General features: G+C 33.5%; 5 protein-coding genes across 8 annotated transcripts in view; 2 read left to right on the top strand and 3 right to left on the bottom strand.

The window, feature by feature from the left end:
• Positions 1-10,508, bottom strand: part of LOC124530099 (sulfotransferase 1C4-like) — a 14,696-nt gene extending 4,188 nt beyond the window's left edge. The window contains exons 1-5 of the mRNA XM_047104098.1: positions 10,309-10,508; positions 4,241-4,375; positions 1,986-2,085; positions 1,036-1,358; positions 1-73 (exon numbers count right to left, since the gene is read on the bottom strand). The exon at positions 1-73 is cut by the window's left edge and continues 22 nt beyond it. Of these exons, the coding sequence (XP_046960054.1) occupies positions 1-73; positions 1,036-1,358; positions 1,986-2,085; positions 4,241-4,375; positions 10,309-10,390 (713 nt within the window). The 5' untranslated portion in view covers positions 10,391-10,508. The remainder of the gene's footprint in view (positions 74-1,035; positions 1,359-1,985; positions 2,086-4,240; positions 4,376-10,308) is intronic.
• Positions 10,509-35,865: 25,357 nt separating this feature from the next.
• Positions 35,866-56,321, top strand: LOC124529985 (sulfotransferase 1 family member D1-like). Of its 3 annotated transcripts, none has more exons than XM_047103953.1 (9): positions 35,866-36,022; positions 48,840-48,927; positions 51,210-51,344; positions 51,954-52,053; positions 52,395-52,566; positions 53,140-53,266; positions 54,234-54,328; positions 54,682-54,853; positions 56,112-56,321. In XM_047103953.1, the coding sequence occupies exons 2-9, from the start codon at positions 48,846-48,848 to the stop codon at positions 56,225-56,227; spliced, it is 999 nt and encodes a 332-aa protein (XP_046959909.1). In that variant the 5' UTR covers positions 35,866-36,022; positions 48,840-48,845; the 3' UTR covers positions 56,228-56,321. The 3 variants fall into 3 exon arrangements, with proteins under 3 accessions (XP_046959909.1, XP_046959910.1, XP_046959911.1); XM_047103954.1 differs by lacking the exon at positions 35,866-36,022 and adding an exon at positions 42,684-42,802; XM_047103955.1 differs by lacking the exons at positions 35,866-36,022; positions 48,840-48,927 and adding an exon at positions 42,691-42,802.
• Positions 40,097-41,941, bottom strand: LOC124529768. Its single transcript, XM_047103673.1, has 3 exons — positions 41,933-41,941; positions 41,602-41,721; positions 40,097-41,516 (listed from the first exon to the last, which is right to left on the bottom strand). The coding sequence occupies exons 1-3, from the start codon at positions 41,939-41,941 to the stop codon at positions 40,158-40,160; spliced, it is 1,488 nt and encodes a 495-aa protein (XP_046959629.1). The 3' UTR covers positions 40,097-40,157.
• Positions 56,322-57,783: 1,462 nt separating the features above from the next.
• On the bottom strand, positions 57,784-141,049 carry LOC124529696 (protein tweety-like). Of its 2 annotated transcripts, none has more exons than XM_047103566.1 (14): positions 140,728-141,049; positions 106,394-106,423; positions 74,654-74,731; positions 71,267-71,422; positions 70,113-70,241; positions 68,579-68,722; positions 67,657-67,869; positions 66,671-66,799; positions 63,809-63,946; positions 63,331-63,475; positions 62,434-62,677; positions 62,142-62,309; positions 61,679-61,926; positions 57,784-61,476 (listed from the first exon to the last, which is right to left on the bottom strand). In XM_047103566.1, exons 4-13 carry the CDS (start codon positions 71,399-71,401, stop codon positions 61,716-61,718), a joined length of 1,656 nt encoding a protein of 551 aa, XP_046959522.1. In that variant the 5' UTR covers positions 71,402-71,422; positions 74,654-74,731; positions 106,394-106,423; positions 140,728-141,049; the 3' UTR covers positions 57,784-61,476; positions 61,679-61,715. The 2 variants fall into 2 exon arrangements, with proteins under 2 accessions (XP_046959522.1, XP_046959523.1); XM_047103567.1 differs by having other exon boundaries at positions 57,785-61,476; positions 61,679-61,890; positions 140,728-141,048.
• A 516-nt stretch (positions 141,050-141,565) lies between these two features.
• LOC124529580 (cytosolic Fe-S cluster assembly factor NUBP2 homolog) lies at positions 141,566-143,705 on the top strand. Its single transcript, XM_047103355.1, has 4 exons — positions 141,566-141,783; positions 141,878-142,148; positions 142,751-142,922; positions 143,466-143,705. Exons 1-4 carry the CDS (start codon positions 141,673-141,675, stop codon positions 143,698-143,700), a joined length of 789 nt encoding a protein of 262 aa, XP_046959311.1. The 5' UTR covers positions 141,566-141,672; the 3' UTR covers positions 143,701-143,705.
• The last annotated feature ends 474 nt before the right edge of the window (positions 143,706-144,179 follow it).

The raw sequence follows: 144,179 nt of genomic DNA, 5'->3' as shown, positions 1-144,179 counted from the left end.
ATAAAATGTAGATTTTCATTATGTCGCTGCTTCCAGGCTTCATTCGTGTGCTCAATAATTGGTGTCCAAGGCACTGAAAACGAAACATCAATAAAGTGATCCTGCATTTTTATGACATTTATAGTGAGACAAAGGATAGTATTTATGTGGCCAGCAACTGCTGGGCTCAGACTTGAAATAGATAGAGAATTTTCCTTATGAAATTAAATATAATAGCTTATTTCTATTATTTCAAATATATCAAAAAAATTATGCAATGGCAATGCCACGTGATTTCGATAAATATTTAAACCAATTATATTTTAAAAAAAAAGATAAATAGATTTTTTTATCGATACACATAGATACGACCGGAATTTTATTACAAAGATAAAATAATAATCAGTTTTAGTACGTTCGCACTTAGCTAAGTTTGGCCACTTGAAAGCCAATATACAGTCGATATGGTACGACGACATTACTCTGTTTTATTGTTATATAAGTTCCTTGGCAAATTTTCTTGATAGAATCTACAATTAATTTAGCGGTGGTAGGTACCGGATTTACATTCAAGCTTATAATTAGGTCGTGAAATTCATAATTCTTATAAAAGCCTACTCGAATAGAGACTTTTTAATGAGTTTTTGATGGACATTGACATTTTTTTAAAGTATTAAATTAACACAAAATTCTACTGTTTAAAGTGAATTATTTTAAGAGGGTTTTGCCTGCTTTTCCCGTATTAATTGGTATAAAGAGTAACCTGTGTCGTTTTTTTGAGTTTAAGTTTACTTCATACCAAATTTCATCGTATTCGATTCAGTAGCTTAGGTGTGATTTATAATATTTATAGAAAAATTATGTTTCGAAATTTGGACCCAGCTATTTAACACCAACAATTAGGACCATTTATATATAATCAGATATATATGTGTATATATCTGATTCCTTGGTGGAACTTTATTAAAGATACTTTTTTACTATTAGGCCCATTTGTAATCCTATGCCATCCTATCGAATTATTGCGTTCAATTATAAATTTAAACTAAAACTTACACAAATCCCTCCTGAACGCTTCCCAGAAATTTTGGAAGGTTGTCCTCACAAAGGCATTTCCAACCATTTTGTGTAAATAATAATATGAAACAGCAACATCCCTTGGATCTCTAGCTACGTATATGACTTTAGCAGTGCTCAATAGATTTGGGGGCAGCATAGAGAGGGGCAAGTGGGTTTTAATTAATCGTGGCGACGGGGCATCCTCAATCGTCTTCCAACTCGAAACTTTGGTTGCTTGATTCAAACCTTGAAAATTCTTCAGATTCATGAAATTATTCTTGATAAGCTGAAACGCCAGTTCCGGTATCTGAGCTGTTAATCTGGAATTAAGTGAATTTATTTTATTGTTTATAGTAGGCTATGTAATATCGATAATGTATATGTAATCGATAATAATGGTAATACGTCGTAAATTTCAATTAGCATGAGCTATCACAAATATTTATTGCATGAGCGAACAGTTCGTCTTTGGACCTTGTAAATATACGTCATCAGTTATCGTTTCATTTATACGACTCATTATCAACTAAACTATTCTTTGGAACAATACTCGAAACAGTACGGATATTCCGTAAAAAGAAACTCGAATCTCACCGCAAAACACGAGCGTGTACTGTCAGAATGTCATATGTGACATTGTCTATAATAAGTATAAAATTTATAGGACAAACGTTGCAAAATTTCATATCACCGTCAGTCAGTTGTCAACATTTTACGAGTGAGATACGAAATTAATTCTTACAGAATACATTTGACGTTCCATATTTAAATACAACCATCAAAATTAACATAAACACTTCATGTATAAGATACGAAGACAGTTCTAACATAACAGCTGCTGGCATATAACCTGATAGCTATTGGTCACCATTAGAAGCTTAGATTACGGGTTACAACAGTACTAAGTATTGTGTGAGTGACTTATATTATTGTTACAAATTACTTACTCTAACATAGGAAACCGTTCATAGAGAGGTTTTTCTTTAGCTGTTTCGAAGTCCAAATCGTTTTCAATCAGCCAAACCATTTCTTGTGTCCATGTCGTACCTTTAATAAACAAAATTATTTATCAAGCGATCGATTTTTATCTTTTGATTATTTTGTTTTGTTTCGTATTTCAATATCTTTTCTCGCGCCTATGTTTACGCCATATTCGTATTTATTAGGTTATTAAATTGATCTACTAAGGGCAATCGAAAAGTTATAATGTTACTACTTAAATCAAAATGTGCTATAGTCATGTTGGCTCATCAAAACTCAGGCTCATCTTGGTCCGGGATGCAAAAAATCCTGGACACCACGCCATAGGGGTCGTCTCTATGTTGGTCAAGACATCCGCTGGTGAGGTTAACCAGAACTCCTCATAAAATATTGGACTATTTCCATGCTTAAATAGAACATCCTTTTGCCAAGATTTCACTTAATGTGAGTTACCAACTATACGATATAAATTTTACCGTGTAAACTATAAAAAACAGTATAGTTATATCTCTTCAAACCCTAATAATTCCTTTAAACAACGTTCCATAAGTGACGTCACCGTAAGAAGGAAATGACAGTTTGTTGAAGGAAATGAAATTGGAAAGGTTTGCCAGTATAGCTATTCTAACTCGAAACTCACCGCGATACACGATCGTGAAATATCAGTAATTTATTTCGAATAAATATTCACCCATCAAATACATAACCAATGTAAGTCAAATTTTAAAATACCACAATCTATATTAATATTATATATTAATATTATAGACGTAAAAGTATATCTGTCTGTCTTTCTGTCGCTCTTTCACGAACAAACCGCTGAACCGAATTTGATGAAATTTGGTATAAAGCAATTTTTAACTCTAAAGGAAAGGACATAGGTTACTGTTTTGCCTAACACATAACAACCGACACCCTAAAACAAAATAGTATATTGTTTTTGTCACATATGAACGCATATATAATTTATCATATCAAGCGTTATCAGCAACTATTCAGTAAGTGGCTTAAATTCTTATAGTTGCTATAATTTATAAATCGAAGGCTTTACGTACTTAAGAGTATCGTACGTAAAAGAAAACATTATTTACAGTAATGATTGAACAGGAACCGAAACCGAATATAGTAAGCTATACTCTATTCCAACCATAAGAACTAGCGCGCACTGGTAACTTTTGTCACGGTGACTGTTTCGTCACTCTTGTCGAGTCCGTGAATATGTACAGATGCAGACACAAATGTCACGTCGTAATGTGCGCGCACCTCCACACATATTCATGGACTCGACAAGAGTGACGGTTTCGTCACTCTACAGTCTAACAGTCACCGTGACAAAAATTACCACTGCGCGCTAGTTCTAACAGGAAAAAAGTCAAATAAACATCATTTGACAGCAAATTCAAGCGATATCATTGGTCGAGTTTGATTAATCTATTAAATTCACGGTGGAATTACAAAATATGGTGTATTGAACGTCGACGAAATTGTTATCGGAATGTTGAATTTGGAAGTAAAATTAAAGTCTAAAAAAGTAGATAAGTGCGACACAGTTGTATTATATAATATAAGGATATATTAAACATAAACTCTTAGTAGTGCACATAGCTGAGTTATTATCAAATCGCACGAATCACGTAAGTCTAAGGTTTGTTGAACTGGTTTCCTATTTTCATTGGAAGGGGCCATAGTGTTCTATCTATGGTCAAATATTATCCAGTGAGTTAGACTTATTTCCAATTATCAAATTTCAAACCAACTTCGTTTCGTATTCGTTTGAATCATTTTTTTACGTTTGTCAAAACTCCATTATTTACAAACGGGCTTGGAACTTTTGCGTTTGGAAAGGCAAACAGGAAGTACCCTATACTTCCGGTTTGGTCCCATTTAAATTTGAAGACAACATTTGAAGTTAGATATATTTTTGTTAGCTTTAACGTAAAGCATCGATAGCGCAATGGTAAGGGCTGACGATATAAACGTAACAGGTTCGATCCTGACGCATTTTTTGTCCCTACTTCTAACAGAAGTGATAAGCTTAAAAGGAGGGATAAATAGGAATATTAGTAATTTCTAAATTATTCTGGAGCAGTAATCGTTTAAAGAAATCGGCATCTTATATTAAATATTCGCGATTTATTTGTAACCATAAAGTTTGAAAATGGTACAGAAATATTTTATCTTTGCATATCTATATGTGGGTGCTTTATATGAGAATTCTTACCTGATCTTGGAAACGTGATCACCCAGATGTCGTCCGGTCGAACCTCAAGGTTGTATATGGCCTCAGCGTGATTCCTGAACGCGCCCGGCATCACATAACCCTTCTCGCCACACTTCACGAACGGTTTCGTGTATCCTTTAAAAAGAAATATTAAAATAATATTATTATCCTTGCAAAATATTTGGATTAGAGTATTGTTCTAAAAATTAATAAGAATATTCGATATAGTCAAGTGGCATTGTCCACAAAATCATATATTCGTTAATAATAATTCGGCAATGTGAAATGGAAATATTAAGCATCCCTTCCATCACCATGTGATGACCATGGGAAGTAAGATATTATGTGAACTAGCCCAGTAACGTTATTTAAGAAACGATAGTTTGATTGAAAGTAGAATCGTCTACGAGTCGTTATTCAAAATTGTTCCCTGATAAAATTTTTAGCTGCTCGAAATAAGAATAATATCACTTAATTATAATTCCAAACCAAAATAAAGTTGTTTTAAAGAATTAAATGCAGCAAATACCTGATACTTTACGCAAGTAGATGACATGACTTTCCTTTATGGGAATGCGTATAACAGTATTTGCAACACAAATTTATCGGTCACTGTTATACAACAGATAGATAGATAGATGAACAATGTTTAGGAACAGCCTTGCGGCAGTAAGGGAATTTTTCGACTGCGTTAACTCACTGACATACTAGCGTGGAATCATCAAAAGTCGGCCAGTCGTATAGGTTTACCATATGTTATATAACTTACATACACATAGAGCTATCAAAACTCAATATTCATTATTTTCCAATACAAAAGGACAAATAATAACTAAATTATATTTACAATTCATTTTCGGTAAAAACAACTAAACATCAAAGATATAATTACGTAAAATGTATCTATCTTCATATTAAATATTATTTGTATTAAATTCGATCCGAAGACTAAGAGATACTTTCAGGAAAGGCAAGTCCTAGTAGTCCTAGTCCACAATGTCACTTCACGAGTCAATTACTGTCCTCTTAAAATGTAACATTAAAGTTTTGTTACAACAATGTTTAAACAATAGTTTCAGGTTTTTAGTTCAACACAGTTATGTAAGTCCCATAGTCCCAATCCCATATATCCCTTCTTCCTTTTGTTTAAGCATTGTTTTATTTATAGCTGTTACATAGAATTCCAGAAGCATCCCATCAGAATCTCATATTGATAAAGTGAATCATCAATTTAAGATTGTAAAAGGATATAATTTAGCCAATAAGTCTATTCGATTTTAAATAATGGTCATCCCTTTCCGAACGAATACTGGCTAATCTCGGAACTTTAGATCACAAATATCCTTAAATCTTGTAATGACGCATGAATGTATTGTTTTGAAATGTTAATCTGATCGATTAATATCGCCATTAATGTATTAAGTAAGTGCAAAATAGATAAAAGTTCGTCTGCACTGAGTCTAAGGGCGAATGATAATGCTTTATTAATTTCAGATGATAATCAAATATCGTAAATAATATATGACTAATAATATAAACGAGGCGTTGTTTAATTTTGACTAGTTATCGCCCACTGCTTCGCTTGTATTTCAGCATTCAAGCGATATACATAAAAGGACATAAAAGGTCTATCTTGGGGTCCAAAGTAGTGAGTTTAACAGATTTTATTAGCTGGAAATTACCAATATCATCGCCTAACTATCAAAACACGCACCAAGAAATTTTGTACCTTTATTCTTTTTCGGACCGTAAAAAAATGGAACTCTTTACCAGCACACTCGTTCCTCTGCTCTTAAAACCTGGGTGCCTTCAAAGATGTGAATCTTATAGGCCGGCATGGCGAGGGCAAATTGTGCAGTTTATTCTCGCTGCCTGTACTGGGTATCTTCGTTTGGTCTCCACTACCTTACATTAGGTGGAGTACAGTCATATTATATATACATAAAAATATATTATTGATTTTTATCAAATTCCTATCAGTTTTTTGAGTGTGGTAAAGTAATAGAGTTACTTTTGCATTTGTAATATTGGGTTTCCGTCCTAAAAATTAGATTCAAATACATCACTGCGAGCAGTACAAACGTCTTGTTTTTATTGCCACTGCAAAAATATTAGAGTCCGTTTTTTAGATAAAGAATTTACTGGCAACATTGTTTATTTAGAGAACAATTCGTCTTAAATTATTTATATGTAATTAGTTCTTTTTCAAATGTCAAGACCGTTTATTGAGCAAATTTAAATTATAGTTTCTATTTTACTTTGGCCCGCTCACAAGACAAACAATACAATTCAAAAGACTGTAATTCAAAAATCTAGATGTTTACCCAACATTATTACATAATTTCGTTCTTTCATTAAGAGTAGACATATTTTTGTGTAACAAAAGAAAAACGTTTGCTTTAATTTCGAATGGAAATAAGCAGAAATCGCAAAAAATATATAACAATATACAATTCCGTTCATTCTTTCCATTCATTCACAAATGAATATCAATTCTGAAATGATTGCTCCATTACAAAGCCAAGGAGGCATTTCATTTATATATATGTATGTGTATTTGTAAGGTTACACACAAACATAAATAATTTAATATATGTATATAGTACCCAGTACTTGAAGTTCAAGGAAATTTGAAATACTAGGAAGTTAACATGTCATTACATTTCTACTTTTAAATGATTAAATGTTTAGTGTTGCTATATTATTATTATTTAAAAAAATATCTTTTTTTTTTAAATATTCGAAAAGAAAAAAGGTTATACAAGCATTATGGATTTCTAAATAAATACATATACATAAAAAGATTTGGTATTGAATTATTATATGGACTTAAAACATTGCATTCATTTAGAGATAGGTACTTAGTGCACATCATAATCATATATGAACTATTTTTAAGTAATCAAAACAATTTCGATACGGATAATCGATTCAGCTCAAGGCTGAAAGGAGATCACCGTATCTTAGATATCTTGACTTTAATCTATAAAGCTTTACTTCATTTAGTAGTGAGATAAGATAACAAAAACCTTTTAAAGGATTATAATATTTACGGTAATAGAAAGAAATGTCAAATTTCACTGTTTAGGTATTAAAGATACGACGTTATGGTGTGGTGCGTGCTTTTCCACTTAAATAATTGGATATCCCGTGTTTAACTATTTGCAATTCTTTATAAAATCAACAAGTTTATTCAAACTTTGTTAAAACAGAGTTAGAATAAGTTTGACATAAACATTTTACACAACAAGAAACATAATTCATACTTTTCTTGATGGTAGCACAGGCTCTAGGTTGGTATCACCTATTCATCATGTATTCTACCACCAATAACAACACAGTATTGTTGAATACCGTTTCAATCGGTGGCGAATTTGTAACATGCGGTATGATTAATATTTCCCAAAGTACCAATATCTACATGCTGTGTTCACTTACCATCAAGTCTACCATTTCCTATTTCTTCTTACATGACTTATACAATTTAAAATTAGAACACGATTATGAACATTTGTTTTTATTGTCAATTTTTGCGAACAACGATAAACGGCATGAGTCTATCTTATGACGTTTGATCATGACCGTCGCTATTTTTCATTCGTTTACTTAATTGAGGATAACTAATAAGTAATTTTTGTTTGTTATAAGGGACGGAATGAAGCGCGCGCTATTTGAATTGACCAATCAGAGCGCGGTCCTAGAGTTAGCTGTCAAATGGTACCGAAACATTTTCCGAGAAGATCATTAACGTTATTTTTGTTTATTACCAAGATGGGATTCCAAATTTAAATAATAACAAGGCTTCTTTTTTTACTTCACAACTTAAGGCTGCTAAATCTTATGCCAAAAATGAAAAAAAAAAACAAATTTCACTGTATGAAGACTCAGGTTAAAAGAGCTGGACGTAAAACACGTGGAAATTACGAATAATGTGAATGCTCGTACTATTACTCACATCGTACTCACATCGATGACGATGATTTTAATTTGTCGATTAGCACTTGAAAAGTACAGTTCGCAAAACAATATCCAGAATTCACAGCTTTTTGTACTTTGTGTCTGGTATTTGATATTGTAAATAAAAGTAAGTGGTTTCTAGTATTTTTATTTTTATTTTAGAAGTGGCATACTGGAAGCTCACCTGATGGAAAGTGATTACCACTGCCCTAGGACATCTGCAACACAGGAGGGTATAGTGCGTTGTCGACCTTTAAGAAAAGAGTACGAGTACTCTTTTCTTGGAGGTTCCCAAGTCGTATCGGTCCGGAAATAGCCGGCTTGGGTTTACGAGGCAAAAAAATGTTGTATTACGATGTTTTTAAGTCTTTATTACTTAGATTTTTTTTCATAAAGGGAATGTATAATCACACAAAACAATAGTGATTTTCATACTTTTAGAATGCCAATTTGTCAAAAAAAATTTACTATAACCTTTTTACCAATTTTTTTGGCAACCCTACACGAATGGTTCCATGACGATTCCAATGCCGTCAGTACTTAAAGCGAGCATTAAACCTGCTAACTATATTCTTACGTAGCATGAGTTACACATAGTTCCAATTTGATTAGAACGAAAAGAATTTCGAAAACTCATTGGATCGATATAATATCATATGTATGAAAGTGGGTTTTTTGATAGTGTATCATTCCTAAACGCCACGTATGATAACGATCGAAGTAATCTGTAAGATAATATACAATAAGTATTATAAATTATAAATAGTAAATAAACGTAACGTAGTTTTATTCAGTTTCATTATTTCTATAAAGGTACTCAACCAACCCACAAAGAAGAAAGAAGTTAATTTTCTATAACAATACAGTGAAACTGAGAAGCATATTGGTAAAAGATCAATACTATTTTAAACGAAACAAATTCGTATTCGAACTGCTAATTACGTTAACTTTATATGTCAACTGTCAAAGTGACAGGTGAATGCTAATAGCAATGTAGAAATAAAAGCATGTCCCATTAAAATCCCGAAATTTGAAACAGGAATTTAACAGGCAACATACAAAACAAAAAAAAATTGAAATTTATATAAACTGTTTGTGTTACAAACAAAAGGTACGTATATAAAAACGCTTCTTCTTGATCTGTTAAAAAAATACAAAATTAAATTCCTAAGATGCTGCGGATTCATCTAAAATGCCAGTCAAATGTTTATTGATTTATTAAAAACTTTCATATCTTTAAACTACTTGACTACTAGATCAGACAGTCAGCTTCAACCTTAGGACTAAAAAAACGGCTTCTAATTCGATCAGTGCAATGTCAACTACGGTTTCTGAGGTTTCCATAACATCAACTCGTTCTCCTGTGTTATACTGACTCACCCAAATACATACAAAATTAAAAAGACTATACTAAAATTTAAGATATCACGTGTTTAAATAACATTGTACTCGTATTTATTTATATACTTTTATTATTATTAAGATAAAACGTTTGTAACGTATTTTGAAAGTGACTGAATGACCTAAAGACTCCCTAGGAAGATTTGGGTGGAATATGTTTTGGGCCTGTTATTGATATTAAATGGAAAAAATGAGAAAAAAAAAACTTAATTCATATCCAGTAAAACCGCGTTAAACTACATAGTCTCATTTATAAGTTTTAGTCACTAATAAGTTTTATTTATTTTTGGTCGTTTTTTAGTCAAAATAAATCATATGTTTTCCGCCTTCTCGTATGTTTATGTTTTGAGAACTATTTGACCTTACTTGTAAAGATTGATCGCAAAAATACCGAAATATATTTTAAAAAAACTAATAAATATATACTAATAATAAGAGAACGTTTTAATGTTTAAATATAATTAACACATTTTCACGTTCATTAAATAACACATTATGCAAATTGATTACACAGTTAACGCCTCCCGTGCGCTTCATAAAATTTGTAAAATTACTGACGCCAATAAATCAAACAGTTACACTACATTGAAATAAACGTACCCAAACATTCGAAATTTAAAAATAAATCCACCGTACCTTACCGTCAAAACACCAAAAACATAAAAGGAACAAAATGTAACAAGGCACAACACTACACATCGATAACGCACCTAATAGACATTTCTTTATAATTTTATCCTCCTCTTTCGTCACGTCCCATATTTCATAGGGTAGATCCAGACAAGGTGCCATATCGACCACGCAAAACACTGTACTGCTGTAGAACCGTAAGATCCAGCGGTTTTCAATAAAGCATATCTAATCAATCTCCTATCGATCTACTATTTCGATAAAATTACTATATTGCCTTCATGTATGACGATGCCATTCCAACTGACAATTATTTCGATGAAATTTTCTGAAATTCGAAATTTGAAATTGTCTATAGTATCGCTTTTATTTTTATCCTTATTTGTTAATGTGTAAAGTTCATAATTGTATACTAAATTGATAACAAAGGCCTTGAATAGATATGGGTATGTTAATTTGAAATAACAAAAAGAATTCTAAGTTTAACTCTATCATTATTTTTTATTTAATGTAAATATAATAATGCTAAGTTATAAAATATAATGATTTGTCAAATTCATAACGAATAGCAACAACTAAATAAAATGCTCTTGTATCATAAGTGCGATTCTTTAGCAATCAAAAATGAAATTAGAGGCAGAGGGTGAACGCATTCAATATTCTTCAAATTAAATTTATTCGTACTTCTCGAATCGATTCTCAATCAAGTTTTAACTAAAATCGATTCAACAAAACTTATTTATCAACTTTAATTGAACAAGAATAATAAAAAATAGTGATAAACTAAAAACTTCAGTTTCATTTTATCTGAACAGAATGATTACTAACAGACGTGGAATTAACATCATAATATAATACATGTCTTGTCAAAATGGCAGCAGTCTTATTGTATGGATTGTAGGATTATATGTTTGATAGCTTGAAAACAAGCAATCAACTAACTATTTTTCAGTATATTGACTATTGTCGATTTTTTCAACAAACGAATTCTGAAAGTTTAGTTATTATAAGGCTTTCATTCCAAGGCCGTCAGTATTAAACCCAGGCCACTAAAAATGCTCAGCTTATTCCTGATTAAATTCTCAGTAAGAGACTAAAGTTTAAAAACTAACAGCTTATACCATCGTGCCTAATGTACCTTCAACCCTGCACTTGAACTCCGGTCGTGGCGTAGTGCCAACCCAACGATTATGAAAATGTTTTCTTTTTTGTAACATGAGTAAACGGACGAAATATATGATTCCTAGTTGTATAATTACCGAGGCTCTAATATTGGCACTGTAAAATATATAAACATTTCTTTACATTACCAATGCGCTACCAACCTTCAGAGCAAAGATGTTATGTCCCTTATGCCTGTACTTACAATGAGTTTCTCCACCTTTAAACGCAATGGAATGGAACGGGTAGTACCAACATTGATGAGTTCGCAAAAAGCAACAGAGAGTAGAACTGCATGTATTCTGTTGAGAATGGCTGTCGCAACCAAAATCGAAAGGACCATTATCGCTCAGTATTTGACATTATCCTCACCCGACGTTTTTTGAATAATCGATAATAATCTATATATTAATCACATTTTTATGCAAACTAAATAGCCGATATGAGATAGCTTAGCATAATAAATCGTTATTTAATCCAATCAGTTCACCAAAACACTACAAGTTGATATTCTAGATCATATAATTGACGCCGCACTTACAGCGCAGTACAGTACAGTAACAGCCTGTAAATTTCCCACTGCTGGGCTTCTTCTCACCCATTAATGAGAGGGTTTGGAATATTATACGACACTGTTCCAATGCAGATTAGTGAATGCACATATGGCAGAATTTCCATGAAATTACGCACATGCTGGTTCTGGTTACTCACGATGTTTTCCTTCACCATCGAGCACGAGATAATTTATGTACATAAATTAAGCACATATATATATAGTGGTGCTTGCCTGGGTTTGAACCCGAAATCATCGGTTAAGATGCACGGGTGATAACCACTGGGGCATCTCTGCTTACTCATAGCAAATATACAATAAACTAATTAAGAACAGAATATGATGACGCTTTATTTCTTTATTAACGATTGTTAGTACTTACTAGTTTACAGAAAATTCATTCTTGATAATAATTTCTCATGTCATGGAAGAGATATTTTATTCAGACACCATTTAGAAATGCGACCTACTTGTAATCACTAAGTCATTAATTAAGCCCACATGATAACAGTTTGTCAAAGCGTTACAGTTAAACTAACAATTTGAATTAAAACCGTTTACCTATTTCGTACATGGCTATAAAATATATGTAAATGTGACAGTTTCTATTGGTATTTTCTATTTGGTGTTGCTATTGGAAAGCCACTAAACATCGTAAACAAAATAACAAAACAACTATACTAGGCTCTGTTTATATAAAATATGAGACAAAAAAACCGCTGAGTTTCTTTTGCCGGTTCTTCTCAGATTAGGATATTTTCTTTTCCGAACCGGTGGTACTGTTTCAATTGACCATCAATAAGAAAGTGTAATACTTCTATATTGAAAAAAGTTAAGTTAAGTCAAGTTAACAGTCGAGATGGCCCAGTGGTACAGTCGAGATGGCCCAGTGGTTAGAACGCGTGCATCTTAACCGATGATTGCGGGTTCAAACCCAGGCAAGCACCGCTGATTCATGTGCTTAATTTGTCTTTATAATTCATCTCGTGCTCAGCGGTGAAGGAAAACATCGTGAGGAAATCTGCATGTGACAAATTTCATAGAAATTCTGTCACATGTGTATTCCACCAACCCGCATTGGAACAGCGTGGTGGAATATGTTCCAAACCTTCTCCTCAAAGGGAGAGGAGGCCTTTAGCCCAGCAGTGGGAATTTACAGGCTGTTGTTGTTGTTTGTTGTTGAATAAAGTTATTTGAGTTTGAGTTTCTTATGACACTAATGGGTTCGGATAGAATACGAAACTGCCTCGTGTGTTTGTTTCAGACTGCTTGATTTGAAAGATGAGATGCGTTATACAGACGATAAAAAAGCATTTTCAGGTAGGATAAATTACTAAACATAAAATTGTAATTAACTAACATGACTGTATTTTAAAATTTTAAATAAGAGTAACTAATGAGTTCCTTGCCGGTTCTCGGTAGAGTCTACTTAATGAACCGGTAGTAACCTCACTTAAAATAGTTGTTAAATGACGATACAAAAGTGCTTGTAAAAGCCAACTTGAATAAAGTAGATTTTGATTTTATTCAGAAGGCTGTGTACAACGAGATGAGCTGGGAAAGGATGGAAATATTTTCTGAGCCACTGAGTGACTGAAAATGTTCCCATAGCCGTCCATCCGTGTAGAGGACGACCGTCACAGATATTTCAATAGGAATAATTCGCCATCATTCTTCATCATTTACAATATTGCCTGTATAAAAAAAGTTAGCAAAAAGTTTGTGAAGACAGATAGCATCATAATTAAAACGATCATCAGTTGTATCATTACATAGTATAAAACAAACTACGTACCCGCTGTCTGTCCCTATGTATGCTTAGATATTTAAAATTACGCAACGGATTTTGATGCAGTTTTTCAATAGATAGAGTGATTCAAGAGGAAGGTTTTTGAATATAAAAGGTGAACAATATTGTAAAGAAACGCTGTTAATTTTGAAGTGTCTTATTGTAAATAAACAAATTCTGTAGTATTAGTGTTGCACCCGTGCGAAGCTGGTGCGGGGCACTAGTGTCTAAATAAAATAAACTGATAAATTCGTACATAAAGTATATGTGTGTGCGTGTGTGTGTGTGTGTGTGTGTGTGTGTGTGTGTGTGTGTGTTTGTGTGTGTGTGTGTGTGTATTCCACACAGAAATACAGGAATACCAAACAGTAAATTCCAGAATAATTCTCATAATATTTGTAATAAATGGATATATATTACTACAAAACACAAATTGACAGCATCCAAGCGTCTAGATTTGATGTTCTTTATCTCAAATTAAACATCGCAAATCGCAACGCGTAAGCAATAAAGTTGTCTATCTATCTATGTCGAATATACACTCAAGAAGCAAGATAGCCCAGTGGTTAGAACGCGTGCAACTTAAACGATGATAGCGGGTTCAAAACCAGATAAGCACCATTGAACATTCAAGAGTTTATAATTCATCAAGTGCTCGGCGGTGAAGGAAAACATCAGAAGGAAAGCTGTATGTGTCTAATTTCATAGAAATTCTGCTACATGTGTATTCCATCAACCCGCATTGGAACAGCGTGGTGAAATATCTTCCGAACCTTCTCCTCAAAGGGAGAGGAAGCCTTAGCCCAGCAGTGGGAAATTGACACGCTGTTGTTTTTGTTGTATACACTCAAAAACAGGCAAAATATATTTTTAATTCGAAAGTAATAGTTCCTTAAAATTCCCACCGGTGGGCAAAGGCTTTAGGTTTAGGTGTCATGTGTTATCATTCGTGAGAAATAAGTGAAAATAAAATTAGTCTTGCCCAAACTGACATTAAATGACTAATACCGTATCTTACGTTCAAAAGATCACGTACTTATAGCATTATCCAAAAATATCGTACGACTGTCTGAGTAACAAGCTGTACGAAAACAAAATAATATATCATATATAATAGGACGGTTTTTACTATCGGAATACAAGATATAATCAATAACGCTACGGTTCAAGTCCTTATCATTATTATCAGCGATTTTAGCCTAACCAAGCACCATATATAAATAGATATAATAATATTATTTTGCAAAAATGAATCATATTGATATGTTTTAGGTACCACCTGTTCAAGACCAGTCATGCAATAGTCATCAGTGCCTGTGTATTGACAAGGCCTATCTTGTAAAAGACATACATACTTTAGAAGCAGAGACAGCCCAGTGGTTAGGACTTGTACATCTTAAACGATGATTGCGGGTTCTAAACCAGGCAAGCACCACTGAATATTTATTTGCTTAATTTGTGTTTATAATTCATCTTGTGTTGCCATGAAAGAAAACATTGTAAGGAAACCTGGATGTGTCTAATTTCATAGAAATGATACATGTGTATTCCACTAACCCTTATTTAAACAACGTTGTGGAATATCTTCCTAACCTACTCCTCAAATGGAGAGAAGGCCTTAGCCCAGTAGTGGGAAATTTACAGGCTGTTGTTGTTGTTGTTGTTGTTGAGGCAGACCATTGTCACATGAAATCTGAGTCGAAATTGTTAAGCAAAATGTTGAAATTACGATCCTGAAATTTCGATTACGGACATATTAAATGTTCACCAAAGTTCATGGACGGCAATTCCGTGGAGATTGATTATATCGTCTTATTGCCTTCATTGGTGACAGGAGGGCTGGTTTAATTTCGATTCGTCGGCGCTGCTTGTATTGTCGCTATTAATTATTCATGACCGAATGTTGTGATTTGAACAGCTATTTTCAATTTCGATATGTATTTACCAATTTAAGACGTTCAAGTAAATTATTTTGATATAAGATTTTTAATTTTCATGATTAATTTGAATATTGTAGTTATTAAAAAAAAGGAATATTTACCATGTTCTTGATGTTTATTTATTTATTTATTTAAATTTACATATTTATACACTTTATATAATGAATATTAGCACAGCGATCGAAATACATATGATCTGGTACGTGATCTGTGCTGAATGTCTGCGGTATTTGAATAAGAAAAACGGATAGATAAGTTTTCCCATAGGGGATAATATACCAGGGAGACAGCTTGAAGGTAGTCTCTATCCTCCTAAATGCAAGTTCTACCAAAACGTGCAAAGCCTGTCACGGCAATAGCACGGATGTGTAAACGATCCCGTATTCCATTCAAAACACAAAAAGACGGCAGCTACTTTAAAAAATCGATCACTTAATGCATTTGTTAACTAAACAAAATAGAGAATATTATTCTATTAAAAGTTGAGCAACTGCATTCAAAGTTTTTTAAGAAATCTTCAATCAAAACTCGAATCGAAGTCGTTATTTCAAATAATTACGCGGTCATTATTATTGTATAAGAAAATTAATAATGTAAGCTTTAAGGAATATTTTTAAAAAGGAAATGTCGTGTATATGTTTAAAAAATAGCAGAAGAAAATTTTTGGACATATGTTCACTAGCGACATCGTGAGCGTTTGAATTTGAGAAAAAAAATTATTTGTTAGGCGGCCTTTTTTTCTATTAAGTCCTTTGAGAGAGAAACCCGACGTGATTATTTTGTATATATAATTCTAAAATAAAATAATAAAGTAACTCCTAATTATATCAGCTATCTGCCAGAGAAAGTGCCGTCAAAATCAGCACAGTCGTTCCAGAGATTAACCGGAATAAAGTGAGATAAAAAGACAGACAAAAATTGTAAAAAATGTTACTTTGGTATATGTACCGTGTATATTCATTTAGTAAAAAGTGTTTATTTTAATAGTACAAACAAAAACTCCAATTTTATTATATCCATAGATTAATTCTAGATTTCTGTAAAGTTCTATAATGTACAGGTAGTGGAGCTGAGATGGCCCAGTGGTTAGAACGCGTGCATCTTAACCGATGATTTCGGGTTCAAACCCAGGCAAGCACCACTATATATATGTGCTTAATTGTGTTTATACTTCATCTCGTGCTTGGTGAAGGAAAACATCGTGAGGAAACCAGCATGTGTCTGTTTTTTTATAGAATATTTACCACACGTGCATTCCACCAACCCGCATTGGAACAGCGTGCTGGAATATATTCCAAACCCTCTCATTGATGGAAGTGGAGACCTTATCCCAGCAGAGGGAAATTTACAGACTGTTACTTAACTTTATCATAATTTTCTTGGTTTTATCTATTTTTATTGTGTTTATACTTGATCCCTTTAACTTCACTTCGTATTATTCACTCACTTCCGGTTATTATCACATATATATCTCATGATTCATTATGATAAAAATGATTTAATGTCTCACTTAACACTAGGTTCAACTTAAGGCTCTCTATCTAATTTAATTAATTTGTAAAACGGATCCTAGATGTTCTGTATAGGAAGTGATTCCTTTAGAATGTTCCTGTATGTAACTTGTAAGCAAAAATAAAAATAGCCTTTATTCTACCACAACACGTGCTCGCAATATTCCAATTATATTATATCCAGTATATATTATTTCTATTTGATTGAATATCTATTTCATTATATAATTTTATTACGTTGCTTGTATAGGTATATACAAATATTATTGACTTTTAGTGGGATGACATGGATGACCTGATTTGGACAAACAACCTTCCTTCGATTTTTAATACATAACTATCATTGTATATGAGTAATATATGTAATAGGTGGCACCAATATATATATGGAATAGGACGAGCATATAGGCCACCTGATGGTAAGTCACCATCACCCATAGAAAATGACGCTGTAAGAAATATTAACTATTCCTTACACCGTCAATGCGCCACCAACCTTAGGAACTAAGATGTCCCTTGTGCCTGTTGTTACACTAGCTCACTCACCCTTCAAACCGGAACACAACAATACTACGTACTGTTGTTTAGCGATAGAATATCTGATGAGTGGGTGGTACCTACCTAGGCGGGCTTGCACAAAGCCCTACCACCAAGTATATATAATATATGGACCGTGTTGACTATTTCATCTAGTAGTTTAATATCTAGTGACCTTTGACAAAAACGCCAAATCCCAAACATAGCAAGTGTTACACGTAGCCGGAACTAGCCGTTCAATCTGCAAAAAAATCTTATTAACCTACTTCAAAAATCAAAAATCAAAATAAACTTTATTCAAGTAGGCTTTTACAAGCACTTTTGAATCGTCGTTCGGAAAGTAGATTCTACCGAGAAGAACCTGCAAGAAAATCGGTAGTTACTCTTTTTTAAACATTTAAAAAATACAAAGTCAATTAGTTAAATACAATTATTTAAATTAATACATCCTGCTTGGAAGTCAACAGGTATTAACTCCACGTTTTTTTGTCATCTATAAAATCTTGTATCGAATAATATGCTTTTTTACCAATGTATTTTTACAAACGATTTGAATTTACGAAACGGCAATGTTAAAAATGTCTGTGGAATTTTATTATAGAAACGGAAAAAGGTACCATACTCTACTTGATTTTGTTGAGTGTTTGGTTAAAGTTGAAATAAACCAAAACCTCGGATTGATTGATTTTCGACACGACGCGTTTATCACCCACATATTACACATATTGCATTATACATATATGTATATATGTATTTTTGTGCTAATTTGAATAAATATTCATTTTTGAGGAAAATATTTTATAAAAAATATTTTTTGTAGTAAAGTTATAGTCCGTAAGAAATTAATTCACTTGTGCTCAAAATTAAATTCGTGTAAATCTGATCTTTTCTGAGAAAAATGGCGGAACGGGTGTATATTATTTTCAGCAAACTCCAATAATTTTGAAATAGTGATCAGATTATAATTAAAACCGAAACTTGTGTCGCAATGTCATAACGTCCGATGTCCAACAACTTTCCTACAAATTTAGGCCATTTTGTGACATAGAACGTTTCCAAGTCTGCATTATTTAAATTAAAATCTAAACATCCTCACTTGTAATTTCCTCCGTCTAATATAACTTCATTTTATCGTTTTACAATCTAGAAAAGACTTAAAAACTGAAAATGCTATTTCAGCATATTCTTTATGTAAATTGAGTTTCTGTTGGTCAGACGACGATGTAGACAGATTAATTAGCTATTAAACTTCTTCCAAACTTCAAGCAATCCTACGAGAAATAGGATTCTCTGGAGTACAATTTTAAATTTATATAATTAAGATAAAAAATGGACCTTATGCGTTCCATTTTAAAGATGAATTTCGTTAAAACATTACGTATAAAAAAATTGTCAGCAGCATCCACGCTATATGATATTTTTCGTCTTTATTGCTTTTACATTAAGGGCTATTTTCGTAGAAGAATGGTAATAAATGAAGTTGCTAGGAGTTTTAGTTTTGAGAGGCCTCAGTGCTGAAATCAGATGAGTGGGAGCGATATCAGTTAATTAGTTCAAAAACATGGCTATCGGTTTCATCATGAAATTTATATCTATGAGAACTTCAAAGCAATTTTCTAATTGAACGCTCTTTTGTTTTTTCATCTTAAACCGATTCTGGACTACATTAACTATCCATTTATGTTGATTTTTCTTCAAGTAACTTGAAAAGTTAAGAATAACAACAGCCTGTAAATTTCCCACTACTAAGCTAAGGTCTCCTATCCCTATGAGGAGAAGGTTTGGAACATATTCCACCACGCTGTTCCAATGCGGGTTAGTGGAATACACATATGGCATTTCTTTGAAATTAGACACATGCAGGTTTCCTTACAATGTTTTCCTTCACCGCCGAACACGAAATTAATTATAATCATGAATTAAGCACATGAATATTCAGTGGCGCTTGCCTGGATTTGAACCCGAAATTATCGGTTAAGATGTACGCGTAACCACTGGGCCATCTCGACTCTCAAAAGTTAAGGATAATAATTGATAATGTGTCAAAACTTTTTTGGACGAAAAACTCGACCTCTTTGCAAGTAAGATTGACGATCTTAAAAAAAAACACAATATAAATCTATATAAACTTCATGTGTAACATTGCATCATTTCGTGACTCTGCATTATATTCTTATCATTTATTATATATTATTTGCAAACTTCATTAAGTACAGAGGTTATTACCATTTATACAATACCTATTCCTTTGAATCCGACACTTATACAATAATTTAAGCCAGTGGGAGTAATGCGAGTTTAATTATGAAATTGCAAAGCAGCCATTTGCCGCCGACACTGTTATTATTTGCGTCGTTTTATTAAAATTTAACATTTAATTAAATTCTTCGTACATTTCAGATTCTCAATATTTTGAACATAATATATTGTCTATTTCCATATTCATTTCAATTTTCGTTTGTTTATTTTCTTTTATTCATATTTTTCATTACGTCGTAAACTGCTGGGCGATTCCGAAACCCATTTTTCGACTCCATATGTGGGATTTCTAATGAAAACTCTATTTGGCATTCAGCAAACTCGAATTAAATCTACACTAGCGCCGTTTTGTGAGATTGAAAGTAATACGAATTAGTTTCAGTGAGAACTGTATTATTTGACATTAATTGGCATTCTGTATCTCGATTTCGAAATTAAAAAATGAAACTAATCTCAGCTAAATACGTCAAATTAAAAGTAGATCAAAGGTGGCGGAAGGCTTAAGCGAAAACTGTAAATCTATGTGATCTATTAATAATGTATCTTCGGACCAAATAAAACTACCTTGGCATTATATTATCACTGGGAGAATGTATCCTAACGTAAGCATACCTAAGTAGATCTTACTTTTAATCATTAAGAAAATGAAGTCATATTTATCTCGCATCTACGAATTACTAATAATTCATTGTCAATTAAGAATTTAAGATCTAATAATACATAGAAAATTATCAAAAACCTTTAAGCTGTAAAGGCCTTGATCTGAGGTTTACAAATTTACACAGTTTTTCTTTAACATATAATAATGCTGATTATTATATTAAGGGTATTAGTTCCTTCTAATTAACATATCAATTTATTATCATTCTATTTCAGATGGATTGCATACATTTATATAAGACTACAGCTAAGTCAATAATATCTTACTAGAAAATATATATACATATATAAATTATAGGTAAACAGATATAATTTATTACAACCAGATACCATACAAACTACACGGACAAATTGATGCTTCATGGTAAAGATTTAAGAACAATAAGTAGATACTTGAATTGAATTTCAATTTCTTTTCTAATTTAAGAAGCTGGATTCCTGCATACTATTGTGTCTAACACATATTAGGATATTTAATAATAATAAAACAAAAAAATATTACATGTATTTCAAGTCAGTGGAATATACTAAATTTTAAAGGAAAAGACAAAATAAGAAATTCTGATAAAATACAACTAGTATAAACATGAATAAGTGTGTTAATAAAAAAAAAATAGTATAGACATTGCAAATATTTTAACTATTTAATAAAATGAAGTGTTATAAATTGTTAAATGTTAGATAATGTTACACTATATTCTGTAATGTTATTTAAAATAAAAATAACTTATTAAATGAATATATTCCAATTAGGTATGTTTGTATTTCAATTATTTATTTAAATTAAGTGTAATGAATTATTAAATGTCATTTACTTTACTAATCTAATTGTAATATTTTCTTATTTGAAGACCATTGTAATAAACAGATACTGTAATGATAATAATTTGTATTTCTATATGTACAAAAACAGTATTGCATAAATAATAAAACAACAAAATGTGTAAAATTTTTTAATGTTTCATATTCAAATCCCAAATATGTTTTCCTCCCTCGTTAAAATATGGATCATTTTGTGTAGAAATGATAGAATCTATAGATGCTATTCCTGTATTATCACATGTTTTTCTGCCTAGCTGGTATGCTGTGAGCATTAATGGTATCACTAAAATAAATAAAATAGTATTAAAAACACATTAATCATATTATAAAGAAGCTGAAAAATAACATACATATGTGAATTGTATTACATACTAAATTATATACATTATTTACTGAATGTCTGAACATTCGTCTGAATCAACCAAATTAGACTTAAATAATTACTCAAACTAGTAGTTGTATATTACATTGTTTGTATATTATGTAGTACAACTTTTAGAAGTAGCACCATCAGGATGCTTTCTAATTAACTTGAGAATTTATAATTACAGTTAATATACATTATAGGCATTAGGTATATATTTAATGACCAGTGTTTATAACGTAAAAATCATATAATTAAATTTTTGGGATTATTGTATTCCGAACATAGAAAATAAATAGGTATGTAGGTACTTACTTCATCATTAGAATTCCATAATAAAACTAAACGGTAGTGATTAAAAGTAGTTACGGATAAACTTTCGATTAAATTAAATTCTTTGTTTAATAGCAATTTACTATATTTACTTGATATTTTATTATTAAATATTAATGTTAAACATTTATGTTGACATTTATACTTTTTTTGACAAAATTTTACGCAAAGGTAATCTGTCTTCAGCCAGATATTAATAAAATATTTCTGATTTTGCGTTATAAATTATTTTAAGCTATAAACTAAATTATTTATAATATATTTAGCATGAATCATGACGTCATTTATTTTTCAAATCATTAGTTTATTAGAAATTTCTAATCGGGAATGTTTTTTTAAAAATCGGTAATTGAAGTGTTTGCACTAGCATCTCGCTTCACAGTTTTCGCTTCACATGATTTGACTTATCGTTGCGGAATACCAAATATTTTTCCATTCAAGGTCGTTTCGATATGAGTTAAGAAATGAAAACTGTTTCAAATCCTAATGTGGTTTTTGCAGAATCGCACGGCTGTAGTGTTTATTTCTCGAGGTGTGGCGTTTCGAGTGTATTTTTATCCATATAGTTGATATGATTACGATCACCTAAGCAACGACAAGCAGTTATACATATATGCGTTTTCTGTTGTTATTACGAAATCTGTTTAAAGAATAAAAGAATAAATAAATTCAAATATTGTATTAGCAATGTTTGTTTGTAGTGGCATTCATTATTTATTCAAAAAGTTATATTATGATTGCGAAAACGACGAATTATGATTTTAGTAACATTTTCAATCTTCCGTTGATTATATTATATAATCTGTGAAAAGGATGCTTTTTGACAGTGATATATTTCCGCTTAATGCGCAATGGATGTATATCACTCAGGACCGTCGTTAACCTATTGGAGATCTAGAATAGAAAAATAGACTTTCGTTGTTCTTCAATTTGCAAATAAATAATGCTTTGTTGAAATACCTAGTTACTGATTTATCTTTGTAGGTTCTGAATTTATCGGAATAATCAGAATCTTTGTTTTAAAAACGTGTAGATCACAAAATGATCTGAGAGGTTTACTTGGTGGTAGGGCTTTGTGCATGCCCGCCTGGGTAGGTACCACCCACTCATCAGATATGCTACCGCTAAACAACAGTACGCAGTATTGTTGTGGTTTGAAGGGTGAGTGAGCCAGTGTAACTACAGGCACAAGGGACATAGCATCTTAATTCCTAAGGTTTGTGGCGCATTGACGATGGAAGGAATAGTTAATATTTCTTACAGCGTCATTGTCTATGGTGATGGTGACCACTTACAAAACCGTTACCATTATTTTCCATACAAAAAAATAGGGGCCCGATCGCGGTGGACACTTGCCCAAAGCGCCACTGGGATAGATGGGTCTGATCTCACACCAATAACCCTAATCGGATTCAGACTCTAAGATTCTAAGAGATGAAATTTATATAGTTGAATTTACACACACATGTAGAATCAACGAAGTATATACGCCACGCATACTCAAGGAAGTACAAAGCGGTAGCGGAAAGCGGAGTACAAGTCGAATACATATATACATATATGTAATAATAACAAGAATATTTGAATTAATTATTGATGGGAATTATTTATGCTATTTACTCAGTGACTACGTAAATGTACTACACAAACAGTTGTGTAGCTAGGCTTAGTATAAAGCGTAGCATTGAGTAAAAATTGGACTTAGCAATTGAATTTATATACAAAACAGTCTACGAAAGGGCACCAATACAAATATGACAAACTATAACCCGCCCCTTTGCACGTATGCAATACTGTTACTAAATATACGACAAAATTTGTTTACGACATCACGTGAGAAACTTCTAAAATTATCAGTGTTTCTTTATTATATTGTCCATGTGTTGGTCGCACGTGATAAAAAGTATCCTATCGACATAGTCCCGGTTCTAAGCTACCTCTCTACCAATTTTCAGCCAAATCGGGTCATCCGTTCTTAAGTAACAAGTAGTGTAAATAACAACACTTTCTCTCATATATGAAGATATTGGAGTTGACCTATTTTTCTTCTACTTTTATTCTTTTCTTCTACGTAATATACTTAACAATGGGACTTCATAATTTGATATTGCTAGTATAATATACAGTGTAAACTCCATGTAACGTCACTCGATTTAACGGAAAACTCTCTAAAGCGTCGAAATCAATTGGTTTTAGTTGGTTTAGCTTGTATTCCATACAATGATACACTCTACATAGCATCACACCCACTCTCAATAACGACAAAAATTGACAAATAAAAATATTTTTTTTTCCTTTTAAGTTGCTAAAATTAGAAAAAACTGCGCATCTTACGTACGTACGTACGTTCTTTTGTCGCTTTATTATTCTAGCCCTCAATAAACTCGATTGTCGGCACCACGCATTAGGAACTTTCTAAGAAATTCGTTAATTTGTTTACAAATTGGGATTGCTTGCACGTGTAGACTGTGACCATGCCTAATAAGTATGAGTCATGGATTACAACGTTATCATATGTATTCTGCGATTGATGAGGTGGAAACAGAACTTGAGTTTGATAGCGACGACGACCTTCCATTAACTGAGTGGATTCAGCAGGTCAACATGGCAGAAAATACGGTAAATTTTCAAACCTACATCGAAGTAGACAACTGCCTGCTTACAACGGCTTCACTCACAGACATAGAAATTTTGGATTCAGTGAGAAAAAACTGAGGTTCTAGAATAAAGAGATGAAGAAGATGAGACGGATGAGCTTGAGCCTCCGCCAAGCGTTAAAGAAGTTCTGAAAGCAGCTAAATTACTTCCTTTATATAAGATATAAATAAAAAAATTAAAAATATACAACATAATTGGTCGTGCAGCAAAAGGCGTCAGACAAAAATATCAGAGTATACGCAATAGCGTTCAAATAAGATATATATATATATATATATATATATATTTTGTACATAACTACTAACAATAGACTAAAATAAACTTTTTTTTCGAATTCTGATTTTTCTTCTCTTCATTTAACGACCACTCTTTATAACGCCATAAAATGCACAGTCCCTTCAGTGTCGTTATATAGAGTTTACATAAATTCATTATTTTATTTTTAACATGGCGCACCTTTCCTTGCCCTAGGATAGCTAGCTGTTCACAAACACCATCGACCCGTGCTCAATTGATCACGTTCCGTTTCACCGACTCTGTGGACACTGTTTATGGTTCCGTTACACGGATCAATTAATTTATTTATTCAACAAAGGGCTTATTAAATTTTCAAATGATTTATAATAGACTAGGGATTGCTTTCGAGTTGAGATTTATATTTATTTGCGAGCTCGTAAATTTTGTTCTGAAATATATTTTCTTCTATGTTTTACGATACGTTATTTTATTTATTATTTTATTAGTTATTTTAAATTAAATTAATTATGTAATGAGAGTTGAGATAGCCCAGTAATCATAACTATATCATAATTATATAGTGTGTACTATTGAGGAGAAGCCATATGTATCGTTAACAATCAGCCACATATTATCTAACAAATTTTTGTTTTCAATTTTTATCTTTATCAAAATAATCAAAACGAAGATTCCATTAAAACAATAATTAATTGTATTTATATACAATTAAAGATTAAGATAAAAGTAACACACTAATAGCGAACTATGCCTATATAATTATATACCAACATATATTTTCACAGCCTGCGTATTATTCTACATTGAGAATATATTTGAACACACAACAATTCAACAGTAAAGTAATTACCAATATGACATATTGAATCCTTATCCCATCAGAAATATCACAAAAGTTGCAAAATTACTGTATTTCCGTACTATAATATATCTTATACATCTGATTCAAAACAAACCAGTAACATTCAACGAAACATTAATATAAACAAAACTTTCATAAAACAGAATCAGGTTTAAATCGGTACAAGGATACACACACAGACAATCACAACAGACGCCCTCAATGTCTTACGGAATCCGTGACGTGAAATTAATTAATGTTCTGCGCGCTAATGAAGTCCCATTGTTACATCATTTATCACTAAGCACGTGTTATAGTGACGTACACGCTAGGGCGACGTAGACGCTACAGACTAATTAGTAATAGCTTTTTAAATTAAAATATATTATAATCTGTGCAATTAGTGTCACAGATTAAATAAAACAAATGATCAATTCTTATTTTAAATGTTAAGAACGATCGCGTAGGTTTTATGTCATAAATAATAATTAATAAAGGAATGATTTGTTTGGAGTAAATTATTAAATGTAACGCTAAAAATAAGGTCGACTCCTGGTAATCTCTGTCAATCAAATCCAATACTTGTTAACTAGGAAAAGTATATTATAGAGCACAAGTGTATGGATAGACTCAGAGGTTCTTTTGGTTTCATGCATATTACCTGAAGGGATGGCAATTCGGTAGGATCAAGGAATAATCAAATGCAGATCCAATAATTTTCTAAGGCTCATTGCATGCTAATTTTTGCGTGACAAAACTTGTGACAAAAATGACTTTACACAAGACGCAAATCAAGGAGAGTAATTTGAATTGTCACAGTCCTGGTCGCATTCCATCAAACCATCGCCACAAAATTAAGGATGTCGTATAGTCAGGTCAAGAATAAATTAAGCCTGAGTGTGGAGGGTCGAGTGGTTGGAACCGCGCCACAAGAACAACTTCAATTCCTTTGTAGCGATCCCAACCGTAGGAGGAATTTTAGGCAATTGTGTATTCGAGAGCCGAGATATCCCAGTGGTTAGAACACGTACATCTTAACCAATGAATGCGGGTTCAAAACCAGGGGAGAACCACTGAATATTCATACGTTTAATTAGTGTCAATAATTGATCTTGAGCTCGGCGGTGAAGAAAAACATCGTGAGGAAACCCGCAAGTGTCTAATTTCATAGAAAATCTGCCACATATGTATTCCACCAACAAGCATTGGAACAGCGTAGTGGAATATGCCAGCAGTGGGAAATTTACAGGCTGTTGTTGTATTATATTAGGATATACATATATTACGTTATAGCAACACTAATTAGTATTAAATTTATTCATTCTTCCTGAACTGTCTTCACGATTTGCTAAACTAAGCCACCTGTATTCGAATATAATAAATTTAATCTTATTCCTTGTGTAATAAGGTTTAAAATTCCGCACGAATGGTTTTCGTAGGCTCATTAGTCTCTCTTTTGTACTGAAAGCTCGAATAATTGCATCTATATGCTACAATGACCAATTCAGTATTAATTAGTGATTCAATTTGGTATACTGTTGCATGAATATAATAACAATTTCATGGGTGATATATATTACTATTAGTTACTAGTTTAATTTCGTATGTAACAACTCGATACTGACAAATGCTGCTGATTCAATATAGCGCATTCCTGAATCGCGCTGGCGAGATATGTACATTGGGATGCTGGCTTGACAATTATTGTGCAGAAATCAATAAAGGAAATTACTAATGATTTATATCTTTGGCAAATCTCGAATTGAAAGAGTTCTGACGCAGATGGAACAGTTCTTTGATATATTTGGGGCACAGGAGAGCTCTGCCAAATTCCAAACTCCATATACAATTTTTATTGTTTTGACTAGGCATTTGAACAAGATCTCAGGGATTTTAAGCAATTTACTAGACCCTTTCATAATAGAGGCGTCAACTCGCTCCGCATTGTCGATATCCTATCAAATCTACTGTAAGTATAGATGTACCTAATATATTATTCTACATGTTTAAAATACTGTTAAGAGACCTTCGATATTTCTGAAGTTTTCTCTCGAATAATAAAGGAACTCTTATGAGATCACGTCCGTCTTTCTACCTGGCCTTCAAGGCCCATTTTCTAACGAACGCGTAGAGTTTATAATTAATACCATATAACGAATTTAACAGTACCTTGGAGCTGTGAAGAATCAAATTTCTCAGTCTACACAATCAAAAGATATGGGTATTTTTCATAAATTGACAAAGAGAAACAAATCCTAAAGGGTACTTCCTTTTAGAAAAAAATCCTTCGTAACCCTCATATCGCAAGTCCAACTCGAACTAGCCTATTTTTTTTAAATAAACACATGTTCTCTGAACACGTTCTTATTTGTGGAAATTCGATTTTCAACTTCCTGATATTAATATTTTGTGAATCCATTACATTCTAATTCCATTACAAATGTTTAATAATGCAATGAAGTCCGTCTTTAGTTGTTTAATCGTACAGAAGTACTCCTTACATGTAGATTTATGAACGAAATCTCTCCGCGATTCAAAACACAAGTAGACCATAAAAAAAATTTGCTGATGGATGCTTTGAAAAAAAAAAATAGTTTCTTATCTATTGGGCTATTTTGAATCGAGAGCATTAGAGATAAACGTGTACCCGTTAAACATTCCAATTCAATATGTATTTTTCTATATCAAATATTTGTCGAGCGTCTGTTCATATCTAGTGATATCAATGCAGTGACGCTATTGCACTCGCAGTAATCATACGATTATTTTTATAATCACTCATTGTACTGTGTTTTGAAAATAGAATACTGGTAAGTTTTTTTTAATAATTAAGTATATTCTGTGTTGCCAGATATAGCAAAAAGAAAATGACGGCCAGTAAAATGTCTGTTTGGCAAATATCCGTGAACCCAAGTCAGTTCAAAATGTTATTAAAACCAAGGCCTACAATATAATTAGTTACTAATAAATTACTTATTGTGTATCAATGTAATTATTGGCAATAGGATGCTTTCTTTCGGCAATGAGGCTTTATTTGTAAGTCAAATGATTATCCACGAATTGAGGCTCATGAAGCCCGAACTACCTCATTATATATTCTACCATCAAATAGCAATTCTTAGTATTTTTGCGTTCAGATTTAAGCATATATGAGCCAAATGCATAAGGAACATAAAATCTTAGTTTCTCAACTGGTAAACTCCTGAAAACATCCATAGTAGGTAAATTTGGTTCTCGCACTATATTCTTATAAACAAAACATATAAACAGACACATATGACATGTATATTTAAAAAAAAAAATAGTATGTTCGTTCTGAGGGTTAAAGTTTTCTTTATTCCTTTCCTCAAAATCGGTTCAGTGATTAAGCCGCAAAAGCGCGACAACCTACAGTCAGACAAAGTTAATATTATTATATATAAAATTATATTCTTTAAACTAAGCAGTATTCAAAATCGGATTATAGATGATCATACACGAATGACCTTATATTAAATCAAATCAAATCAAAATACACTGATGGAGCTGAGATGGCCCAGTGGTTAGAACGCGTGCATCTTAACCGATGATTGCGAGTTCAAATCCAGGCAAGCACCACTATGTATGCGTAATTTGTGTTTATAATTCATCTCCATTTCGGCGGTAAAGGAAAACATCGCGAGGAAACCTGCATGTGTCTAATTTCATTGACATTATGCCACATGTGCATTTCGCCAACGCGCATCGGAACAGCGTGATTGAATATGTTCCAAACCCTCTTCTTAATGAAGAGGAGGGCTTATCCCAGCAGTGGGAAATTTAGAGGCTGTTACTTTTTTTACTTTACAAAATATACTTTATTCAAGTAGGCTTTTACAAGCACTTTTATATCGTCATTTAACAACTTTTTTATATTAAGTGAATTTATCACCGGTTCGGAAAGTAGATTCTACCGAGAAGAACCGGCAAGAAACTCAGTCATTAATATTGTTTTAAAACATATCATTCGTTACTTATCATGTTAATGTAAATGAAATAGTGCAAATAAATAGGAACAGTTAAATTCAGGTAGAACTTGATTGATAAAATATCAAGTTACAAGATTGATAGATGTTATCTGATACGTCGGACTCACTCGGGATGAGTCATATTCAGTCGCTATCATCACATTTGTATCTATTCTATAGTATTATTAAGGGATTAAATGTATTTGTATAGAATGGGTCTAGATGGCCCAGTGGTTAGAACCTGCATCTTAGCCGAAGATTGCAGGTTCAAACCCAGGCAAGCACCGCTGATTCATGTGCTTAATTTGTCTTTATAATTTATCTCATCCTCAGCGGTGAAAGAAAACATCGTGAGAAACCTGAATGTGACAAATTTCATAGAAATTCTGCCACATGTGTATTCCACCAACCCGCATTGGAATAGCAGGGTGGAATATGTTCCAAATCTTCTCCTCAAGGGAGAGGAGGCCTTTAGCCCCGTAGTGGGAATTTACAAGCTGTTGTATTTGTTGTTGAATAATCTCACGAAATAATGAGAACTAAAAAAATATCACTGCTAAGTTACGTCATTTCTGAACGCTGTAGTTTATGATTTTTTTTCGTAATACAATTTTATTTATTAAAAAACTGCACCTGTTCGAAGCCGCGTCAAGTATTATATTATTTTTTTTAATATTTTTTATTATTTCATATTAATGTAATAAGTATTTTTGAAAATTTGTAATTATATACTTACATGATGAAATACTTTATACATACTAGATGTGCTCGAAATATGTTTTAAACCCTCACCTTAATGGAAGAGGAAGCCTTATCTCAGCAGTGGGAAATGTATGTATAGGTAATTAACTTCATAATACTTCCATATATTAATAAATTCATAGTTAAAAATATAAAGCTGTATATGACATTATAAAAATAATAATAAGAACACAACGCACAGAAACTGAGATCTAAATAATTTAACTAAAAATATTGTTACTTAAAAAGTTATGACAACATTTTGCAAAAGCTTAGATCTTTAACTATTCAAGTAAAATTTAATTAGTAATACAAATTCATCATTACCATCCTCTCTCTCAAGAATGTCGGAGGAGTTAGGAACTCTCATTTGCAAACATGGCTGACACTGCAAAAAGGTTTTATGTTTTATTTTCTCCCTATATTACTCAACTATCTCTATCTTCCAGCTGCTATAAGGCTGCATACATTAAGTTCCATCGTCTAAAAATTCACTGCAAGCGAATTAAAAGTTTAAGAGCGAATTAAGAGTTTTTATAGCAGCCTAGTATGATTCCGAGAGCATGTGCAGATATAAAACCTGTGCTTTATGTCTATTGGGATATGTAGGATTGTTATTTTATCGTATATTGTAACAGAGAAAATAAAAAAACTTATTATTTCATTATTAAATATTTAACAATAATCCTTAGATTGGACATATGCTGCTAGCAATTAAACTCTTTTATATTGAAAAAAAAAAACTCTTATGTAAACGATCGCGGAAATTGCTTAATAAAGACTTTACATATTATAAAACAAAGTCGCTTACCGCTATCTGTCTCTATGTATCCTTAGATCTTTAAAATTACGCAAAGGATTATACTGCATTTTTTTTGAATACATATATATTTATATAAGAGGAAAGTTTATATGTATAATTCATACACAATATGTGAGAGAAACACCGACTATTTTGGAGGTTTCTAAAGTGATATTACATATTTAAAATGCATTCTGTTGTATATTTATTAATTAATTTAGTATCATTATTGAATTTTCGCTAGTTATTAAGGTTTATTAATATACTATATTAAACTGTCCACTATATTAAACTGTCAACATACAATAATACATAACAAGTATCAAAATTCATGAGCTAAAGTATAGTATCGTAAAAGCGACAGTCCACACGAATTAGTCATATCGCCTAAAACATTATCGATCACTGTAAACAAACAAATATTAAAGTATCACCGATATTGACAACAGACACACTTCAAAACATGAAATAGATAACTGAAATTATAACATTTGAATCATACTATTTGATCTGATGACTCAAATATCAACTCAACTTAAATTAATCATTATTCATAATGTACTCTTTGCAACTGATAAAACAAAGAACACATAAAGCAATCGCTCCCTTAAAAAATAAACTAATAAACCGTTTATTATTATTTGACATAGAGGCTGATCTTTATTAACTTTGACGTCCTCTGTGGTCGAGTGGTGTGTACACCGGTTTTCATGGGTACGCCACTGCGAGGGCCCGGGTTCGATTCCCGGCCGAGTCAATGTAGATTATCATTATTTTTCTATGTTGTCTTGGGTCTGGGTGTTAGTGGTGCCGTCGTTACGTCTGATTTTCCATAACACATGTGCTTTAGCTAGTTACATTGGGATCAGAGTAATGTATGTAATGTTGTCTCATATTTATTTATTTATTAAAGTAATAATTACAGCCTATAAATTTCCCAATGCTATGCTCATCCTTCCACTCCATTTGAGATGAAATTAGGAGCATATTCCATCACGCTGGTCGAATGCGGGTTGGTCATTCTCGCACGTGCAATACGCACCCGTGAGAAGCCGAGGTGGGTCGCTAGTAATATCATATAATGAATTATGACATCCTATGACGTAACATAGTATTGGAGGACTACTCGCTAACAATATAGATTGATTGTGATCCATATATATCTACTAATGTGGTTAATATGTAACATAACACTTGATACTTAGGATATAAATAGGATAAATATTATATTGATATTGTATAGCATACTTTAATATATGTTTTTTTTATGGTATAGGTTGGCGGACGAGCATATGGGCCACCTGATGGTAAGTGGTCACCATCAACCATAGACAATGACGCTGTAAGAAATATTAACTATTCCTTACATCGTCAATGTGCCACCAACCTTGGGAACTAAGAGGTTATGTCCTTTGTGCCTGTAGTTACACTGGCTCACCCTTCAAACCGGAACACAACAATACTGAGTACTGTTATTTGGCGGTAGAATAACTGATGAGTTGGTGGTACCTACCCAGACGGGCTTGCACAAGGCCCAGCCTCCAAGTAATGTCATATAATTTTAAAGAAGTGATGTTTCTACACGAAATGTACTTTGACAAAAAAACATGACTTAAAAAAAAACTCTATAAAAATTTATTTCTTGGCTTTCACATACATGGTAAAAAGTCTTAAAAATCTTTATTCTCATAAAGAAACACCTCAAAAAGACAACGGGACTTTTGATGTATCGCTTTTTAACAGTTATATCGATTTTAAATTGACTTGAGACGATCTTTTCTTTCGAAGGTGAGTCATCATCGAAGAAGTTTTTTTTTTTTTTAAAGTAAATTTATAATTTATTAACATAAGAATTAACAACATTAAATGCTTAAATATATATACAAAAATATGAACTAAACCTAGTTACTGTATAAATCTTGACCGCGTGGAATGGTGGCAAGAATGCTAGCAGCATTTCCCCGTTGAATCGCAATTCCGATCCTCTGGACAAAAAAAAAGTTATTAGTTTTATAATATCCTTTAAGACAAACGCAAGAGAATCTGGAAAAGCTTCATGACCACCTTTTAAATTAACATAATTATTATATAAGAAACGCATAATGATAAGTTTATGATTGTTGTGATTTTTATTTACATTATCAAACACACATGTAAAATATCATTATTATCATAATGCAATAAATTCAAGCTCAAAGTATAAATGACCATGCTATAGTACCGGCAACATAGAAAGCCATGAGCACTGGTAGGAAAAGGCCGATAGTTGAAAGCCTCCTGTAATTAGTCACTTAATAGCACACACGAGCAACGGACTTTGTTCGTTGAAACTACCACTTATTAATACGTATAATAAAATACGTATCTATAGAACTAATGATCCCAGCACAACGGACTGGATCATCAGCGGCCCATATTTATCCACTGTTGGACTAAGGCCTCTACAATTGCACGCCACTGATGTCTCTGTAGCTGACTTTTTTCTTTTTATTATGCTGTTGGTTGGCGAGCATATGGGTCACCTTATGGTAAGTGGTCACACTGCCAATAGACAATGGCGCTGTAAGAAAAATTAACCATTCCTATCATCGCCAATGCGCCACCAACCGCGATTTTTTTTCCTTTTGGTTGGCGGACGAGCATATGGGCCACCTGATGGTACGTGGTTACCATTGCCCATAGACAATGACACTGAAACATTAACAATTCCTTTCATCGTCAATGCGCCACCAAACTTAGGTACTAAGATGTCATGTCCCTTGGGCCTGTAGTTCCACAGGCTCACTCACCCTTCAAAGCGATACTAAGTACTATTGTTTGGCGGTAGAATATCTGATGAGTGGGTGGTATCTATCCAGACCGGTTTGGACAAAGCCCTACCGTCGTGATTTCTATTAATGTAAAAGTTAAACCGGTAAACGTTTCATATTATTCAGAGATCTATCCTCTGGGTGAAAAGGTTTGAAGATCCACCAACCTTTTCTAATGCGTATTGGAACTATACGTAACTGATAACGTAAGTGACTTGCTTGATTTCACTAATCATCTGGTAACTCATTAACGATAATATATATATATTTTAAATTAACATGATTATTTTTCTTACTACAAGCATTTGAAACGAGAAATTTACCATGCTTCGTGCATAAGACATTCTTTGGTAATGTCAACATATCGAGCTATACCAAATAAAAATATAAGACATGCTAAATTTCCCTTTTAAATTAAACCTGCTATCTTTGTTAAAGATTCACCATCAAGTCACTGTGTCCTCGCGACTTCTGACTACAAGCCTCATAATTTCAAAGGATATGGAAATAAAATATTGTAAAATAATCTATATCCTTAATAAATCCTTGGAATCCTTACGTTATGTAAATACTCGGCCAAGACCTCAATAACTAAATATGGAAACTTGTACTTGATAGTGGTCGATACACACTATTTCAAGCTCAAATTTAAAATGATAAGAAAAAGTCTTATTTAGAATTAAGTTTTTTTTAAATATGAGACAACATCAAATATATAAATATGAGACAACATCACATACATTACTCTGATCCCAATGTAAGTAGCTAAAGCACTTGTGTTATTGAAAATCAGAAGTAACGACGGTACTACAAACACCCAGACCCAAGACAACATAGAAAACTAATGATAATCCACATTGACTCGGCCGGGAATCGAACCCGGGACCTCGGAGTGGCGTACCCATGAAAACCGGTGTACACACCACTCGACCACGGAGGTCGTCAAATTCATTCTTAATCTATACTAATTCTATAAATGTGAAAGAAACACTGTCTGTCTGTCTGTCGCTCTTTCACAAACAAACCGCTGAATAGAGTTTGATGAAATTTGATATGAAGCAGGCTACTTTTTTGCCTAACACATGACTCTTAAACACGAGCGAAGCCGCGAGCGACTACTAGCGTTATATAACTGGCAACACAAATAATAAAATTTGACGTAATAAAATATATGATGTCATACTTTCGTCGTATAATAATAAAGCTGCGGGCGAATACTAGTAATGACGTATTGAATGAAAGTTTGAACAGTTCCAAAAACATACAAAAGCAAAAAAAATAATATGACTTGAATTGCATTAAAAAATAGGATTTGTATAAGACTGCGAATGTCCCATACGTGGGATAAGTCAAGACTGCTTTTAATGAGCTTGTTCTTTGTTCCACTTGATGCCCCAAGGGTTGATGGAATCACATTTAGATCGCCTCTTGACGTTTCTCTTCACGATCGGGGATGAGATGAATTCACAAATTAAGCTCATGAAATTTCCGCAGTACTTTCTCTGGTTCGAATCCAATATCATCACAAACAACACGCGTTTTGCCTCTGGGTCATATTAACTGGGTTTAACACAGATGCAGTTATATAAAATCTTAAATATATACATATTGTCAATCGCTTAAACCAGTTTGCAAATACATTCATTGCAACACACTTTTAGTATTCCAAGTCCTGAGTGCACGTTTTATACTTACCACTTCAAGAACGACTTAAGATTTTTTATGCAAGACAATTGTGCGACCAGTGCGTTTAGCAGGAAAATATTAATTAGGTATTTATATTTTTATTATTTATGATTACATAGTATAAAACAAAGTCGCTTACCGCTGTATGTCCCTACGTAGGCTTAGATCTTTAAAATTAAGGATTAAATATTGATATTAAATTAATAACGTATTTTGATACGGCTTTTTTCAACAGATAGAATGATTCGATAGGAAGGTTTTTGTGTATAATAAATTGTTTATTTATATATATAGTAAAGAAACACTGATAATTTTAGACGTTTCTAATGGGATATCGTAAGTACCTATATTTAGTATATATGTTTGTTTTTGAATAAATCATATCCTGCATAAAAAAATATAATAAAACATAATACAACTATAAATATAAATAAATAGATCTAATGTATTTATACTTTTTTAAATACAATACATACATACCCATATTATTTAATACAAAAATATAATACTATGAACCAAAATAAATAAAATCAAAAGACAAAGAAAGATGGACAACAATTGCTTCTTAGCATTAACAACAAATAAAAGTCTTTAATCATTTTTACAGAACAGATAAAGAATATTATTTATTAGATTTCTAGTTTTATATATTTTATCTTTATTAATTTATATATGACAATGATGATGTGAAATATTCATCGAAAAAAGTCCACGGCTCACATATTCCATTTAAAATATTAACCTGTAAGGTCAGAATATTATTGTTCGATCCAGTTATCCAGATAACGTTACACAGCGAAGGATCATTTCGTTGCTCCTAAATGGTGACATCGTTTGAAGTATTTATTGATATAGTGTAAAAGATTTAAAATCAACAAAATATGCTCCGTATATTTAATTTATTAATTTTAATAAAGATTCATAATAAAGAAGGAAATGCCTTCGCAAATACCCTATAGCTTTTGTTATCTGTATAAATTAATATATTTTTTGCGAGTGTACCTAAGAAGTTGCTATCCGGAACTTTTGGACAACTTTTTAAAAAAAAATTCAACAGTTTGCTATTACATTATATTGATGTATCTCTAAAGATTTAGCCACTGTTAGACATGCCAACGTATGAGGACAGATTCTTGAAAAAAAAAGTAACAGTTCGGTTTCTATTTCATAAATAACTAGCGACCCTTCCCCGGCTTCGCAAGGTCGAAATGATATAACATCACAGTAGAAACTTCTAAAATTTTAAGTGTTTCTTTACGAACTTATCCATATATTATATAAAAACCTTCTCCTCGAATCACTATATTAAAAAAAAACCGCATCATAATCCGTTGCGTAGTTTTAAAGATTTAAGCATACAAGGGGATATAGGGACAGAGAAAGTAACTTTTATACTATAATTTAACTTTCTGTTTTATACTATATGATGATTTACATTTAAAAAACTACACGTTACTACACAGAATAGTTATTTATTGTTTTAGTTTCATATTAGAACACGGTATCAACAGTTGAATCGGTTACAAAACGATATCAACAAAGCAAAGAGCGACAATATACTATGTATTTATGGATTTCAATACAATAAAACAAAATTAAAATTAATTTCTTCTTTTAACGTCACTCTATAAACTAATACATTAAAAATTACTGTTCCGCCATCTTGGATCGTCCGCCATATTGAATTTAGAATGACGTCACACAACTCGTGTATTGTCATCCGGTCTAAACGTGCATACAAAATTTCAGCTAAATCGGTTGAGAGTATCTTCTTCAAAATCGGGTCGCAAGATTCCACCCGAACATCCTTACATACATACATTGCAAGTTAAATAAAAGCTTTTAAAAACTAAAAATGGATAAAATATATGTCATACAGTGAATATAACAATTTTGTATGTATAACGAGGGTTTAGCCATCAACTCGTTATCAGACATAAAGATATCCGAAACGTACCTTCAATTTCGTAACCTCCTTTTTCGATAATTCACATCAAGTATGACATTTTCGGCTGTCACACGTCATACTGACGTTGCCAGCATATATGATAAAAAATAAATAAATAAATAAATAAACCTTTGAAGAGCAAGCACCACTGCATTTTCATGTGGTTATGTAAGACGCGAATACTTAGATCTGTTTTTTGCTTTAGCTATTCCGCAGCGGCATCGGCTCTTAAATGTTACATAGATTGATACATTACTAAATAATATTTTGTCCACTTAAATTTGCCGATATGGCCCAGAGGTTAGAACGCGTGCATCTTAACCGATGATTGTGGGTTCAAACCCAGGCACTACTGAATATTCAACAGTGTGTACAGCGGTGAAGGAAAACATCGTGAGGAAACCTACATGTGTCTAATTTCATAGAAATTCCGTCACACGTGTATTCCACCAACCCGCATTGGAACTGAAAGGGAGAGGAGGCCTTAGCCCAGCAAAGGGAAATTTACAGGCGGTTATTTTTTCTTGTTGTTGTTGAAACCGTGAGCATAATAATAACATCTTTACTTTTAGTTGATAAACTATTCTACTTGGTAAGGATCAGTTTTTTATGGCTAAGGTGGCAAACGAGCACTTTCCATCAGGTGAGCCTCCCACCTGATGGAAAGTGACTACCACCGCCCATGGACATCTGCAGCACCAGGGGGCTTGCAGGTGCGTTGCCAGCCCTTAAGGCTGGTTGACTTTAAAATCTTGGCAAAATAAAATTACACAAAAATATTATAAAAAAAGCAATATTTGCATTTTATTTCCAAAATTAAACTATGATAAAATAAAATATGATTGAGTTAACAATGTTTTTGTTTTTTCGTTCTAAGAATTTGTATTTCGTGTAAATCAGATGAATTCTATTAATAAAACGATTACTCTTGAATTTAAAGTTTAATAAATATTTAAAATTATAATTACCTATTGAACAATATATAAAAAAGTAATTATTAACATTAAATACTTAAATAAGTTTATGCAAATTAAAATTAAAAATGTTAACTGTACAAATCATGATAGCGTAGGATGGTGGCAAAAATGTTAGCAGCATTTCCCGATTGAACTTCAATTCTCATCGTCTTCGCGAAATATTAACCAGAAATCTGTCAAAGTGTAGGTATTGTAATATATATATAATTTGTGGTTATAATTCATCTCGTGCTCGGTGAAGGAAAACATCGTGAGAAAACCTGCATGTGACTAATTTCAAAATCGAAATTCTGCCACAAGTACATTTCACCAACCCGCATTGGAACAGCGTGGTGGAATATGTTCCACACCCTACCTTAATGGAAGAGGAGGCCTTATCCCAGCAGAGGGAAATTTACAGGCTGTTACTAGACTTACTCGCAAATCGTTCACGAGATGGTAGCAGGTCATAGTGTCCATAGATATTAGTAATTTAAGGAATAATTTCTCATAATATAACGAATACGCCACCAACCTTGTAAATTAAGTTATGACCTATATGCCTGTAGCTACACTGGCTGACTCACACTGGAACCCGGAACACAACAATAAAAAGTATTGTTGTGTTACTATTACTCAAAGTGCTTGAAAAGAGCCCTACTACCAACTGTTATTAAAGTCGCTTGCCCTATTATTTTGTTAAAAAACATAAAATGCATCATACATCCGAAGAATGATACACAAAATAAAAAGTTCGTTCAGTTATTATTAATAACAAAATAACAACAACAACAATAGCCTGTAAATTCAGAACCGAGTAACTTTCCAAATTATAATATTAGTGAAGACGGTTAGACTTTTTTTTTCTATTTCAATTTTGTTTTTAATATGGTAAAGGTACTGTTTTTGTACGGTCAACTGGCAGAAAGCGACCGTTTTCTTTTTCTCTGTGCCTCCCTGTTTTAATTATTTTATTTAAAATTAAAAAAGTAACAGCCTGTAAATTTCCCACTGCTGAGCTAATGGCCTCCTCTCCCATTAAGGAGAAGGCTTGGAACATATTCCACCACGCTGTTCCAATGCGGGTTGGTGGAATACACATGTGGCAGATTTTCTATGAAATTTGTCACATGCACGTTTCCTCACGATGTTTTCCTTCACCGCTGAGCACGAGATGAATTATAAAGACACATTAAGCACATGAATCAGCGGTGCTTGCCTGGGTTCGAACCCGCAATCATCGGTTAAGATGCACGCATTCTAACCATTGGGCCATCTCGACTCCCAATGGGCCATCTCGACTAATAACAAAATAATTTAAATTATATTACTATTTTCATCAAACATTTCTATCCTGTCGCTGTCATAATTTTCACTTTCATTGTCGCTGTCATCATCTTCACTTACATTTATAATAAACTGGAAATCATAGTCGAAATACTTCATGTATTCTGTTTCAATTTTTTCAACGTGCTTGCATGTATTTCGCCAGGTGGTTTGGTCTATATTATTTATGCATTCATCTATTAAATTTTGAACAACGGTCATGGTTTGGCCTATATTTTTTGAGGCAATTTGGTTTTTTATAATACCCCATACATTTTCAATAGGGTTAAGCTCTGGGTGATACGGAGGGAGTCTTAAGATTTCGAAACCTTTTTTTCTTATAAAGTCATCTATTTTAAATGTTATAAAACGGTCCTTGTTCTTTTTAATTAAATCATACAGTTCTACTTTTTTAAAACGATTATCAAACGAGATGCCATTCTCTGTCAGCCACTTTTGCATTTCCCCTTTACTGGAATTAGAGGTCGGTATTTTGCTGCTTCGAGTATTGTGATAAGAAGCGTTGTCCATAACAATAACTGACTTCTCAGGTAAGTTTGGCAATAACTTTTCATTAAGCCATTTTGTATAATTATCATGATTCATGTTTGAGTGATAATCTCCTGATGTAGATGCAGCTTTGTAGATTAGCGAAGCATTAGGCACAAAACCGTCGCTGCTGCCAGCATGCACTACAATAAAGCGGCTGCCTTTGCTCAGTTTCTTTGAAAACTGTTTATTGCCTTTGGGGTCATTATTTTGAGGCAACCAGGTGTTTTGCCGCACGTGAGAAGTCAAAACATATGTTTCGTCAGTGTATACAATAGGACGACCTTCCGAACGGTACTGAAAGATCTTTTTTAAAAAATTTAATCGCCAAAGTTGAATTTCATGTCTTTCTTGTAATGCTTCTGTGTTGTTCCCAATTTTTCTCCATTTGTAGCCTAATTTCTTTAATATCGAACGTAATGTATTTAAGCATCCATCAAACCCTATCTTTTCTCTCAAAACTGATTGCAATTTTGATAATGTTAGTAATTGCTTTTCTACAATATGGAAATTTTGCACAGTAGTCCGAATGATTTCAAGATTCATGTTGTCTAAATTAAATTTATTATTTCTCTTACGTCGTTTTTTCGTCGGTGAAGTAAAACTTGCAGAAGTAGATGGCAGCTCTTTTTCTTCTTTCAATATTGTAGTTACAGTTCGTTCACTAAACCCTGTAGCTTCAGCGGTACGTTTCCGTATATTAGCCAAAGGACTCAAATCGCAATGATCCATATTGTTCGCTTTCATAAAATTATACTCTCCTTGAAGAAAGTGGTACACGCGGGCAATAATGGCGCGTCCCTGCAAATAGTAGTGAAATAGTAGTGAATACATATTGGTAACTACAAAAATATCAAAAAACAAGTATAAAAATAAAAAAACTTACCTCGCTATGAATTATTTTACGTTTTCTTTCACATTTGAGGTTTGAAATGCTGACCGTACTTCGTGAACAATAGTGACGCGGAAACAATAAAGACAAGTTACCCGAGTGACGGCTCACTCGCTACTGATCGCTCCGTCGGTTACACACACTAACGCAATTATGTGTTTACGGTTACAAACACAAATAAAGGCCACGCGCGCTCGCAGATTGCAAGAACTTTAATATAAAATATGAAACCCCAAATGTGTTACAGTAGCCGGTCAAATATGACACGGGTAACTGTGAGCCCGTGGATGTTGTTCAATTATAATTTATAAAAAAATCTTCTCACGCGACACATTTTCATTTCCCCTGGTTATATGGTTGAGAATTTAATCATTGTCATCGTAATAAATTAATGCCATCGTAACATTTAATCATTTTTATATAATGCAATTTCATTATCAACGCTTATCTAGATAATTCAAGTACCAAAGTCAATGTTAGATACACCCGTACGCGCGTGAAAAATAATATAAACTCCTTATTTAAAACACTTCTTGAATCAGCGGTTACTCATTATATATGTCGCAGCATCAGATAATAAAATTAAATACTTTCATTGAAATCACTTAGTTTAGAAATTTGATTCTGGATGGCCAGTGAAGAATCGTGTTAGAAAAAACAAAAAATGACAGCTGTCAAAGGAATATGACAGTTGGTGTCGCGGCTTATAAAATATTATAAAAATAAATAGCACAACTAAAAGCCATTTAACTAAGAATTTAATTGAATTAAAAATAAATATACGAATCCAGCTATAGATTTGTTATTATTTAGTGAATATGTATGTCTAAAATGACCCTTAACCACACAATCTTGCCAGCTACCAGTCATATATATATCATTTCTTTATTGTGTTATTATGTAACATAAAAAAACAACTATGATTTAATTAGGCTTTCTTTTTATATCTACTTGTTTGCGTGTTTATATTAATCAGGTCATTAATCCGACTTTGCTTGAATTATTTTAATGTAGCTTATTATTTAAAATAATTCTTTATAAACATAAACGGGTAAATTAAATAATTGTAAGCGACTATCACGCCATCTATTGTGTTAAGAGTTTATGTATAATCGTGTTTGATGAAGCAACAATAAAAGGTTTAAACGTTGAGACTCGAGCACACTTTTGTGCTGATTTTTTGTGAGGAAACATTGTAAGTAGAATACATTGGTTTTATTAAATTAATTACATAACATTTGATTGTTTTCATTGCTGTTATTATTTAACTTTAAATATTAAAGTATACTTTATTCAAATAGACTTTTTCAAACTCTTTCGAATTGGAAATTTAAACATTTTTATCATAAGTACAGCTACCACGGGTTCGAAATTTAGATTTATTTAGTATTTGAAATACATGTTTTTTTTTATCTCATGTTGCATACTATAACTTTTTTATTAATGTTTTTGAATACAATTATATTCAGTATTGAATTATTTATATCTAAGTAATGTACACTTACATCTTCAATTATATCATATATAACACACTATAATTAGCGTTATAATATATGTATATAAGATATAGGTCATAATTTAAAAATATTTTGTTTTTCTTTTATAATCTGTACTGAATATTATCGAACATGCATTATAATTCGCTGATAATACCTACTCAACTGATAAATTTTATGATTCATTGTTTATTATTTTGTGTATATTATATAACTACGCTAAGATTATATGTCTATATTTCATATATAAATTTAAGGAAGAACTATACGCCGTCAACCAAATTCTATATAAAAAAGTGACAAAAAGATCTTTGATTACTTGTCAAAGCTGATCTAAAAACACTAGCCAACTGACTGACTGACTTTTGGTGAGTCAAGCGCAGCCGTTAACGTACACCAAGACAGTAAAGTTGACTCATTTTTTTTAATAAAAATAATTTGAGAAAATATTTAAAGCGAGTTGTAAGCAAATATGTCACACTTCATTACGATTTTGTCTTTCACTGAGCACGAGTTAAATTTTAAACGCAAATTAAGCACGTGAATATTCAGTGGTCGAACGGGTTCGAACCCGCAAACCTCAGTATAATTTACGTGTTCGAACCACTGACCCATCTTCACTTAATCATTACATAATTATATTAATTTAAATTTGTACTCAACCCGAAATTGAAGTAGTGAACTTTATAAAATATATTAAATAATTAAAACTGTTAAGAGTCAAAGCGACATTGCAATTCGTAAAGACGAATTTCGCGTACACAGATTTGTAAAGACGCCGCACACGCGCTCATTAAACTCGATGACACTTCAAAGCAATCTAACCTTTGTTGACTCCTCTCCTTAACTTTGATCTCAAACGCGGATCGGTGGCGTTTCAGCTTTCTTGTAATTAAAACTGAGCAACTATCTTAGAATGTTCTTACAAATTTTACACCGCGGGACAGGAAAAGTGTATCCCTACATACATAGTATGAAACAAAGTCCATATTTCTGCTCCTATATCCCTATGTCTTTAAAACTACACAACGGATTTTGACCCCGTTTCTTAATTGATAGAGTGATTTGAAATGAAGGCTTCTGTATATAATGCATGGAAGTAAAATACACTAAATATTTAAGAAGTTTCTAATGAATATTTAAGAAGTTTCAAATTCTGTACAATTAATATCAACTTTGCATTCGAGCGAAACTGGGCGGATCGCTAGTAAATATCTAATAAAAATATCCCCTTGTATAGTGTCTCTAAAGAAGGGGATTTTTTTTATTATATAACACACTTTTATAATATAAGCAATTTTAACCTTTTTTTTATGTTATAGTTTGACATGATGGTAAGAGGTCACCATCACCTATAGACAAACGCTGAAAGAAATATTAACCATTCCTTACATCGCCAATGCGCCACCAACCTTGGGAACTAAGATGTTATGTCACTTGTGCCTGTAGTCACACTGGCTCGCTCTTTCCTAACAGCGGTAGAATATCTGATGAGTCGGTGATACCTACCGAGGCGGGCTTGCACAAAGGCCTACCACCAAGTACATTTTTATACTTAGGTATAATAAACACGAGTTCCAATTTAGTTGTAATTTTTATCTTATTTAAGTGTAAGTGCCTGTTGTGCTCGATTTTGTCCTGTACAAATTGTTTCTAATTTCGTATTTTTTCACCGGGCCGGAAACGACCTCTTGCCAGATTAGGGTTAATAGAGGTTGCTTGAAAGAGGTCACTGTTAGACTTTGCATACTTAATAGTTTATCGGCTTTTTTGTTGACTTATACGTAACTATAGAATGTAGTTCTTAATAAGTAATAAAAATAAACTTTTTTTTTTAAATTATTATGTCTATGGCCTAAACAGTTATATTTTTTTAATAATACGACCAATACCCGTCACCAATGATATTTAAATAAACAGATATGTTATAACCATACTAAACAACAGAAAAAAATGTGCCGCGCCGGGGACCGTTTATTTTACATTTCCTTGCAAGTAAAAAGGATAGCTTGATAAAAACGAGACAACTAGATGTTTTAATTTACTAGAACATAATTGCCCGTCAAAATAATGTTTAAAAGACGAGAAAATGCCTTTATAGATAAACTAATTAGGTCTATAAACTAAAAAGGTTTTTTTTAATATTTGGATGTACATCAAATCTATTTAATTTCGTCCGAATGTAGTCTGTTTTTGGAAGCGTGAAACCAATAAAACTCCGCAGAATATTTAAAACCACAACTAAATATAAAAATTATATTTAAAAAAAATAAGGCATATGCGCTGTACAATATCATATAATAAGGGGCGGCCCAGAAATTAGTGATAATAATCGTTGAAGGTTATACAGATACATAAACATAATATATAAATCATTATTACGTGTTAATTGGTTTTGATTGAAAATGATAATTAATTAATCTCTTGCTTATTTTTAAGCTAACATTGATATTAAAATTGACGTTGTTAAGTATAGAATCAAAAGTGTTTTAATACCTGTGGACTTCCAGGCATGATATATTACTTACATATATAAATTTATTTAACTAACATTTACATGTCAACTTTTACATGTCAAAAATGAGTAACTACAGAGTTTCTTCTCTGTAGAATCTACTTTTCGAAACGACGGTGGCTTCACTTAATAATATTAATTTATTAATGAATGTTATTAATGAAAATTCAAAAGTGCTTGTAAAAGCCTACTTGAACAAATTATATTTTGATTTTTTATTTTATATACTGCCTAGCAGTAAGTCTTCGTATCGTTGTGTTCCAGCCTAGAGGCACAAGGGTCATAACATTTGTGTTCCCAAAGTTTGAATAACGCATTGACGATATTTTGGGTTCGCTATTTTTTCATACAAGGGCTTTGTGGGTGATGTAAACGCTTACAACTAGGATATCCTATTTCCAGTCAGATTTCCTCTCTAAATTTACTAATATATTTATTATTAAATACATAAAGGCTATTTTTGCATAAACACATTCTGCGGTCAGTGTCATTTCGACATGTATATGATAATCCGATATATTAAAATATGTAAAACAATCACAGAAAACCGCTCTTAATTCGAATCCTGAATCTGTGGTTTTAATTAAAACCACTTTGTTATTAAAATCGTAGAAGATAGTCCGCTTGTAAAGCGATATGCTCCAAATATTCTTGGCTCGATTCCAAAATATAATAATTGAAAAATCCTTTTTCAGCCCGTATAATATTCCGTTTGATAGTCCGAGTTCGTGACTGGAAACTGTATCTTATTGGAGTATTCTAAAAAATATAACGCTCGACGGATTTCTATTAATACAGCCGGAGCTGTGAAATTATTTGTAATTCGATTGGTCTTATCCGTGTCTTTTTGAACACGACCTTTATATAACAAATTCTTTTATTATATAATTTATAATCTAATATTCATAATCTCATTCCTAAAGTAAAAGTAAAGTAACAGCCTGTAAATTTCCCACTGCTGGAATAAGGCCTCCTCTTCCATTAAGGAGAGGGTTTGGAACATATTCCTCCACGCTGTTCCAATGCGGATTGGTGGAATGCACATGTGGCAGAATTTCGATGAAATTAGACACATGTAGGTTTCCTCACGAGGTTTATCTTCACGCAAACACAAATTAAGCACACATATGTATATATAGTGGTGCTTGCCTGGGTTTGAACTCGCAATCATCGGTTCAGATGCACGCGTTCTAATTGGGCCATCTCAGCTCTATATTTTCAATAAATGGTTAAAATTAAATTTATTTATAAACCGAAAACAGTAAATATGTTATATAAATGACTAGCGGTAATATGTAATATAATGACCGCGTTCTTGTACGCCTTTGAATATAACAAAAATATATATTATTGTAGCCTAAGTTACTCCCTATTATATCAGTTATCTGTCAGTGATAATTCAGAGATTAGCCGGAACAAACAGACAGATAGACAGACAAAGCGACAAAAATTGTAAAAAATGTTATTTTGGTCTATGTACCGTGTATAAGGCTATTTTAATATTACAAACAGACACTCCAATTTTATTATATGTACAGATTTAAAAGTAATCAAATATAGAAGAGTAATCACTGCATAGCGGTCTCTTCCAGGCATACTTTACAACTTCGCTAATATATAATACTGATATAATATGATGTCATGTGTTTAATTTATGTTCCTAATTTATTTCGTGCTAGCGAGGGAAAACATCGTGAAGTCTGTATGTGTCAAATGAGATTATGTCCCATGTGTCTACCGACTTCGGCACTCACACCACTCTGCAACAAACTTATATTATATACAAAATAATTTATTTTCCATGTATTATACACAAAAACCTTCCTCTTAAATCACTCTAAATGATACATAAAAACAGCATCTAATTCCGTTGTGTAATTTTAAAGATCTAAGCATACGTACAAACAGCAATAAGCGACTTTGTTTTATATTACATATGTAAACTATCTAAATGACTAATTTATAAAGCGTGGGACATACGAAATAATTAAATAATGTTTGATGAATGTTAATAAAATAATAAAAGGTAATGAGTAATATAACCTTGATAGTTTTATACTGTAAATGGTCGCAAGTGTAGCGCTTCGTAAGGTGGCAAAATGAAGAAATTTATACCTTCCATTATCAATACCTACGTAAGTACATTGAATTGAGAATTCTTGGTCCACTTGTAACTTCTCCTCTTGACTTCTTAACTCTGAAGATGTTTGCTTCAAATACTTACAAACAATTACTTTAAAAGTGGAACAAATATACATATTATAATATTCTGAATTAATGAACTGATTTATATTAATGAGAATATGAAGTTCACTCTTGTCACTTTGGTTTCCTAAGCCGGCCAAAACGACGAAATTACCTAGACAAAAATATAGGTTGATCTATATTCTAGATCCTTCTTAACGCGTTGTCTCTCCTGATATATGTTTTGTGTATCCTCAGTTAGTAGTTTTATAGCTAGGCATAGTTACGGAACTTCGTTATTCCTCAATCAATCAAATATCAAAATTCCAAATGCAGAAATGTTTCTTATATATCTGCGTAGGTTTGCACATTTACATATCCTTAGACGAAATAATCCAATGGCGTTAAACATCACAAGCGAGGTGACCATCTACTAAATAAACTAGATTAAGCATTTGGAAGCGAATTTTCGGCGCGTTAGTACTGAAATACAGTCTGATTTATTGCCAAAGGTGTTCGAAAATAGTACCTTCAGATTATGCCATGTGTGCATGCCACGGTCGCCACATGCCTTAAATCATATTCGAACATAAATGCAATAAGGTTGTCTTTCAAATATAAGTAGTTTGATACAAATTAAAAACATTTATTTTTGTGTTTTGCTTCTCTAACAAACGCAATTATTAGGTAATTATTGATAATATGCGAGTATGTTACAGCAAGTATAAATTAACGGCCTGTAAATGTTTCACTTTTTGGTAATGCCACATTTCCTTAAAGAGGCCTTTTTTGACCTCATACCGCAATTGCTCAAACTCGTTGCTCAAACTCATGCAACTGAATTTATTTGACAAACAAACAAAACATTTTTTTTCCAAAATGTCATTTTCATTCCAAAAATATTTAGAAAATACACTTTCTCTTTTCAAAACGAGTTCTGTCTTTTTTATAATTTAAAAATGACGCAACAAACTGTTGTTTTCTAAAACAAATACAATAAAAAGACCTATACTTACATGAATTGTTTTCCTTTCCAGAACAAAATGGCGGAGAAAGTAATATTTCCGTATGAGATCAAAAACGTCACGGAAGAAGAAGATAAGCTGGTGAAAAAATACTATAAAGGTATTATATTAAAGCCTACTTGAATAAAGTACTTCTTAAATTTTTGATATTGTAACATTAAAAATTGAAATCTCGGATTCTTTACGACATTCCATACGGAAATCCGTCTGATTGTTAACAACAAAACAACAACAGCCTGTAAATTCCCACTTCTGGGCTAAAGGCCTCCTCTCCCTTTGACCAGAAGGTTTGGAGCATATTCCACCACGCTGTTCCAATGCGGGTTGGTGGAATGCACATGTGGCAGAATATCTATGAAATTTGTCACATGCAGGTTTTCTCAGGATGGTTTCGTTCATCGCTGAGCACGAGATAAATTATAAAGACAAATTAAGCACATGAAACAGCGGTGCTTGCCTGGGTTTGAAGCCGCAATCATCGGTTAAGATGCACGCGTTCTAACCACTGGGCCATCTCGACTCTCTGATTGTTAAATCCGTGCGAATGACTTGCATCCTCATAAACAAGCCCACTCCTTAGAAACTACTAACCTTATGATAGGTTATATATGTCATACACGCTCGAAGAGTTAACACTAAGGAAGTCAAATATGACCAAGGGTCATGCATTATAGGTAAGATATGGCATGAAAGATCCAGGTTTTGAAGCCTCTTGGATTATCTTGGTGTTGGTTGGAAAAGATTTTTTAAGTGGCAATACAATCCGTATTGCCACTTAAAAAACGTCACCCACAAAGATTTGATAGTCCGCAGATATTCTTGGTATTTGATTACATTAAAGAATTTCACACACTCGTTAGTACTTTTCTTTACCGTTAGAGATTTTCTTGGCATCCTATAATTAAATATGTTATAATCTATATAATTGTGGACATGAAACTACTAGGAAATACTTAATCAAACTTATTTTAATCAATGTTGATCTTGCGCAATCTGCTATAAGATATTATGCCGGTCTGTGGGCTCACCTCAAAAACTAAATTACTTGAAGTGGAGCGAGCGCAAAGATTCTCGCTAAAAGTTATGCCTTTTAAACCTTACAGATTCTCTACTGACGAACTTTATAAAAACTGTGAATTAACTGTAAGAAAATTATACTCGCTAAAAGTCTTCTTTGAATGCTTGAGAGAATTACAACATCAACACGATCAAGCATAATAAGTTTTACTTTAAGATAAACTGACATACAATAGGAATATACTAGTAATGGTAACGGTGGTAGGACTGTTTGCAAGACCTATGAAAGAAAGACTGAGAGGCAAATACACCTGACTTGATGGTAAGCGGTGTATTTCAAAATAATAAATATATTTAATATGAGTATTATTTTTTGGTTGAAGCCGCATCCATACCATGCCATTCCTACCTATACATAGTATTATAACCAGTATTTCTTGCCACTTAAAAAATATCATTAACCCTCCTTACCTTTATTTACTTTATTTTCAAAGTCTAACTTACTCAATCTCAAATTCGACTGCATTCTACCATAATTAATGATAGATTGAAGTGCCTTCATTCTCGCTAGAATATCGCAAAACATAAATTTACTACGCTTCCCATAATACTCCTGATAAAACCACTTCTATGAACCCTTTGTTTCGCTGGTACCTTACTCTCAGTCGATTTTAGCTCAATTTCATAGCCCAGTATCCTTTGAAATATCCAATTTGCGTTCCACGTCACTGCACACAAAATTATTGTCATAATAACGCTGTCAGATACAGCAAAACATTTTGAGATTAGAAATTTATAAGAGAAATGTTTTGTGCAAGTAATGCATCGAAAATGCAACACGAACGAAATATTTTTAACTTATTCCGTTTGAAATGTGAAAAGAAACTTCACAGAAATCGGTTTCGTTTTTACTTAATACCTATGTATATATGATAGATACAAATAATGTCACTCTTATTTTAATCTAAATAAATAAAAAATAACTTATAAGGTCCCAGATCTCCGTAGAAATACGCGAATTATGTTCATAGATATTTTTTTGATATATTAATCGTAGGTATCTGAAAAATGGTACTATTTCTGCTTTCGTGCTGTTGGTCCAAAAACAAAACTCAGAGTGCGAGGGAACAGAAAACACTTGTACTTGGGCAGTCACATTAGAATCCCTTGAGAAGGGCTGCTATAGCCAAAACTATCATCACCATCATAATCAATGTTTCAATGTTATTTGATTTATACGACTCAGTCATATTTACTCAAAACTTACGCAATCTCTTGAATATATTTTATTCATTATTTGAGACTACGATTGTAAAATAAACATCTATAGGCAGAATAAATTAAATATTGTTCTATTTTTTCAAGACTACGTTCGCCCATTCATCCGAGTCGGGCCTCATGGGTACTTCTGGATGGCAGGTTTTGGTGACCACGCCGCAGACATCTACAACCTTGAAGTCAGACCCGATGATATTTGGGTCGTGTCTTTTTCTAGATCAGGTAATAATTCTGAACAATATCAGACACAGATGTGATGTATTCGCTTGTTCAAAAGCTGAATACAAATAGCTTGACATAATTTCATTTACAAACTTTCATGATTCTTTAGCAGATGGATTGGTTGATCACTAAATTTTGTTGAGGTTGAACGATTTATTGCTGTGTACTGAATAGACTTAGGATTAATTTTCTCTACAACATCGATTATTTGTGATACAATGTCTCTTTAATACACTTCAGGAACAATGACCAAAATTAAATAACTGTCTTATTATTTGATGGTATGTACTTCATGTGACCTTTAATCGCTCGGAAGAATTTGGAATACGACTTGTTCAAGTAATTGAGTTTCTAGACCAATGGGCACTGATTACTTCGTTCATGGCGTACAGATGGAGAATATTGCTAAAATAATAGTTGTCAAATTTTGTCTACTGAACTATCATAATAGACCTATGCCATGTTATACAGTTATCGTATACGATTTCAAATTGAAGCAAAGCCATTTATCAAGCATATGTCGTATTTTTAAATTTTTTGTCCCTGTTATTCTTCTACTAAATTCAAAACCAATAAAAGTTAATTGACCATATTAAATGTTTTCATAAGGTACCACGTGGCTACAGGAACTGGTGTGGTTGATTGCGAATAATCTGAATTACGACGGTGCCGCTACCACACCTCTTACAAAAAGATATGCATTCATTGAGTAAGAATATTTTACCTCATTTAGATTTAGATAAAAATCGGTTGTGTATATTTTCATGAGACGACCCATGAATAAATAAATAAATAATAATTACATACATTACTCAGACGGCAGACCCCACTATAAGTAACTAAAGCACTTACGTGGTGGAAAATCAGAAGTACTGACGGCACCACTAACACCCAGACCAAAGACAAATTAAAGGCTAAATTATCCTGAAATCACACAAGATCAAATATATGCTTGATACTTTAACGATTAACTTCATAAAATAAAATACAGGTGTTTTTAGTTCATAGATATGAAGAATTATAATTAATTTAAAATCAACCTTTACTCAGATATCCTACTCAGGCTTCAGAAAAAAGGAAAGATCAAACTCCATCAACTAACAGCAATCACCGAGCAACATTCGATGACTTCAGGAATCTACATACTCTCACTTCACCGCGTTTTGTTAAAACTCATCTGCCGCTCTCTCTGTTGCCGCCGAAATTACTTGACACGGCTAAGGTACGTAATACCATTATGTCATATGGTCATCTTGACCAAATTTTGGTTATGACGTCTAATCGCCGATCCGACGAGAGAATATTAATGTAGTTTTTTTTTTATGGCATATATTGTTCTACTGGGCCACCTGATGGGAACTAAGATGTTATGTCCCTTGTACATGTAGTTACACTATCTGCCCCAAAATAAATCATTGACATATTTTACTGGTAGAAATGAAATTGGTCAAATTCATTTGTAAAATAATAATTAGGGGCCTCCACGCCTCTGTTACTTATCGCCTCAATTTATTTGTGGCCTCGGGTTATGGTGAGCCTGATATTATAGAATCAATAATCTGTTTTATCATTTTGTACAATAATTGTGATACACACCCAAAATTAGCATTTCGTACAATTTATGAAGTAACAAATATAAATTTTAAAGCAATTTATAAGCATTAAAGAAAAAAATTAAAAGTAACTCTCAGAAAATAGGTATTGATAACATTATTTAAAATATATAAAAGTAAGACGCTTGGTTATTGGAAATGAGACAAAGAATGAAATTCCTGGAACGCAACACATTTCTCAGGTACTTTACATAGCGAGAGATCCTCGCGACGTCGCCGTGTCATTCCATTTCATGCACAAACTATTCAGATATTTCGACGAAGGCGTTACATTCGAAGAGTTCTGGGACCTCTTTAAAAAAGACTTATGTAAGTTCATTTCGATATGTTTAATGGAATTTTGATTAATGTGATCAAAAGTATCTAGATATAGAAGGCTTATTTTTTTTTATTTTTATAGACACTTCGTGTCGCCAGCGTTTTAGGGATATGGTTGTCATGTGTTAGGCAAAAAAGTAGCCTATATTCTTCCTTGGAGTTCAAAATTGCTTCATACCAAATTACATTAAATTCAGTTCAGCGGTTTGGTAGTGAAAGAGCGAAGACAGACAGATTTACTTTCACGTTAATAATGTTCGTATATATTATTGTATGAATCACGAACGACGTATTAAGGTGAAAGGGATTATGCCTTATGTGTTACATTCAAAGAACTTGCACTGCACTTAAAAAAAATAAAATGACAAATTTCAACAACAGACATTTTTTTTATATCCATCTATTCATAAAAAAATGAATGCGGTCGTTTTATCAACATAAAAAGCAAAATAACTTTAGCAACAAATAGTGAGACAAACCTGCACTACCGTCAGAGAAATAAATTTTTCTTAACAATTTCACGTTTTAAATTTACTAAATTATACCACAATAGCTTAAAAATAAAGGCATTTTCCATTCTGACCCCTTAGGCCATTGTTGTGCTCGCTTCGAGTAACTTCAGCGCTTAGTTGGAGAATGGAATGGCTTTAAGGCTTTATTAATATTCTTTGTCAAAATTTCTGAACAGTCTTTTGTACATTTAGCGCTCTCGAAACTAGTGATGTTTCTTGTTTTTTTTTTTAAAGTGACAATAAATGTGCAATTTCATTGAAATATGACATATGGACGAAATTTAATAAACAAGGCAAAAGCTAAAAATAGGATCAACCTTCCCAGTTCCCAGATTTCCAGAACTTATTTAGAAATAACGAATACTAAATAATGACTGATCTGATGATCTTCCTAAAAGCTTATCTAAGTATTTGTAATTAACTCCTCGCATAAAATATTTTTTCAGTATTACATTTGCCGATTTTCCCGCACATAGAAGAGGCTTGGGCGAAACGGGACCATGAAAACATGATGTTTTTATTCTACGAGGAAATGCAAAAGGTATCTAACGAGTTTCTATTTATACCATAAAACCTTCGCAATTTGAAGAATGGTTGTTTCACAAGGATCAATTTTAGGTCTCTTTCCATTTTTAACACGTATAAATGATTTTCCTTTATATTTTTAAATAGTTACTATATGATTTGCTGAATATACTTTACTACGTATAAAGAATTAATAAAAAACAACAATGATGCATCCATTGTTACTCATACATCTGTTCGATTTACATGCTTCATGAAAGTTACACTAATGTGTGTATGAATATATACATAGTACGGTTTATTTTTCGATGTTCAAATTTTATTATTACTCATTATGAACTTTCAACTATCTACAACGTTTTGTTACAGAATCTGCAATCTGTGATAGATAAAGTATGCAAATTCCTCGGTAAAGACTACACTAATGAACAGAAAGTAAAACTGGCCGAACATCTCAGTTTCGAAAACATGAAGAAGTCATCTGGTTTCAAATTTGGCAAATCCGAAAATAAAGACAGCGAAATAACATTTATGAGGAAAGGTACATCTTTAAAAATTTTCAGCATTATTGTTTTTTATCGATTGTATAAAACTGTAAAACTCTTATTTACATGAAATATATTTATAAAAAACATTAATTTATGGTAAGTTTTACATATTATGTTGTTTGTCAAATTGTCCGTCTATCTGTAACCTTTGAGTGCCCTTATGTGCACTAATCGTTAAACGTACATCCTAACAATATGTTGAACCAATTCACACATGTATATTATGAAAACTCTTGTAACATGTAACTTGTATTAAAATATGTATGTATAATAAACAACAAAAATAACAACAACACAACAAAAGCCTATAAATTAACCACTGCTGGGCTAAGGGCTCCTCTCCCTTTGAGAAGAAAGTCTGGAACATATTCCACCACGCTGTTCCTATGCGGGTTGGTGGGATAAAATATGCCAGAATTTCTATGACATTAGGCGTAAGCAGGTTTCCTCACAATGTTTTCCTTCACCGCCGAGCACGAGATGAATTATAAACACAAATTAAGCACATGAATATTCAGTGGTGTTTGCCTAGGTTTGAACCCGCAATCATCGGTTATCTTAACCACGCTTTCTAACCACAGGGCTATCTCGACTCTCGCTATAATAATAGCACTCACGTAGAAAGAAAACACAGCTTTAACTGAATTATTAAAGTACCGTAAATCCAATATTTTTAAAGGCGAGACACCAATAAATCCCTAACAAATTTAAAAAGCACGGAGGTACACTAATTTCCAAGTCAAACAAATCTGAATTGTGAGTGGAACTAGCGCGACGTGGGTTCAAGTAAGCAAACATGAATGTTTACCGAATGCAAGCGAGTTCCAATCTAATTTATGTTAAGGTTACTTTTAAACTGATTTATTTACATTTCTGATATAACTCTAGTACTAGACTAACCCACTTAGTTGATAAACAATCGCAAGCACGCCACGATGTACGAGTATATTATGATGATATTACATGTATTATTTGCCCACAAACATAGCATAGATGATAAAATTGCTGAGTGATAAAGCGCTTCATGTTTTTTCGTTGATTTTCTTAGATTCGAAAAGTTTTTTTTAATACAGAAGAATTAACTGTCAGCGATTTAACGAAATGTGCCTAATTTTCGTTATTCACTATCTGGTATGTTACGTTTTTCGAATAAATGGATCATCGTTATTAACATCGTTGCTAGTTGACTACTGTTTATCAACTAAGTGTATTATAATCTTTGTTGCCATTTTTTGTTTTTTTTTATTTCAGGTAAATCAGGCAACTGGATTAATTACTTCAATACAGAAAAAATGAAGAAAGAGGTCGACGAATATTTTGAGAAACACATGAAGAGTACGGACCTACGCTTTCCGGAAGTAAATTAAGATGTTGACCTCCTTGCTCACATGTTTATATTGTTATTATTTTTTTTATAATTTATTATTGACACTATTTTGTCAATAAATATTCTTTACAATTCTTTACAATTACAATTTACTATGATTTGAGACTCTATATAAAATATAATATTTCATTAACTTTTTAATAGTCCGTAATATACAAGAGTGCTGTATAGTCAAAAGAATGAATGAATAAAGTACGATTATACTGCGTAATTCAAATGAAAGCCTGCTCCCAATCCAAATTTTATTTATAATACTAGTACATTTATAATAATAAAAATAAAATGGAGTGTGTCCTAGGCAAATGAATAACATATTTATTTATTAGGCATTAACAATAAAAACATTTATGCGCTCCGTTTAAACTGACACAAAAGAGGCGGTTTTCAATTCAACATAATATTTTTTTACATATGTTCTCCGGTTATACAGCCGTTTGTACCGATTTGGTCGTATGACCACCCAGATCCTATGGTCAGTTGCTCAGGATTAGATAATAGAATCCTAGAGAAATTGAAATCTTCAATTTTTATGGGCCTATTTAAATCGATTTCGGTATTTATTTATACATAAATTTTACACCACATATTGCAGATATATTTAAAAGGTCACTTATAAAAATCTTATATAGGTAAAAGGTTAAAATTATTAATTTGATTAGATGGGCAACAACAATTACTATGTCCCACTATTTTGTATATTTATATATTCTCTTTTTTCTGTTGGGCCATGGGCGACAGGCTCTTTTGCATACTAATTAATTGACGTTCGGAAAATAATGGCTACTCAATTACATATTATCGTTTAATGGTTGTAGATTAAACAGGCCACATCTCTCAAATGTTTCAATGTTTTTCACGGATCTTATTCTTGGAGTCATTATATCAGTTCATGTATGACAATATTGTGAATAATTGTTAAGAAGCCGGCACAGTCGAGAACCACAAGAGCTAGCACCAGCGTTAGTTCCAGAGCTTTGAACAAAATACAGACACGATAACGTTCGTTCTAGACACTTTTAATTGTTTTCTCTAATATTTATGTACAGAAGATTTTTAGATGAAGTCCGAAATTCGAACGTTTACAGAAATGATCTATTAAAATGGCAATCTTTCAGTGTAAAATTATCAATTTAAAATATAATTAATATAATTTATACTCAGAAATATGTCAACAATAATATTCATAGATGATAAACTTAAATAAAACAACACCATACATTTTAATCCATTTATTATTTTGCATTGTAAACCCATACACTTGATCTATTCATCAACCATTTATAATTTACCTTATACAAGTCATTACATCACCATAGATAATCAACAAACCTTTTTACATTATAAGAAATAAAAATACTGTGATAATTTACAACTAATAACTTGCAATTATATAATTATTAAGAAAAAATGAAACAAATCTATTAGTACAACTACGTCAAATACAAAAAAAAAACATTCTAGGCTTTGTTTTATGAAAACAAAAATTTTATTTTTTTGGTCTATCCATAAATAGATTTTTATTTATTTATAAAAAAAACCTTTTTAATTAGACAAAAGTGAAACTAATACAATTGACCGTATCGAAAAAATCATATGTAAAAGATGACATTTAAAATATTATAAGAACAAATAAATATTAATATAAACAATAAACACATGGATATACATTTCTTGTAATGTAAAAAGGTTGTATATGTATAAATTTAACATACTCGCACCATAATTGACTTGAAAAAGCAAAATATTATTGCATAAAGCGAATGATTTAAAAAAGAAAAACAAACAATATTATACACGTTTAAAATAAATTATATAAATTAACAAAAGAATATCCCTTAAATCAAAATATCGTTACAAAACAAACAAAAAATTGTTTACGTTATAATGTTTACGATATAATCATTAATAATGTACTATATTCGAGAAAGATTTATTTAAAAAAAAGGTAAAATTTTACAACACAGTATGGCACGTACATTACACTCACCCACTCTCACAGGATATTAAATATGCAATAACCCACACTTTGGTAACTTTGATTCATGTCATCGTCTATGTACGGACCATCGTTTGATGAAGTGACGTCATAATGTTCATAATTCATAATCGAAAACTTCGAACTTATAACGAACTTTAATATCCCTCAAACATGTTACATCTGCCTAATTATTTAATAAGAATGTCGTTAAATAGTGTGCATTTATTACATCGAAAGACAGTGAACTTACACATAATATAGCATAATATATTTTGTTATTGCGTGTACATTTCTCATATAAAACTTTGACATAAAAAAATTAAATTATATTTTCTTTTTAAACAAATTGCAAGAAAAAACAACACATTCGATACTCAAATAAAATAAGTTGAGCAATTTTTAATTAAAATATTACAACATACGCAACAATGGTTGTTTGACTGAGATAAAGACTTGCTTGGAGTTTTTTTTACGTTAAAAGCCTAAGGTTTAATTAAATAAAACATATGGCAATACGCAGCAGCCAAGGAAAGTCTAAAGTCTTACATTATACTTACGATAACTATGCTTATATAAAATTATGCATTATCTTTGGCGAATACACTGCTTGCGGTACCGTGAAGTTACGCTGAGAAAAAAAACATTACATTGACCATAAAAAATGTACCAACGTCGTTGTAAAGTCTCACAAAATTATCTATCATAATACTGAATAAAAACTGGTACCTTTACTATTAACACTTACATATAAATTTACATCTATTAAGAATATTATGTTTGAAACATGATCGCGAAAATTACAATATTTGGCGCGAAAATACTTGAGCTGTCACTTTTGTTTTTTTTTTTTTAAACGGGCTCTAATTTTCGTGTCAAGACATTTCCGTGATCATATTCCGTTGATTACAAAATACGTTTGTGGTGTCACAGTGAGAACATACTTTGTTCATTAATTACTAAACGATCATCGAATGGCAGTTTAAATTTGCACCTTATAACCATACGCTTAGGTCGATTTCAGATTACTTCACTACCAATTCCACTTTAGCTACACATGATGGAATGCTTTATTGAATATTTCGATTTTTACTATTAATCGAATGTTTTTATATTAGTCAAAATGAAAATATATCTAATAAGTGTATATACAAATAGGTCCACTATTTTGAACTAGTTAAAACCGCCTTAACTTGAGCCGATTCCAATTACATAGGTAGACAAATTAAGACTATACATACCATACGAGATTCCTATCGCAGAAGATGTGTTACTTTCACTCAGATAATACCTAAATGGGGGTAAAGTTAAAAGAGTCGATCACTCATTACAAGCATACATTCGTCATAAGCGTCATTCGACTTTCAGTAAATTGAAATCATTTGACATTATTTAATATTACCGTATGATATATGTATTAAATATTTTTATAAACAATTTATCTATATGATGTACACATCCAAATTCAATGGAGGGCTTCGAGCCCCTAAAACACCAATCAATATCAAATACAATTGTCTATGGCCTATCGCTTTCTTCCAATTAGCTATTCATAAACATTAGATTATTACATCGAATATGTTCACATACTTTCGACTTACTCCTACATTACTTATAAACTATACGATTATTATTTATAAAATCCGAATTTATTTTTAAAAGATATAAAAAAACCGTTTTCGTTATTTTGTTTCGAAGTGAATTTCGTCAAGTCTTTTTTTACATATCAGCCGTTTAGATAAAATTCCCTAAGAACTTTTTAGGTTACCTTACAGCTAAGTTGAGCGAAAACCGATTCGATAAATCAATGAAGAGACAGCTTTAACGTAACGTTATCATTTATAACGTTATTTAACATAGCGTTATAAGATGTAACGTTATTTTACATAACGTTATTTTACCAAAATCGTAAGAACTTTTTGGTCAATTCTTCTGATTTAATAGCACAGCCTTTTGTGGACTCCTTATATATTATTACGACATTTACAAAGTAATACATGAATTTTTACATCACTGTCTTTATTATCCCAGTATTTCCGTTATATTCAGGTTATATTTTGAATGAATATGATTGGAAGATTTTATTTTATTTTAATACCAAATAAGAGCAAAGACCAGGCTCCTTTTTCAATATAAAATTATAGGCCACACTAAAAATTATCAAAACGTTTTTTTGATAATCAATAAGTATCAAAAAACATTTGTGCCAATAAGATTCAATACGCAAATACTACTGCTACGAAAATATTAGACCGTAGTTTATATGAACGATAAAAAATGAACTACGATTGAGCATTACAAATAAACCTTGCAAACACGCAAAGTATCTTTAGAGTCAAGGAAACCGCAACCTAAAAGGTTGATGAGAAATATTTGCATGAAATAAGTTCGAAACTATTTTCTTGTCTTTTTCTACTTGCGTCTTCCTCAAATCGTTTCGTCGCAATAACTACTCTCTGCATAACTATGATAAGCATAGCCAATGTTTGAGTAATCAATAATAAATTACGAAAAATAATACTTTAATACTACGTCCCAGATAAATAAGAAAGTCAATGTGTCCAACGGTTACCAGTAAGTAAATACTTTACTCTACCTTGCAACATCGTTTCCTGTCGAGTCGTCGTAAACCGATCATTTCATCACTAAAATGTCACTTTCGTAGAAATCACTTTCACCCGAGAACTATCGACCTAGTGAGATTTCATAAAACGAATATTCGATATAAATTAACACGGTACACGTTTAGAGTTTCGTAGCCGTTTTACAATCGTAGGAGCACCGGAGATGCACAGATAGCTGCTTGGTCCCCGGCGGTTGCTCCTACAACTCCGTGACCGCGTAGAGGTCACGCTGGTCGCGCGCGTCGCGGGGGTCGCGGGGGTCGCGGGGGTCGCGGGGGTCGCGGGCGTCGCGCTGGTCGCGCGGCTCGTGGCGGCGGCGGTGCTGCGCGTTGGCGTTCTGCTGGCGGCGCGGGCGCTGCAGGCTGCGGTACTCGAGCGCGGCGGCGGACAGCGGCTGCGGGTCGGTGCGGCGCTGCGGGCGCACCGTGGCGTACTTGTCGGGCCCCACGTGCGCGCTGTGCGGCGCGTGCGGGGGGTGCGGCGCGTGCGCGGCGTGCGTGCGCGGCGCGTCGGGCGAGAAGGTGGCGAGGGCGGGCGGCGGCGCGGGCGGGCGCGGGCGCGGCGCGCGCGGCCCGAAGGAGGCGTACTTCGGGTCGAAGCGGTTCAGCGAGCCCGACCGATTCGTCTGACCTGGAAGGGTGGAGTTTAAGCCAATTTTAATTCAAAGTAAACACATTTGATTTTAGCATTTTCCGACAAATTGATCCATTGAAACTGTCATTGAAAAGGTTCATAAATGGACTATGGCATAAGCTCCATAGTCCAGCCGTGGGCCAGTTACAGGTATGTATTGTATAACAATAGGATATAAGTGTAAGATAGCAGTGCTCACCCGCCGCGTGTTCAGGAGCCGCGCCGCCCGCCCGCTCTCAGTAGAAGTCGTTGCTCTCGAGCGTCTTGCACTGCTTGCTGAGCGTGGCGTACTTGCCGTTGTGCGGCGCGCGGCCCAGCGTGTGCGAGCCGCCCAGCGCGCCGCCCAGCGCGCCCAGCGCCGGCGCCGCGCCCGCCGCGCGGCCCAGCGTGGCGCTGCCCGACATGCGCGACCTGCCGACCGCAGCGCGACCGTGCGCGTACTCGTCACTACGCCGGGAGTGATACCTCGCACGTTTAATCGCTACTCCACACACAAACTACTCGGGACACGCTTATTGCTTGTTCAGAGACTTGGTGCTGTTAGATATCCTTTTTATTTTAAAGTAACAAAAAACGTGCAATACAATGATGGGAAAGTACATTCAAAAGGTGTAAAAACAATTGTCATCGTTTGCTCCAACTCTTAGTAGTCACAAGCTGACCTTGGTCGTTCGCGTTCCCTGTCGCGGTCGGCCAGGTCCATGAGCTGCACGGCGGCGCTGTACGAGGGCGGCTTGCCGTTGGGGAAGGGCGCGGGGCGCGGCAGCGTGCGCGAGCCGGCGCTGCCCGTCGACAGGAACGGAGCCTGCTCCTCGCCGGACACGCTGCGTCTGCAGAGAGCACGGTGGGAAGTTACATAAGGCGTGCCCAAACGAGCTCAACGCATGCAAATCGCTGCGGCGAATTTATTGGGAAATAATACAGACGATGCACCGGAAGCGATCGAGTACTCACTTCGGGTTGATGTAGATCCAGGCGTGGGAGTCGACCAGAACGATAGCGGTGAAGAGGAAGCCGGCGACGATGGCGGCCAGCAGCTGCAGCGACAGCGCCTGCAGGCCGCCGTCGCAGGCGGCGCGCGCGGCGGCCACGAAGTAGGCGCGCGCCATGCGGCACTCCAGCGCGCCGCTCAGCGAGACCAGCGCGCGCTCCGCCTCGCCCGTGCCCGCGCCCAGCGCGCCCAGCGCCGGCTGCAGCCCTGCGCACGCACACACTCGTATCCACTCCTCCGGGTATACTCTGAAGTGGCTCCAGGGAGGGGAAGATGTTGAACCAACTTCAAATTCCATAAAACGTAGCAGTAGATGGACGAAAGTTCCCGTTTATAATGTCTAGATTGGTGTTATTTATCGATAGTTGATCTGTGCTATTGTAAACGTCAAAACCAAATCTGGTATATTTAAATGGCAGAACTCAGTTTTTATATTACATCATAACAACCACTGTTGCCAACATTTCTCAAATATTTAAAGCCGCATGTGAATAATAAATCACATTTATGTTTGTTTGACGACCTCCATGGTCGAGTGGTGTGTACACCGGTTTTCATGGGTACGCCACTCTGAGGTCCTGGGTTCGATTCGTGGCCGAGTCAATGTAGATTACAATTAGTTTTCTATGTTGTCTTGGGTCTGGGTGTTTGTGGTACCGTCGTTACTTCTGATTTCCATAACACAAGTGCTTTAGCTACTTACATTGGGATCAGAGTAATGTATGTGATGTTGTTGACTCATGTTACTAGTACTAAATATATCGACAATGGTGCCACATCAGCTCTACACCGCAAATTAAATTATTTAGTATAACATTTTTAAACTCATTAGAAATGAAGATTGTAGTAAATAAGCGCACCAGGGTCGTTGAAGAGCTGCGGCGCGCCGCGCGACAGCACCGCCAGCGCCTGGCGCACCGCCACCACGGCGCGCTGCGCGTTGCGCAGCTCAGCCGTCAGCACGTTCTCGCGCGACACCTTGCACGACAGGTAGTAGTGCACCATCTGCAACGCACCCGCCCCTGTACTCAGCACGCGCTGCCACTAGCGACACTCGTGCTCAAAGTCGCAGAAGGCAACTTCGATTAATACTGTGTCAACGACATTTGAACTGCTAAAAATAATATAATAAAGAAAAGCTCTTTCTCTATCGTTTTAATTTTCGAAATCTGATTATATTTTGTCTTCGATATTTATTTATAATTCAAACGATGATAACTTATTTAATTGTGTCTGCTGTCCAATGTATAATATAGAGAGGGGGGGGGGGAACTTCGTCCCAACCGGACGCAACAATACAAGTATGTAGCAAGAGAGAGGTATGTAGGGGGCACTGACGTCGACGGGCAGGCCGTGCGGCGCGTGCAGCGCCAGCGCGCGCGCGGGGTCCTGGCACGCGTCCGCCGCCGCCACCGCGCCCGCCGCCAGCGCCGCGCCCGCCGCCCAGCACGCCACCAGCGCGCCCAGCGCGCACACCTGCAGACAACCCGCCAGTTAGTGAGAGGAAAGGAAAGTGCACTCGGAGCACAGCTCGTGGACAACATAATGAAAAGTGACGATTATTTTATAAAGATCTCATTTTTTTATGAGATAGGTGGCAAACGAGCAGGAGGCTCACCGGATGGAAAGTGACTACCACCGCCCATGGACATCTACAACACCAGGGGGCTTGCAATTGCGTTGCCGGCCTTTAAGAAAGGAGTACGCTCTTTTCTTGAAGGTTCCCATGTCGTATCGGTTCGGAAAACCGCCGGCGAAAGCTGGTTCTACAAAGTGGTTGTGCGGGGCAGAAAATGTCTAAGAAATCGCGCTGTTGTGGATTTTCGGACATCAATGTGGTGCTGGTGAAACTTAGAATTTTGACGAGATGTCCAAAGGTGAAAGAAATTCAACAGCCGGGATTAATCCGAACAATTCCTCGGAACATTCCTATTGAAAAATTCGGTAGAAGATGCAGAGTGATCCAACATCTCTACGCAAAGCCAATAGATCAAGGAGATCGGAAAGGGCTTGATCTTCGATAACTCGAGCCGCTCTACGTTGGATACGGTCAAATGGAAGGAGCTGGTACTGGGGAGCACCCGCCCAGAGGTGAGGGCAGTACTCCATGTAAAGTTTTAGGCGATGGGCCGACGTGAAATACTGCCTCGCCTTGCTGAGCACACTCAGCTTTTTTGAAGCCAATTTGGCTTTGCCTTCCAATTGACCGCGGAAGATGTTCTCAAATCGTGAAGATACGACAAATGGTGTTTTTTTAGCGGTTAACGCGCAAACTTACGTCTTTTTGGGGTTGAAATGGACTAAATTTAGCCGGCCCCGATTCGAGACTTCTTTTAACGAAGACTTGATTTCAGACGCAAGTTTGTGCCGGTTCACTTCGACGTTTTGCCGAGAAATATTAGCGCGGCCGGTGTATAAGGTGTCTACAGTACTGTCGTCTGCATAGCAGTGAATGTTACTGATTTGCAACAAATCATTGATATGCAGAAGAAACAAAGTGGGTGATAGAACGCAGCCTTGTGGAACACCAGCATTGACGAATTTCATGTCAAAGCATGCACCGTCGACAACGACCTTGATGCTCCGATCTGCCAAAAAGCTGGTTATCCAGTTGCATAATTTCCCGGGAAGCCCATAGGAAGGAAGCTTCGAAAGTGCTTTGTGCCACACGCGATCGAAAGCCTTCGCTATGTCCAAGCTGGCTATTAATTTCTCCCCCTTGCTCTCAACTGCTTCCGCCCACCTGTGAGTAAGGTAAACTAGAAGATCACCGGCTGAGCGACCCCGACGGAAACCGTACTGGCGGTCACTAATCAGCTGATTCTCCTCTAGATACCGCAGGAGCTGGCAGTTTATAAGGGACTCCATTATCTTGGAGAGCAAGGAGGTGATGGCTATAGGCCTATAATTGATCGGATGCACCAAAGCTATCTTCCAGGAATTCGGGACGACGGGATTGCCGGAATAGACGCGTTAAGACCGGTGCCAACTCGGGAGCACATGTCCGTAGCACGATTGGAGGGATACCATCGGGTCCGCTCGACTTATGAATGTCCAAGGAAAGAAGTGCTTTGCGAACTGCACTTTGCCGGAATTTAACCTCCGGCGTCGTGGTATCACACCGCGGAATTGTTGGTGGAAACTTTCCTTGGTCATCCAGAGTCGAGTTCGACGCGAAGAGAGAGCCTAAAACATCATCTTTCTCTTTCGCGGTATCGCGGCAAATGACTCATCGTCCCTGTGCAGAGATGGAAAAGAAGGCTGATAGAAATTTCCTAAGACAGCCTTAGCGAGAGACCAGAACGCTCATGTTCCTGAAGGGAGGCGCACCAGTATCTCGCCAATTCTGCCAATGTACTCCATCTTCGCCCTAGCAATCACGTTTTTGAGGGACCTAGAGGCAGAGTTATATTCCTTTTTGAATGCGCTGGTATTTACTTCACGAGACGCAGATATCATCTCTGACGTAAAAAGATGATATCTGCGTATTGCTCGTGGTACAAAGGAATGTTCCAATTTGTACCCAGGGTACGAAAGAAAAGTCGTATCGGCAGGAGAAGATATCTGGGTCTCGATTAGAAAGAGCAAGGCCGGCTTCGCCGTTTCCAGATGGTAGTGAACGGCGTTGAGGTTGGAGTTGAGTCCTCTTATGTAGCAGAAGTCCACAGCGAGGGTGGTAGGGGTTGCCTTATGATGCCTGCTTGCCCCAAACAGTGGCGAGTGAACAGTGCAAAATTGCCCCCCCAGAATTCGGAGGGCAGCCTGGGCATCCCTGCTCGGGTGGTATACGTCCTGAGCATGGATGCCCAGAGAGGGATTCTCCACCGCTGTCGCTGATGGTACCCTCCTGGGGTAATTGAACTAAATTCTGCACAACAACCAAGTTTGGGGGGGGGATCGGGCCTCCGGAACTCACACTTACCGGACGAAACGCGGTAGCATAGCTACCATTTCACGCCGATTTTAAGTGAGAGAGTTGTACTTCTACGGGCGTGCCGGCCCATTCGACTGCAATCGATAGGTATGCAGTGTGGCACTACCACTGTAATGGTATTGGTCATAGATATTCTTATAGGATTGATGCTTAGTATAGTTTGACCTTGAAAATTAAAGCAGATATTTAATTGTCTGTCTCAATTACGATACCGAGGAGAGTGTGTGAATGTTAAGTATGAGTAGTGACTGCAGGGGCGTACTCACACATAGCAGCAGCAGCGCGCGGCGCGAGCGGCGCGCGGCGGCGGCCAGCAGCGCCACGCACACGGCGCCGCCGCAGCACCAGCCCGCCATGCCGCCCGCCCAGCGCGCCGCCTCCCACACCCACAGCCGCTGCGCAACACCACAACGTAAGTTTTCAATTCCATCGTGATCGTATATGACGGTAATTAGATGGAAACTATTGATACCATTTCTCATCTTTAAAACAACATTGCAACAGTAGAAGCCTTCAACGTGATAGTATAAATACTAATTCACATGTAATCAATGATATTCTAATAAACAGATATGTTATACCCATACTAAACAACAGAAAAAAGTGTGCCGCGCCGGAGACCGTTTATTTCGTTAAAATTAAAAAGGATAGCTTGATAAAAACAATAAGTAAAAAGGGTAACTAGATGTTTTAATTACGCAAAACGTATTACTTCTATATTTATATCTATATTATAACGTGTTATTGGCATAATTATGATGAAAACGACCAAAGGCAAACGTCCCAATTAGGACGTTTTCTAATCTTCACTTTTTGCGCGTTAATGACATATCTGTTTAGAACATCATTGCATGTAAGACTCAAAATATATGCGCTTATTTTTTTCATATATTTTTTTAAATAAAAGTATATAGTACGACACAACTTAGATGTCGCATCAGCAAAATTCGTAAAACCGATCACATCCGAATTAAGTACGCTATCCCAAATTATCAATATTTATTTCTCACGCGAATATGATCTTTGCATAAACGTAATAACTTTTAATATCATATGACCTAATATATTCGTCAATTTGACGCGTCGATTTAAATGCACTTGCTTTCTCTAACGCGTGAATCTATAGCGACGAATAGCGTCGAATAGCGCGATAGGGAGCTATTTCTATTGGTTGTGTAAATCGGCAGTAATCGGTTTTATTTTTATTCCATTGCATTTTCCGATGCTACATCTAATTTGTGTCTTACTATACCTTCATGAACACGTCGAGGTTGAGAGCGGCAAGCGGCCTGCGCAGGTTGTCGGCGGCCGAGACGGCGGCGCTGGCGTTGTTCCGGAGCGCGGACAGCGCGCGCAGCAGCGTGCCCAGCGCCGTCTGGTTGGCCACGGGCGCGTCCAGAGCGTCCGCCAGCCGCGCCAGCGGGGCGCGCGCGCGGGACCCCATCGCCTCCTCTAAGATACTCGACTGGAAAGGGACGGGAGCAAAAGTTATAGGACGAGTTACCATTACTAACTTACATTCAATGAGCTGACATGGCCCAGTCGTTAGAACGCGTGCATCTTAACCGATGATTGCAGGTTCAAACCCAGGCAAGCACCACTATGTATATGTATAGCGATTTAACTTGTTTAGAGTCAAGACTAGTATAATCAAAGTAAATAATATATATGTTCAACCTAGAGTCGAGATGGCCCAGTGGTTAAAACGCGTGCATCTTAACCGATGATTGCGGGTTCAAACCCAGGCAAGCACCGCTATGTATATGTGCTTAATTTGTGTTTATAATTCATCTCGTGCTCGGCGGTGAAGGAAAACGTCGTGACGAAACCTGCATGTGTCTAATTTCATAGAAATTCTGCCACATGTGCATTCCACCAACCCGCATTGGAACAGCGTGGTGGAATATGTTCCAAACCCTCTCCTTAATGGAAGAGGAGGCTTTTCTCAGCAGTGGGAAATTTACAGGCTGTTACTTTACTTTATACTTGTACCTAAAACGCTAAGCTGTATCGACTGATTAACAAATGAAAACTTTTTTTTTAAATAATTTGATTGTTTTTCAAGACACTTAATTAAGCTGCCAGACTTTTTGGAATTAAAATTTGCTAGATTATCCCCGTTCTGTTTAATCCACCTCAACTCCCACTCCAAATAAAATACGAAATAGTTATACCTGATTCTTGACCGTGTTGACGAGGGCCGCCAGCTGATTGCCAGCCTGGATGCTCTGGAGCATCGCATTATGGAGGTCGTCGTTACCAAAGAGACCGACGCCGATCGCGCCGCAGCACAGCACCGATAATATCATCAACGTTATCTGAAAATAAATTATCGATACAGATAAAAACTGAACAAACTGCTTTTATTTAATCTGTGACATCAACTATACACTAAACCTAGTATGACAATTACTTTATCACATGCATTAATGGAATTACTTCTTATATCTTTATTATAATTTATAACTCAACAGACCGGTACTTGAACTGACACTTGAATCAGTTGTCTTCATAGGATCTACGTATTATTTTTACTGGTCCACATCGTTTGCTATAAATTTTTAAAAAGCATGTGAACATATCACTGCTCGGCTATGGTCATATATTCCTTTGTAGAGTAGGTCTAGGAGCACGAGATTAATCATATCCACTTGAAATTTACTGAATGACATGCTTGTCCAGCTTTGAACTCGCATAAATCCCTAAGATACACGCGTTATAGGCACCGGGCTACCTCAGGCATATTTAACTTATTTACAGCATCACCCTGTTTTGACTTAAACTTAAATCAAGAGTAGGGACAACAATAGCCCATGGGTCAAGATCAATCCTACACATTATTATGCGGCCTTTAAACCATTAAGAAGCTATTACAGCTTTAAAAATAAATAAGAAAACAAAGACCATTCACATTAATAAACCAATTACCTAATACATATTACCAAACGCGAGATCATATAAAGTATATAAAATAAACAAGCGGTTTATAAACATGACGATAAACGTTCGCCCATATGAAGAGCATCATTACAACATATGGCGCGCTGAGCGAACCGTATGTGAGAACATCTGATCTCTTTCACAGGCATGGATAAAATATCACGCGATAGACTTAGTTATAGATGCAGAACACACACGAGGAGACATGACTTTAACTTTAAATTAACTACATTATCATTATTCAATTAATATCTGCATTAGAACGAACATACGACATGCCTCGTCGGTATAATGCCGCAGGTGCCGATAAATAGTTATTAGATCTATACATATATATAAAATAACATTTTTTGATTACATGATTCATCATCGCCAAAGGAAATATATGCAAGTTAGGGCCATGAAATGTCAGTAAAAATGTTGACATCCACTAAAGAACGAATTTCTAAAATTCTACCCCTAAAGGAGAGAAATAGGGGTTGACAGTTTGTATTGAAGTCGGTCATTTTTTAAGTTAGAAACGTGAAATTTTATTTTTGGGATACTGATTGAAAATGAGTACGCTGCGCACTTGAGCGTTTCTGGATATTCTACGCCTAAGGGGGTAAAATATGGGTTAAGTTTTTGTATGGAAATCCGTGAATATTTAACTAAATAACATGAGATGAAATACTCACGAGTACACGGTGATACTATATTCATCTTATGGTTCATTTCATATCATTTTAAAATCATAAATAGACTCCAGAAGTTGGGGAAGTTTTTTACCTTGAGTGCAGTTATGCTTCTCGGCGGTCGCTGTTTCCTGTCGCAACATCTTGTCAGTAGGTATATGAGGAGCACCGTCAGCGTCAGGATGAGCCACGCACCGGGTATCGAGCCGAGGATTCCCAAGCTCTGGAACAATTACAACAGAAGAAATCAACATCATTCATCATCACCTATAGGCCTAATACCATTTGCATTTTGACACTCGGAATTCGCACTCGAACGATTGGATAACGCATTACATTATATTCACTTCTATAATAATGTCTCATTTGTATTGATTGATGTTTGTATAAGATGAAGTAAGTCTATTTTACTGAACAGGTACCAAGCATTACTCTCAATACAAAATAAACATTTACGAAAAGATAACTTGGCCTAATATCGGAAACATTTCACTTAAAGATATAGTAGTATACAAAATCGCAATGCTTCGCAAAACCACCATTGGCACCGCATATTACGGGTACGTTTATTTTGCATAACATTACATATTTAAGGAGCGTATGTAATCATAGTTACTTAAGGAAAAGTGTGAGCATGTCTCCTCTTTTAATGAGAAGGCCTTATTCGTACTCAACTGGGGATTGCGTAATTACAACTCATGCATGTGCAATGATTTTTTCCTGGACATGGAGCCTCTTCAGATCAAATAAATAAATATAATATACGTGATTGTTAATAATAAATAAATATGTAACCTCGTTTATGTACTTCCTATATCTATTCTAACAAAATAGTATTCTGTGTCATAGGGCCTCATTATCCTAATAAGCACAGGGCATCCATTCGATTATATAGACGGCCCTGGGTGTTGTGTGTGGGTGGGAGTAGCCTTATATTACAACAACAGCCTTTAAATTCCCACTGCTGGGCTAAAGGCCTCCTCTCCCTTTGAGGAGAAGGTTTGGAACATATTCCACCATGCTGTTCCAATGCGGGTTGGTGGAATACACATGTGGCAGAATTTCTATGAAATTAGACACATGTTATTCCTCACGATGTTTTCCTTCACCGCTGAGCACGAAATGAATTATAAAGACAAATTAAGCACATGAATCAGCGGTGCTTGCCTGGGTTTGAACCCGCAATCATCGGTTAAGATGCACGCGTTCTAACCACTGGGCCATCTCGACTCGTGGGAGTGGGCTTACCTCGAGGTATATGGGCGAATTGGGCGCGAATGTGTCGTTGACGCGGTGCAGCGTCACGTTGATGTGCGGCAGCGCGTGCAGCAGCCGCGCCAGCCGCGGCGGCGAGTACTCGTCCGACACGCCCGCCGCGCCCATCCCCGCCGCTCACACTGACACCTGCAACATGAACAATGACTATGCTTAATATATTACTTATTACATACCAAATATACATACATATAGCATAACCATCTGTGCCCGCGGCTATGTGCGCGTTTGAATCTAACAAAAAAGTTATTGTTGTAGCCTAAGTCATTCTTTATAACACAAGCTATGTCAGTTAAAATCTTGTCAAATTCGGTCAAGCCGTTCCAAAGATTAGCCGGAATAAAAAAACCGACAAAAAAAATTAGTAAATAATGTTATTTTGGAATAGTACCTTGTTTACATACATATGTATTTAGTAAAAACTAAAAAGCGCTTATTTTAATATTATAATTAGATTTTATTATATGTATTAGATACCTATATCTTTACTTCTTTGCTAATAATATATGTTAATGCAAAAATGGTGCTGTCAATTTTAGCTTTGTATTCACAGTTAATTACCGAACTAAATTTGATGAATTTAGGTATGAAGCAAGTTTGAACTCCGAGGAAGGACAAATTTTACTTTTTGTTGGCTAACACCTAACGACGACAATCCTCTATACTATTCTTAAGTTTATATTATTATTAGTTTTATTCAAGTAAAATACATTTCAAAAAGACTTATATGAAATGTAATCGTTTGTAGCGGTACCATTGTTTGGTTAAACAATTAGGTGGCAACTAATTACAAACATGTAACTTGGTTCCGTTTCTTCTTGACGATGATTGATGCAGTTAGAGCAAACATCGCATCGGTCTTGTTACACGTTGATTAAAACTTTAATTTTAAAATGTAATATATATCTTCCTAAAAATGGGACTGCACGAACATAAGATACCTATATACTCATCTATTTACATATGTATAACGTAAAAAAGTAAAAATAACAGCCTGTAAAATACCCACCGCTGGGCTAAGACCTCTTCTCCCATTAAGGAGAGGGTTTGGAACATATTCCAACACGCTGTTCCGTGGTTGTCATGTCATGCGGGTTAGTGGAATGCAAATGTGGCAGAATTTCAAGAAATAAGACACATGCAGGTTTCCTCACGATGTTTTCCTTCACCGCCGAGCACAAGACGAATTATAAACACAAATTAAGCACATATATATAACGGTGCTTGCCTGGGTTTGAACCCGAAATAATCGGTTAAGATGCACGCGTTCTAACCACTGGGCCATCTCGGCTCCTCTTTCTCTTTACATATGTGTATTATATAATGTAAAGAAGATTAACCATAGTCTATCTAATACCATTTTAAAGAAACCTTCCTATTGTATTATAGAATTCGGCAATTTTTATTTGTAATCGAAATCAAAAACAAAACTATTATTACTTTTTTTCAGGATAAGGCAAACGTGTCACGCTTAAAACGCATTGTGTTACAACAACTAAACATATGATAACCTTGTGAGCAGCTGTTCAAATATTCGACATTTTTTTTAAATTAACTAATATTATAGATGCACTGTCGTATTTTGTTTGTAACTCTTTAATGCTTAACTTCTGAAGTGATCGTTTTGCAAAATCCCAAATAATAACTAACCTCTCCCCATACACATAATGATCCACAGATTGGTGTTACATAACAAAATATATTGTTGAAAAACAATACATTATCTATAGAGAAATAAAATCTTTTACTCTAGTAAGCGTCGCGCGTCGGCCTTGCCTACGCGTAGACATTGTATAACTTATAATTAGCATTCTCTGCGAGTAACATCTGGCTGTGAAAAACATTCGCATCTCGCACACTCACACACATTGACGAACGATCGGCGTCTCATTTTTATCTCACCGATCGTAATACGTAAAGAAAAGCTGAATTTTCTTATACATTGTTTATAATACCTACATACGATGCGATGCCGAACCCTTGTTTTCCTTTACCTTTATTGACTCACAAAGATTTAAAAAAAAAACAACAACAATTTTTCATTACAAGCTTTTTTATTCACATAAACACGATATTGTTAGTCTAATTGCCTCTGTGAACCGTACATATTTCACAACAATAGGATTTGAAGTACAGAGCAATAGGAATCAATTTATTCGTGTTAATTAAAGTCGCACGACAAAAGAGAAAGTACTAAATAAATCGATCATAAACATCATTAGCGCTGATGGTTTAAATTATGCAATGATCAAAGGCAATCCGCATTAGGACTTTGCATTACCATAGAATATAGTAAATCTATTGAAAATCAATTAAATCGTGGTTCAAATTGGATTTTCATCACTACATTGTATAAAACAAAGTCGCTTTTTCAATTCCTATATCCCTATGTATGCTTAAATCAGCTATACTAATATTAGAAATACTGAAGTAACTCTCGTTTGTCTGTATGTCTGATTGCTACGCTTTCACGGGTATACCACTGAACCAAACAACTTGAATGGCAAAGCTGATAAGAAATCTTCTTATCAAAAAACACCAGGGTGAAAACTATAGAAATAATATCATCAAAGCACAATACATATATGAAATATTAATGACGAGCCCTTGACGCGAAAACGAGCTATATCGATAATCGAAAATCATCGATTACGTCTGAACAACACCCTTAATTAGCCTTCGAACAATTGCAAAGTGTTTGTCGTTATCAGAACAGTACTCGTTTATATTACGCGTTAATTACACAAACAATAATTAAATTGGACCAAAATGAAACGATTGCTTCAATATCAGATAATTTATTGTATCCAAAATATAGTCATAAATATAAATGTGAACCTCTCCGCTTGGTATATTGCGTTACGTTGATCACGCACAGACAATACTTATTATACTTTTTCATATGAAACGTCATACTTTTCCTCAGCGGAAGTCTCTGTGCACTGGCAATTTCATTAATGTCATATATAAGTCTTAGCTTTCAAATATTTAAATTAAGAACCGACATTTAAAAAAAAACATATCAATTAACATTTAGGCAATTAGTCAGGCAATTGCATGTTAGCTCGATTCATATTTAACAGATTACCATGTAGCAGACAGGTTTTTTTAAAGACATCCAAAAAAAGAAAACATAAGCTATATTCTTGACTCAGGGATTCCTATATTCTATTACGTCAATATAACGTGCACTGCTGTTATGTTTAAGAAAGCATACATTACCAAATATAATCAAACATCATAAAATCATTATTATTATTATTTTGTCAAAGGAATGCAATCAAAGAGAAGATTGTGATTTATTTCTGATCTCTGAATCGTAATGAATGGCAATGGTTAGACAAATAAACTTCAACTCACCGCTATAAATAACACCGCACTGCTTACGACGCCATATTGTCGATAACCTAAGAGATCAGTCCTTTACCGGGAGCATATCTGAAACAGGAGATGTTACAATCAGTTATTTACTTGAAAGAAAAATATTAAACAATCTTCTTTAATGAATTTTACTTGGTGGTAGAGCTTTGTGCAAGCCAGTCTGGGTAGGTACCACCCACTCATCAGATATTCTACCGTCAAACAACAGTACTTGATATTGATGTGATCCGGTTTGAAGGGTGCGTGAACCAGTGTAATTACAAGCACAAGGGACATGACATCTTAGTTCCTAAGTTTGGTGGCGCATTGATGATGAAAGACATGGTTAATGTTTCTTACAGCGCTATTGTCTATGGGCAACGGTAACCACGTACCATCAGGTGGCCCATACGCTCGTCCGCCAACCAATAGGAAATAAAACCGCAGCCTTCTTCATAAACAATCAACATTTTGTTAAGATTTATATACCTACTTCTGACCCGGTTATTAAGTGTAGAACTGAGTGTTGAGGTTCTATTGAGATTTATATCATACAGTGATACACTCTACCGCCCATAAGTAATAAGTCATAGGTATTGCTGGGTTCCGATTTTAAGGGTGGAGTACGCCACTAAATCATCAAATGATATTTATTTAAAATTTATATCGACAAAAATGAATTCTTATTCCCCTTAGTTAGGTCATAAATTGACAACTACTTTATCTATTTAATTAATCATACAGAAGAGAAAGAAGAAAATTTTCATGAAACTTAAAGAGCACTTATTACGTTTTAGTAGTATGTTGTATATCAAAATTCAATTCATTAAATATAGTATGTTTTATTTATTTATATCTGCTACATGATATCATCATAATAAACAAATCATAAAAAAAATACATAAATATATATTTCTCAAGCAATTAAACTTTCAATCGGAACGCCACATGTCAAAGGCGACTGAAACACCCAAAGCGTTCGAACAGAAGCATCCGATATGGCCTGTTAAAACTCGGCCATCTAAACGGCGCGTGTCCAAGTCGCTGATATTAAACTTTAAGTGCCCCAGCGAATACGAGCTCGTAAAGTATTTGCTTTATAACTCCACTAGCCCTCACGACTCCGTCTCAGCGCCCTGCTGTTATTAAAAACGTAAAATGGTTACGTCATAAAAAGCAATGAGTTTCATTTTATGCCACGAGCTTTGACTCGGTGCCATAGTTACATGTTTCACTCATTACAGCAATAAAATTAACGGTTTATAAAACTCTAATATTCGGTTTTGTGAACGTTAAAAAGCGAGCCCTTTTTATTGTCCGCAAATCATGTTTATTGAAGTATGAAATATTTAAAACAGTGGTAGCGCTTTGAACGCGTCTTCTGCGTTTACACACTGACTTCTTATTATCATACAATAATAAAAAATTGACGCCATATTATTGATATTTTTTTAACTGCCAGTAGCTATGCCCAACAGGTAACTTTTATCTACAAGAAATCGATGGCGCTTTTTTAAAACAAGATTTAAGGAAGTAATAAAAAAACAACTTGCAATTAACAAAATAGTACAGCAAAAAATAGTAGAAATCCAACACAACCTTTCACTTACGAAGCGCGCATTGGCTTTAAATTATCGGCCTTTCAATAAAATAAACTAAATAAATTTAATATAATTTGTATTTTTTGCAATCTTTATTTTAGTCGTGTCACACACACTAAGACATATCGTGTAAGCACGATTGTCCCTCACTCATACTAATGATATAAATATGAACGATTATAATTTAAGATGGAGGGACACATATTTGCAAGTGAATGACCTATTTATTTGTATTACGTGTAACTTCTTAGATCGGCAAGACATTTTGTATTAAAAACAAATACTAAAGATTACTGTGTAGTAACACGATCTCTTTATTTGTCATCCTTCAAATACCATCTTCCTCAGACTTAAACTTCAAAATAGTATATAATTCCACAATAATATAGATAAATTAGATTTTCCGCAAAAACATGGACAAGTTGAATTAAAGGCAATAAATATGCATCAAGTGGTTCTGACACACTGAATATGGTAGAAACACTTTAAAAAAAACAAGTACGAAAGCTCTGACTCAACGCAAGACCGGTCAGACAAGTTTACAATTCCTAGACGCGTAGGAAAGCTCACACTTTTTATGGAACCAAATCTAGAACACCTAAGTGGTCCCATTAAAACGTCAAACAGCTTGACACGTTTATTCTGAAAAAAAAAAAAACGATTCGACAGACGCGACGATCTGTCGCCTCGTAACGTTAAGATAAAATTGAAATTAATAATATACTAGCGACCCGCCCCGTCTTCGCACGAGTGCAATACTGATACTAAATATACTACAGAATTTGTCTATTTACGACATCACGTAACAAACTTCTAAAATTTTCAGTGTTTCTTTTCTTTATAATCGATGTTTTACATACAAGCCTTACTCTCGAATCACTTTATCCATTATAAAAACCGTTGCGTAGTTTTAAATATTTAAGCATATATAGGGACAGAGAGAGCGACTTTGTTTTATACTATGTAGTGATAGTGACACTGTAAATTATTCCAATCAAGTAAATAAAGCAACTTAGATATATAGTTGTTTTAATATTTTTGTTGAGATCTTAAATAATCTACAGTTTTGTTTATGGATATAAAAAAAGCGTTTAAAATATTAGTTCTAGTAATAGAATATAGATATGAGTAGTTACGTGAAATAGTATTGAATTATAAATTAAGGTACATATTTGTAGTGCATAATATAAATAAAAATATAAATGTTGGCCGACATCACATACATTACACTGATCCCAATATAAGTAGCTAAAGCACTTGTGTTATGGAAAATCAGAAGTGACGACATTACCACAAACATACAACATTGAAAGACCTAATACAACATTGAAAACTTATGAACTTTTTCTATATGGACCCGGCCAGAAATCGACTCCGGGACCTCGGAGTGGTGTACCCATGAAAGCCGGCGTACACACTACTTGACCACGGATGTCGTCATCATAATATAGCAGAGAAAACAAATCGCATGAATGTTAACCTACGATTAGTTTATCTTGACTAGCTCTTCGAATGGTATAGGTTATACACAAATGTTTTCGACTACACTTAAACTTGAACACAAGCAGCCCTAGTTCTCACAGTGAATCACGATCTCGAACGTCATTTCGAAACCCATATGGCGATTGGAGATTTATTGCTTCGTATTTAAAATGTCAAGAGCCACTCTCTCGATTATATAAGCGACCTTTATCCTTTGGTAATTAATTTAAAGGTTATTATTTCAGTTAACGATTTCATTATATATTTATCTTCAGACGACTTTTATAACCAAAATCAATCAAACGCTTACAAGATTAAAATAAAATTAAAATTAAAGTTTAACCGGACTCCGGGTCCGGTAGCCCATTAATCGGAATTAAGGACTCCTATATTCTTAATGGGTCGGAACTCTTCCACCACACTGCTCCAAATTTGGTTTTGGTATTATTTGTAACAAAAAACCAAAGGTATCCCATTCGGATGCCTATTGGTTACACTGGCTTACTTACCCTTCAAACCGGAAAACAACAGTACTACTTAATGCTGTTTTGGGCTGGAATATATGATGAATGCGAGTAACCAACCTAGACGAACTTGAACAGAGCCCAACCACCAATTTTTGGGAATACTCGGTTTTATTCGATATACATGAAGTTTTTCTGACTGTATTTAACTCAAAGAATAACACAAATTAAGCACATGAAGACGTCAGAGTTTTGACGTCATAAAATAAATTCTCAAAATTATAAACTATCCCGAGAAGACCTTTACCGTTAACAGGAGTCTAATAAAACGGCATTATTACTTGTAATACTCCGTATTTCATCTTAATACACAAAGATTATTAAATAATACAGCAAGTAGTAAAATTCATAACAAATAATAAACAAAACCGAACGTATTATTAATCACAGCGAACATAATGCACTCCGATAGTGATCTATAGGGTATCATGGATCATTGTTTACACATCGAGTTCGTGGAACCATTTAATATTTTGATGGACCGTAACAATGAGTGTGATGAAAATTAATGTCAGCTACGAGTATCAAACATAACAGGTCGCGGTATAATGGTCCGATAATATTCACTTGACCGGAATTCACGTGTTCACAACAACACTATTTATTATTGCTGTGTTCCAGTTCGTTGGGTGAGTGAATTGAGAATTTGCACTAAAGACACCTTCACTCAATTCCCAATAATACTAACAGCCTGTAAATTTCTCACTGCTGGGCAAAGGCCCTCCTCTCCCTTTGAGGAAAGGGTTAGGAAACCTTCTCAAAGTCAGTCATATTCCACTCACGCTCCAAAGCGCGTTTGTGGAATCATATGCGACAGAATTTCGTTGAAATTAGACACATGCAGGTTATATCACGATATTACAATTCACCACAAATTAAACAGGTGAAAATTCAGTGGTACTTGCCTGGGTTTGAACACGCATTCATCGTTTAATATGTACGCGTTCCAAACACTGGGCCATAATCGGCTCTTATTATCAAGATTGTTTAAAAATGGTTAATGACACTAACGACGTCTATGGCAATGACTACTTAACATCAGGTGGTACATAAAATAAAAGAAGTTTGTTATATTCAAAACTAACCGAAACTTATACTTTCGTAACAGTAACCCAGTGAAACATTTCTCACAAAGGGATATCAATTTTTATTTTGAATAGTATAGAATAACGTCGTATATGGACCATACAATCTCGGTGTTGGCAGTCCGCCATATCTTCCTATATCTTAAACTGCATTACACTTTCAAATAGCTTTATAAATATCACAATAATAAAATGATAGTCTAAATATGTTTAGATTTGATGTAATGTTATTCGTTTTAACTTATTTAAGAAATGCCGACGAGCTAATTAGAAGAGCTTGCCAATAAGATCTAGAGCTACTTTTTTACAGAGTTCGATTTTTTTTTATTTCTTTTAATAAAATGGAAGGCAACCCGTTAGAGATAGTATATTGATAATTATTGGTAAAAATCTTAATTTTTAATACGTATAAGATTTGATCTGCAAACTGTAGATGACAGACAAATACAATCTACTAATATTAATCGAGAGCAACTCTCTGTTACCTCATAATGCCTAAACCACTGAACCCACTGAATTTAGATGAAATTTATTATTGAGATTTTGTGTCCTGGTGAAAGATATTTTTTTAATTTACTAAATGGGTAAAATTAAAGGTGCCGGTTTGTGTCTGCTAAAGGTAAAGTTGCATAAATTTCGCGCGGGTAAAGCCGCATATTCACCGAGCGCTACATAATCTATACTTAATATTATAAATGTGAAAGTAACTCTGTCCTTTGCTCTTTCACGACCAAACCAATGAACCAAATTTGACGAAATTTGATTTGAAGCCTAGCACTTAACAACAAACACCCTAAAACACGAGTGAACCCGCGAGCGACAACTAGCTTTATATAAATGGCAACACAAATAATAAAATTTGACGTGATAAAATATGTGATGTCATACTTTCGTCGTATAATAATAAAAAAAGGTTTCTCTCTTCCAATTTCCCGTCCAATGTCATGTTTCACGCCGGATTTCCAGGACGACGATTTGTAATTTAATATAGATATTTAGCATAATGGACACGCTACCAAGAACTGAGCTGATTATTCATTTATTTAATTTATTTAAACGATCCTTTTAATTAGGCAAAAACAGCATGCATTATTATCTTAACGGGCATCTTTTATAATGATTGATCTTTTTTTCTGAGACATAAATTAAGTCTTTATAAAATAACTACCATTCCGTTTCGAGCTGCGCTAAAATATTTGTTGCTATCGTAATTTACTTTGATATTTTAATGATGAGACTCAAAAAAGAGTGACGATCAATTTAAGATAAAATTATATGGTCCCAAATTAAAGTGCATGAAACATTTGTTATTTCATATTATGTTAGGTGTTTTTGTAGCATTGTAGAAGAAATAAAAAAAAAACAAAATTCCAATGGTTATCACCATCCAGACGAAGACGGAGCTCCCACGAAAGTTGTAACCTTGTCAAAACATCGAGAAAAACAATAAAAAATTATCGCGACCAAATGAAAATATAAAACTTATAACACACTGCACTTAACAGTTAAGAATTCCCAACGTATTGACTAAAAAAAAAACGTCAAAGTGGAGTTGACTCAGCAGATGGAACACATGGAGTTGAAGGTCACGAGCATCTCGGATTCTTTGGTGTATATACCATGAAGCAAACTGAGCTCATTCCATAGATTAAATCCCATAGATTATTGTTAAAAAAACTCTCATTATGCATGTTATCATGGTAACGCATTAACATCCTGTAAATTTCCCACTGCTAGGCTAAGGCCTCCTCTCGACCATCTCGACTTTTATCATAGTAACACTCATTTAGATACAAGTATAGATCCAGTTACATCAATATTAACCTAAATTAATATCCTGTCTTTGGCCACAAGATAGATTAATACCTAAAACAACGCTCGTGTGTTTTCGTTTCTATCCGGTTTCTAAATATTAATTTCTTGATTATACGAATTGATTTAAAATGTTCGCAACAGAATATATGCCTCATAAATCAGCATATCAGAGCGAGGAAGCGACCGTCGGTATCAGAATACCGGAATTTCCGGACATCGATCCGCTTCGGATGTAGCTGTATTCCTATATAATACCAGACCTGCTTACATATATATTAGTATATTTTTATTGAAAACATCATAGGATATTTGCTACAGATATCAGCAATATAACAGGCGCCCCGAGCCCCCGAACAAGTATATTGCTTATAAGATTTTAAATTAAGATGGTTATTTTTATTGCTACAAGTATTTAAAACGGAATTTTTATTATGTTTTTATTTTTATATGGTGGAGATGGTATTTCGACATTACGAATGTCTTGTTCACGAGAATCTGTCTATATAATGATAAAATACTGTTTAAATACTTGTAATGACGTACATATATTGTTTCATTTCATATCATCGTAAGAAACAGTTAAGCAGCAAATTGAACTTTTAGAAAATAAAATTTAAAGTAAAATATTCAAATGTTTTGTAGGTATTTGAATATTTTAACATAAACAACATACCATTTAAAATAAATCTACTATCAATTGGGAATATACAGAAGAAACCCACTAGTGGTTCTTTATAAAATGATACACGTACATGTATTGTAATAATCACCTTTCATCAATTTATTAAATCGCATACGAAACAAACGAAAAGTATCACTTATAAAATTAAAATATGAAATGTTGTACAGAATAATATGAATTATTAATTATGTACATATTTTAAGTGATCATTAAATTATATATTGGTAATTGAATAATGATTAACAAGATATAATTATAGAACCGAATACCCAACCCGTATTGTATGTACGTATTAGCTTTCCTAAGTCGAAAATTTGATGTTACAAGTTTATCTTTTAAAATAGTAACATGCGACATAAATTTGTACGTAAATGGACGTAAAACTATCTCAACCTATATTCGGATTCAGATCTCGTATTACCTCTTTCATCCCGTTCGGACCGGCTGATGTCTATATGAGTTTTACTCTCGCCGTGCCGTCGTTACGTCATCGCCTACAAAACGTAACGGCAGTGGTGACTCGTGACCTATATCTCGAGTAACTTTAATAACAGACACATTTATGGTCTTAAACAACGCACACGTACATTGTTTCGAAGAAATCTTACCAGTATCAAAAATGTCACATATGCTTTGGAAGGATTAAAGTCATATTACTTATTTAATATTCGTTATCTCAATCTGTAGTACTCAAATCAAATCTAGTTTACAAATCGCATTTAGCCTATTTAGATCGAAATGATTTGGCATTCACATGAATAATTCACGTACTAATGGGAACATCACAATCAAATAATATTTATTATTTGGACATTGATAATTCGTCATTTCCGCCCTTATTTCTACGTAAGGTTCGTCAATAATAAATTGACTCAAATATTTTCAATGTTGCCAATTAACAAAAAAAACTCATGTTATAAAAATATGGCTGAATTATCACTCGACAAAATATTACACACATGCGTAACCTTTCGCTGGATTCCCATGCAGAATAAATAATAATTCAATTGCATCTAATTACATATGTAACTTGCCAAAGATAATAACTGCTGAGATTATTGCCGGCTCTTAGGTAATTATAAGTTTAAGATAATATAACATAAATTTATTATGAATTCAGAAGGCGACATAAGTTCCAAGTCTATTAGGAGCGTCAAAACAATTCGAATTAGGTATAGTTCAAACATTCCGAAGACGTGTTACGCCAGAATCGATTACCAGTGCTATGTTCCACATAGAAACAATTTATGCTTTAGTTTCAGCTGAGGAAGTTTCCAATCAAATGCCTGGTCGAGGCAGTTGGCTAATTGAATAATCTGCATACTAGTCGTTCTTGAATATCCAGGCGGTCCCCCACCGGTTGCAAGAAACACGACCTAGGAAGTTACGAATTTAGTAATGAGTCTCAAATTCGATAGGTACAGAAAAATAGAGCAATGTATGAAAAATCTAATTCTATTTCTCACAAACTTCAACAACACAATTTATGAGGACTACGCCACTGTTAATTTGATTTCTTACTCTGCTTATTACTTTAATACTTCATTTTTATACATTCTTCTTTATTAAACATAATAATGCTTCTATAAAAAAAAACTTCCCTAGTTTTTGATTTCATTTTTCATGTAGGTAGGTAATTTGTATGTTAACAATTATTGCTGTACAAGTGCCAATGAAGTCAGAAGGGATTTTTTTCAATACAAATGTGCGGAAACTTTGAAAATTAAGAGTACCAACGTAAACGTTCAATTTGTTGCCCTAAAAGGAAAGTCCGAGGTTCTAATTAAAATACAAAGCTATATTTCACGAGGGACGTTAACACTAATAGCCTTTGGGTTTCTTTGAATGACGCATGCGCGTTTGTAATTTAGAACTGAATTCGTGTTAAAATTATTCTCGGTAATATAACTCGTGTTGAAGGAACTGTCGCTTTGTATGGTATTATTATATTTGTTTAAATATTCCTTACGGCATTATGAAGTCCCACTTCGGGCGCCAATCAACGATCAGATAAGACAGATTGAAATAAATACTTATTTATGAATAATAAGCAAATATAATTAATAATTAAGATACACTTTAAATGCATTAACATTAAATTTATGTTGTTATTTATAATGATACACAATAATCGTAGCAATATATTGAAAACATCAAGTAAAATTCAAAATGACGATATGTTACTAGATTATTATCAGTAGTATATTTAATTTAGTCATAGTATGCTTAAGCACACGTGGTTAGTCAGTGAATGGAACACGTGGGGTGCGGGCGCGGTCGCTCGATATCGCGGAGGCTGCGCGATGAGCAAACGCCCGGACCTACATCGACCAGGCAACCTAGATCTTCACAGTCCCCCTTAGCAACACCGAACACAGGCCATCGGGGTATTATTTCATAGTGAGCAGAGCTCTCGAACCCTGGATGATGCGTCGCGTGCCAATTACTCGAGAGCTATCACGCTGCAAGAGTACTACTACTGCGAGTGTTACTCTACGTGATCTATATTTGACAGGCGGCCATTAAAAATACTCGTACTGCAACTCAGGTTGCATTTGATTTAAATTACTTCAGAGAGCTCTTTAAAAGCTTCATATTATCTTTAATATCGTATAAATGTTTATTTACATTAATACGTTGTTAATGTGCGTTTAAACTTGCTTTGATCTTAGTAAAGGTGGTTCCCTTTGATATGTAATTTGTTATTAAAAGAACGTAACTTTCTATCATCAATCGGTATTGGCCTATTTTATTAATCTCATCTACGTAGTCGGTCCCAAAGTTCTGTCATATATGAAAATAGTGATAAAAAGAAAAGTACCAATCCGTTTTTTATAAATTATATATTATATGAAAGAACATTTAATAAGGAATTATATTAATTTAAAATTATTCAAAATGACCGCCCTTATTTTTAATACAGGCCTTTAGTCGCCGCGGCCAGTCGTCTATCGCAGCACGCACCATATTCATGTCTATTTCAGCGACTGCTTTTATTATAGCTGACTTTAGACGGTCCAAATTTTTATGGGGCTTAGCACACACCTTCCTCTTTAAGACTTGCCAAATTTTATAGTCCAGAGGATTAAGGTCCGGACTGGAGGAAGGCCAATCTTCATGTCTTATGAAGTCGATGTTTTGACGCTCGAACCAGGCTTGAGTGGTCTTGGCTTTATGTGCAGGTGCAGAATCTTGCTGGAACACAAAGTGATGTCCTGAAAATAACGTGTTGGGCAGGTCTTTGACATGCTGATCCAAAACCGTCTCTTGGTACACTTTTGCACTGGTTTTGACCCCTTTTTCGCAAAAATGAACCTCAGTTGGTCCGTAGTAGGAGACTCCTAACCAGACCATCACTGAAGATGGATGATGCCCGTGTTGCATCCGCGGAACTCTTTTTGCTGCTTCTTCAGAGCTCCCAGCATACACTCTATCATTCTGTTTATTGTACTTTTCTTCTATATCGAAAATTTTTTCGTCCGTAAAGAGTATATCACGATGTCGATTTTTCGCGTACCGTTTCAACAACACCCGGGATCTTTTGAGTCTTATTGCTTTTAGACGAGCATTAAGTAGGTGTCCACTCTTTTTTTTGTAAGCTCGCAACTTAAGGTCTTCGTTTAACACCTTTTTGATAGTTTTTCTACTGACCCCCATCTGCAATGCCATCAGCTTCTGTTTTCGGACAGGATTCCTTCGTATGCGTGCCTTGATTGCTTTGATCACTGCTGGTGTCCTTGCGGAGCGTGGCCGGCCAGTTATTTTCTTATCCTCAACACTTGAAACTTCATTGTACCTATTTATAGTACGATACACAAACCTAAGCGATATTTTTAAATTTTTGAGCAACTTGAAAATGGTATTCGGCGAGTGCCCACAGCGGTGCAACGCTAAAACTGCTATTCGGTTTTCTTTCACGGTCCACTCCATCGTGAAAAATCGCGGCAAATGATAACTTTTTATTTTTTAATAATTGACAAACATTCAAAAATGGAATGCAATTAAACTTTTTTTAAATCGTCTCCGAAATTGGAAAATAATGTGCCAGTGACAGAACTTTGGGACCAACTACGTATAATGGGCCTTCAATGTATGATGAGAGATCAAAAAAACTTGTCCTCATTACGTTTTAATGGTATTAAATGTACTAAACAATCTATTATAAATTGATTTGATTTATAAACATAATTTAAAAACACTTTATTTAAGCGATTATGAATTAAATATTACTTTGTCTATCCGATAAACATTTTCAAGAAAAGATTAATATTTATAAAATACTGCTATTGTAATGGTTTTTATAAATAGATACACAGATCAAACACGTTTGTTTGGATTGTTTTAGTATATTTGTTAAACATTTCCATAAAATATCTTCACAAAAAGGAGTTTTGTAAGGACATCGCAACTTATTAAATAGACATGTTTTTTAAATAATTTTAAGAAGCGTTTGTTTTCTTACGTTAATCAATCATAAGCCAGATTGTTAACTTTCGAAGATTATGTATGACGCATATCTTTATTAAACTCGAAATGAGTTCAATTATATATAAAGTAATCTAAATCTATATCAATATTATAAATAGATTAAATTTGTTACTTTTCTGTACGGTGTAATACCGTAAACTAATAATACAATTCCTAAAAGAATTTCCAGTATATTAATACGTATTATTCTCTAATTGATTGCTGCAAATATTCGACAGTAATGTCTGACTAGACTAGATTTATTATAAATTTAATGTTAAAGTTCATCGAAAGACAATACCAAATAAACGAGTATTAAAAATAACATAATAAAGGACACACAATCAGTGTACATGGGAGTTACGAGGCTTGAACATGCGTCGAACTGAAAACACTTTGACGTAAACGTTAAAAAGACAAACGCTAAGTACAAAAACGAGTCGTATTTAGATTGGATCGAAAAAGGAACATCAAGAGCACGAGTCCGAGATATAACGACAGTTGTATCCCTAAAAGAGCGAAGCACTTTCACTCGACAACAAAACATGTTCCAACATCGAGACGCCAATAAACCTACTTGTTTATTACATTGTCAGAGAATTACAACCAAGTTTATTGGTACAAGATAAGAACGTCAGCGGGCTCGATTCACATTTAGTGTTGCATTAAAAACTGATAATGTTTCGTGCTAAATCAATTTGAGCTACGTAGAATACCATATGTATTTATAGAATGTTGGACTTATGAGAGAGGCCACTGATAAGTGAATGCTTCCTCTTTTTGAGGAGTAAGTTTTTTGGAAATAATGTTTGTCATATAATCGTACTTGTAGATAACAAAATGTTTTCAATTGAACATAATCAAAACTTCGCATGAAAATGGATGTAGACTTTTAATACATGTACAATTGTACATACCTAATTTATTTTTATTTTCTTATATTCGGAAAATAAACAGTACTATAGAATTGTAATATTAATAATAACACATAAATCCTACTTTTCAACGATATCTAAAACAAATAAGAAGCAAGAAGTATTGAGAAAAAATATATGTGTTTAAAAATATGAAAGACAATTTTCGTTGACAAATATATCAAAACAAATGAAACTTTAATAAATTATAAAGTGTTTTCTATAAACAAAAAACTGTCGCTTACACTCTGCAATTTGGACCATCAATTTCAATGATATTGCAAGATACTCGAACAAACGCGTGAAAAAAGACGTGGGACGTGCGTCAATGCATCAGCAATATTAGATCACTGGGTACTATACTTGATGACATAATTCAATATATATAAAAAAACATAACAGTTTGAATTTGGAACATGTATTCATAGCACCAAATTAACAAGGGCACTTCAAACCGATGCAATTGTAGTAAAATATTTGACAAATAATGAAAGAATAAATTGTAACCCAAAAGTGATTCCGTCCAAAATATCAAAACGGCTTCGTTTCTTACACTTGTGCCTTATTTCGTCGCGACGTACCGCCTTCGACGAATGCGAGAGTCGTAAATTCTGTAACTTTAAGAGCAGCCCGTTCGTTTTGGCGTCACATTGGAATCAGATCTAAAGGGTGGCTCGTAAGTTGTATTTGTAAACTACCGAATACGGAGTAGCGAATAGCTTTGAAATAATTGTGAGAAGTTTCTCTAGAATGTCTATTGTTGTGATACCACTAGTTGATTCTAGGAATTTTATACTAGGCAGATCTATATTTACTAGCTGACGTATGATTACGACTGCTTTGATCATAGATTATATCAAATTTTTATTAGTTTTGTTTACGTATGTAATAAAAAAATACGTAAAAAAGTATTATAAGTATATACCTGAATATAAGAGAAAACCAAGTTAAAACCAAAAAGATATAAGAATATATATTTGATCAGGCTTTCTTCTTTTCGCAGCAGATGAACTGAAATCCTGCTCGAAGGACCAAGTAATATTAGACGAGATTCAAGTCATTTTACCCGAGTCTTATTTACGATACGACACTATTTTCTAACAGTAGAAATAGGATGTACATTTTCTAACGGATGTGACTAAACTTTTATTAAAATATATGTGTATAAATGTTTGTACTACACGTAGGTAACAAGATTGTACGTTTAAAGCCATAGCTTAGTCTATTTCTTAGAGTGAACTATGGAAATGGGTGTTTTAAGATCCAAATTATTTTATATATCAAGTAACAGACTGTAAATGCCCCACTGTTGGGCTAGAGCCTCTACTTTTATGAGAGATTATTAAATAACAAAGTAAACACAAAAAAATGTAAACCATATGTACATTCGCATGCTCTAAATGCACATGCACATAAAATCTTGTCTCTAAACGATCTTATGCATAACTTAAATTTCCAGCGATACGAGTGGTCAGTTTTGTTTGAACCTTTCATTGAAGCCGCTTAGATATAATCTTTAGAAAAACACCTTAATTTATCACTTGGGTGATTATATCACATAAAGTTTAATAAACAAACTTTTCTGAAATGTTTATAATGTTATATTTTATTAAGGTAAATGTCGCCGTAGTTGTTTTTTTGCTTAAAATTTCGATCGCCTAAACATTTACAACGCAGGTCCCCTTCGGTTTTCATACTCTAACGAGTTTTAAAAATTACCTGTTGATGAAGCTGCTGATTTTCTGGGCGGAATTTAACACATTATATAAATCATTGTCGAATTTAAATCATGTTGTTGTTAAGAAACGTGTGCCGTTCGTGTCGTACTGAGAATGGATTAACAATGACAACTTTCCACAGAATTTCTGCCTCGCGATATTCATTTTGAGAAAAAGCTTAAAATAATTAGAATATTTATTAAATACAAACATTACTCATTTATTCAAATATTTGGCTTGAATTAAAGAATTAATGTATTTCATTGTATCCAACAAAAAGATCCAAAACTTAAAAAAAATTAATCACATTAAGATACATTAGTTACATAATTTACAATGATGCAGGTCATCAAAACGCATGTCGAATTTTTATTACGACGATGCATTGCATGGCGTGCCGCACGTGCTCATAGCTAAAGTGGGCGTTTCTTTGAACACGCTATTGCCGCGTTATTGCTACACACACTGACAATAAATCGTGGAATATGTGTATTTATATACACGAGTGACATATGGTCGTGGGGAGGCCGTCAGGTATAAGGTGACCATATTTACTGCATATGGTAATCAATTCTGTTTTTGCGGTGTCTACTATGCAACTCGAAACATTAAAATGTTAATTTCATACCCATATTTAGACGAATATGAAAACCGACAACTTCAGTTCTTCGGCTAGAAATGTGAGCGAGAACTATTTGTTGTAAATTTCAACTAGAATATTTTGTAGTTAAGAATCTTATCACAAATACTTACTATTACTATTTTTAAAATAGTACAATTACACATTTTTATTTCTAGATTTGGGATTGTTCCCATGTAAAGGTTTTCTTTTTACAAAATATATTGACCCATTAATATCGAACTGTCGGTAACATCTATTACACAAATGATTGAGTGAACCGATGGTTGAACTGTAGCATCAAAGGTACCGCTCGCAATAATATATCGAAAAGCGGTGCGTACTATCAGCATAACATATACAAACATTTAATATATTCCAGACATCAATTGCTGATTTATCTATACTACCCTTATAATTCGCCCAGTGTTCGAAACTCGACCACAATGTTCTAAAAAAAAATTGTTTGACATACCGAGCATAAAAAGATATTGAAATGTTTTGTCTTTGTCTATTTATGAACCCTTAACATTAAAAAAAAGTACCCAAGAGTCAGTTTAAAGCCTAAGAACAGCTTACATATTTACAGGAAAAATGTGCCCATCGTATTATTGTTAGTATTTTTCTTTTTATATCGTTCTTGTTATCATTTCTTGGGCTATTTATATTACCGAAGTTTGATTGTGAAAATAGATTAGAGATTCGTCAAAAAACTTGCTTTATTTGGATAACAAATTGCTTCCAAAGTCTACACATATTATAGTGATTATTTCCTCACATATCTCGTCAATTCTAATGGGTATCATTTAATAAATTGATTGATATTAATTGATTGATTTCATTAATTGATATCTTCCCCCCAAAATCCATTTAACAAATGAACATAGCCCTTTACGTGAGCTTTGTTTCAAACATATTGCTATCCTATATTAACTTCAAAATTACATACTTGACATGTAATTTATATCTAATATAATTTACTTGGTGGTAGGGCTTTGTGCAAGCCCGCCTGGGTAGGTACAATCCACTCATCAGATATTCTACCACTAAACAACAGTACGCAGTATTGTTGTGTTCCGGTTAGAAAGGTGAGTGAGCCAGTGTAACTACAGGCACAAGGGATATAACATCTTAGTTCCCAAGGTTGGTGGCGCATTGACGATGTAAGGAATAGTTAATATTTCTTCAGCGTCATTGTCTATGGGTGATGGTGACCACTCACTATCAGGTGGCCATATGGGCCACACCATCGCTCGTCCGACAACCTATTCCATAAAAACACGTAATTTCAATGTATATCTTTTACAGACCTAGATATTTAAAGACTTGCGTACATCAGTGATATTATTGATCATATAAATTTATTTCATATTGAAAACCACTTAACGTATATCCAACATAAGAGAACGACTCTTGCGTACAATAGTAGTGATGTTACCATGTAAAATATTATACCCGAAACGATATTCACGCTACGTGGGTACCGATTGATATCTATTTGAATCGAAAACCGCCGAGAACGTGATAAACGATATCAGGAACACATCGTTACGGGTACGAAGGAAATAAGCGGTTTTTTTACGCTCACTATGACCTCAAATGACCTTTTGATTGTGCTGGAAAGTAAGTCACACATTTTTATTTCAATATTAAGAAGTATTTATTATATAATGAGAGAAATGTTACTTATATTACACGAAATAAACTCTAACATAATTTCGTACAAGAATATTGTTCGAATTTCAATTTCACACGCAATTCCAGTCGTGTACGTTAATTTAACAAACTATAAGCTTTACTTGAAACCTTTGTATATACATATTTGAAACAAAATTTACCAATACTTTATACCGTATTTCAATTACCTCTAAACCAAGGTCGATAACATCATTCTATTTTTAAATTGTATGTCATTAATATCACGAAAATCTTAAGTTCGATAAAAACAATAAATCGAAATTTGGATGCCACGGTTTTTTAGATATCATTTGGGTTAAACTTTTCTTACAATCATGCAAACAAGTTTGAGTTCTTTAGCAATATACTCTTATCAATTGATTTTATCTTTCGAAAGGATAGTAACAGTACATAATGTGCTGAGACTTAAGGCTATATGTGAGTCACTCTGAGTCAGCGAGGAAAACCTGCTGCTTGTGACCTTTATTTAAATAATTGATCCACAAACTTACAAAAGCTCGACCGTCTAGCTGTGCTTTAGAATCGTTTACAAAACGATCTCTTACTGTTTCAAAAGCGATTTAACTTGTTTAGAGTCAAGACTAGTACATTCAAAGTAAATAATATATATGTTCAATCTAGTTGTGACCACGACATCTCTCGCGTGTCAAGGGTTATTCGTCAGTTCAAAATTGCTACGTAATAAATTTAAATAAATTCGTTTTAGTGGTTTGGCCGAGAAAGAGAATGAACAAACAAACAGAGTAATATACGCTTTAATAATATTAGTAAATATGTTACTGTTAAAGCTCGAACTACGATAAATCCAAAGGTTTTTCAGTAAAACATAAGATGTCTTAATGGTAAAAGACCAAAAATATTTGCGATTCGAACATAGGATTTGCATTAAATGTTTCACTTAGATTAATCATGATAAGCGTTATATTTGTAAGAAGATAATTTTACTGTGTTATATTTTGCTACTTTAGTATTTCGAAGATTGAAAAATTACTAGTTCCCAAAATTTATTAATAAAATAATATTCGAAATGAGTATAATGTAAGTAGGTTTGGATGACTTACTTAATTACTATCGTTTAATATTATATATTTTTCATACTTATCATTTAGTACATATACAATAATACATATGTACCTAAAATTTTGACTAATAGTTAATTGAAATAAATGATCAAGAATTAATCATTGCTTTATTCCCGAAAGCCCGAATAAATCATCCCATTTTCAGAAATAGTTATATTTACCAACTCACGACGGTCAATCCTAAGACTAACTCTTAATAATCTCGATAATTATTTCAGTTCGATCTTTTACAGTAACATAGACATCGATACCGATGTGGAATTCGCAGTTTCAATTACAACCTCTCCATACTTGCGTAAAACTTAAGTATTGAGTTTCTTGCCATATTTTGTCGATAGAATTAACATTCCGAACCGATGGCAGCTTTAAACTTAATTCATCTTGTATAATATTTTTCTGTATCATCTTGTATAATTAATTAAGTACTTGTAAAACCCTACTTGAATAAAGTAATCAATTTTAATTATATTTAGGTTAACACGGCGACCATTATGACTATTTGGTTTTTAATTGTTATATTTTTATTTCACGTCATTAACATAGATAGCGTGCAACTCGGTGACACGTGACGTGACATAAGTGACACTCCTGTTGCGCCAGAAAGGGTTCATTTTAAGCATTTACATAATACAGAAACGTTGCACAAAAATTGTACTTTCGTAATGCAGAAAAAAAATTCAATACGAAAAATAGTAAAACCTGTGACGTGCTTATATTCTTTATTTGAAACATCTTAAAATGTAGAAAATCATTTAAAGTTAAAATCTATCAATCATTATGGGGTAGCTCTTTTTATTAGTCTACTTACAGAGTACGTTACATCCAGAGAATTTTTTAAACATTAATAAAAGATCCATCAGTAACGTTCATGTACAAAAGAGAAATAGCAATTTTCCTTTCAACTATATATGAAACCATTAACATCCATTAAATGCCATACTCTATATAATTACCGTTTTTATCGACTCCCATTCTAATGTCAACTTACTCAAGCGGTCTCCAACTAATTTTCTATTCCGACCGCTAAACTAAACATAATATTTTCCAACACATTTCCCCCGATCGTTTAAGCGGTTCACGCAATTGTGGTTTTTAAGCTGGAGGTGGTTGACACGTTAACATTAATTATAAAGACACGGAGGCAAGGTCGTCGACCGCACGAGTTCCTCTATACCTTTTTCAAGGCTCACCTAACGAAGCGCTGGCTAACGACTTCAGTCTCCAACCCTCATTGTCAACGTCATATCTTGACTTCATAAAAAGTTTATTTCGAAATGTTTTTTGCTGCTTCAGCGAAATGTCTCGTCTTAAACGGTACAAATTGTTATTGCTAAATACCTACAGTGACAGCCAACTGCCACCAAAGGATTTAGATTAAATGATGTCTAATAAAATACAAATATCGATTATAAATTTATGACCGTACTTTTAAATGTTGAAGAAGAGTATCTTCCGCATTTTCTTCTCGTTAAAATCTACTTTCCTAACCGGTGGTTGTTTCACTTATTATAGTTGTTAAATAACGATACGAACTTTATGAAAGTATGTTTTGAATTAACTCACTCACTAAAATATTTTATCACAGACTTTTATTCGTATTGGCTAGAAATAAACCATTCAATTGTATATAATCAATTCAGCCGAACACGCACTGCCAATACTACATAATGAGAACTTATATGATACCCCTTGCCTTTATTTATACTACCTCATTCAACTTTATACTAGAGCAACGATGTATTATTGTTGCTTGGTGTTAGAGTATCCGATAAGTGGGTAGTACCTAGAGGTAATGGGGCTGAAATACTTTCGAACGTGTTTTAATATTACTAAATTACAGACCTCATCGTATGTACTGGGCCCTAGCGTAATTATATGAACTAATCCTAATGTTTTTTTATGCTTGACTATAATACAACGTAATTCAAGGATATTCTATCAAAAAAGGGTTATATTTAAAATTACGACTGAAGGAACCGTGTTTTTTTTAAACGCTAGCAATGGCCCAAATTAATTAATGAATTACTAATATTCCTATTTACCATTTTAGCGGGGACTGAAATAGCAAAAAGGGTCAAAATCGAGCCTGAGACTTTTTAAACCGCTAGGCGGTCTGTAAATCATTGCGCTATATGTATTATGAGGTATAAGGTAAGTGTTACATCATATATTATTCGTTAATGCGTTTAACTAAGTATTTCTTTTTTGCGGATAGAATATGTAAAAAAGTGGGTAGTACCCACCGAGGCGCGCTTGCACAAGCCCTAACATCGAGTAAATGTTTGTTCTGCGATTGAAACATAAACAATGGGAACACACGACCCATTTGCATCTCATTCTCTGATCCGACTTTAAGATTGCTTTCTAAACACACATGTCTTGCCACACGTTTGATTTGTAAGATTGATTTTGAACTAAGTGACGAATGAATCGAGTAATTTTGTAGTGTGGTGAAACAGTAGGTGAAACTGCAGCTTTATCAGCGCGAATTTTTAAAACACCCCGTTTCACCCCCTTAGGGATGGGGTTTAGTTAAATCCGTCCTTTCCGGATGTTTACACCCTATTGAACTAACATGACTTTATATTTTTTAAATGTTAAAAAAGAGTAACTACTAAATTTCTTGCCGGTTCTTCTCGGTAGAATCTACTTTCCGAACCAGTGGTAGCTTCACTTAATTGTAAAATGACCATTCAAAAGTGCTTGTAAAAGCCTGCTTGAATAAAGTTTATTTTGATTTGATTTGATATAAAAACTGTCAAATTCAAATGTGGGATATAGTTTCTGAGATTTTGATTTTTGTGATTAATCAGTGACTGGTATGTAGTTTTTATATATATATAGATTACAGTTATGATTTTTATTTTATTTGTTAATCTATTCCCTTTGATCATTACCATTTTGCAATTCCTCAGATGCGACGTCACTCGTGTGTTCGTGACGAATGCAAAATACCAATTACTTTATATTAATTATTAATAAAAAAAAATTTATTTAAGTAACGAAATTCTGAGGTTTTCATTTATATAACTCCATACACTATTTAACAAAAACATAGATCGACATTTCACACTGTTATTTTTTTATTAAAACTAACTGCATACTTTATATCGTGTTATTAATTGACCTTTTATAAAGTTTAATTAAGGTCTTTAGATCTATCATGTTTAATATTAAGGACAAGTAAATTATTACACTTTTAATTTACCTTAAATTTACTATCGGAATCGTAAGTACTGTCAGATCTTGATAAGACGCATAGCAAAACACTGGAGGGAAAAGGAAAGGAGTGATGTCAGGTGTGAAGCAGTATCGCTTTATACATCACCCTGGTATTACCATGTCATTAGTTCTGGCTTGAATGTGACATTATGCACGTGCTACTTCGATCATGACCTGTTCCTAGGTTCGAATACCGCCATGAATAGTAACTGAACTGAAAACGAGGCTATCTTTAAATCACCTGTCTTTACAAAAACAATTTTAAAGTTATAAAATGGTATTATAATTATTCATAATTACAGTTAGATTTTTTCAAAGAGATGTGTTTAATCTCACCGACGAATGCGGGTTCAAACCGGGCAAGCACCTCTGAATCTTCATGTAATTAATTAGTGTTAATAATTTATCTCGTGTTCGTTCGGCTGTGAAGAAAAACATCGAACGAAAACTTGCACGTGTCGGGTATAATCTGATGTATATGAGCCGAAATGGACCAGTGGTTAGAACGCGTGCATCTTAACTGATGATTGCGGATCAAACCCAGGGAAGCACCACTTAATATTCATTAGCTTAATTTGTAATTCATTTCGTGCTCGGTGAATGGAAACATCGTGAGGAAACCTGCGTGTGTCTAATTTCATAGAAATTCTGCAACATGTGTATTATACCAACCCGCATTGGAACAGCGTGGTGGAATATGTTACAAACCATCTTCTCAAAGGGAGAGGAGGCCTTGGCCTTAGTCCTAAAAAGGACTGGACATAGCCCAGCAGTAAGAAGCTATTACTTAATGTTCATAGGGTTGCCTGTACTTTAAATCTGGTTTTTAATAAAGTAATTTCGTTTTATTACAACACTTTTATTTCCACAAATGTATGCACGATGTCTGATACATATATACATACAACGAATCGACTCGGGATCTCCCCTTCTTATCGATTTGCACAAACGTCTGGCTACATTCTGTCCAAGCGGGTCAATTTCACACTCGCTGTGTTCCATTGATAGTTGACATTCCGTAAACATTGTAATTTAATGTATGAAATATGATATATATATATAATGATATCTTAGATCTGAGGTGACCGTTTCTTCTTAGGTGTGACGTAAAGTACTTCGATTTGTAGTCAATTAACATTATTTTATTTTTAATTCTGTGATTGAATCAGGTACAAAACTATTAAAATAATACCATCCTCATCAATATATTTATCCATACACTTTAAGTTGTCTGGAAGAGATGAATAATTCGCCATAAATTCGTCCATTGTAGAATATTTAAAATAATTGTTTATTTTTATTTTATATTTCATTCATTCATTCACTTTATAGATAAATTATTATATTTAAAAATATATGTTATCACTTATCACATACACCATACATTTAACCAGAATGAAAAAATACCCAAGTCCGTATAGCGTGAAAATAAAATGTTACAAGTTTTACCTTTCATACGGCATCCAGGATTCATACAATGGTTGGTACGTACAAACAGCTCTCCACACTCACCACCGGGGAAATAGATAGGCAGGTGTTAATTTTAGTAATTGGTTAGCGAGCGTCCTGGCATTCACGTTTGAGGGCCCCGAAGTTAGAGTATTATTTTTAATTAAGAAAAACATATGTTACATTCATTCGTTAACATCAAAATGTAAATAAACGCTTACATTACAATCGTACACCGTATGAATATAATATACGAGCTTTAATGCAATAACATTTTATGTGAAAATGAGATGTTTTTGTTCACGCATTACACAAAACACATCATCACTACATAGTATGAAACAAAGTCGCTTTATGTGTCCCTATAACCCTTTGTAGCTTACATCTTTAAAATTACGCAACGGATTTTGATGCGATTTATTTTGATAAAGTGATTGGAGAGGAAGGTTTTTTTATATAATACATGGGAAATATAGCAATGAAACAATGTCGTAAATAAACAAATTCTGTAGTATATTAAGTATCAATTTTGCAAACGAGCGAAGCCGAGATGGGTCGCTAGTTTATTCAATATGCCAAATGTTTTTATAGCTTTGAGGTCAGAATTCGCTATACCTACATACTTACTTCATCACAATTGAAAAATGAAGTGTCTACTGTCGCTTCAGAAATTTAACTGATCACATTATCACGATATTGGCGTTTTATATACATCTATTATTTTAAATTAGGAAGATCCAATTGATTCAGTTAAGACAAAAATTACTTAAGAAAAGCCCAAGTTTACAATGGAAATAGATTGATCGTCGAAGAGGTTTATAAATCTTGAAATTTTGTAGGGACTATTATGTACTTAGCACGGGCATCATAGTAAGATACAAGCTGTTTATGTGCTTCCATAGGTTTGACGCTACATAACCATATATTTAACATGAGAGGTATACATCTTCATATAATAATAATTACTTATGAAATATACCCAAATCTTCTATTTTTAGGAATCTATTAATATACCATACGGTGGGAATAGAAAGCGAGCTAAAAATAACTCGTCTGTAAGTCTGTAACGAGAAGCTACCTTAGTATTCAAAAAAACCAAAACTAATTACGTCAGAAATAATTCTTCGCGCGAGATGAAGATATTAAGCATTTCAACAAATAGTCTAACAAATAAAACATTATAACGTTAAAATATATACTAATATATACTAATATTGTTAAGCTTAAGTTGGTTTATAAAAGAGTATATCACTGAATCATTAAGTCAGATGTGAAAGAAACATTCTACTCTTAAAAAATATATACGAAAAAGTGATGACAAATTTTACCAATGCTTAACAGAAAAAAAAACAATAAATAAAAACATAACACTTATACCAAAAAATGCTACGAGATTCGGAAAAGGATTCTTGTAATATTTTGTAATAAAATAAACATAATCGCTTTTTCCCTTGCCCCGTGTAATCATAAAGACAGCTCCATTATGTTCACCTATTACAATACATTAGCGGCGCCGACCATACGCTGACAGACGGATAGACACGTCAATGTCAACGGTTGAAAGGCATTACGTGTTAACATATACAACGTACTCTCTACAACTTTCTTAGATCTCGGCAGGCTGTACCAGGAAAGAGTACGGTTTTTTTTATACTTCATTAATATTTAATCCAACCCGTGGCGTTAAGAGATAAGATAACGATCAATAATATGGATTACGATTCAAGATAGGGTTTATAATGAGTCGCTCATTGGTTGTTTTAATAAAGTTAAAAATAATATTACTACGTCGTACGCGAAGCTTATACAGCTAGCTATTTGTCCTGTGGTTTCGTGTACGAATGTTCAGCGCGATCAATAAAAGTTATTTAACTGTTGAGTCTTTTTGACGGATGATTTATATATGAAGTATATTCATGTCTAAAAACTTCCTTACTACACTTAGAGTTATTTACTTATAAAAAATATCGCTTTCAACAACGTACGTAACAATATATACAACATAAAATCTGTATGAAAATCATGAATTAAATTGGTAAAAATAATATTAAAAGTCAATAAAGTTACACTTCAAGAAAAAGAATTGGCTAGATTTTACTGTTGGCTGAGGAGGGTGAGGAGGCTTAGAAAGGCTTTTGTTGATGCCTAGGAGGGTCAATTTTCGCGACGATATGGATTGACGCGCTAATTGTTGATGGCATTGATGAATGGCGTTTGAAATTTAATCGAATTACATGCTCATCAAATTGCATTGAGTAAAAATATTTAACACACAACAAACATTACGTATGTTGTTATAATAAATTAGCGAACAGCACTACTTCTCAAGTGTGCAATTTTTTAATAAAAAATATATACATATAAACTAAACAATTGTACCTCTTTATAATAAGAATGTCGATAGCCGTATTTTGTATACTCTAACGAATCCTAAAGTAACTTAATAAATATAATTCATTTAGACCAACGACGACAACAACAACAGACTAAATTTCCCACTGCTGACCTCTTCTCCCTTTGAGGAGAAGGTTTGGAAAATATTCCACCAAGCTGTTCCAATGCGGGTTGATGGAACACACATGTGGTAGAATTTCTATAAAATTAGACAGATGCAGTTTTCCACACGATGTCTTCCTTCATCGCCAAGCACCATATGATTATTAACACAAATTAAGCACAAAAATATTCAGTAATGCTTGCCTGGGTTTGAACCCGCAATCATCGGTTAAATGCACGCGTTCTAAACACTGGGTTATCTCGCCTATATAAAATATCGTAGAACAGAATATTGAATAATAGCATCAGCAATATTCATTAACATGTAGTAACAAGGCGTTTTTTTATTACAGACTTAATAAAAACCGGTACAAAAACAACACCTCCTGATTCGCTATAAATAAATACAGGTAAACAGAAACAAAAACCAAATAAACGAACGTATTTATATCGTTCAGTGAACAATTATATTGAACTGCAACAAGTACTTTCACTTCGAGAACAATTTACACCGAAACTTACAGTGGGCGACGCGTGGGCCGTTATTTATTATACAATCGTTTTTGAGAAATAAGACACGCAACAAACATTCCTTTACTAAACATTTCTACTGTGTGCAAGCTCGAATGCATGTAATTATTATCATTATTATTTTAGAGTTCCGTAAATCGAAAACAAAACCCACAATATCACTTGGTGGTAGGGCTTTGTGCTAGCCCGTCTGGATAGGTACCGCCCACTCATCAGATATTCTACCGCCAAACAACAGTACTCAGTATTGTTGTGTTCCGGTTTGAAGGGTAAGTGAGCCAGTGTAACTACAGGCAAAGGGGACATAACATCTTAGTTCCCAAGGTTTTATGGCACATTGACGATGTAAATAATAGTTGATGTTTCTTACAGCGTCAATGTCTATGGGTGATGGTGACCACTTACAATCAGGTGGCCCATATGCTCGTCCGCCAACCTATTCCATAAAAAAAAAATTACTTTGATATCTATACTAATCAATTCTCAACTTACAAATTAGGAAGTAACGCTGTCTGTCTTACTGTGACCGCTTAAATACAGAACCGAATTTGATTAAATTTTATATAAGCCAAGCTTGAACTCCTGGGAAAGACAGGCAACTTTAATGCTTGTACTCGACGAAAAACCCTTAGAACGCGAGCGAAGACGCAGATGGCTGTGGTACTAATACAATTACTTAAATTGATTATATAATTAACTTTTTCTTAATATATACTTTAAATCAGTATATGTGGTACACCCACTTAACTATTGAAGACTATACTGTGGACTAATTGACCGCCCCAATTATTCGCAAAATTTAGTCTGACTGAAGCCTTTATACCACAAGCACAACAGCCTATAAATTCCCACTTCTGGGCTAAAGGCCTCCTCTCCATTTGAGGAGAAGGTTTGGAACATATTCCACCACGCTGTTCCAATGCGGGTTGGTGGAATACACATGTGGCAGAATTTCTATGATATTTGTCACATGCAGGTTTCCTCACGATGTTTTCTTTCACCGCTGAGCATGAGATGAAATATAATGACAAATTAAGCACATGAATCAGAGGTGCTTGCCTGGGTTTGAACCCGCAATCATCGGTTAAGATGCACGCGTTCTAACCACTGGGCCATCTCGACTCTTGAAGCCTTTATACTTAACAACAATATAGTATAAAAGATGTTACTATATTTAAATGCCCCACAGCTGGGTTAAAGTTTTTGACACACTTGAGCCGATCTTAAAGTCTATTACACCACGCTATTCGATTGCGCGTTAGTTATATCATCTGACCCTCGCACAAATCATTAGAACACAAGACGAAATATAAAAACAAATACAAGCACAGAACTGAGCTATACAATATCAACATAAAGCTATCATGATTAAAAGAATGAGTTTTATTACACGTTGTTTATTAATGAAATTAATATGGTGAACGATATAAATGTCTCGAGCTGGTGAAACTCCGTATGGAATTCCTTACCTCGATACTTGATTTCATTAAAACATTGCTGGAAGATAAGCTAAGCAATAACTTTAATTAAAACAATAATTATTGTATTTTTTAAGTAAAATGTTATGTTTACGAAGGAATCAAAATATATCGCTTCCTTCATTGGAATTTTTATTATATTTTAAAAACAATTACGATACTAAAAAGTAAACTTATGTAATATCTCGGTGTAACATACCACTGCTGGGCTAATGGATGGCCTCCTCTCCCATTATGGAGAGAGCTTAGAATATATTCCACCACGCTGGTCCAATGCGGCTTAGTGGAATGCAGATGTGGCAGAATTTCAATGAAATTAGACACATGCAGGTTTCCTCACGATTCCTTTACCGCCGAGCACGAGATGAATTTATAAACACAAATTAACCACATATATATAGTGGTACTTGCCTGGGTTTGAACCCGAAATCATCGGTTGAGATGCACGTGTTCTAACCACTGCGCCATCTCGGCTCCGAACCAGTGTTGACTATAAGATTAATTTCATATTTTTTTATGATATAGGTGTGAGGACGAACAGATGGATCATCTGATGGTTAGTAGACACCACCATCGGTAGATGTCGCCATTTTATATATTTAATATTTCAGAACGATACAAAAGATTAATAAAAAAATGAAGATTTTCTTAGCATATCAGCTTTTAATTGAAGACGAGTAACACTGCTAAGGCTAACTCCTAATACAATATTATCATAAACTAAAACCTTCTTTGAAACTGGCTACAACTTCTAGTGTTAAGTTTTATCTATTGCTTTTTTTTCTACTAACTAACTAAGCATAATTAAAATCGTCTCCATATTTATTAGAACATACTATGGGTTGTAATATACAAGTTAAGATTGCGCAATGTTATATCCAGGACTCTAAGCGGCTTTGTAGTTAAGTCGAGTCCAACGTGCAAAATAACAAACGGAAAACCGCCGCGCACCGTATCGCGTAGCGCGGTCAGCTCAGCTATCGATTTCAGAGTAAACATAACCTCAGAGCAGCTGCGCGCACGTGGCCTCTATTTCCGTACCGGTCGGGTCGACGTCCGGTGGCCTTGCCCCTCAAAATGAACAAGATTGCCCAAACCGTACTGATAACAATATGCAATGGAAGCGTTACTAGCCTACTTTTTGGTTATTCTGAATTTAACGTAATTGACGCCAGGAGCAAATCTTCTCAGTTATATATTTCGAACGATATGTTACCAGTAGCGACGACTAAAACTGTGTTCAACTAGCGACCCGACCCGGCTTCGCACGGGTGCAATGATATGACATAACAGTAGAAACTTCTAAAATTATTATCAGTGTTTCTTTACGAATTTGTCCATGTATTATATATAAAAACCTTCGTCTCGAATCACTCTATCTATTTAAAAAAACCGCATCAAAATCCGTTGCGCAGTTTTAAAATTTTAAGCGTACGTAGGGGCATAGAGACAGTAAAAACAACTTTGTTTTATACTATGTAATGGTTACAAATATATATTTATTATTACAGTAATGAGATATATAAGACCCAGATGGTTCAAAAGATCGAGTACTTAAAATGTGAACTTTAGCAGATTTTGGTTTCAAAAGTGGACAAGTTAAAACAGAACAGCAATTTTCTTTTTATAATCAAGTCCAAATGTTCCTCTTGCTTTTCAAGGTCATAGCTAATGGCCGACCTCTTATAACCATTATCAAACGAGATTAACAGATAGAGGAGAAACTGCCAAAGTGCCTATCTGCTTCGAGTGACAATAATTCTCGATGCCGGTTACAATAAAATTAAATAGACCATTGTGACGATCTATAACTACGAACATTTCGATTGGTAACTGTCTAACGCCAATTATGGCAATTTATTGATACTAGCTGCAGTTATAAAAGTGATTTGCAGCAATCTTGTTACCAATATTCAGATATTGTAGAAAGGAATTATTTTTACAGTAGAATACTGGGCAATTTGACCTTAATGTAAGGTGCGGACCTGAAACTCGCTATAGATTTTACACGTTGTAAATATTGCTTACAACACAACAACAAACAACAACAGCCTGTAAATTCCCACTGCTGGGCTAATGGCCTCCTCTTCCTTTCACGAGAAGGTTTAGAACATATTACACCACGCTGTTCCAATGCGGGTGGTTGGTGGAAAAATATTGGAATAATAAAAATATTTAAATGTTGCCCGGCTGTGAAAAATAATATAAAATAAGGATATCATAAAGAGACCAGTACGTGTCGCTAGAAATTGCGATACCAATACTCCATGAACCTCTATCCGAATCTCCACGATCCTCCTCGATACAATGAGCTTACGTTCTGCTTAAGAAGAAAAGAGGATTTTGTCATGTAGAGTCACGTTTACGACATATTTTGAAACCAGAACAAAGATTAAGACTAAAAAGTGATTGTGAAAACTCAAACAAACCTTCAGAAAAATAATACCAAAACAGAACACACTTCCATTTATATATAATTTAAAATACATAATTAAATATATATATAGAAAAACTGTATATACTATTACAAAAACAAATATTTACGAACGTATCATGTTTACTAATATATAATGTAAACATAATATTTCCTCTTTCTCAAAATTGCCTCGAAGAACTGTTCAATGAAAAGGCCGCCTTTTGTATCATCTATTACTTTGCTTCATTCGTTATCGCTGTATTGTCTTTGTAGGTACATAAAACATTTTGTCCTCTTCCCATATCTTTAATTCCTTGCCTTGAATATGTAACATATGTATTTTAATTAGTTAACTAGCAGCCCGTTACGTCTCAGTCCGGATAAAAAAAAATTATTTACTTCACGATCGAATCTTTCAAATACTTACAAAAAATTGGTTTAACTGTTAAGGGGTGCATTTACATACACACAGAAGATTTGTAAATATAAATAATGTGATAAGTACTTGGTAGTTTGGCTTTATGCAAGCCCATCTGTTGCCAAATATTAATTAGTTTCAGCATAACGGGGTGATTGAACCAATGTCATAACGTACACTGTTGACATAACATTTTAGTAAAACCCAGGGATCCCTTTTCAAGTATAAGACTAACTGTTATAAGAGGCGCGCGGGAGAGAACTTTCAATCTTTCAAGATAATCTCTGGTAAGATTATTATTATAGTTATTATTTTCAATACCAAAACATATTGATCTTATCAATTACCAAACAGACTTGTGATTGTTATAAACGAGAGTCATAAGCTCCTTTCAGAAGTCAGTTCATCGAACTCGTTTTAATAACTGCAATCATATTCTGGTATGTCGTAATTTCATAAATTATATGCGACATTATTGAAATATAGATTTAAAAAAAAAGAATTATATAAAATGTTTTGAAAGAAATTTCAATTCAGTAAAATAATAGTAAAACTTGTACCTAGTTACACCCAGTACTAGAGAGACGTTTTGGCAAATATTCTACAAGCTCGACTGCTTATTGGTAGATATAAATGCGATAGAATTTCAGCCAATCCGAGTAGGCCGTTTCAGCCTCAGCAGATCCGTATTCATAAAATAAACAACTTGAAATGCTGATAGATCGAGACCCTTCATAATATTAACATTTAAATTATAATTCAATATCCTTTACTTAAAGTAAAAACAATTGATCCAAATATAAAAATACCCATTGAAATCTTAGGGATAATTAACGCCAATATTCGTATACCTTTTATAGAATAGGCAACCTAATAACACTATTATGTTAATAAAAATCGTAAGAAATTAGTTTAAACTTCATATATAGTCGTTATTTCCTTAGATTAGCAATTCTTAAAAACAATTAATTTAGATAAGCAAGCCGACTCGAACAAACACTGATAATTCTGAAAAATAGAAATTAAATCTGACTCACAAAGGTTGTCAGAACTTATTTCTTTAATAATAAATATTGCTGACATCACATTACTGTGTAACATCTATATGTATCTACTAATTATTATCAATCAACATTGTAACTCGGTTTGAAAACCAAAGATCAAATTTTACTTTCTGATACCTCAAAACCTATTACCGTCTAATTTAAGAAGCGGGCGAAGTCGCAGACTGCAACTTGTAACAAACTTAGCTTGAACCAAATCGACTACCTTTTAATATATTTACTTTTACTAATACTTGACTTCATACCTTTTAAACGTTGAAACTAATAATATACAATACCAAAAGCTATCTTTCTATGATAGAGGCATTGTGATGAAACGATTGATCAGAAATAACATTTAGACGAATTACGACAACATGCGATACTCTCGTAATAATTGAGTCTATTAAAGCGTTGATACGCGATAATATCCAAACATGTGGGTTATTGGTCTTATCTCGCCGCGGCCGAGCGAGCTAAGCCCATTCATAGCGATTACAAGCGCGGCGGCGTCTTTGCTTTATTAATTATATGGTACTTGACTATTCGTTTAGCGATGTTTGTACGAATGTGAGATTTAGCTAAATATACTCGCTCACTTTAATCTTGATTATTAACGTGGTTTACGTATACAAAAACGTCGTATGTGAAGAATATTATCACCTGTACCAATTGTACCACCAAACTTAGGAACTAAATAATAAATCACACGTGGATGGCGTAGTAAATCATTTGATAAGTTGTCTATCTATAGTCTAAAGACTCTGTAAGTATCAAATCACTTCTTACATAGTCAATGCACCTTTAATCGCGGGATTCATTGGTCCTGTATTAAAACTGGATCACTCACCAAGTACCAATGCATTTTAATCTCTTATGCGGTAGACTGACTGGTTAATAAACTCCCTCTCAAAAAGAGCTGACCAAAGCTCAAGCCCAGCATCAAACTGTTAATTTGTGTCAAATTATCTATAAATTGTTGACTCTTAAGAATACATACCACAAAATCAACGACGAACATCGTAGTCATCTGAAAAAACAAAAAACATATATTAATAATAAAACAATTTAAAATCAGGAATTTTTTTTTGAGTTCCTAAGTAAATATTAGCTATTTTATTTCAGTGCAACACTCACTGGTTTACAGAAAGGACTAAATTAAGTATATAGAAATCAAAATAATGATATACGAGTCGATGTCAGCAGTATTTCCCGTTTGGATCGCCCTACATCTGGGCAAAAACTATTTAGTTCTACGATAGCCAATGGAGAAAATAAGAAAGAATAGGGGGTAGAGATATCTCTCACAAAATTTACTTATCGAGTAATACGCGACGTTTTAAGAATATTACTTAGAAATGTCTGATTCCATATAGTCATAATCTTGTTTATCGAAACATATTGCCCATACCAAATGACATTAGTTAAATACGAATAGGAAATATGGATGATTGATTATGAAAAGAAATGGACTTTCCAATTGCTAATCAAAATCTTCGTCTTTCTTTGAAGAGATTCATTCTATCAGATCGAGAGTAAAGTGTCAAATTTGTTTGTCCTTCCCTGTATATTTATGTAAATAATCCGGCTTCTAGAGACGCGCTCGCTGCCCGACTATATTTTAATAATCAAGTTTTCATGAATATTCAAGCAATTTAAGACTATGTATTTCGTCCTTGTGCTGTTACGTTCTCATCGTTTAACTATTACGACGTATTTAAAGTGCATAGAAATCACAGACACACATACATCAGCGGTCAGCAACCTTTTGGAACTCGCGGACCACTGAATTCGCAATTTAAAATTTTAGAGCAACGATTAATGAATTTTATCATATGAGCGGATTTAAATTTAAAAAAATATATTTCAATGAATACGCTTTATCATTAACTTGGAGAAGGTTTGGGGCATATGTCACCACGCTACTCCAATGTGGGTTGGTGGATACACATGTAAAAGAATTTAGTTGAACTTGGACACATGCATGTTTCCTCACGATGTTTACCTTCACCGCCGAGCACAAGATGAATTATAAACACAAATAAAGCACATGAAAATTCAGTGGTGCTTGCCTTGGTTAGAACCCGCAACCGATGGTTGCGGGTTCTAACCTTAAGATGCACACCTTCTAACCACTGGGCCATACCAAAATTACAAAGATTTTTCAAATGGGTCACCTGTATTGGATATACATATTATCTATTTCTTTCATCGCCAAATTCACTTCACAGAGAGGACAACGGATAGTTCGAAACCCACTTAATAAGTCAGAGTCAGTCGCGGGCTTTTACAAACAGCTCTCACACGAATATGCGTATCATAATACATACACAGTTAGCCATACAAAGCTACAATATATCATAGAAAATTCGTGACGTACGATTTCTCACGCCTTTCAGAGGCTTTGTATTGCCATATTCTAATGTAACAATGCACACCACCCCCCCCCCCATCTGACCTATTTACATGAGTTGCAAATGACGCATGACCATTGATCATTACGATTTATTGTACTACAAGTTACAAACTTGTATTGGGTAGTAAACATTGAATGTTGTCAAAGATGACGCAGACGTAAATTGTAAAATAAAAAATGAATAAAACTATATAATGAATAAATACTAATGTCACAAAGAGGTTATGTTTGCTTGCTGGTAAGTAATATCCGAAACTAAAGATCGGTATTTTAATTGTTTTAATCTTTATATTCTTAGAAAGCTTATTGATGAGTGCTATGCTAAGGCTTTAAAATATATTTATACCATATCTATTTCTTGATAAATTGTATCTGCGTTAGGTTTAGCATACAAAAGTTCTAAGATACTATCTCAGTTTAATTGATACTTAGGATATCACCAAGTTTTTTTAATTGAAACATATAAACATTGTAACATACTACAAAAATTTGAAGCCAGTTTTTTTTTTTCTTTTATAAATCGAGATGTGAAATTGAATTCTATGCAGAAAAAATGAGGTCGTATACATTTTTAAAATGCTGCAGAATTATCGACGTGATATCGATTTCTGAACTGCATTCGCGGTATATGTGGTCGGTCACGCCAATGTCAATCAAAATCAAATGTTCAGTTAATTATTACATTGTCATTAAACCACCGACTCTCAACATATGCACTTACTAACAAAAACAATTGAAATCCAAATCGCTTCTTATTAGCACCGTCTAATCATAACTTAACAGAATAAAAAGTTACTATCATTTCAGAATGTACCGAAACAAACCGAAAAGAAACGCAACAGTAATAGTACTAGTTAAATAACTATGTTAATTCAAGTTTTGTCATACTTGTATGGACCATATGAAAGATAAAATAAAAAACAAAAGTGCATCACATAAACAAAACTATATTAAAAGCTTAACGACTTAAACCCTTTGTGTCTTGTATGTGCTCATTGCACTAGCTATTACTACAGGGACATATGTATATATATTTAATATATAACATAAGTATATTCTATACGTATATATCGATGTAGAAAAGAGTGGTCTCATAACTGCTCGTAATGTTAAACAGAAGCGTTAGTTACAACTTTTATACCATACTGTTCTTTGTTAACACAAGGAATTACATCAAACACATACACGTACTTGTATATGTACTTAAATAGTGATAGCCGTTTGAGATTTACATAGTATATCTATCTAAGCCATTTCATGTCATCATTTCAGCCCTATTATCCGTATATTTTGAAGAGTATTACACGAATTACCATAGTGTTTTATATTTAACACTTCATAACTTGAACGTTATATACAATAATGTACATTTTAAACTACTACGAATAGAGTGAATAACTCATCAGAAACAGCTGTTATTCGCTTATTCCGAAAGCAATTTAAACAATAGACATTATTATAAATGGGTCGTACCAAATTTCGACAATTTCAAAGCCTCCATTTCCACGGGATTGATGTTGCTTCGAACCGTAAATTACGAATTAACCACTCGCTGCTGAATATTATTTCAAATGACGTTTCACGAAATATTCATATATAACTTAATATCCACCGGCTAAAAGCACGATTGGGACTTCGAAGGTTTAACGAGTATTCACAATACTAATGATGATTTTAATAATCACAATCATTTTCCACAGGGCAGAAACAGATGATAGAGGCGCCGTATGTGTTTGGTCTTTTTTTATTCAGCATTATTTTAGATAGTTTATTTTATGATACTATATTGCTTAAAGATACTAATTCTCTACACTGTTAATTCGCGACTAGCTGAAGTAAAACGCCTTGTGTATGTTTATTATATGTATTTCAATGGCCTTACTTACTCTTCAAATTGAAACAAATCCATTCTTAAAGAAAATTATATGTATGTTTATCGTCGTCAATGCTTGTTGTTTTAGTTACATATTTATTCATATGCAATTAATTTAATTCGATAAATGAAATAATAATTATGTCATATTTAAAACAAAAACAACTCAATGAAATGTATTAATTCTATTTAATCGTATAAAACCTTAGATAAAACCTTCGCCGTTTATGTATTTATCATATTAAAGTTTTATTTATTTGTGTATTTATTATTGTAAATTATTTATATTAACAATGTTCGCGTCGCTAAAATATGTAAACAATGAGCAAATGTTCTCTCCCTCTTCGTATCTCATATGTTCTGCACGACTTACGTTGATACTTTATTTATTTTTCATAAAATTTCAAATTGTTTCCTTTTCCTAACTAAATATATATACACGTAATTAAAAAGAAGAGGAATTGTGTAAACAACAATTGGCGGGAAATTGTAGGTCTCATAAAAATATATGTTTTCATAGATTAAAGATTACGTATTCAAATAATTAACATTACATAAATATTTTACACGCACTTAAGGTGAAGTATTATTTTATATATTATATATATTATAATAATGTTTACAAAGTACAATAAACTTATTATCAATTTTGCAACGTCAGACGCTGTTGTTTACATAAATGGGTAAATCCCTAACACTTGAATTAATATTTCTTGTTTATTCATTGATTTGTGACACAAAATCGGAATATTCACAAATTAAACGAAAATAATAATGATTTACTATTGTCGTAATTTAAATATGCATATACAATTAAAACCAAAAATAAACTTATTGGTATAGGGCAGCGGTCGGCAACACGCGGCCCGCGAACATCTTCCTTGTTGTAAAAAAGTTGAAAAATATATCAAACATACAAGAAATAGCTCAGACGTCACACTAAAATTTGTGTAAAATCAGTTTCCTATTTAGGTCGTTTGTAGTTTTCATTTCTTTATTTTTCTAAGCCCAAACATATAAACATAATCTGTAAACTGTAATTTTTTTAACAAATTTCTTTTTTCTATGGAATATGACTAATTTATTTTGCCACCTTGTGGCCCTTGCCTATCAAAAGGTTGCCGACCGCTGGTATAGGGTTTATATTACATAGGTTTGGTTTTGAGTCATTTCAAATGATACACAAAGCATTCATTGCAAGAAGCATTTGAAATCAGAAGAAGAATCAAGTTCCATCGAACAGACATATCTTATTACTGATATTGAAATATAAATTTGAAGTATCCCAAGATTATACTGATAATGATCTATTGAAAACACAAGTACCTCGCCGTACCTTATATTTACTTCGAATTAAATTTTCAAATAATGGCCTTAATCTTATACCAGCGGTTATCAATCCGCAATCAAGCCCACACAATGAAAACTGTTTCAAGAGGAAATAATATCCATTTTTTTTCTAAAAACATTTAAACTAAATTATTTTTACAATAATAACACAATTGAGTTGTAAAACAGACTACAGTACAGAAAGATTGTATCGTCCGAATGCTGTGTACGGTACAAACTTTTTCTTTTGTTATAATTCCATATTTCATGTCTTTCTCATAAACGTCGTATGGCGGTTTAATTAAGCACTGCATTTCTCTCTGTCTTTCATCATTGATTTTCTATTCGAAAAAAGAAGACAAAGCACTGTTTAAAAATCACAAAAATATAGGTAATGTCCTTAATTTATACAACGAAAAGCTTGTATTTATTTGTATAAACTTATGCATGTACTGAAGAACAAATACTTCCATAATATTATGGATGGATAGACGTTATATCACTTCACAAACTAGCAATACAAAAAGGATTTGGCAAAAAAAAATATGATACCTCGTTCAATGACCCCTCTATTTAAACCCCTTTACTAAAAACGAGCTGACATTTACATATTTTGCCCAAAGTGTTATACACACATACTATTAAATTCGTTACACTATTAAATTCGTCAAAACAAAACGCCGATCGACTAGATGGTCTTGAAGATGATGTGCTGCTGCATCTAACAACGAGTCAAAAGAATGAATAGATCGTATCAAAGTCTTCAGAAAACGTCCATTCTCATATATATATTTACAAATAACCATAATAGCAGTCTACTCTTGTTTGTCCACCGATTTCTTTATTTATTAGATTTGATGAGCTGTATTTCTGTTTTCAATAATATCTGGAATCAAATCTCGACAGCCCGGCTAACACTATTAATAAGATAAGATATACAGGGTTATTGGTAATTCGACGTATATCCGTTAGGAGGTGATAGGGGAGACTATTTGCAATAATTTTAACCCCCGTATGCATAATGAAAAAATTAACCATTTATATGAAGATATACGTCGAGTTACCAATAACCCTGTATACAATGAGAAAGGAACAGTACCGTATACAGATAGACATTCACAGTGTCCCTTTGGATGAAGGACAAAGCACTCAAGCAAAGGTTAAATGTTCGCGTAAATAAGTAAACGCTGTAGTTTGTAATCAGATTACTCGGAGACTAAGCTGACGAGTTCTACAGATATATGTTATCCTATTAAAACCAACTTGATACAATGACCCAAACTACTGGCACTTTTGTAAGACTTCTGATAATTTGAGGATAACTAGCGACAAAAACTATCGCTAGTTATTAATGACTAGCCACTCGCTCCGGCTTCGCACGGGTACTTGATATGTATCGTATTTATATATTATGTCATGTTATGACCAAATTACATAAAATCATTATAAATTATAGCCTATGTGTTATTCTGTAGAATGACCAATATTCTTTATAAAAAAATATATTGCTGTAAAATTCCATCCAAATCCGTTCAGTAGTTTTATCGTGAAAGAGTAACAAACATACATACATCCTCACAAATTTATAATATTAATAGGAATTATGAATTTGTGTGATTTTTTTCGTTATTTGAAGTAAGTACATAATAGTTCCCTAATAGATCCAGCCGTTGAATGGTTCTTGTTAGACTGACCTGACCTGGCTTTATCGCCAGCGATTCTATGAACCTCAATAATTGTAGTGACTATAAATAGTCTATGGTTTTGTGCAAGCCCGACTGGGTAGGTAGTAACCACTCAGTCACGGTAGCATACGAAAGCGATCCTGTGGCAAGAGCTGCAAAAACGGAGGTACTCGGTGCGGTATACGAGGTACGGTGTACCCGAGACTGGTCCTACTGGTTTTAAATGGGTATTCCAAGGTTAAAGGTACTAGGGCGCACTAGTATCATTCTCGGCACCAACGAGCCCCACATACCCACTCCCCTCCACATGGAGGAAGGACACGTGTTTTTCAAACAGAAAAGAAGAAAAATAGAAATAGGATCAACCACTCACCAACTAAGTCTATTTAGTTTTGTCTGTAATATGTTTACCCCAAACATAAACAACATCCGCGCCAAGAATAATCACAAAACACTTATTTATAGATTTATGCAATGTATTTTTAGCGGGAAGTAAAGATAAACTTTTGCTCTCCATGTTTCCGGTTCCGTCAATTCAGTATATCTTCAGGGTCAGAGTATTGGTTTATGTTATTATAATGTCCTATGATTTCTTTAAATAACTTCTAAATAGGTATTAAAAATATACTACTCTTCAAAGTCTTTTTCTTCTTTTGTATCTATTATAGGTTAAAAAGATGCATTACTTAATATACGAATAAATATATAAATTTCATTGAAGAAAAAAAGTCATGCAAAAGTCTACTTTATCGCAAGTTCTTAACAGTAGGAACTAAAGAACATTTCAAACCGCTGATACATCGTATTTCGTAAAACTTAAGAATCAAATTTTCTTGTCATACCCTATGCGAAAAAAGGATATTTTCATGTTCATCCTACTCAAACGTTTTTTTAGAAATCTTACGTATATAAAACACATTATAAACGGTAGGTCGACCATTTGAAGGCTCGGAGGAACCCTCGTTCAAAGCTGCGACAAAAGGCATAAAAGAACACGTGAGCTTCTGCGCACATTTACCGATCTAGCAAACCTACAACAAAGTACATTAACGCACTCAAAAATAAATCAAAGTTACAAATATATAAGGTCGACTTTTAAATGTTAAGAATTCGTGAAAGATTAAAAAGGTTGCGATTACTGTCAGAGTTCAAACCGGAGGTATATTTTGTATATCGTTGACTAAATGAACCCTATCTGTATATTCAAAAGGTTCAACTTTGAATGAACGGTTTTTTACAATTGTATAGAAAAAGATTAATATTGGTTTGTAGGTGATAAGTTTTTGCTCGCCCTATGTCGATAACTGTTTTACAGTTTCGAAAGATTACTTTTTTATATTTAGGGATCAGCGATGCTATAACTGTAATAGGAGCTGAACCGATTTGACAAACGGGTGCCATGAAACAGTTACGTATAATATCAACTGAATTGAGTCTATAATTGGTTTTTGTATATTTAAATGCATTATTTTCCTATGACATTAAACATGTTCTCTTAAAATAAAAAAATAATCCAATTTGTTGCTTAAAAGGGTAATTTTTAATTCTGAGGAAATTTATACTAATCTCTCTAATATTACAAATAAAGTAACTCTGTTTGTTTGTGGCTTACTCTTCCAGGGACATACTACTGAATGAAGCACATGCTAACAACTTAATTCTACCTTACCTACATATGTATATATAATTATACAATTTATTAGTATTCGTCAAAAATATATCAACTGTCTGGAAGTATAATTAGTTTGAGACAAGTTACAAATTCCATCGTCCAAAACGATAAAGTTCGCCAACTGTTCATGTAACTAAAACCGTATTACAAACTACAAACCGAAATCGTTAAAATTAATGAAATGTTTAAAAATAAATTAATATGATTGATCTGGATGTTTAATAATTTGATCACATTTACCAAATATCAAAATCAATAAATATTTTTAACATGACGAATTCGAGATTTGAAATAGTTTACATAATAAAATGTAGATCGATTCTATTTTTGAATTTCTCTCATTCATTAGGCTATTTAAATTCTTCCCTTCACAATAAAACTTATTCAATCAAAGGGAAATCAGCATAAGAAAAGAACCAAGTCGTGGGTTCAACGACCTCTCTTATCTCGAACATGAAACTCCCACGTACCCGAGATCCCCATCCAGTTTTCAAAGGAATCTATCCTGGATTATCAACCTTATCGCTCAAAGAATAACGCTTATTAGAACACTGAATAATACTGAATTATGCAATCATTTATACATATAAAGATACGTGAGATATGTGATCCTTTAATTTTGCGATATGTTAGTTCAATATGATGATTGTGATGGTATACATGTGAAAACAAATCACTCAATCAAATCATTATTTAACTTATCATTTATCACTCTAAATTATATGGCATAATTACCCCAATCAAATATTTAATCGAATGAGTGAATATCGATTATGTCCCTATTATATAATCCATTATATATATAAAGATAGTTGTAGCGTTATATGTAATTTAATGTTGTATGATGACGATTCTTACTTAAATAGAGAATATTTTGATTACCATTATTACTAATATAATTTAAAAACATAACTTTCTAATTGCAACAATTTAATAAATAACGCTGTACTAACGATGTCTTTGCCATTTAAAATATAAAAAAATACAATAGAACAGAAATGATCTAAATTTAAAATGAAAAAACCTAATTCTAAATTTAAAATTCAAACACCAAATGAGGTTAATAATAATACCATGGATTTCAAATAAGATATTTAGACACGCGAAGCCTCTACACTCTAGCCCATTTCGAGACGACCTGAAAATGGAGCGAGCCAACCGGGACACCCGACGACAAACCCATTATATTAGTTATAAAAACAATGAATACAAAAGTAGTTCAAGTTTGTAATGGTTACGTTTTAAAAAAGACATTAAACGAACTCGCTGCACACTAACATTCACCTAAAAAACATTTTTACTACTATAAATTAAACAGGTTGCTTTAAGAGAGTTCACAGTAGATTTATTCTATATAAAAAAAAAAACAAATGAAGCTCGTTTTTTTAATATAATGAATCATTCCTTACAATAAACAAGACAATTATTTAACTTAAATAATATTGAATTAAGGACAAGCATTCTATACTGAAATTAAGACCACATGACCTCAAATTACATCGCAGGCCACACGTTACTCTGAACACGTTTGAACTACGTTGAATCTAAGCAATAATAATATTTTTATGCAACATGGCCATAGTACTATAGTAGCATAAGATGGATCTTGCGTAACTGACACACGATGAGTCGTCCATCCAGTCGCGACCTCCGTCTGTTGTCGAGATGTTTCTTCTAATAGTGAAACAAGTGGAATTCTGAGGGGTAGCAGAGGTCGAAGTTATCTGGCCGGTTCGAAGTTCCGGGCTACAGCTCACAGCGCAGCCTCCGCTGTATCGAACGACCGCGCCCGCACCCCACGTGGTCCATTCACCGGCTTACCACGTGCAAGCGAATAATCTCGGCAATATTTACACTACCTATCAAACGTTTTAATTGATTTCAATTGAGAAATCGAATAAATTAATCGACGAATTATATCGAGTTAAATGACGAAATCCTCTAAACATACGAAACTAATCGATCCTCGTAATCGCACGAGAGGTCAAACATATCAATGTCACAGCGGATGATAATGTACGGTATAAATCCTACTCCAGTTTCCGACTAATTAATTGCAACGGAAACAATAGTGACGGCGTGTATCCGTCCGATCCTGATTGTGGTACCAACTGCAGCGAGTTCTTAAAGCGTGCATTAAAGTCAACACGGATTGAATATCCGCAACAGATACACTCAGACCAATCATTATTAGTGAAATTTAAATGAGAGCCATTAGCCATTTGCATAGATTTTCGGAAATCTCTAATAAATTATCATTCAAATATATATTTATACCATTGACATTTGAGGTAATAAAAAAATTATGTTACAAGAAAAAATATTCAAATCTCATCTTAATCCGCTGCATAAAGATTTACACGACATAGGTTTGTAATAAAATCAACGATTCCAAGCAGCCGAAGGTTTATTCGCTACACGACATATATTTTAAATAACCTGTTTCGTAGACATGACTGTCAACCGTCTCGCCTCTTATGTGACTTACGACAAAGTAATAGAAGATTGTATATTTACTTTATACACTGGTAATGTACTGGCGTTTTAAAAGCACAATCGCCAATTGATAGCGTTCCTTATTTGAAGGATAATATATTTGATAGACCATCCTTATGAAGAACATCGCAGAACCTTTTGCTCAAAGTAACAGTCTCTGCATATAAAAATAATTTTATAATCGTTCCTTTAACGTTCAAACAATAAAATTGTGGAAAATTACCCTGTAGATATAAAATAAACAAAACAGCTTTTAATTATTCGAAGCCTGTTTTAAAAATCAAATATCAATACTTGGGCGAGCTTCAAATATTTTTATTGTAAAATGAACATAATATGAATATAGCTACTTACTTTTAATTATTTTTTATGTGTACTAAAAAGAATTGTTGCAATTTGGGTCGTGTTATAGGAATGGCTAGCATCAAGCTCTTTTCAGAAATAAATGTATACTTCTATATTATAATATCATTATTGTTGAAAAAGAGTAACTATTGAGTTTCTTACCGTTTCTTCTCGGTAGAATCTACTTTTTAAATGACAATTCAAAAGTGCTTGTAAAAACCTACTTGAATAAAGTTTATTTTGATTTGATTGATTAATTATAAATGAGAAAGTAACTCTGTCTGTCTGTCTGCCTGTCCGGTGCTCTTTCACGACCAAAGCGCTGAACCGAATTTGACGAAATTTGGTATGAAGCAAACTTGAAGTACAAGAAATGACACAGGCTACTTTTTCCTGACACATGACAACCAACAACCTAAAACGTAAGAGAAGCCACGGGCGACTACTATTTTGTAAATATGTTGTGTATTCACAATACAAATATTAACTACAAAAGGTAATTTTTATCTGTTACAAAAGCCGAGATCATTTCAATAGGATGTGATCTGCAGATCGTTGAGACTGATTGCATTCATTTCACATTTATACAAATAATAAACGAGTGTACGTTCGGTCGTTTATTTACTAAAAACCACAATTAAACTATCCTATTGTTATTGCAAAGCTTTTAGTTTATTGAATTCAATCTAGAATTACTCATACGTTTCACAATTATAATTTACAGCATGACATATTATTATTTGATTGATATTGCTGGTTACGAGAACGCGTCCTAACGAGTTTTAGTTAGCAATAATCAAACCCAAGGTTTTCGTATCGTATCTTATTATTTAATTTTTTTTATTAAACGTACTTCGATGTATATTTATAGTGAACTTAATAAAATATGCCCAAAATATAACTCCGTAATGATCACAATTACTTTCTTTATTATACATTTTTCCTTTTGTTTTTCCTTCAACGCTCAAAACCGAATGAATCAAATCACCGTATCCTCCCGCCCCGCACATTTTTTTTGCCATCCGCAAAATATAATAACCGGCAGTCAATAATACTTTATTGTTTATAAAAATAATAATTTAAAATATTAAATAAAAGTCGGCTTACATTATTTTAATATGAAAACAATACTGGAAGCGTACATATATTTGTGGACTTGGATGTTAAAACGCCCTCATGATGGCTATCGCAGGGTAACTACGCACATTATCATGCGCCCATTTCCTCATTTTGTGTATTATGTCATCATTGTGATCAGTGTATTCATATGGTATATTATTGTTGTCTTTGTTTTATAATTAAGATTGTTTTACTATTTAGTAACATCATAATCGTGCCCTTATCTCAATTCTACTTGGAGATGGGGCAGCATGTCTTTTCCTTCCCTACCTCTCGGTCGGATATTATCTCACAAGTAACGTTCTTCATAATCATATCGTCTTTCACACAATCCATCCACCGTTTCTTTGGTCGTCTTTCTACCTCTACATCTATCCACATCCATGCTCAAGACCTTCTTTACAACATTCCTCATTCCTCCGCATAATATGTCCATACCATGACGATAACGTTTTTGGTAACAAATATATTTATATAAAAATCGAATGGAAGCGAAAATCCTATAAAAAGCGATATTATATTCGATGCGAATATAAAAAATTAAAAGAGGATGTATCTGTCGCGACACATTCATCGTGAAACAAATGCCACGGATTTACTGATACACAAATTGGACTTGATTTGCAATGAAATTCAACGAAATTGAATCGTAACGGATTTATTTGTTGGCAAACATTTAACCCAGCGCCCGTGGGAAACATCGCTCACAAATGTAGATTATTAAGATTTATGACGTCATAAATATTATACAATTTAATAAAAATACTTTTTTATTATTATTATACAACAATACTATGTATATTCACAATACTTGTAATGAGATAAAGACCATACATCCTTTCTAAGGCATTTGTTTCAGTGACAAGATTCGACAGTTATATTTGACATACCTATACATTTTAATCTAATACCAGTAAAACATAACACTGAATACAAGTTTACGTTACTAATAAAAAAGGCTTATAATTTGATGATTTTCAGGTAGAATATATTCAAATTTAATTATACGTGATTGACATATATACTATTTAATTCAAGTAGAAGAAAAGAGTAATTACTTTTTTTTGAAAATCGAAAAATCGCTACTATTATCTAATTATAACTAAAATATGACACCCCGATATTTTCTACAAAATTTTCTTTTAACATGCTGTATACAGAATAATTTTTTATTTCACTCGCAACAACAGGCAATAGATAGTAAATCTAATATCATAGTAAATTTGGTAGTATGGATTTCGATATGGCTACCGTATGTAAGTAATGACCTCCACTCATAGATATATTAACTCGAGATATATTAACCATTCAGACGTAGACGCGGATAACAACAATAGAAATGATTGCTGTTTCGCAATGGATTTACTAATGACTCGGTCGTAGCTAACCGGCGGCTCAAGACAATTAATAATATAGATAAATAATAAAACCACTAATTTGAAACTTAATATGTGTCCATATCATTTTACTAATAATATCTTAAAGTTATTTTAATATCTTAGTATGGAGCCGGATGTGTCACTAACGGTGTGCACTTCGACCTCTACGAGTTTTTAGGATTCTAGTAGAAACTGTTTTTTCTTGCATCCTTCCTTACATAGTCAAACACGCCTGTCGCGCTATTTAATCGAGCCTCACCAAAATCTTAATGACCATTGCAGCGATATTGTAAACATGTGAGGAGACAAGTAGCCCTGCTTGATGAAGTTGGTTCATAGAGTTATGTCGTTATAAGCATTGGCAGTAAGCCCTAAGCATTGTTGCCCTCTCTATGTTGGTATGATCATTATTTATTAAACATACATTAAGAAAGATTCCTTTTCGAAATAAATATAATACATATCGAACGATTTCTCAACACGTTCCTTTATAGAGCAATCAATAACAGTACAAAAGTTTCGCTGACACGACATCGTGTTCTCATGATGGATGGTGGGTGTCGGGTTTCCTGCTTACATCGATGTAATTGAAATAAGATAGAGCGCTCTAATTATTTAATCATTTCATGTACCTTTTGTTTGCTACACGACATAATGTCTTGTGTAAAATGTATTTTGGTTCATTTTAAATTATAACATTTTCTCTTATTACTTTTAACGTCTTATTACTCTTTTAACGTCGAGTATTTAATACGAAAGTTATTTATAGTTTATTTATTTCTTAAACTAAAAACACGTAGATATTCGTTAATCCTCACGAAATCCAGAAATTACTTCCATCAACTTCCATTAAATTTATCCAAATATATTTTCTAAACTGAGTAAACAGCGTTCACTAATTAGATTATTTTTAGCAACAGATTAAAGTTTATTGTGGCATTAAATACACATATTATTTCTTTTCATAAACCTCATAAAACAAAATTAGATATAATTTTCATCCCTAGTATTCACATTTACATTTCTTTGAGTAATAATTAAATAATATGGTTACATTATATATTTATAGATTGCGATATAAAACCAAATGCACCAATGTATCCAATTTAGAACCGTCGTGTATAAAACTATGTTAAATCTCATAACATGCTACTCTGGGCGACGGTTATTAACTCAATCCGGATGAAGTTCCAGACAGGATCGTTCCGTCGTTCACTTTAAGGAAACTTCACCGGAAACCCTGTGTAAAACTTCTTCTATTCGGAAGACAAGCTTCTTGCGAAGTCTTCTATGTAACAATGGCTGTATATAAAGAATCTCATCGATTTCACTATACAAGAGATTTCGATTAACTTACTTTAAACAAAAAATGTTTTTTTCTAAAAATTTATACTGTGCAACGATGATTAGCTGTCTGACAAGCTGTCGCTCCTAGGTATAAAACGTAAGTCAAAAGTGTGTCATCAGCACCATAAAGAAATATGTAACCAAGAAGAACGGTAGCCATACCAATGTTTTCTTACATTTTTTTTTTTTTTCGATTATATAGATGTTTACTGTTTTTCGCATTGATGAAAAAAATATCATGTAACTTATAGGCTGCGTTTTATAACCTTCTTTAACACTAGGTTTTAAGAGCAGGCATTAAAGATACAATCATAAACGAGGTCATAACTATTTAAAAAAAAAATCGATAACTAAATCAAACGTTACAAAACGTACATTTTGATAAAAACCTTTATTTCTGGCAGTCATCTAAGTTTTCACTACAAAAACGTTAAAAATGTATTGTCCCGAAATACAATGGACCAAACGCTTCATTGCACTAAAGACTGACGGATCTACAACAACTGCACGCTCGGTCGAAGCTGAAAGAAACCCAATACGACCAACAGGAGTCGCCAATATTGCGTCAGCTTGCTATGATGCAGTTAAAAGAAAAAACTAACAACTGTCTCCAAATAACAGTCGATTCGATCACTTTAATATTTCTAAATATCTGTATTGTATTCGTCATTGCTATTAGTTGCAAGATCGCTTCTGTAAGAGCTCAGCATAGAACGTATATTGATCTATATAAATGTATGTGGTGTTGGGTACCCTGTTCTATTATGTAGCCGCAAAATTTGAAGATAATCGGTTTATTAATAGAACACATAAATTAAGTCAGTTATGACTTATTAAACCAACAGAAAAATATGTGCAGCACAAAAGGTTGATTCGCCACTGACTAGCGATTTATTCAGGACAGATTTTGTATTACAGCTGCTGGTAATTTGATATCAAAGATTGCATTTCTTTTTCTACATATAGTCTATTCCAATTAAAGAATGAATAAAGATAAACAAACTTTAACTTTACGTATGCCACGCGATTACCTAATAGCTCAGCTATATCCTATACTACTAACAGTTCTTGATTAATATATGTTTATTTATGATACAAAACTGTTCCACAATACTACTTTTTTATGGTATAGGTTGACGGACGGGCATATGGGACACCTGATGGTAAGTGGTCGCGATCACCCATAGACAATGACGCTGTAAGAAATATTAACTATTCCATACATCGTCAATGCGCCACCAACCTTGGGAAGTAAGATGTTATGTCCCTTGTGCCTGTAGTTACACTGGCTCACCCATCCTTCAAACCGGAACACAATATTGAGTACTGTTGTTTGGCGGTAGAATAACTGATGAGGGTGGTACCTACCCAGACGGGCTTGCACAAAGCCCTACCACCAAGATACCTTATGATAACTTAATTTTTTCTATATTATATAAACCCGCTTCGTTGCAATGCTGCTACTAAATATACTGTAGAATTTATTTATTTACGACATCACATTAGAAACTTTTAAGATTATCAGCGTCTCTTTACTATATTGTCCATAAATTATATACAAAAACCTTCCTCTCGAATCACTCTGTCTATTACAAAAACCGCATCAAAATCCGTTGCGTAATTTTAAAGATCTAAGCATACGTAGAGACAGACAGCAGTAAACGACTTTGTTTTATACTATGTAAAGAAGTTCAGATAACAGCTTGTTCTATGTTCAAAACGACATTTTTTGGATATCATAGATTATTCTGAAAAACAATATCGAGTCAAATCGACGTCAAATGTTTTTTATTTGCCATTTGTCGTCTTGTGGTTTGAATAAGCTATATGCATGCAATCTAGAATCTCTATAGAGGCTTAACCTGTCCCAGATCGAAAACCACAAATCATTATTAATGTATCCCAACATAGGCAAGTATAAGTTCATTAGTTACAAAAGATTTTAGAGATTCTATTTTCAAAATTTAAATTTGATCATATAATCTATCAGGCAAGTTGCAACATCCATCACTTGTAATCTCCGCTTCTTTCTCGTTCATTAAAAACAAAAATAAATTCCGAATACCGTCTACAAGAAGAACGCTTTTTAATCTTGAGCTTAACGCTTAAATCTAGAAAGTAGAAGATAAAACCGGAACGAATGAATCACTAGTCCGGAGCAACAAAGACACGAGTCAATTAATTCAATTCATTCGATGAAGCAAATCCGTTCTGAACGGGGCGGCCATTGTCGGTCGCAACCCAATAATAAAAACGCAAAAAATTACTCAATCATTCTGTACCGACTTAATAAAAACTGCGTTTTAAATAGCTTCGTATAAAACGATTTCAAATAATTGCAACAGGGTCGATATTAATTTATTTTTACAACAATTAAACAATATGCATTCCAATTTTAAAATTGATTCTGCCTACAGAGTATAAAAGTGTTTTATCCAATATAAACCGGCAAAGATACTATAATATGGCCGATTTTTTGGACTAATTTAAATATAGAACAAGCAACTAAAACAGATAATAAAATAGTTTATCTATGGAGATATTAATGGAGTTCGACACGGTTTAACCGAGCACCATGGAGGTTGGTGCAGTTTATTTTTTTTAATTGCTATTTATAATTATTTTAGACCGAATCGTGTCGGATAAAGGTTTACAAACAATATTAAAGAGACGAATGACTGCGACTTGAGACGAATACTTAGATGATCTAGTGTGATATATATATACATATATATATACTAACTTGTGTTTAATGTACTCATAATCTCTAAATGAACGAGGAAGATATTTAGAGCAGTGCTTTTCAACCTGTGGGTCACGGCTCCGTATTCAGTAATAATCCAAAAGACCGCAGAAAGGCCGTACCTTTAATAGAGTTCAGAACCTTAATCACCTCTTTAAGTACGACATTTACATCACATACACGTACACAGGTGTCAAAACTTATCAGTTATCACCAACATGGAAAAGAGAAGAAAAAAAAATAAAGAGTCTTTAAATGCACCAATTTTAAAAATCAAAATTTTACTGACACTACGCGATTCAGCGAAACAATTTTGGCGCTTCCAATACAAGTACAGTATTTTATAATAAAAAATATATTTATTGTATCAGAAACACAACAGTTTTTTGACAATTTATTGCTGAGGAATAAATGTTTTTTTATTCACACAAGATATACCTGTGTGAATTTATCGTGAACATGTTTTTAATGTCGAAATTTCGGCAATTACGGCCGCAACGATCACGATATTCGTGAACAGTCGAGATGTTTAAAAGTAAAGTTCAATAAAGGTTAAAATTTATTTAAATGTGCTATGGCTGTAACCCAAGCTGTTTGTTAAAGAAGATAATCAATGCATTAAAGGTTGTCTTAATGTATTTTATTTAATACGATGGCCGACTTGCAAATTGGCCGCCGGGTAGGAAGAAATATTAATCATATCGTACATTCTCAATGCGCTACCCACCTCTTAGTTCAAGATTGTCCCTTGTCCCGTAGTTATATTGATTCACTCACCCTTCAAACCGAAACACTACAATATTCAATATAGTTACACGGTGATTATTAGTGTCTTTGCTCAAAGCTCTGTCACGAAATGATATTTATGACACTTGTTTAACACGATACTAATATACAACTTTAAAAGCAATGTATGAAATTTATCATTAGTTAATTCAGAGCTGCAAATACATAACTTTACTTACATTGCGTGTTGTTTTTGCGTACCAAAATAAAAAAATCGTGTGTATCTCCAGTGAGGCCTTAGCCTAAACATAGCAAAATATACAACAGTGACGTCATAGACACTAAATGGATAAATAATGGAGCATTTTATCTTCCATCGATACCTAAGCCTCCATTTATTGCAGAAGCTTCAATGATTTATAACTGACGTCAAATTCGATGAATCAAAATGACCCGGAAAATTATTGTCTATTATTAATGCAATAGTTTTTAAATCAGTACCGTTACGTTTAATTAATTGTCTCAAAACGATGACATAATAAAGTACCTTCTGACGTGGTTCATTGATTGATATATGAAGGTCGGATGACCAATGACGAATACATTATTCATGTTATGGGATATTGGAATAATACTTGTGAACAATTGATATTGTATACTAGAGTTTTTGCCCAGTGTTCGAAGCTCGACCATAAATCATTGTTTAATAATTGAGGAAAACATGTGACTTTGCATATTTGGAATGTTTTTTAATTGGCAACATTTCAGTTCGTCAGTACTAAATAATTGAAAAATATAATCGGTTGACAAACAGTCGGTCGAAAAAAGAACTTTACTTTACTTGTCTTTGGATTTCCAAAAACGAATACTAATATTATAAATGTGAAAGTAATTTTATCTGTCTATTTCTCTTCTAAACCGCTAAACCGAGTTTGATGAAATTTAGTTTGAAGAAAGCTTAAGTTCCAAAGAATAGGTTTTTTATGCCTAATGCCCAACGACGAATCAATGAAAAACGATCAAAGCCACGGGCAATAATCAGTAACACATATGTAATGTTTAAACATTCACTTACAAAATCCTTACTGTAATTTAGCTCACATCCCATTAGTCTTTCAACGTAACGTATCCGTGGAAGTCAATAGGATTATAAATACCATACCAGAATACAATATCCTTAAAAACTAATTATAACTACTACGACCATAAAACAGTTACGTTTTTACTATACAATAAGCTACAAACAAAATAATGGTCACCTATGGACATTGGCCGTCAGATATATAAACCATTCCTTGGATAACCAATACGCCACCAACCTTGGGAACTAATTCATGTTACTTGTGCCCATAGAAAACTGACCCACTCATCTTTAAACCAAAACATAACAATAATGGCATTATTGTCTGCAAGTAAATTTTGATGATAAGTGGATATCTGCCCAAAAAATCTTGAACAAAGATCCACCACCACCAAATTCTTACTGGCTTCATAGATCCGCATCAATAATCCGTATTCATTGATTAAAAATACTTATACAATGGATAAGTTAAAGTAATAACTGTACCGAGGTTTCTTGTCAGTTCTTCTCATCAGAATCTACATTCCGAACCGTTATTAACCGGTAAGTTTGCATTTAATTTAATCATGCAAATTGAAACCGAAGTGCTTGTCAATTAAAATTAAGTTTCAATGAAGTTATTTATTTTAATTAACACTCTTAATTGAAATTCTTATATTAAACTAAATCAGTTATGTGTACTTCCGAAAAACTTAATACAAATTAAAGAAAAATATTTACAATACCTACGCGTTACAAACGTTGACCAAAACTTCCTCGAGTTGCTTGATCCACACGTGTATACATATTTGGGCAGCAACGAATAAGGAAATGCCGCGATTCAATGCACTCTGCGTCCGGTCGGGATAATTTAGGCCCAAGTATTGTCTATGATTCTCTTGTCTATGCATCCTGTACGCTTTTATGGCGCGTAAACTGACAGATATAATGGCGGGTTTATTAATAGCATTGAAATATAATACCGTAATGTGTTAATTGATTTCTTTTTTAATTAGAAAACGTTTTCAAGATAAGATCAACATTTATATTGATCGTATTAAATAGAAAAAAAATAAAAAAGACATTTTTACAATAATTTCATTTTCATATTAATTCTTTATAATTATGTATGTTGTTGTTGTTGTATGTCACGATACTATTAATATTTTGAAGCGTATTTGGCGTACTAACTCTACCACTGGTTCTTAAGTGCCTCTTGTAAAAATATTGACAAAAAAAAGTTTCAAACATCATGTAAATATCTATGACATCACCAGGAATGTACTTTTATTTATAATGCGTTCTATTTTACTATTATTAGGTAGTGAGAATTGCAAATAGATCACCTGATGTTAAGTAGTGGTGACCACCACTAACTATTACCACCAAGACTGTAAATAAAGATACTTTATGTCGCTAATACGAGAACAATATTGGACACCCAAACTCAGAAACCAAACAAAATCAGATTCAACCAAAAGGTTTGGTCAAAGACCTACGACTAACTAACTATAGCTAAAAATTTCCTGTTATGAACATAAAAACCACTACATAAATTCGTATAAAATAAAGCACAGTTCCGCATATCTTAGTGTCATATCATTTAATACGACTTGTCACCCAAACGGGCTTCGCAGATATAACGACATCGCGAATCGCAATCCACAATCGCAGCAGAAAATTAACTCCGACAAATTGCGTATTGATTTTTTATATCAATAAATTATTGAAATAATTGAGGAAACTTACCCAGGTCCATTATGATTTGTCTAATTACACGCCATTTTTTTATCTGTAACTGTAACCTTTGTTGTTAAGAGCCAAATTTACCTATCTACAATTACATAAATATATATATTTATTTTTTGAAATTGTACAATGACGGAATTTAATATCCAGTTCTGATCAGTGATCAAAGTCAGGTTAACTAATTTAGCTTTTATCTAAGCGCTCATTGGTCGCCTATTACGACATCGGTTGCCACCAGCCAATGGCTATTCAGATTAACCTATTACCTAGCAGACCTAGAAAGCGCTGACGTTTCCCCATTTAATCGTTCTTCCGATTCTCTGGCCAGAATTTATCAGTCTTTAATCAGTCATTAGTGAAAAAAAGAATGAGAATGGAATAACATTTTCATTGACAAAGGACTTGATTAAAACCTAAAATAGTCAGTTATTTGCGCAAATATATTATAGCTCAAAAAGCTCGCAAGTGAGTGCGGAGACTGAGATAAACTTACAGTCAGTTGAGACTTATCCAAAACAATACTTAGTATCTTCGGATCGTCAATGAGAATATTTTGACTGAATAACCGTAGAACTTGTTTCAAAGGATCAAGATCGACAGACTTATATATACGATTCATTTATGTTGTAGTTGAATCACTGAACACTCAAAGATCAGAGTTGAACTGCAGATAACATTCGATTTTTAATTTTCTATAAATATCGTTGACAAATGTAATATATTCTTTACACTGTAAGAGATAACTGGCCTTTGTTCTGTATTTCCTACAAATTCATTTATTATCATATTAATAAACTATAGTCCATTGTATGTAAACAATACATGTATAGTAGTATGACAATTATACAATCACAAAACAATAACATTATTCACGCAAAACAATTTATTTACTGTGTCCACTTATCGTATTTAAGATAGAGGTTGCTAGAAAAAAGGTTTCATTGTAAAATTGATAAGTAATCACAACATGAAACAAAGCCCCGAAGGCGGAATATTCTTTTATTTTTAACGTTGAGATAAAAATAGGCTCCTTTGAGTCTATACAAATATTATAAATGCGAAAGTTACTCTGTCTGTTACGCTTTCACGGTCAAACCAATGAACCGAATATAATGGACATTGGTATAACGCAAGTTTGAACCCGAAGAAAGGACACTACTTTTTTTTACATATCGCCTGACGATTCACCCCTAAAAGGCGACTGAATCAATGTGCGATATCTACTAGATAATTTATTAATACATTAAGCTAAAAATAGCCGCTATTACTCTTTCACAAAGTAAATAAGCATTTTTTTTAAATGTACAATAATACGTCCTTCAATAAAATAAATAAATACTAACGACACGTTTTCTATTCATCCATATTCAGCGACCGTTGGTGTGTTGTTTGTTTATTTTTATCAGTTGCACTAGGTCTCAAATATGCAATAAAATCTGGTTTTGAAGTCGAGTAAGCCGCGGAAAAGGCCTATAGCCTACATATATTCATAGCTTAATAGTCAAGCCAGAATAACTAACTAAAGTTGTACTTTTTTCCCTCTGCACCAGTCACCAGTACCGACACTTGATCCTTCGAATGAATAATACTTCATTTTTATATATATATATATATATATATATACAATATAGTTACTATGGAAAGTAATAATTAAGCCGTCGACAACGAATATGGAATACCTATACTTATCCTTTAATTCCTAAAGCAATAGTAGTCGTAGCACCAAAAAATATATCTAGAACACAATGACATACTTACATAATATTTACATTTAGACAAAAAAAAATCATATTAAAGTGTCCACAATAGTAAAAATATGTTGAATTATTTATAATTATTATTGTAATTATAACAGCGATCGTTTTAATTTCTTCGAAGTTAATATTAAATCGATTGCAATTAGGTGCAGTAGCGAGCAGTGGCTATCTTGGTTCTCCAAACAGATAAGTTTGTTAGTGCCAATTGAAATTGGGTTAGCGCAATCGTTTACAGCTAGGCAACTACAGCTACACATTATCGCTATTTTAGTTAAAAACTTTCGATATTATAACAAATGCATCTTGCAAATACGTACATAAAAATTACTTAAAATTGCAATTTTTTTGTATTATTTTACTCTAAAAGAGCTTATGATTATCATCTAGCCATTAGTGTATTATTTTTATTTAAATAATAAACTTAAAAGGTGAGGTTTAGCGTCCGTAACGCAATCGTTGACGATGCCTAGTGATGAAAAATTTTGAAGGATTGATCCTGAACCATTAGGCTTTTGCGGTCAAAGTCTTATACAAAAATTAAGCTTACATGGAGATAAATTTCTTAAAATGGGGTTTTTTAGGCTGACCAAGCTTTGAACTGACAGGGTTCAAAGTGATCTGTACTTTTATATGCTCGCTACTAAACCAACGAGCCAGTTTCGTTGTAAAAACTTGAGCTACATGAAGTTCCACGTCAAGGAATTCGTTTACACCGATAAAAACCACTTAAAAAAAATTACATATATTTTATACGTTTACTTAATCCGAGACAATAAATCTGACTCCGTGAGTTCTTAAGATAATTCGAAACCTTCTTAAACAGCGATGCTATAAATTGGAGGATTATACTGTCTCTGTATCTGTGGCGTCGTAACTCTCAAACGAATGATTTTAATGATGTTTTTTTATATAAAGTTGTAATTACGTTACAATTTACTAATGACAGGACCGAGGTGGTCCGTGATGACAATGACGCCCACTTATCAAATATACTATCGTAACAATGGATCGTATTATTAGCCGTCTTTAAAAAATAAAGACGATTTTTTTTAAGTGCGTTCGGTCTTCTTCGATTTTGGTAAAGTTTTTTTATGAAATATGATAAACGAGGGTAACATAATCGTCATATAATATGTAGCACTTAAAATTACCACGTAAATTATTGTTAAACCAATAATGATCACTAATACAGTATATTTTTATTTATTTTTTTATTTTATTGTATTCTATAAACATTCTAACCGATATGCACTTCTAATAACTATACAAGACAAAACAGCTGTGATAAGAGTAAGAAATTAATGAAATAAGCGAGACATATGTATCTAAGTACACATAAAGCGAATTGAACGCTTTCGCGATTAAGGCTTGCAAAATATATGTCGTCGTTATCTTTATTCGCGACACAGCAAGCTACATAGGAGCCGATCCACCGATATCAGTCCGGACACCGCCCACCCGCTGATAAGCGTGTGTGAACGTTTGCCTCTTGCATAGATGCATTCACGGGAACTTTGAATTGTGATTACAGCACTGATGTCATTGTTTAATAGTAGACATAATGTAGAACATCGATAAATAATAAAATAGACATTAATTTATTTATTATTAAGGACCAACAGCAATCACTACACTTACACATAAAAACACATTTATACTTAATATAAAGTGTGCATCTCTTAAATACGGCCACAACATGCATTAGTAGGTAAATTTTATTACTTAAAAAAATTATAATACTAAAATACTAGTGATTAATTTCGTTTCATTTCAAAAATAAAGTAATAATATAACCCATTGTGCAACAAAGAATTAAATAACATACATTACATAAATAGGTTCACTATGCAAAAAGCGCTTTTAGCACTTCAAAAGCGATCTCCGAAAAAGTTACAATGCCGTAACGAAATGGATGCGAGGACTAAACAGCTTTTGGAGCAGAATAGATTTCTATGTATGCACCTACACGAGTATTTGGTTTAGCTAACCTACAAGCCTGCAGAAGTCGTGAACCAGCGTTCAAATCCCGGATCGTATCAATAATCTCATTTGGTTTTAGTGTCGATAAATTTTCAGTGGCCCCGATGTGGCTCGTCTAGAAAAGCACAGCAAACAAAATTCGTCATTCGGAAAATTCACAATTTAATTAGTTTTTCGTAGAAATTTTGTTTTACATTTTTAGTGAATTTTAAACTGATTTTTTTTAAAATACGTTCGTCTTTTGATCTTTAATAATTTACGTATGAAGTATAATTAAAATTATATTTTAAAATAAATCTTTAAATGTGAAATATTACTTCTGAATAAATTATTATTAATAACAGCAATATTATTTTTCATAATTTCATACGTGGTTTCCGATACGGCTGAATATGCTGCATACCGGGGTTCATGACCTATTTGCACCTGCGAGATGAAATATTGAGATGCAGTTAAAATATTCTGCGTATTATAGAACGTTAAACGGTGAATGGACGAGAAATTTCAAATAAAAATGAAATAACATTCTAAAACATAGACCTTTTTTATAATTGAAAATTCATAATAAAAATGAAGACTATAATTTAGTATGTACAATCAGAGTAAAAAAGCCTTCGTTAGTTTTAAAACTCATTCCTTTATCAAGTCTTAAACTCTTTAACTCTTTCAGTACCTTTCGAATCTAAACATCAAATCATTGCGACGCAATATGTCATTCTCGATCGGTAAAGCAGATTTTCGCTCATACTGAGCACACGAAAATAGATCTTAAGGTGATGAACCTTTTCTTACCCCGACTGTACAAATAAAAGAAACCGGTGATACGTGATAGTATTGTGAATAATAATTATTAATGACTGAAAAGTTTTATTTTTTTAATCGCAAATATTCCGAAAGTTACAAAACAGAAAACGCAACGTTGTATAAGATGGTCAATAACAAAACAAATTCACTTTATTTACAAGGCTCTTATTACATTTCGAATTAATTTACAAATTTAATTAAAATTAAAGCCATCTCCGTGTCGGGTTGTTTGATTCTACGAAGAAGAACCGGTAAGAAACTCGGTAGTTAGTCGTGCAGTCAGCGTATTTACACAGTTTCAAGTCTGATTTTAAGTTAAAAGTTAAACATTAAACAGTCACTTGCAAAGGCGTATCGTAAGTAATTGATTAATCTTTACCACCACCCGGCTTCTCTCATACACGAATTCAAATCCCTTTATTTCAATCGAGAATTACACTTTCTTATTGATTGTCAAATTAGAGACTACCATCAGTTCGGAAAGAAAATACCCAGACCTGAGTTGGTGGAATATGTACATTAAATTAAGTAGTGATGTTTTCCTTCATTTTCAACCGACTTCCAAAAGGAGGAGGTTATCAATTCGTCTGTATTTTTTTTTTTTTTTTTTTTATTTTTGTTACCTCATAACTTTTCACTGGGTGGACCGATTTTGATATATTTTTTTTTTTGTTTGAAAGGTAGTGCTTCCCGTGGGGTCCCATTTTTTTTTAATTTTTTTCCGATGATGGTATCCATATGAAAACGACATAAGTCTTAAATTTGCATTATGTATATGCGTGACAAAAAAGTGAATAACTGAAAATCACGTTAACCAATTTTGATAATTCTTTTTTTATTATAAATAATATACTTCAAGGGTAATTTGGTGAAAATTTGGTACGGTTCTGAGCACAGGATACATGACAAAGTAACGGAACGGAATGGAACGGAACAATTCTGAGGAGCACGTTAGCGATACTCAGTAGAATCTTTTATTTATAGGTTATTTGGATATTTGAATCACCTTCCGTAATGTGGTTATGTTAATGTAATTATCATAGTCGAATATTATAATCAACTAGCTACTACCCCGGCTTCGCACGGATGCAATACTGATACTAAATATACTACAGAATTTGTTTATGTACGACATCACATCGCAAACTTCTAAAATTATCAGTGTTTCTTTTCTATATTGTTCATGTATTATATACACAAACCTTCCCCTTGAATCACACTATCTTTTAAAAAAAACCACATCAAAATCCGTTGCGTAGATTTAAAGATATAGGGACAGAGAAAGCGACTTTGTTTTATACTATGTAGTGATGGAACTCCTATACGGCTCGCAGTTAGGGTGCGATATGGGGCAGAATTTCTTACTATCTTTAATCAAATTTTGTGTATGTGATGTGATGTCATATGATGTACGAAATATAGTTGGTCTTTTTCAAAGTTTTTTTGCTGAGTTCGATTACAGCTCTTTCGAGGGATCCTTGTAGTTTACGCCGCGTGACGTATTAAATCCGCATTTTCGAAAGTCTATTTTTGCTGTATTCGCAAGTTTCCTTTGAAATTGTCCTCGAAGTAGTTTCTGACTCATATAAACGGAACGCTTAATCTATCCATATTAAAAAAAAATAGTCAACATCAGCTTCACTTAAAATCAAAAAATAAATAAAAATTTTAACAAAAAGAAAAACCGACTTCAAACAAAACACTATTTTAAAACAAATGAATATGCACGAAAAAGTAATAAAAATAATTGCGTATTCAACATATTTTTTAGAGTCTTCCTAAGTTAAATGACATGAAAAATATTAGACTAATTAAAAGTCGATTAACGATTATATCATGTAGTTATAATTATTGTTATATTTGGAGTCGGTGTCAGCCAATAAAACCCTACATAACCCTACGTATATCTATCAAAAAACAATACGAGAATACTTTAACAAATATGTTTTTTACAACTTACCTTTTACACAATAATATACTGGATCAATCAAGGGGCTCGTATCGCTTCTTTCGTTTGATTGTTGGGGCAAGACTCTAAAAAATATGTTGAATACGCAATTATTTTTATTACTTTTTCGTGCATATTCATTTGTTTTAAAATAGTGTTTTGTTTGAAGTCGGTTTTTCTTTTTGTTAAAATTTTTATTTATCGAACATGGGATTAATCATTAACAAACAAATGAAAACTGTGGTTTGGTTCTGGATTTACGTCATTACATACGTAATGTTACATGCTCACTAATTTTATTTTGCATAATAGGTTGACTAATTTAGAATGGACGTAATATTAATAATACGCGAAGCTTTGGTTATTTATTTTTATGAATTTGGTAGACAGACGGGAATAGGCGACTGATGAAAAGTGGTCACTACACCACCTTACATGACACCAGTGCACCAATCTTAATTAACCACCAAATCGGACATCTAGATTTAGTCGGATTATCGATTTAATATCATGTTGATATACGTTGTATGACAAAATAGCATATTAATAGCAAGAGTTCGAAACGACTTCTATTATCAAGTCTTTGACCCCGAAACTCATGATCGTTCATAATTGTATGTTGCAAGGTGTCTTTCTAACTTGGCCGGGAGACGTCTGTCGAAGTCACACTTATATGTCAAGGTATCTTAACTGTTCGCTTAAGGTCATAATAAGTAATTGTTTTGTTACTTATGTGTTAGTAACATAATATTATTAATAGCGGTTATTCCGAAATCTTTATCTATATGTAATACAAATTATCGTGTAGCACTTATTACAATAAAATAAAAATCTTTATTCAAGTACGTTTACTAGGAGTACTACACTTTACAATTCTCATGTTACAGGCTTAGATTTTCATCGAATATTCGAAACAGCCATAAAAAAACGGTTACAAAAGCTTTTTTAAGTAACCGCAAAGTACCTATTAAAATAATTTAACAAAAATATGCAAAACACTGTTTCATTTAGTCAAAAGAAACGCAAAATCGCAATGTTATTACATTATCGATAACCATATATTTCATTAATTGAAATAGCGAAATATACAATTACTATTTTTAAATTTTAGTAACACAAGAATGATGTCAAGATGTGAATTACATTACCCACAGTATTTGTACGGTCATTCGGTACAGCCGTGAGCGCGTCAAGCAAGTCGTCGAACGAATTGAGAGCTCACTCGTTGTGGGGGAGTTGATTGGATTTCCACCCCGACGTCAACACGAACGAGTATCGCTTGTAGATTGAAACGAAATATATATAAAGAATATTACTAAGAACCACACCCCACACACATTTACACTTAATTAAAAAATATTTCAATAATGTAACATAACTTAAATTACAATAGATACATCCTAGAGCACAAGAATTTGTTTAGGTTTTTTTTCTATCTATATTTATGTTAAACTATGAAACGAGCGTGGTGTTAAAACGACACAAGGATTAAGATACAGCTGACATAATATGCAGTCTGTGATAATTATCGCAATAATTTTTAATTTCGTTCTTCGAACTACTAAGAAATTAAATATTTAGTCATCGCAATATAACATCAATTTAAAATTATTTTTAAACAGAGTAGTCGTCACGACGAAAGTAGCCATTTGAAATTATTATGTAAACGCATACATAGCACATGCGTGCCCTGAAAAATAATGAATTTGAAAGAGAATTTGAATATCTATAAATTTTAATTAGGTTCTTAAAGATGACCAATTCACATAGTATTCATACTTTCAGCACTGTATAATAGATAAGCTAGCAAATGCAAACTTATGCTATGTAAGCGACAAGTCGGAGCTTCGTGAACAGACCTAGTGAAAACGTGACAATACCAACATTCCCACAGCTGGGCCATTAGCACATAATACAATACTGAAAAAAGAAACATTAAACCAATTCAAAGCGTCCCAGCCCCGAGGCGAACGCGCTCGAGAGCTGCAGTGGTCGAATGCTTGAACAAACAATAATTTTAACTCGCAGCCTTTTACAATTCAACGTGCAACACTGCGGCCCATTTTTCCGAATAACACTTTTTATCGCTTCATTTTCATACTTCTAGAACGTTCCCTTACATTTATATTTCGAATGGTCCCGACGTAATTTTTTCGTGTCACCGAATTATGGAAGCACAAACGAACCGCTACGCCCGCATTACTGTGATGGTAACGAGCTCGTTTGAATTATTTGATCGCAATAAACGCCTGTTATAATGTAAGCTTTGAGTCGGCCGCCCGCCGTGCTGATGTGACGGAACAGACTCAACATTTCCAAACAAACTGAAATACTTACGAAACAAAATGAGTACCCGAAGAAACAGTTTCGATGGTACCCATATTTAGAACAAGAACAGTCTTTTAATAATAATTGTGTAATGTTATTATTAAACATTTTAATTACGTTTTGTAAAGCGCGACACGTGTCTCAATGGACAGGAGAAAAATAAGGGGCTTAAAATAACTTCTAATTCAGACAAACTTTTTGGTTACTACACAATATCTTTTTCGTTTTTTGTACTTGTGTCGATAAAAATCAATAATTCTATTCATATTTACAAAACAAATATACTTTTTCGTTAAAACACCCACCCGGTTTCACACAAGTTCTAACATGTCATATTATTAATTAGCTACAATAACTTTATTACGTTTAGTAATTCCATTAAAAGCATGATTCATTGTAACAGGGAATTAAAAGTAAAATAATTAACATATAAATGAAAGGACATTACCGCCGGGGAATAAGTCGAATAAAATAAACAATTCACAGCTGGATGTAGCCAATAATAGGCGATCCCCCATGTTGGTGATTTATGACCTAGATATTCGTGAACGCATTGCCAAACGGAGGGCTTACCGATCCGTCGTTATACGTACCAAGGGAATTTAAAAGAAATATCATATTCTTAATTAATATATACTATAGATACATTCGTATATATACAGAAATATGACTGTATTCGACTATCTTATCTTGTCTATTGATGGCACTGGATTAATTTTGGAAATACTATAATTACGGAATTTACATGTCTTGTTATGTATTATATATGTATTTATTAGTAAACATTGTAAAATATTACCAATTTTTAATGGAAAAATATTTTATCAAATTGGATTAAAGATCATAGGAGAAATGCATTTAAACAACCATAACAGCTTTAGTATAATATAATTGAATATACTTTAATGTAAACCAAAATAGTAAAAGTAACATACAGTTATTAATCAGACAAAATTAATGGGATGTATAAAAAAAAGGCTCAACGATAAGAAAGCTATCTTGTGAGAGAAAATTTTATTACGGACGACGGAGGAACTTTCAAACTGTACAACTTGATACTTCTTTGAGCAATTTAAAAACTATATACAAATGTATCGAAAATAAATATCGACGAAACCAATACTAATATTATAAATGTTAATCTGTCTGTCTGTCCATCTCTCTTTTACTGTCAAACCAATGAACCGAATTTGACGAAATTTACTATGAAGCAAGCATAAGACTACCTTGCCTAACACATGATACAACAACAGGCTGTAAATTCCCACTGATGGGCTAAAGGCCTCCTCTCCCTTTGAGGAGAAGGTATTTGGAACATATTCCACCACGTTGTTCCAATGCGGGTTGGTGGAATACACACGTGGCAGAATTTCTATGAATTTTGTCACATGCAGGTTTCCTCACGATGTTTTCCTTCACCGCTGAGCACGAGATGAATTATAAAGACAAATTAAGCACATGAATCAGCGGTGCTTGCCGGGGTTTGAACCCGCAATCATCGGTTAAGATACACGCGTTCTAATCACTGGGCCATCTCGACTCTCAACAACACTTGATAATCAACTCATAAATACTGACCGATGCCGCGGTCGACAACTAGTATTTCATATTTTTTGTTATATTTGTATTTACATAGACATGAAGTCCGTGCGTGTGGTCTTATCTGTAATTTGTATCTATGTTAGTGTGCGTGCTTATTTTTATAGTACGATATACAATGGCAGGCTTTAAAACATTTAATGTACAACTGACGGCTACTTTTCGGTATACGCAGGCGCGTTTCAGAGGACTCGAATGCCTCCGCTGTTTCGTTATAACTCTCGTTGTTATTTCAGCCCGACTCTATTTATTTTTTGAAATGGAAATGCTTAATATTTTAATTAAGGTAATTAATATACTTTATTACTTTTGTATAAACTCTCGGAAACAGTGCTTCAGTAAGAACGATCGCATTACGGTCTTTCCAGCTTCAATTTCCGAAACTGCACTAAGTTTATTTTAATTTAAGTACTTATATTTTGGTAATTTAATAGTTCGAAAGTTTAAATATTGAAAAATAATCACATTTTACTAATTGCATGTCTATGTATACTTGGTACATACCCCGACTTAACATTTTTACAATTTTTGTCTGTCTATCTGTTTGTTCCGGCTAATATCTGAAACGGTTGGACCGATTTTGTCAGGGCTATCTCTGGGAGTTAGCTGATAAAATAAGGAGTAACTTAGGCTACAAAAACATTTAATTTGATAAATTGAAACGCACCCAGAGTCGCAGGCACGGCTAGTAATAATGCGTTGATGAAGTACTAGTACTCAGTAGTTTAATTCAAATTCACTCCTCCCGGCTCTAGGCAGAGCTTTCAGCGCGATCATCTCTACCACGCACAGCTCTTGATATCAAACATATGTGAACTGTTATATGATGATAGTTTCAAGTTCAAAATATTGTTATTGTAATTATTAGTTATGGAGGCAGTCGCCCTCTTTTTTACTTTCACACTAAGAGAGAGAGTCAAGATATATACAAATTTCATTCAATTCACGTTAAAGTGTCCTGATCTAAAACGAACAAAGGGTTAACATACTTCTTACCACTCACCGCACGTCGTAAAAGTCGCAAGAGAGAAATATGGAGTCATGAACTTATACGAGAGGCACGTTGCTTCCTGTGAACAATCTAGCAAACAGTAGCTAGCCGGTGAGAATTAATGAAAATTGATTACTAACTAACCGTTAACAATTTTAATTCAACAATTTATTTATATACTGTATAATGTTTACGCGAAGGCGCGCCCTTCCACGTTTAATTATTACTATCGGCGCACATGCATGAGTGAGTGACGATCGTACTTACAAGATGTCTAAGTGTGAGTGTGACAACTAGGAGTACAGTCAGCAAAAAAATGCAAAAAATATTATGCTTGTTATGTTTATTTAATTAAAGCACCAATCAACTATTTGTAATAATATTTGAGCAGAGATGACTTCATTGATAAAAACGTCGATCTGAATCTGGATGAACCCGCGACCTATGGGGTCTTTGACCTTGTTTTCTTGTGCTATGTATGTATTGGAAGAAGTTCAAGATGTATTGTGTAATTTAAAGGCTGCAGAAAGCACAGGTAAACCTTAAGCATTTCATGAACAGATGAATAGGAAATTTGATTTATGTTAACTTTTTTTTTTAAATAAAACCTTTTCCTTAAAATATTGTGTAATCAACAATTAAGACAGTGCAAAAGTAAACCCCAATTGACTGAATGTGACTCATGAGGGGTGAGAATGAACATTGACTTCACCCTTATTTATTGATGTTATCTCCAAGGTCATGGGGCTGAAAGTGGTATTGAGAATACTAACTTAATTATTTTTATTACTATTCTCATCCAATTGACGAATAAATCACGCAAGTTTTAAAACCAGTAATACCTATATACTTTTTTTTACACATAGTAAATTAAAAATATACAAGTATATTTAATTTTATTTTAAGATAATTACGATTTTGTGTATAAATTACACATAGGTATTCAACACAGTACTTCTATTTGAATAAATAAATATTTGTTTAGTTATTTAGAGCATTTTATGACATCAATAAAATCAAAACATCATTTATTCATAGTAGACTAACAAGTAATTTTCCTTTTTTTTGGTAGGAGAGGGTTATTTACACTAAAAAAATATACATAGTGTAATTTTAATTAAATATTTATATTAGAGTAATTGGATATAGTCCAGCGGCTAACAAATGACCCTTTAAATTTTAATATCTGTGTTAATTAAAGTTACAAATTAAAAAAAAAAAACATTCTAAATTCTAATTAATTTGGAATATTGGATACCAATCAAACTTCTTATATTCTCCTTTTCTGTGTATTGTCCTAATAATGTGTGCGCTATTGGAATGAATTTAATTGTATCTGATTCATATAAATTGATATAAATGTAGATCAATGACACAACTAGATATAATACCAGCATGCAGGTGAGTTGTTTGTGTTGTAATTCAATCTTAAATAAATAATTAAAATTGATCAATGAAAAAAATTAAATAGAATTGTATAATATACTCCAAACTCCTCAATAGGAAGGAGAGTGTCAGGACTTTAGCTGGCTGTTATATTTTTTATTTTTCTAATTTTGTCTTTTGAAAATTCAGTGTGTAAATTCAGCCATTTATTATATATAAATGGCTAAATTTACACACTAATTTTAAGGTGTAAAGACAACAATTTTGTACAATAACATAAATTTAAAGATATTAAACTATTTTAATTCATAAATATATCGTAACATATTTTGCAATTGCTGAGTTTAAAATAACTGTCTCATATTAAAATTTTGTGATAAATTTTGTATATCATATAAATATTGTTTGATAAAATGGAAATATAAATGGATTTTTGAACTATTTCGTGGAATATCGGCTAAGGGAGAAGGGTAATCCAAGCCCACTACAGAAAGCTCATCGCAGCTTGTTCGGATATTTAATGAAACAATGATGGATTGCAACATATATCGATAATCTCTATAAAAATCTACAAATAACGTGAAATATTTAAAGAAAAATACCTGTAAATTACTTAGAATGAAGATTAGTCTCCGGTTCTCGTACCTTGTCTCATAAAACCTTGCACAAGCACTAAACTCAAATTTTACTAAAATAAAACACACCCGACACTGATGTTCACTTGAAACTCATGTGAAATTAAAAATTCAACATGTATCACAATCTAATTATGTTATAAAACGTCCAATAATCTGTTACAAAATGGAAAAATTGTAGCATCTCCCTATGTAAGTACCGGCACACGATGAACACTACCTCAACCCAGAAAACCTATTTAAAACTGACAAAAAAACATTCAACGCGGCGCTACTGTCGCTTTTTGGCGCAAGCGCTAATGAAAGGTTTTTTTTTTAATGATTTCGATTCTAATCTATTAGCCCTTTTTCATATAAATATAATTATGAAATAAATAAGGGGCGGGGTGACTTTTTTTATTTCCCATATAATTATATACACTCAATATATTCATTTTCAACAATAAATATACTTATTGAACGTCTATTTTTCTATTTCAAATGTGTTGCCATTATTAAAGTTATGTATGAAAAATTCACTGACCATCTTGCTATTTTCATGATTTATTGATTATTTAAACACAAAAAAGGTCCATAAAACTTTTAATAACATTTTCCTTAAAAAAATGATAAATGCAATGTTACTATAAAATATCTTACGTTCATAATGTTAAAGAGTAGCGAAAATTATTATTTTAAAATTCCTCCAAAATAAAGTGGTAATCATTTTAATTTCTACGAAACTTTTTTATGATTATGCGTTAACTATATTATAGCATTTATAATTTTTTTATTCTGTGTTAAATGTTAATAAACATGGCGATACGTGATAACACTGATAACAGATCAATGACAATTGACAGTAGTTGCCAGAACTTATTGTAGTGTTTATTTTTCTTCTATTGTAAATACGAGTTTATTATTATCAATAAAATGTTGGACGAAGTTAAACAAGTTATATTAGTCCTGTCTGGAAAAGGTGGAGTAGGAAAGTCAACAGTGAGCACACAGTTAGCTTTAACTCTTAAAGAAAAAGGGTTTAAGGTTAGAAAAGTTTGATTATAATTAATCATATTATGAGAGTCATCTTAGATTTCACACCCATAGCAGTATATTACATCATATTAATTATTTGCAGGTTGGGCTCCTTGATATTGACTTATGTGGGCCGAGTGTTCCATACCTGTTGAATTTAGAAGATCAAAACATTCATCAAGGTGCAGGGCATTGGATTCCGGTGTATTTAGACAAGGAGAAAAAATTAGGTGTTATGTCTATTGGTTTCCTCCTAAAATCGCGTAATGATGCAGTTGTGTGGAGAGGCCCTAAGAAAACGTCTATGATTAAACAGTTTTTGGAAGATGTTTATTGGGAGGATTTGGATTATCTCATAATCGATACTCCTCCAGGTATACTGATTGCAATATTATTAAAATTTGAATTTATAAGTAACAATTCAATAAATATTATTTCAAAACAAATTCCGATTATATATAAAATGCACTTGTACACTCAGAGAAGATTGCACAATCTTGCTTAAACCATATAAAACTAAAAAAGTTACTTTTGCTATTTATATTTGTGTCAAACAACAAAAATAATATTTAAAAGATTTAACCAATTTAAAAACTGCAAGTCATAAGCCTTACATAAGTCAGCTTTATCTTGAATGTGGTCTCACTTGATAATCATAAATTTCTATAAATCTATACCATACCACAATAATGCTTGATAAAATTTGATATTGCCTTAATCCAAATAAACTAGCCTGTTTTTCTATTGTGAAATACAATGGAAAAACCATACCTTTTTCCTTTTAATACAATATATGTAAACAATAAAAAAACACTTTATATTGTACCATATATAAATGAAAAGTTAATTATAAATCTTTTTATCAATTGTACAAAAAAAAAATTAATAGTAACAATAAGTGCATAGTGTTTATGTTATTATAAAAATTATAACTAATTAAAAGTGAAAATGTAACTCTCATTATTTTAATTTAAAGGAACATCTGATGAACACATCACAGTGATGGAAAATCTTCGTAAAGTGCCTCATTGCTCAGCAATAATAGTGACGACACCGCAACAAGTTGCTATAGAGGATGTTCGAAAAGAAATAACATTCTGTCGGAAAACTGGTATACCAATCATGGGCCTGATTGAAAATATGAGTGGGTAAGGAATGTTTCCAGTTAATAAATATAACTAAAATGTCCTTTTTTAATCATTAGAATAACAAACTGGCTTTCTTGTCTCCTAAGTCAGGCAAATTGGATACCTAAATGGATATTAGACATAGCAATAGTAATGTCAACTAGTCATTAGTCGTAAATACATCATCTTATTGTTCCATTTTCCCTTTAAACTGCACATCAGCTATGTAACTTTAGAATAAATGATAAAGCACTAGCACAAATCCTCATCAACTTTTAGAAAGCCTTAGTATTGAGATAAATTTGCTTATAATCATTATTAAACCAAATATTCAATTCTAATAATGTTACATATAGACATGGCGATTTGATAACCTCCTTTATTTGAAGACACTTTTTTTTTTTATTTATTTATTTGTTAACATATATACAATAATATTTTCGTTTAAAGGGTGCAAACATAAACTCGATAAGTTTTCCCGTGCACCCTGAAATATATTTCAATTGTCACTTAATATGTTTACATTTCAGTTACATATAACACATTTATATTTAAATATTACAGATATGAATGTCCAACATGCAGTCATTGTACAAATATATTTTCAACGGGTGGAGGGAAATCCCTAGCCGAGATATCAAAGATTAAATTCCTGGGAAGTATACCCATAGACCCAAGAATTGGGGCATTGGCTGGTAAAGGTGTTGCCGCTGTGACGGAGTTACCAGATTGTACTACAAGCAAAGTTTTTAGTGACTTAATAAATCACTTACCTCCTACAACTGCAAATGGTTCATAAGACAGAATTATTTTACAAATGATATGATAAGAACTGAATGTAATCAATTAGTTATTAAGAGAATTGTATATTTAAAATTTTCATTGTATATATTATCTGTGAAAAATTATAAATATATTTCTGGTATACATCGAAGTAATCTATATTATATAATAGTATCTTATACTAACTCGCCCTTCGCTCGTTTTTTACGAGTTGCGGTGGTATTGCCGGGTCTCAGTTTAATTCATCCATGGTCAAACCCAACCTATGCACAAAAATCTTCATAAAAATCGGTCTGGCCGTTTATAAAGAGATAACTTACATTTAAATGTACACAAAAAAAAAATATATATATATATATAAAAAGATTTCTAATAATTTATAAGTATTATAGATAAGATTTAGATATTCTACTACAAATTTCACCAGCACTTACCACAACATCATAAAAGGAAATAAAAACATTTGTTTATCACATTTATTCCAATTATAAATTC

This window comes from Vanessa cardui, chromosome 5, assembly GCF_905220365.1.
Source record: "Vanessa cardui chromosome 5, ilVanCard2.1, whole genome shotgun sequence".
Classification (NCBI taxonomy): domain Eukaryota; kingdom Metazoa; phylum Arthropoda; class Insecta; order Lepidoptera; family Nymphalidae; genus Vanessa; species Vanessa cardui.
The sequence above is the reverse complement of the archived record's forward strand: the minus strand, read 5'-3'. Positions and strand labels throughout refer to the sequence as shown.

What these genes read in the sequence shown, in the direction of transcription:
- LOC124529985 (XM_047103953.1), top strand. Translation starts at nt 48,846, where the DNA reads ATGGCGGAGAAAGTAATATTTCCGTATGAGATCAAAAACGTCACGGAA. An exon ending in AAAAGATATGCATTCATTGA is followed by an intron (nt 52,054 to 52,394) that starts GTAAGAATATTT and finishes ACCTTTACTCAG; the next exon opens with ATATCCTACTCAGGCTTCAG. An exon ending in AATTACTTGACACGGCTAAG is followed by an intron (nt 52,567 to 53,139) that starts GTACGTAATACC and finishes CACATTTCTCAG; the next exon opens with GTACTTTACATAGCGAGAGA.
- LOC124529768 (XM_047103673.1), bottom strand. An exon ending in GTAAAATAATTCATAGCGAG is followed by an intron (nt 41,517 to 41,601) that starts GTAAGTTTTTTT and finishes TACTATTTGCAG; the next exon opens with GGACGCGCCATTATTGCCCG.
- LOC124529696 (XM_047103566.1), bottom strand. Translation starts at nt 71,401, where the DNA reads ATGGGCGCGGCGGGCGTGTCGGACGAGTACTCGCCGCCGCGGCTGGCG. An exon ending in ATTCGCCCATATACCTCGAG is followed by an intron (nt 70,242 to 71,266) that starts GTAAGCCCACTC and finishes TAATTGTTCCAG; the next exon opens with AGCTTGGGAATCCTCGGCTC. An exon ending in TCAACACGGTCAAGAATCAG is followed by an intron (nt 67,870 to 68,578) that starts GTATAACTATTT and finishes GTCCCTTTCCAG; the next exon opens with TCGAGTATCTTAGAGGAGGC.
- LOC124529580 (XM_047103355.1), top strand. Translation starts at nt 141,673, where the DNA reads ATGTTGGACGAAGTTAAACAAGTTATATTAGTCCTGTCTGGAAAAGGT. An exon ending in TTAAAGAAAAAGGGTTTAAG is followed by an intron (nt 141,784 to 141,877) that starts GTTAGAAAAGTT and finishes AATTATTTGCAG; the next exon opens with GTTGGGCTCCTTGATATTGA. An exon ending in CATAATCGATACTCCTCCAG is followed by an intron (nt 142,149 to 142,750) that starts GTATACTGATTG and finishes TTTAATTTAAAG; the next exon opens with GAACATCTGATGAACACATC.